We start from the raw sequence: 144,179 nt of genomic DNA, 5'->3' as shown, positions 1-144,179 counted from the left end.
ACTCAGCTAATTTTTTGCTTTCTGTTTTTTGTAGAGGTTTTGTCATGTTGCCCAGGCTGGTCTCGAACTCCTGGGCTCAAGCGATTCTCCCACCTCTTTGTAATACCAAAATGCTGGGATTACAGGCTTGAGCCACTGTACCCAGCCTCATTTTCCTTATTTTTTAAATGGAAATGAAAACACCTCCTTCTCCAGTTATTCTGAAAATCACGTAAGTAAAACAGCTTACCCAAGGTCATACAACCAGAGAATGATACACTGGGGACTCAAATCCAGATTTTTCTGATTCCAAAACTGCTGAGCTGAAATCCAGTGTTTTTTTCCCATTTGTGTGACTTTTTAAAAGGGGTAGTTTCTGCCACAGGGGCCAGGGATGGGGGGTGGGGGGGGTGCTTTTTGGCACTCTTGGAAATTATCTTCTCCTTTCTTCACCTGTGCAGACTTGCAAGCACCTTTTAGAAAAATGAGGGACAGGTGGATCCTCAGAGGGTTAGACTTGGTGTGGAATGGCCTATTCTGGGCTAAGGAACTGGGCATTTTCTGACTTTCTGATCCCAAGTCTCTAAGCTATGGTTCTGCTGTACCTCAAATAGATCTTGTGGAAAACCACAGGACTATAGCATCAGGCTGCTCTTCTGCAGGTATTTATGGAAATCCCGGTAGAGGAAGGATGCCTTCATGGAGGTTCAACCTGGCTGGGGAGAGAGAAATCTGAGCATAATCAGAAGAGTGTAAAATCGAGTGTTAGTAGGAGAGCAAACTGTAAGTAACAGGGTGCCAGGGAAGTGGACAATCAGAAAGATGTAAGGATGTGCTTTGTTCAAGTCATAGCTCTGGTCCACCCACCTCCGTGAAACTGACTTCAGGCCTGCGGCTGGCCCCCTTTCTGATGTCAGGAGGCAGGAATGACGTCCTGTCTCCTTTCGCCAAGAATCTGAGCCAGTGACTGTAGGGTAGTACTGTGAGCACACGGAAGCATGAAGAGTGGCTCCATGGATCTGCCTGACACCGAGGTGTCCCAGACTCCTCCACCCTTCAAGGCTCACATGCTCAATAATGCCCTGAAAACAGCGGTCCAAGCCCGGTACTCCTGGGACTCCCCCAGGAATGCTGTCCTCACTGTGAGGGTCACCTCATCAGCCATCTGGCTCTCTGCCCAAGCTTGAACCCTGCACTACTTGTTAGTTCTAATTATAGATTGTAATGATTAAGTTTTGATGACATAAATACGTTTTGATGGGGATAACAGGAGGTTTGGCTACTCTTGGAGCCCAGGGGACAAGCCTTCTTCAAGGTCCCCACTAGACACCATTCTCTGTGGTCACAGTGAAGAGGCCAACTCGGCTCCCAAAGAACCATGTCTCTCCAACTTTGAGTCCAGGCAGATATTTTCTGAGGCTCCCATAGAAGAAGAAAAAAAAGTTGTTTCTAGGAGAAAAATCATCTGAGATGTGCAATTCTGCCCTCAATGAAGACATATTAATTTCACAAAATTTGTATATCCTTGTTGTCTTAAACCACTCTATTCCAGAAGATGGTCTGGGGTATACGCGTTTCATAACCCAAAGGTTTATTAAAGTGTTATTCTGCAATTAATGATGCCTGTCCTCTATCTCTAAAGAAACAGACACATAATAGGCAGGTTTGGAAAGAGCAGTTCCTTCCTATGTTGATTTTTTTTTAGGAAAAAAAATAAAAAGAACTAGAGCCATAAGAAAAGAGTAAATAAATGGAAAGAAAGAAGAATGGAGGGAGGGGGAAGGAAATAAGAGGGGGAGGGAGAAAGCCTCCTTAGATGCTGGCTTTTCAAACCATTAGCTGTCAGCTTAGTTACAACTCCTTAAAGCCCCGGTTCCCTCATCGTCTTGGGGACAGATTAGAAAAAAAGAAAAACTTCATCCCTGAGAAGTGCAAATTCTCTATGAGACCTTTGAGGTATCTGAATAAGGTTAAAAAGAATGTGTCTATCTAAAAACTCCTTAATTCCTCCAAGACATGGAGTGTTCGCTACACCAGGTGGCTGGTTGTACCTGATACAGTGGCATAGACCTCACAGTTAACTGTTCCTCATCGTGAGTAATTTTCTTTTAAATTAAGAATTTAAGGCATGCAATGATCCAATTGCGATGGCTTTCTCTTAAAGATAATATCCCTTAAAATGGCATTACAAATTAGGAATCTAATTTGTAGCAATATTTTTAAAAATTAAACTTCTACACTCAAAATTAGCATCTTCTTACATTAAACTATCAAATGTGACTCAGCTTAATCTTGGCTCACTGGTTTACGTTATTATCCCGAATCTTTAGATCTGTAATTTCTTAGTAGTACCATTTCTTTGAGGCTCCATAGATTTATATGTTTAAGAAAAGAATGAAAGGAAAAGGGAAGTGAAGGAAAGGGAAGCGAAGAGAAGGGAAAGGAAGGGTGAGAGGAGAAAAAAAGAAGAAAAGGAAAATAAATGGAAAGAGAAAAGAAAAAGCAGAAAAGAAAGGAGAAACAAAAAGAAAAGAAAAAAGCCTCTTGATTTAGTAGGGTGCTATGTTACTTCTGCTTCCAAGTCCTACCAATTAGCTCCAGCACATGGTTTTTCTTGGCAGCTTTCTGCTTCCCATCCCAGATGGTATGGAAAAGTCTGGCTGCTGACTTTCTGGCTCTTCATTCCTACTTCCTCTCCACACAGCTAATTTAAGAAAGTCTACACGATACCAGGACAACTGTCGGCCCTGCCTCATTTCCCCTGCCTCTGCCTTCTTCAGCCACCCACAGCCACAGCCGCGGCTGCCCCCCTCTAGCACCTGAGCCTGATTTGACAGCAACAGGAAATAAATCAGCATCCTTGGCCACATGGCGTGGAATTCAGCTGCACCCCCTTCCCCATGAGGATCGAGTGACCCATATATACTTCTGGGCTCCGGCAAGCTCCAGCTGCCCATGGGCATTTTCTTTGCTGCCAACCATATCTGGGTGCTAGTCAACGAGGCAAGACCTACAAGCTTTCATACTGAGCATGCCTCGCCCTTCCAGTGTGGGTCCACTCCATGGACCGAGGCTACTGCCTGGGCCTGATTAGCAGGACAGTCCTAGTATCTACTGTTCATAGCCATATCCTGGTTCTTCCCACCACGCCCCATGGGGGGACCACTCATTTCTCAATGCCTATCGAGGATAGGCAGGATTTAACAGGCCACATATGTGGACCCCATTATGATTATAGGCCCTACTGGGGCCAGCATCTCTGCCTGGACATACTCCTAATCCACATGCTCACTTCCTGCACTTGGCTTTCGGAACGCATGTGGAGGCAATGAGACAGGAACTCCCTACTGATGGCTGATGTGACAGAACCCCACTGCTGCCAGGGAACAGCCAGGCACCCTGCAGTTGCTGGGTACTCAGGAACTCAGCTGTAACTGGGCCAGGAGTAGAACCTGCTCAGGTCAAAGGAGCCTTTGTGAAATTCAGCTCTGACCTATCACTCCCCTGCTCCATGATTTCTGATGCTTTCTTATTGCCTGCAAAATAGCTTGACCCACAAATTCCCTTACAATCTGGGATCATGGTTTTCCAGCTTCACTTCCCAATGCACCCCTATACAAGTCCTTCCTCCAACCACCCAGAGACTAGCAACTATTCCTTGCACACACCAGGAACTTCGGTAGCTTTGGGCCCTTGTCCATCTCTGTGTACTCCCAGAATCCTGTTCCTGTGTCTTAGCACATTTCATTGTAATTAGCTGTTTACCTGCCTGGATTTTTGATGTCCTCAAAGACACATTCAGTCTCTTAATCATCTTTCCATTGCCAATCTCTGCAAAGTAGTGGGAACACTGTAAGCCTTCAATGCATATTTGTTTTTAAAAAGTTGGTCCAGAAAGTTGATTACCCACGTCAAAGATGAGGGCTTAGGGTGTGAACCATGGTCAGGAATGAACAAGGAGACACAAGTTCAGAAAGTCATAATGAAGCTGCAGAAATCACGAAGGGCTTCATCAAGAAAATCACATTTGCATTGTGCCCTGGAGGACGATGAGATTTCAGCAGGTAGAGATGTGGAGGGTATTGCTGTGGTAGAACTCCTTAAGGAAAAGCAGAGAAGTGGGAAGGTGCAGAGAATGTTCAGGAAGAGTGGATACAGTTTTCCTAGAACAGAGACTAAGTGAAGGTGGGGTGGAGCAGGTGCTGGGAAGGCAGCAGGGGCCAGATCATTGCAAGTGGCAACGCCAGCCTCAGCGCCATGGGTGTTTTCAGATGCTGTGGTAAGCCGTGGGAGGTGGTCTATGTGAAAGGGTTGGGGAGTGATGTAATGATTGAGGTTGGGCTGTCACTTCTGCCTTTGCCAGGAAAGTTATTAGAGTGAGGTTGCTAATGTGGCAGTTGTGAGGGGTGAGCTCACTGACGCAAGAGTGAATTAAACATTCGGGATGGGCCCGGGAAGCCACCTTCACTATCATTCATTGCCAAACCCTAAACGGGGCCACAGATCTGACTGCTTCAGTTTCACTTATTGGTGTCATTTAGATACTGTCTGATAGAGGAAGTAGAGGAAAATATTTCAAAAGCTGAAAGACCAAGACAATGGCTATGCCTTAGTCTTGGCAGCAAATGCAAGCGAACCCAAAGATGGGCAGGATGTCATCAAGTTAGTCCTCAGTGTGAGTAGAAAGGCTGTGCTCAGGCTGCTGGGGCTGCGGTGCACACCTTAGCAGGGACCCGAGGGCTGAGCTTTCAAAGGCCCCTCTTCCGGAGGCTGAGGATCAGTCTGTCCTACAGCCCTGCACTTCCAGCCTCTGCAACACTCCTGTCAGTGTCTGCAGAAACCTCAGGGAAAGGAAGAGCCGGGGCCCCTGTAAAGAAAGCACTCACTGAGAGGCAGAGGGCTCGCAAATAGGGCTGCTGCCTACTTTGTTCTTCTAACTCCTTCCCTTCCCCACCCTTCATTGTTTTTCTTCCCTTAGTTCAGTCTCAGATATGATTGTGAATGCAGAGCTCCAAACAATGCCCTTTTCAAGTGATTTGCCTCAGCCTGGAGCATCCAGGGAAGAGCAGATCCCCATCCCACCACTCAACAGCTCCCCTACTTTCCCCAAGCCTCACTCACCACAGCTGTTAGCAATGCGGTCCCCATGGCCTCCCATCTAAGGCCTATACCTTCTCTGCAGATCAGACTGAGAGCTCCTGCAGGCAGGAGCTGGGCAGGCTTGTTTTCTGGGCTCCCCACTCCTGATTAGTATGGTCTTCAGGCACTGGTGGTCCAGTTTTATGGACCAGGGTGAGATGCAGGCAGAAGTGTGCAGGCATTTGCATAAAGCTCTGCACATAGAACACTCAGCACCGCTGTTTTGGGATCTAGGACAAAGCCTGCCCCACCGTGTACAGCCCCAGGGAGCAAAATGGCAGCGTGGTGCTCCACTCTATCCCGGTTTTATTCCCAGCTGGGTTCTGAAGCCCCGGCTGCAGCCAGTTTGATATGATTGAAGCAGAGCTTCAGGGAGGAGAAAGGAGGCAGAGGACTAAATATCCCATAATATTTCTTTCATTAAAGTCTTTCAATGAGGAAAAAATCAACAAAATGGTTTTTCCATTTTGAAAAAGAAAAAGACAAAGACAAACCCAGCAGGAGATTGAGAAAATGAATGAAAGGCTTATTAAGCAGGGAAGTATTTTGTTTACTTCCTGCAGGCTGCATTCCACAATTACTACCTTTCTTCTATTAACAAAAATCACGGCCAAATGATGGGATAAATTGTCTGCCTGAGCCTCGTAAGGATTTACTGAGGCAAAACCTCAAAAAAAGAGCATGTGGCGGGGTGCTGCTTCTTCCAGCAACACTGTAGGTGGCAGGTGATTCCAAGGGCTATGCTGATCCCACTGCCCAAGATAAAGCATTTGGGACATTACAGCCTCCCTCCATCGAAACGAAAATAATGAAGACTGATGAAAAAACAACAGCAACAACAACACTGTATTTTGACCCTTAAGAGCCAAGGAGGTGCCGGGCACGGTGGCTCACGCCTGTAATCCCAGCACTTTGGGAGGCCGAGATGGGTGGATCACCTGAGGTCAAGAATTGGAGGCCAGCCTGGCCAACATGGTGAAACCCCATCTCTACTAAAACTACAAAAATTAGCTGAGCATGGTGGCAGGTGCCCGCAATCTCAGCTACTCAGGAGGCTGAGGCAGGAGAATTGTTTGAATCTGGGAGGTAGAGGTTACAGTGAGCCGAGATCATGCCACTGTACTCCAGCCTGGGTGACAGAGAAAGACTCCGTCTTCAAAAAAAAAAAAAGAGCCAAAGAGGGATGCCTACCTTGTGAGCAGTAAGGCCACACTGGCTCTGCCATTCTGAAGCCAGGAGCTCCTGGGGCCACACTCTGAGGACGGCCCATCCTGGGTGCTAGAACAAGAGAAGCGGACCCTCCCCAAGGTCTGCCATTCACTGCACTACCCGATTCAATCCTCACTCCAGTTCGTTCTCACACTGCTATACAGATACTACCAGAGACTAGGTGATTTTTAAAGAGAAGAGGTTTAATTGACTTACAGTGCCACATGGCTGCGGAGGCCTCAGGAAACTTAAAATCGTAGCAGAAGGTGAAGGGGAAGCAAGGCACATCTTACATGGCAGCAGGAGAGAGACAGCATAGGGGAAGCTGCCACTTTTAAACCATCAGATTTCGTGAGAATTCCCTCACTATCACAAGAACAGCACAGGCGAAACTGCCCCCATGACCCAATCACCTCCCACCAGGTCCCTCCCTCCAAACGTGGGGATTCCAATTCGAGATGAGATTTGGGTGGGAACACAGAGTCAAACCATATCAATGATTATCTCCATTCTTCAGATAAGAAAACAGAAGTCCAGAGAGGTTAAGTAACCTATCCAAACTCACACAGCTAGTAGAATTTGAAGTCAGGCCTGTCTGAGACCAAGGCTTGAGGCTCTGACCTTTTTCAAGCCCTGCCAGTTGCTCACTTCAGGGTGAGGGACCAAGGGGAGGAATATCAAAAGCTAGAGCCTAAGTATTGGGGGAAAGCATGGACACAAACCATATCCTACCCACAATTCCAGAGATATCCCAACCCAAACCCCACCTCTCCCAGAACTCTCAGGAATGATCCCATATCCTATAGATCCATCCAGCCATGGATAAGCTTTTGCCCCAATATTCTGGATTATTACAAATATAAAACAGAAACATCAGGCCTCATGACTAGCAGCTAAGACAACAAAATTAATCTTCATGGCCTCTTCCTTTCCCTCCTTTTTGGTCTGTATTGGAACGAGCAGGAGGAAAGGCAAGCATATTTACTAATGATGGTGTGTTTCTTCACCTACTCTATTATTCTGTATTCAGCTACCTGGAAGGTTAAAGGGGTGAGAAATGTCAGGGACAAAGTAAGTATAAGAGGATGGCATTTTCAAATGTCTAATCATTTTTGAAAACCAGTTGCAATGTCCAGTGCATAGACCTACATGCCTTTGCTACACTGCACCACACACTCCATTCCCGGAAACCTCTACCCAGAGACTGGCAAAGCTTGGTCTCAGCTTGGTGACCTACTGGGCTGCCCCAAGAGGGAGAAACACCTTCTCCCACATTGCACAAAATACTCACTGTTAATGGTGTGCCCAATTTGACACAAAGGATTTATGTAAGAAATCAGACTTAATGGCTGGGTATGGTGGCTTACGCCTGTAATCCCAGCAGTTTAGGAGGCCAAGATGGGCAGATTGCTTGAGCTTAGGAGTTCAAGACCAGCCTGGGCAACATAGCGAAACCCCATCTTTACAAAAAAAAAAAATACAAAAGATTAGCTGGGTGTGATGGTGTGTGCCTGTGGTCCCTGCTACTTAGGGGGCTAAGACAGGAGGATCACTGAAGCCCAGGAGGTGGAGGCTGCAGTGAGCTGTGATTGTGCCACTGTACTCCAGCCTGGGTGACAGAGTGAGAGAGGAAGGAAGGAGGGAGGGAGAGGGAGGGGAGGGGAGGGAAGGAGGGAGGGAGGGGAGGGGAGGGAAGGAGGGAGGGAGAGGAGGGGAGGGAGGGAAGGGGAGGGGAAGGTTAACTAACACAAGGTCTCACACTTAGCATTTTTGTTTTCATTGGTCGAAGGAGTAATGAAACATGGTTTCCTCATTTGTGTGATTAAACCCTAGCAAAACTTCTTTGTAATCTGTCTCCTGTATGACTTTCCAAAAGCTTTGAGAGAAGGCTCCAATGATGCCAAACCTTTCATCAACTGTCTCGGGCATTGGTTATACAGTGCTTGGCAGGCTTTGTTCGGCAGGGTGGGTGGGAAGACAAACAGTGGCTTCTCCTTCCTGGGGGCAGTGGAGTGTCAGGATGGCTCAGTAGCTGGCTGTACTTCCACCAAAGACCAAAGCCATAAAAAGTCACCTTGCCTCTGTATGCCATTCATCCCAAATAAGAAAACACAGACTCTGGGAAAACCAACTACAGAAAACCTCTCCGAATGCACAGAACCAAGAAACATACCTCCTTCTGAGCAGCCATATCTTATCTGGTGGTAAGCTCAGCTGCTCCTGCAGTCCTGCACGCTGCCTCTGCTTCTTTCCAGTGAAAACATACTAGGACACAGTGATGCTCTCTCCCTGCTATACATTCAAAAAATTAAAAGAGCACCAAAGAAAGGAGAATTTTGGAAAGGAAGTAAGCAGCTGTCAGAATAAATTTATATGAGACAAACACTCAAATATTGATCTACTCCCAAGATTTCCAAAACCTATCTATAAGCCTGCAGTTGAATTGCTTGTGAAAGCTTTTTGCACAAATAAGCGCTGAGTAGGAATGTCAGTTGGCAGTAGAAAAAGATCCTTAAGAGACAAACGATGATCTACAGATAGACAGAAATAATTCACAGCACTATTTTTATTAGAACTTACCCTATGCAGCCCTCCTTGAGTCAGTTGGTGAGGAAGTGGATTGCAGTATTTATTTGTGGCAGACACACACTTTTGGTTTGCACTGCATGACCTTTTTTTTGGGAAATGCCCCTCTCCACCCTCTGTGATTTCCTGGAGCTGTTGTTCCTGGGACTTTACCCTCTATGTCCAGCAGTGAGCACAGACTGCGTCCTTGTTGTCTAAGGGAGGCAGCTTCTGAGTGTGCCCCACAGGGGTCCTGCCTCCTCGCATTCACACCCTTGTGGAGCCCCTGCCTACAATTGACCACAGCTGCTCTAAAGTGACCAATAATGGCAGAAAGGATGGTATGTCATTTTCAAGGTTAGGTTTTACAAGACTGCAGCTCTACGATGGGTTCTCCTTGTCTCTTCTCTTTCCCTCTTGGATATGCCATTCTGGAAAATGCCAGCTGCCATTTGAAGAGGACACTCAGGCAGCCTGTGAAGAGGCCACATGGCAAGGTGCCCAATAGCCAGTGAGGAACTGAGGCCTGAAAGCAGCCATGTCGGTGAGTGTGGACGAGATCTTCCAGCCCCCATTGAGCCTTGAGAAGCAGCCCTGGCCAACAGCTTGACTGCAGCCTCATGACAGGCCCTGAGCCAGAACCACCCAACTAAGCTGCTCACAGATTCCTGACCAGAGAAATTGGTTTAGGTTATACATATTTGAAGTTGCTAAGTTTTGGAGTAATTTGCTCAGGAGCAATAACTATACATTGACCAATCACACTCTGGCAAAGCCCTTTACACATTAAAGACTGTGATTGGCTCAGGGGTGGAAACATAAGCCCAGCAGAGCTCATCAGAATCCTTTTCAGGAATTGATATAGACACTAGGTGATAGAGAATCAGGCCATCTTCTCTGGGATCACAACCGTGGGTATAAAGTCAGCCTAGAGTTGTGGCTCTCAATTAGAGGCCATACTGCCTCCCTAAGGGGCATTTGGAAATGTGGGGGACGTATTTAGTCCCAATGTATGAAGGCGCTGCTGGCATTTGATACCCGGAAGCCGGGGATGCTATATATCCTGCAATGTATGGGACAGTCCCACATAACAAAAAAGTATCCATTCCACATGTCGTTAGCATTCACAATGGGAAACCCTGGCATAGGACCTTCTGTGGCTTTATTATTAGTCCATATGGAGAGAGCTTTCATGAGAATGACACAAATCTAGGTGACAGAAGAACCAAGACACACTGAAAGATCAAGCCCCCATGATAGAATGTGAATCCCTGCATAGACATGCCTGAAGCTAGAACTACCCTTAGAATGTCCCAATTTTCACGAGCCCAAATATTTTCTCTCATGCTTAAAACCAGTTAAATTGGTGTAATGGACTGAATGTTTATTCCTCCCCAAATTCGTTATGTTGAAAGCCCAACACCCACAGTAATGGCATTAGAGCATTAGAAGGCCCTTTGGGAGGTGATTAGGTCATGACATTGGAGCCCTCAGGAATGGGATTCATGACCCTATAAAAGGGGTTCCAGAGAGTTCCTTGCCTTTTCCCCCACAATGGTATGGTGGAGGTTATCATCTATGGACCAAGGAGGTAGCCTTACCTTAGATGCCAAACCTGCTAGCACTTTGACCCTGGACTCCTAACCCTCCGGAGCCGTGAAAAATGTTTATAAGCCACCCAGTCTGTTATTTTATCATAGAAGCCCCAGAGCCATAACTATTTCACCATCCAACTACGTGTAGAATTGATAGGTCCTTGATCTTACTGACTTAAAGAATAAAACCACAGATCCTCACAGTGAGTATTACAGTTTTTAGAGGCAGCGTGCTAAGCATTCAGTTCCTTCTAACGTTTGTATGTGTTCAGTTTTTTCCTTGTCTGTGGGTTCACGATCTTACTGGTGTTAACAGTGAAGCTACAAACTTTCCCAGTGTTACAGCTCAATAAAGGCAGTATAGACCTAAAGCGTGAACACCAGCAAAACTTTTTGCACAGCAAAAGAACTAAAGCTTCCTCAACATGAAGCAACACTTAAAGCAGGTTACTACTGCTTGCTCTGGCAGCCTGCTTTTATTCTCTTATCTGGCCCCACCCACATCCTGCTGATTGGCCCATTTTACAGAGAGCCCATTGGTCTGTTTTACAGAGAGCTGATTGGTCTGTTTTGACAGGGTGCTGATTGGTGCATTTACAATCCCTGAGCTAGACACAAAAGTTCTCCACCTCCCCTCTAGATTAGCTGGATAACAGAGTGTGGACTGGTGCATTCACAAATCCTGAGCTAGACACAGAGTGCTGGTTGGTGTGTTTACAAACCTTGAGCTAGATACAGAGTGCCGATTGGTGTAGTTACAATCCCTTAGCTAGACTTAAAGATTCTCCAAGTCCCCACCATTCTCAGGAACCCAGCTGGTTTCACCCGGTGGATCTCGCACTGGGGCCGCAGTGCCTGTTAGTCCTGAGCTCTGCGCCCGCACTCCTCAGCCCTTAGGCCATCAATGGGACTGGCCGCTGTGAAGCAGGGAGCGGTGCTCATCAGGGAGGCTCGGGCCACGCAGGAGCCCACGGCGAAGGGTGGGGGGAGGCTCAGGCATGGGGGGCTGCAGGTCCAGAGCTGTGCCCCGCGGGGAGGCAGCTAAGGCCCGGCGAGAAATTGAGCACAGCAGCTGCTGGTCCAGGTGCTAAGCCCCTCACTTCGCGGGGCTTGCGGGCCGGCCGCTCCGAGTGCGGGGCCCGACGAGCCCATCCCCACCGGAACTCGTGCTGGCCTGCAAGTGCCGCGCGCAGCCCCGGTTCCCGCCCGCGCCTCTCCCTCCACACCTCCCTGCAAGCTGACGGAGCCGGCTCTGGCCCTGGCCAGCCCAGAAAGGGGCTCCCACAGTGGAGCGGTGGGCTGAAGGGCTCCTCAAGCACGGCCAGAGTGGGCGCCAAGGCCAAGGAGGCGCCGAGAGCGAGCGAGAGCTGTGAGGGCTGCCAGGGCTGCCAGCATGCTGTCACTTCTCAAAACCATCCATTCATTCAAACAATGTTTATTGAGCCTTGACTATGTGTAAGGCGCTGGTTTATATCCTGAAGATACATAGTTAAAAAAGACATTCCAGAATGACAAAGAATTAACTAGCAATTACAATACAAGATACTCTCCACGCTGCCCTTTAATGCTATGGAAATACAAAAGAGGAACATCAGCTCAGTCTAATGGTAGGAGGTAGTCAGGGAAGATCTCAGATTAAAAAAAAAAAAGGAAATTGATAACTTATAAAAGATTGTCCAGAAATGCCAGCAAAAAGAGTAGAGGAGTCTTGTTTGATAAACAAGTGACTCGTTGCCCAGGCCAAAGCTTTTAATATATACTACTTCTGGCTATTGAGACTGAGATCACAGTGATTCAAGAATCACAGGCTATTTGGGAAAACACAGATTAATAAGACAAAGAGGCATTGATCCAATAAACTGTCCCTTATAAAGCACTCGGGTCATGTTCTTTCTCTACTTCCTTATGATCTCTAGTATTTCATCACAAGAAATAAGTCTCTATTATGAAAGGAACTCTGCTTTTTAAAAGTGATGAGGGAGGAAGATATTTTTCCCCCAACCAGACTCAGGTCAGAGCAGTCAAAATCATTTTCGTTTGCTCCTAACATTTTTACATCTCCTTCACCAGTACACAGAGTTACAAGAGGGGAACTCCACACTATTAATTAGTGCTGTTGCAATCACACTATTTCATAGCACCAGAAAGGATATAAACAGTCCTCTGTGTCAGGGAGGCTCTCAGTCTCCAGTGAGCACTGGGGTCTAGGGTATACGTGGATAAAGGAGTAGCCACTGAATTTCTTTCCAGATATCTCTAAACATTTCCCAACTAGCTCCCCTAACCCTGAAATTCACACGCCATCAATCGATCACATTATAATATCGACTAAGGCATTATTCCAGGCATATAGGAAAACAGAGGGAAAGAGACACAGTCCTTGTTCTCAAGGAAGCTACAATCTAATTGAGGAGACACTCAAGAAGTGACAAGAATTCACTGTCACAGAGCTGGCTGAACTGCAACAGAAGACTGAATAGGAGGCGGTTCACAGATACCTGCCTGGGCCCTGCACTGGGCCTGCAGAATGGGTAGTGTTTGATCAAGAAGACAGAAGGAAGAATGCTTTCTTCAATGGAAGTGAATAGAATTCCTTAATAGAATGAGCAGAGCCTGGAGGGAGCCGGCCAAAGCAGCCAGACTGACAGAACAGAGAGCGAGTGCTGGAAAACAGAATCCGGGAAGTGGGGTGAGCCGGACTGGGGACGCAGGGAAAGGCCGGTGTCCAGCTAGCAATCCGTTGATCCCTTGCCTCTCGGCCCCAAATCTGCTCTGTGACAAGAGTTCGGGCGTTTCTCCTTTGCACCAAACACAATATTCAGCTTTGTCAGTAGCGTGCTCTGAGTCTATGCAGGAGGAAGGGGCTTCTCCTCCTGGGTCTGGCTTGCTGCTGTCTTCTCCTGCCTCCAGCTGTATGGCTCTTATCACTGCCCCAGCCGTGTGCCGAGTGTGCAGTCTTCAGGCTCATGGCCCAGCCCCACCTCTTGGCCACCCATGGTGACCACCTCACCACGATGTTCCTAATGTAGGCCTGGCATGCCCCAGTCTTCACTACCCTGCTGGAGAGCAGGCCCCTGACGCCTGCAGCCCTCCATGCACTCTTGCACCAGCCTCAGCCTCTACCCAAGACTGTTGATTTCTCCTTGTCCAGTAACCATGGGCAACCCAGGGAACCTTTCTGCCACCCAGTGGGCTACAACCACACCTCTGATGCAGTCCGGATTCCGGATCTCAGCCTTGAAGAGGGGTCTTCTTTAAACTTGTCCTTCCCCAGATGCTCTCCATCAGCCTCAGGGTCACCTTCAGAGTTTTCTTTACATCTTCTTATCACTTCACTGTTACAGTTAAGTAATCTTTATATTAAACATCCCACATTCAAATTACTGTGTGGTTTCTGTTTCCTGATTGGACCCTGAATGACACGGCCAGGTAGAGAAATCCAGATGATGTGGTAAAGGGGCCAGGCAAGTGGAGGTGTGAATGTGTGTGCTAAAGGCTGGAGTGGAGGTGCTGGACTAGGAGAGCAACAGGTGCCAGAGCTGTTTTGTTCCTGGTCTATCTAATAATCTCAGGAAAATGAAGAAGAGTGGGAGGGATGAGAAAAGGAGAGGAGGAGAGACAGCAGAGGAGTGGAGGAAGAGCAAGAACCACAGTCATGGAGATCTCCTTCATCCAGCGTCCCAGCCACCCGTCCATCCATCACTGGCTCTCAGGAGATGTTTCTGATCCTGCTGACTCCCAGCCTGAGAGCCAGCACAGTGATGTGTTTGAGAATGATGAGCCTGGGAGGAGCTTGGGGAATGGACTGGAGTGAGTGGCTGACATGGTCTGAATGTGTTCCCCAAAGTTTATGTGTTGGAAACTTAATCCCCAATGCAACAGTGTCAGGAGGTGGGGCCTGATGGAGGTTGTGAGGGCTCCACCCTCATGACTGGATCAATGCTGCTATAAAAAGAGCTTGGAGGAGTGGGCTCACTCTCTCACTCTTCTACCATGTGAGGACACAACATTCGTCACCTCTTACCCTTCCACCTTCCACTATGTGAGGACACAGCAAAATGGTCCCCACCAGATATCAACACCTTGATCTTGGATTTATCCCATCCTTGAGAACTGTGGGTACATAAATTTCTGTTCTTTATAAATTAGCCAGTCTGTGATGGTTTATTATAGCAGCACAAAATGGACTAAGATAGTGGCAAATAGGGTGGAGGAAAAAATGCAGAAGTGAGGTTGCCTGTCTGTGGGACCAGACAGTCCAAAGGAAGAATGGACAGGGATTGGTAACAGGCTAGGTCTAAATAACAAAGGATTCTGGGAACAAACAAGCAAACCAAAGAAGTAGATATTTCCAGGAAACCTCCCTTAAGAAAAGAGGAAAGGAGAGGATTGGCCTCTCCCATGTTTGCATTCCTTGGCTAAGTCATTGGCCTTTCTCATCTCAGTTTCTGTACATACACAGTAGGGATACTAACACCTGCTGCAAAGGATGGTCTTGGGATTAAATGGAATGCACTTGGTACTACATCTGGAACTTGGAAATTCTCATCATTTTGGAAAGTGGAGAGCGAAGGCTGGGAGTCCCAGTGGGTGAGCTTAGATCCCGGTGTGGGGCATGTGAGGTTGGGAGGGGCTGCCAACATGAACAGGGCCCCTCACATTCTGGGAAATGAGGAAGCAGCAGGACAGCGTCTGGCTCCTAACACAGGGCAGGAGAATTCCTTGAGTGAAGAGAAGAATTCAAAAAGAAAGAGGGAGGAAATCACACCTTCTCATAACTTTGCTGGAACTAGGGCTTTTAAATTTGAAACTAATCATTGTGTCACATTTATTGATGTTCCTCACTGGTTTCAGCAGGGCAGGTATGTACTGGGCCATTTAAAGTGTATGAGTAGGCTGGGCATGGTGGCTCATGCCGGTAATCCCAGCACTTTGGGAGGCCAAGGCAGGCGGATCACCTGAGGTCAGGAGTTCAAGACCAGCCTGGCCAACATGGTGAAACCCCATCTCTACTAAAAATACAAAAATTAGCCGGGTGTGGTGGTGGCCACCTGTAATCCCAGCTAATTGGGAGGCTGAAGCAGGAGAATCACTTGAACCCGGGAGGCAGATGTTGCAGTGAGCTGAAATGGCGCCACTGTACTCTAGCCTGGGCGACAAGAGCAAGACTCCATCTAAATAAATAAATAAAATAAAATATATGAGTAAATTTTTTTCTTGGAACTGACGTTCCATGAATACATTTTTAAATGGATAATCTGCCTTATGCAGGTACATCAGAGGTCCCCCTTGCTCTGTGTGTACATCAAAAAGTCAGGAGAAAATGCATGTATTACCTTTGTAAGGGACCTTCCCACCTCTAACTTTTTTAAACCTCTGATCTTAGAAAATCCTCTAAAGGTTAATTAAAGCTTTACTTTCTAGCCTCTGGTGTATTGTGCTAAATTTATTTGTTGGTGTGGATGTCAACAGCAACTGATATTTGTGAATAGCTTATGCAATATCAAAGAGTTGAGTAAAAGAAGAGAAAAAACCCTCAAGTACTATATGTCAGGGCTGAATAATTGCTTCACCTTCAATGCTTATTAAAGTAATCTAATTCTACATAAGAAGTACTTTATTAAAAGGCTATAGGTAAATAAATACATTCAAATTATGCAAAATTTCCATTTAAATAAAGCACTTCAGTATTATTCATATTTGTTTATTAGAATACGATTGTGAATCGGTTGGGTCAAGAGTAATTGACAAATATAATGTGATAAAAATGGTTTTATCTTAAAAGTCTGATGAAACCTCTCTCTCACACACACACCTACACACACACACACACACACACACACACACTGCCACCACCACCACCACCTGCCTTCTGATGGGAGGCAGAGCAGACCCATTCATCATACTCCATTATATACATTAACAAAAATGACCAATATATTGGTTAAGAGCTTTAATCTCTTGAACCAGAATTCTGACCTTTATTCAGATTCTAGATCCAATGATGAAGATGAGGAAGAGGATGATAACAATAATAATTTTTCAAAGGTTTAAAAGCAAAACCAGAATTTTTGGGAAGATGCACTCTTAGAATGATTTTCCCTTTGAGAGATAGCCCAATTCAAATTTACTCTAAAAAGAACACCTAATTTCCCAGGAAGAGGTTTATGCTAACTAGAGCCAACACCTTTGGATTATCAATAATTCGTTACCATTAAAAACAAATTTCATTAAATTCCTTCTCCGTCGTTCTGAATTCTCTGCTTCTATTAATTACTTAACGATTGTGCAGTGTATTAGGGACCCCCTTGGAAACAACAGAAGGAATGAAAGAGCCATTTAGCACTTGCTTGCTTGGCTTCTACAGCAGTAGATGAAGTACTTCCCTACAGCAGCGTAGGGAAGTGGAACTCAGCTTAGTGGTGTTGTTGGGAAATCAGGGCTTGGCACCTCTTGCAGGCAACTCTTCCAGCAGGCACCATGATCCAATGATTCCACCATCCCTGCCCAGTCTCCAATTTGGGCCCTGGAGTCTGCTCTGTCAAACTCCATCTGTAATCACCATGTCCTAAGGCTATGTCACCCTTGTTCCCAGGTTGGGATTTGTCCTGTGTACCCAGCCTACCCCCTGGACTCATGCAGCAAACCACAGCAGGCTGAATGTATGACCGGTAAATAATGCGTGCTTTCAAACTGGTCCAATGGCTAATTTAATGTGTCAACTTGATTGGGCTAAGGGATGCCCAGATAGCTGGTCAAACATTCTTTCTGGGTATGACTGTGAGGGTTTCCAGCAGAGATTAGCATTTGAATCAGCAGATTGAGTAAAGAAGATCACCCTCCTCAATGTGGAAGGGCATTATCCAATCCTTTGATGGCCTGCATAGAACAAAAAGACAGAGGAGAGGCTAACTCACTTTCTCCTTTTGAGCTGGGACATCCATCTTCTCCTGTCCTCCGACACTGGCACTCCTGGTTCTCAGGACTTCAGAGTCTATCTGAGACTTACACTAGCAGGCTCCCACACCACTCCTGTTTCTCAGCTCTTTGGACTTGGACCAGGACTGATATGCTTTGGCTGTGTCCCCACCCAAATCTCATCTTGAATTGTAGCTCCCATAATTGCCACATGTTGTGGGAGGGACCCAGTGGGAGATAACTGAATCATGGGGGGCGGTTTCCCCCATACTATTCTTATGGTAGTGAATAAGTCTCATGAGATCTCATGGTTTTATAAGAGGTTTCTGCTTTCACTTTGTTCTCATTCTCTCTCTTGCCTGCTGCCATGTTAAACACGCCTTTCACCTTCTGCCATGATTGTGAGGTCTCCCCAGCCACGTGGAACTGTGAGTCCATTAAACCTCTTTTTTTAAATAATTTACCCAGTCTCAGGTATGTCTTTATCAGCAGCATGAAAACAGACAAATACAAGGACTTACATCACCAGCTTCCCTGGTTCTCAGACTTACAGACTGAGACTGAAGTACCCCACTGGCTTTTCTGGTTCTCCAGCTTGCAGATAGCACATCATGGAACTTCTTAGCTTCCACGGTCCCATGAGGCAATTCCCATGATAAATCTCCTCTCTCTCTCTCTTTCTCTGTGTGTGTGTGTGTGTGTGTGTGTGTGTGTGTGTGTGTGTGTGTGTCCTATTGGTTCTGTTTCTCTGAAGAACCTTGACTCTCTGACTAATATAGCTGGGTAATTGGATAGGCTAAACCCACCATTAGCCACCTCCCTGTCCATGAGTGAATCTGAGACCCTATAAAAATGGGTAAATAGATACCCTGTGGAGAGAGGAGAGAAGACATAAGAAGAATCAACTATAAGTGGGGAGAAAGTCAAAAGAAATCACAACTGATTCTTGTCTGTCAAGATTTATCACCTTAAGGCACAGTGGCTCACACCTATAATTCCCATAGTTTGGGAGGCTGAGGAGGGAGGATCACTTGAGCCCAGGAGTTGGAGACCAGCCTGGGCAACATAGTGAGACCCTGTCTCTACAAAATATTTTTTTTAAAAAGCTGGGTATGGTGGTGCATGCCTATAGGCCCAGCTACTTCAGAGGCTGAAGTGGCTACTTCAGAGGCTGAGTGTGGGAGGTCGAGGCTGCAGTGAGCACTGCACCCCAGCCTGGGTAACACAGAAAAACCCCATCTTAAAAAAGGAAAGAAAGAAACAGATTTATGACCCTAGACTCTGATTGGATGGAACGCTAAAGGTTACTGTATTAGCTGAGGTAACTGCTAGCTGCTAAAACAAGTAAATACAGAAAGCTCAGTGATTTCACAAAATAAGAGTTTAAAACTGCAAGGGAGTTTGGGAAGGGTGATCTAGTTGATGCCCAATAAGAAGAGAAAACAGCAATGAGCCAAGCTCAACCACAGTTTCCTAGTACAACCTTTCACACTTTCCCTTAACATCTACACAAGTGTTACATACCTACCCTTGAACACCTCCAGTGATGGGCACCTCATCCCCAGCTGGCAACCATGGAGCATACTCAGGGCCCAAACAAATGAGCAAGTGGAAAATCTGACACTTGGGCAGGTCCTGCCAGGGCCTAAATGGCTCTCCTCATCCTGTATTAGAAGACACACACCAACCAGGGCTTAATTCTCAACTGATTCCAGTATTATTGGAAATGCAGGCTCTACAATCATAAGACAACTGGAAACTTTGAAAGTCTGCCCAACAAGCTTCTGGAATAGAGCAACAGAGATTCAATAGTGGTAATGACTTAGAATGTTTGTTGAGTATCTAAGACTGAGTAAATAATGGCAGGTCATTGTTAAAAATCATTGCATAATCAGTTATTCTCTACTCATTTGGTTGACAGAGGTGTTGGGATGTTTTGTAATCTGTGAAACTCTATATACAGGTAAGAAACTGTTAATGCTCATTTATACTAACAGATAAGTATTAATTCAAATATTTCACACAATAAGTTTTTAGTGTCATCACTATTCCTTGAGAACACTGAAGAAAGAAGTGCAACACACACACACCCTGTGTGTCCTATTTATTACTTCTATGGACATGTATTTCTGCCCCTTTAGGTGTTTTGTGTGCTATACATCAGTCTTAAGCACACACACACAAATGCTGATTCCTCATACCGGTCACAATAGTTCAGCGTAATTGTACTGTGATGCCTGGCCCCTTGTTCAGAGCCAGGTTGATCTGTAATAGAAGAAGTGGTAATTCCTGATGACATCTGCAGGTTGTCAAACACTAGCAAATAGTAAAACACTGTGAAAGGACATGAGGAGAGATTTTTAACTATTAATAATTGGTTGTGGGTAGCAAGAAATAAAAATGGAATAAAGGGCTTTGGTGTAAAGAGGGCAGAGTGTACTAGCCAGAACCTATTCTCATAAGATGCTTTTTTCTGTCCTAAATTCAGGGTAGTCTCTAAACCTTACCCTGCAGGGCCCCATTTTCTAGAGGACATTCAAAGACGGTCAATGTTTTTTGTGAGAGGGCAACAGCAAAGCTTGTATTTGAGTGGACTTTCTGTTCCTGAAGTCTCTGCATGTTTCCATTGTGTGCAGGAGCTTAACCCAGAAAGGCCCAGCAGGGGCTTTGGAAATGCAGCTGATGGCATTTGTGGGGTGGAGACAACAAACTCACACAAGCCCTGAGAGGGGAACAGCAATGGGAGGAGTTAGGATTGGACATGTTGCTGGGGGTAAGCTGTGTCTTCCAGAAGCAGCCAGTAGGACTGACGACAGCCCTGCCAGCAGATGCAGGAAAAGAGCTGAGGCCATCACACTCAAAATTAGCCCATGCTATCTTCTGTAGCACTTAGCAGGTTGTAGAGAGGCAATGATCTTAAGAGTAATGTCATCATGAACATCTCTCGGTGCTACTGATAGATTTTTCTCTCCTCAAAAAATAGATTCCAGCATTTATTTCTCTAGCTTGCAATGCGGTATATTCCATGAAACCAGAAGTGTCTTTAGCATGCTATTGAGGCTGATGGCTACTTCAAAGATCTTGTTAATGCCAGTGTTGTAAGATTCATATTGAGTGCAGAGGCATAAGGGAATGCATTTGTTCTTATCAGACCCACAACAATTTGTAAAATAGGAAAACAGAAAATTTGTTTTCTCGAATGAGCTCAGAGCATTTTAAAGCACTCCCAGGTAGCCTAATAACAGATTCATGAGGCAAGGGAGGTAGAAATTAACATGTGCAATTTATAAATGGTGAAAGGGGCACTCATAAGAGAGTTGTGCAATAACATAAAATGTGCCATTTATAACATGTGTATAACATATAACATGTATAATTTATAACACACAATATGTGCAATTTATAACATACATGTGCAATTTATAACATACATGTGCAATTTATAACATACATGTGCGATTTATAACATACAACATATGCAATGCATAACATATAACATGTGCAATTTATAACATATAACATGCAATTTATAACATACAACAGTGCGATTTATAACATACAACATATGCAATGCATAACATATAACATGTGCAATTTATAATAACATATAATGTGCAATTTATAAATGGTGAAAGAGAAACCCAAAAAAGACTTCCTAAAGCCCTAAGGCATGCTGCACAGAGAAATGGGGACAGTAGCCCAGGGTCCACCACAAATCAGTCCCTAACAAATGTTTTTGAGTGATGATGGAAAATCAGGCCTCTAACACAAGGCTGAGACACTTAACACCCCTCATTTTCTTTTCTGACTCCCTAAACTTTATCTGACTTTATCTCAGAGAGATGACTAAAGGAGCTTGCTATTAAGTAAAAAATGGGCATGGAGCAAACATCCAATTAGAAAAGGACCTTTATGATTATTTTACAGGCAGGGAAACTGAGATAGAGAAGGCCAATGGCTTCCTCTGAACACAGAAGTAGTAAGTGACAGAGCCGGATAAGATCTCAGACCGAATTCCTCTGCCATGCTATCCCCCCGTAGAGACTTAAAGCTCAACCCATCCTTTAAGTCCCCCTTCCACAGAAAACAGACAGGCAAGACTAATCGCTATTTTGGTAAAGTCTGTGTAATAACTGATCAAACTCTGCCAGGAGATCATCTCGCTGACATTTTGATTTCTAGAATGTCAAAACATATAAAGGATCATGAAGTTAAAATTAGATCTCAGGTGGGTTGGAGAAAATTGTCAGGTTTTTTAAAAGAATATAAAAGAAAGAGAAAAAGAAAAAACTTCATCTCTCTCCCATAACAGTAGGAATCACAGTCAGCAGTATACTGTTTTCAATGAGAAGATCAAGGCAGCCACCCTGAAAAAGTTTCCACTGGCTTTCCAGCCACCAACAAAGCATCAGCGTTCTGTGAAGAAAGTTACCAGCGACAGGCTCTGAAAAATGTCTGCAGAGGATGCAGAGAGAGGGAGAGTCCTCAAAATGGAACTTTTTTTTTTTTTTTTTTTTAAGACGAGTCTCACTTTGTTGCCCAGGCTGGAGCGCAGTGGCAGGATCTTGGTTTACTGCAACATCCGCCTCCCGGGTTCAAGCAATTCTCCTGTCCCAGCCTCCTGAGTAGCTGGGGCTACAGTCACATGCCACTATGCCCAGCTAATTTTTGTATTTTTAGTAGAGACGGGGTTTCACTATATTGGTCAGGCTGGTCTCGAATTCCTGATCTCAGGTGATCTGCCTCAGCCTCCCAAAGTGCTGGGATTATAGGCATGAGCCACCTCGCCCGGCCAAAATGAAACTTTTACATTGGGAAAATTCAAATGAGAGTGCAGGACAAGATACGGATAAATCGTCTATAGAAATTCAAGCTGAGTACAGTAGCTCATACCTGTAACCCCAGCACTGTAGGAGGCCGAGGCAGGAGGACCACTTGAGCCCAAGAGTTCAAGACCAGCCTGGGCAACATAGGGAGACCCCCATCTCTACAAAAAAAAATTAAAATTAGCTGGTTGTGGTGGCATATGCTTGTAGTCCTAGTTACTTGGGAGCCTGAGGTGGGAGGATCACTTGAGCCTGGGAGGCTGAGGGTGCAGTGAGCTATGATCACACCACTGCACTCCAGTCTGGGCAACAGAGCAAGACCCTGTCTCGAAAAAAAAGAGAGAGAGAGAGAGAGAGAAAAGAAATTAATTCCCTCCATTCTAATAGAGCCATGAATTCTGATAAGCAGTTATTACTTGGAAGAGAGGAAGAAAGTGAATGAAATGGGCGGGGGTGGGGAGGAAAGGGAAAGGGGAGGGATGCGGAGGGGTGGGACGGCAATTCACTAAATGATAGACTCGATATTTCGCTAGAAGGACCTTCCCAAGGTAACTGTCGCACATGTTCTTTCAAGCACGGCTTAGACACAGAGGAAATGTGGTATAATAATCCGAAAGAACAAATCAGCAAATCTTTTTGTATTAGAAGAAAAACAATAGACTAGCAAAATGAATTTTGACAACCTATTAACAAGGTGTGAGTTCTGAACTCTGTTTCAGTAGGGAGCAAACATCCTCACTGTCAGAAGAGCATATAAGGGATATTTGGGTGTGGAAATGCTGATGTCAAGTTGATAGCAGGACAAATGAAATGGGGTGTGCAAAGGAGGGTATCAAAGTGCGGCAGGTCCAGGAGGCACCTTTTCTGAAACTCCACGCAGGGCCAGTGTTGACTTCCACTCTGGTCCTAAATTTTCAGATCAGTTTAAAGATAGAAATGGATATTTTCCTGTGTGAAAAAAGCAAATGGTATTATTCAATAAAATCTCAACGCTAAGGTGCAAATTACCTCCTCTACTCTAGGCTTTAACTCCATGACTGTGTAGTCAAAGTGGGATACACCCCTCACTTGGGACAAAAAAAGCCAATTCTGTGACATTCTGTGTTCCACAGAAAAGTCCTCATTGGAGTGATTCAAGAAAAGAACCCGGCTGGGCGCGGTGGCTCATGCCTGTAATCCCAGCACTTTGGGAGCCCGAGGTGAGTGGATCACGAGGTCAGGATATCCAGACCATCCTGGCTAACATGGTGAAACCCCGTCTCTACTAAAAATACAAAAATTAGCTGGGCGTTGTGGCACGTGCCTGTAGTCCCAGCTACTCAGGAGGCTGAGGCAGGAAAATCATTTGAACCCGGGAGGCAGAGGTTGCAGTGAGCCAAGATTGTGCCACTGGGCTCCAGCCTGGGCGACAGAATGAGACTCTGTCTCAAAAAAAAAAAAAAAAAAAAGAGAAAAACCCAATTTTCTACTGGAAATGCTTTCCTCAAATTTAGGGCAGCAGATGTGTGTGGTCCTTATTTTTATGCTGCATGAAGGATGCATTCAAGTAGAACAAGGAGCATGTCCATGTGCCCATCATCATTAATGGAAACACCTGCGTCTCTCTTACCACTACTCTGAGAATTCATCACTAGAAAGCTCTTGGCTACCCATCTAGATGCATTCTTGGAAGTAGCCTGGGGTCCTCTGGTTAGGTCACAAAATAAAAATCTTGAGGAGATGAATTTCCATTTTCCTTGTGTTCAGAACAGTTTACTGTGGAGTTCCTCAATGAGGGCAGGAACAGAAGGTTTTTCTGAGAAAAGTCGTGGCAGCTGGGTAGTGTCTTAATGCCCTCAATGGCTCTTTATCAGTCATACCTGGGAGGCCCACCTATTTCTGTTGCTATGAAGATTTGCAATGGGTTGAAGGAATGCACTGACTTTTGCTTTCGTGCTGGAATTTGAAATAATAAAATGTATTCCAATCTGGGCCTTAGTTATCACACAGCTCTACATAAATCAAGCAAGAGGGCTGGTCAGGAAACTAGGCTCAGTCCTATCTCCCTCCGCTCATGTTCCCCCAGTTTGTTGGTTTCCAGTTCCAAAATTCACAAGTTTCTTTTATGGAAACAATTTAGAAGACTGTAGCCTGTGCAACTGGCTTCCATCACTAGCAGCTCTCTGGCCCTCACCTAAACTCCTCTTTTCATCTAACCTTGGGCTGCTGAACACAACTTCATCATGACCTATGGAATATGACATGCATTGGAAGTGTAAATTGGATGAGAAAATGAGATAAATGGCCATTCTACATTATCTCTTATACGAAACTCCACAGCTCAAACCACCTTTGTTCTACAGCTATTCAACCAGTTATTGAGGGAACGTTTTCAATTATTGGAGGGCTGAGCCCGACGGGTTATATGACACTTTGGAGGAGCAGGAACTTCTATCCTTGTGCCTTCATCAACAAAAGAAAGAGAAAGGATAAAAGAAACACAGGCAATTGAAAGACATCTGAAAAATACTGGCAAGTAGAAAAGAAAAAAATTAAAATCACCTGCATTGTGATCCGCTGATAACGACTGTTCACACGTTCCCTGGAGTCACTACAGCCCTTTTTCTGTTTTGTCCCCACAGTTGAAATTATACCGGATATATGAATTTTCCTATTTTTCTTGTAATATGATAAGAAGAATATTTCCATTATTACCAGAGAAACTCTGTGGACAAGATTTTGTCCTAATTAGCTGTCCTGCCTTTGATCTCCTGTGATGGAATCATTCATCTCATTTGCAAAGCTTTTGTTTCAAAGTTTCATTACGTTCTGATTAAGGAGGGATTGGAAAGTGATGTTCTGGTGTTGCTGAGGTTTGTCGGGGTTTGTTTTAAATCCTGAGGGATCATCCACACACCCTCACGGTTCAAAGGAAGAAAAGCGAATGTTAACGGGGGAAGCATCCCCCCTTCAGATGGGAAAAAGTCAGCTCTAGACCCAGCTGGTAAATGCAGACACAGAGAGCAAAGGGATTAGTCGGAAAATCAAATGAACGGGTGATTTGAAGGCCAGATTATACTTCTATTAAGTGCAATCAAGGCAAAGAATCTCTTGTGGGAGGCAAGCAGAGGCGCAGGAAGTAAGTCCTCCATGGAGCTAATGGAATGTGGACAGTGAAAGGTCTTCTGAAAGGAATTCAGGATAAGAAAAAAAACACACGTTCTCTTTAAGACCAGACACGTGAATGCCAAGTTTAGATGCGCAGTTAACTAAAAACGGCTACGAATAGTGTAAATGGGTGCTTATTTTAGTTATACTTGTATATGTCTTTATTCTGGTCAATCAAATTGCAGAGTTGCAGAGTTGGAAGGTGTTATGGGTTAAATTGTGTCCCCTGCAAATTCGTATGTTCAAGTCCTAGCCCCTCGTACCTCAGAATGTGGCCTTATTTGAAACTTAATTTGAAGATAGAGTTGTTGGACGTGTAATTAGTCAAGATGAAGTCATGCCAGAGAAAAACTAATCCAACGGGACTTGTGACCTTGTAAGGATAAATTTAGACGCAGACATACATACAGGGAGAATGCCACGTAAAAGCTGGAGCAACACCGCCACAAGCCAGAAAACTAGAAGCTGGTAAGAGGCTGGAGCAGAGTCTTCCCTGGGGCATCAGAGGGAGCTTGTCCCTGCCCAAACATTGATTTCAGCCCTCGAGCCTCCAGAAGAGAAAATAAATTTGTTGTTTAAGCCCTGGGTTTCCACTACGTCACAGCCAACTTCAGGAAAATATAGAAGGGGTCCTAGACACTATTTGGTCCAACTTTCATCCGTAACATAGACCTCCTTCCCAACGTGGATATATGCTCCCTTTGTGTCCAGCATGGGTGGGTTCTTGGTCTCACTGACTTCAAGAATGAAGCCACGGACCCTCACAGTGAGCATTACAGTTCTTAAAGGTGGCATATCCAAAGTTTGTTCCTTCTGAGGTTCAGATATATCAGGAGTTTCATTCGTTAATTGGTGAGTTGGGGGGTTTGGTGGTCCCGCTGGCTCACGAGTAGAACTACAGCAGGTGAGAGTTACAGGTCTGAAGCTTAAGAGTCTGAAGTTGTTCCTTCTTCCCACTAGGTTCAGTGGTCTCACTAACTTCAAGAGTGAGGCTACAATACCTTTCCCAAAGATATTACAGTTCAAAAAAAGCAGTACATACCCCCCATAACCAACATCAACAAAATTTACCACAAACAATTAAAAAACAAAGTTGTCACACAGCAAAAGAGAACACAAAAGGGTTACCACTAGTGGTGGGGTGGGCAGCCTGCTTTTATTCTCTTATCTGGCCCCACCCACATCCTGCTGATTGGTCCATTTTACAGAGAGCCAATTGGTCTGCTTTACAGAGAGCTGATTGGTCCGTTTTGACAGGGTGCTGATTGGTGCGTTTACAATCCCTGAACTAGACCTGAACTAGAACTAGGAGTTCTCCACCTCCCCTCTAGATTAGATAGATACAGAGTGTCCATTGGTGCATTCACAAACCCTGAGCTATACAGAGAGTGCTGATTGGTGTGTTTACAAACCTTGAGCTAGATACAGAGTGCTGATTGGTGTATTTACAATCCCTTAGCTAGACATAAAGATTCTCCAAGTCCCCCACCAGACTCAGGAACCCAGCTGGCTTCACCCAGTTGGTACCCCAGTGGGGCCGCAGGTGGAGCTGCCTGCCAGTCCTGACCGTGTGCCTGCACTCCTCAGCGCTTGGGCAGTCGATGGGACTGGGAGCTGTGGAGCAGGGGGCGGCACTCGTCGGAGAGACTAGGGCCGCGCAGGAGCCCACCGCGGACGGGCGGGAGGTTCAGGCATGGCGGGTTGTAGGTCCCGAGCTCTGCCCCGTGGGAAGGCAGCTAAGGCCCAGCGAGAAATCGCGCACAGCAGCTGCTGGCCCAGGTGCTAAGCCCCTCAGTGCCCGGGGCCAGCGGGGCTGGCCGGCCGCTCCGACTGCGGGGCCTGCCGAGCCGACGCCCACCCAGAACTTGCGCTGGCCTGCAAGCACCGCGCGCAGCCCCAGTTCCCGCCCGCGCCTCTCCCTCCACACCTCCCTGCAAGCTGAGGGAGCCGGCTCTGGCCTTGGCCAGCCCAGAAAGGGGCTCCCCCAGTGCAGCGGTGGGCTGAAGGGCTCCTCAAGCGCGGCCAGAGTGGGCACCAAAGCGAGGAGGCGCTGAGAGCGAGCCAGGGCTGCCAGCCCGCTGTCACCTCTCACCTTCAGCAGTCTCCGTGGGACACGTCCAGTGATGGGACCTCACTGTTCTCGGGGCAACACCTTCCGTTACTTGAATAGCTCCAATTATTACACTTCATGAAGTACCAAGCTTTTGTAATATAGTTATTAGAAAAACCGACTAACGTTAAACTTCATTTTTTTTTCTTTAAAGTTCTATTTTGCATTCAATAAAAGGGTGCTGTGTGGAAAAGCATGCATGCATCTGCCTCTTGGCCCATAATCAAGGCACCATCATTCACCTGGGGCAGCAAAAGTATGAGGCACTTGGATGGAAATAAACAGCCTCTGAGTTCTGACCTTGCTGATGGTGGTGAGCGCACACTTCACCCTCGCTTCTGTGGTTAGCAGGGCCTTCTGCCCAACGGTGTCCACCAAGAACAAATCAATGCTAACAGGCTGACCGACTGAGTCATAGGAAGCACAATTCATGAGTGAAGCAGAGCATCTTCCCTTCCTGCCACAAAAGGGCAGGGAAAGAAGTGGAGCCGTGAGTCATACAGCAGCGCTGGTCATGGGAAGATCCCACCAGAGTTGTCAAGCGGCCAGGAGAGACATCTCCTTTGATATGTTCCTTTACATTCCTTTTTCTCCAACCAGCCATATTTGAGGAGAGATTGACAGCTAGACTCCCTTCAGTCCAATTCAACAAGGATTTGTTGTGTATACACTGACCATTTTCCCCGAGGGGAATGACTGCAGTGATGAAGCTGATTAATTCTTATGAGCCAGCTGGGAGGAGGTGCTTGGGGGCTAATGACTCATGATCAGAGATCAATGCTTTGGGGAGAGGTGGCAAACAGACCTCATTTCCAGAATGCCTGGCTCCGGATGTGGATGAGAAATTCAGTCTCTGCTCTGTAACGTGGCCTCCTTCCAATATTTAGTGACGAGATCAGGCCACTTCATTGGAGGAAGCAGATTCTGTGTTTCCACCCACCGGGGCTGTTAATATTCTGAGACCCTCTCTGCTGGGTGCATCTAGACTTCTTGTCTCACACATTCACATTTAGTTAAACCCAATAAATGTTTACCAAGTGCTGTTTCCTCTGGACAGCCCCATGCTGTAGAAGTTACAAAAGTAAGACCCAATGCACTAAAGGAGCTTGGGGAGAACAGAAGACAATTACGCTCTCCTGGCTTGCTAGCAGCAGCTCAGAGGCAATGCTGCTTCTTTTCCCCATGGGAATCAGTATCCTAGGCTCACATCCTGGCACTGGTAAGTGCTTGCTGTGGAGCACTAGACAAACTTCTAAGATGGACTTCATAAAACTTGATAAACTGATTGAGAAATTCATAGCAAAAGCAAAATATTGGGATGAGCAGAGACAAATTTACTCTTTGTAGTTTTGTTTTGTTTTTTGAGACAGGGTCTTGCGATGTTGCTCAGAACTGCTGGGCTCAAGCGATTCTCCCATCTCAGCCTCCTGAATAGCTGGGACTACAGGAGCATGCCACCAAGCCCAGGTAACATCGTTTTAAAGGAGACAGTCAGGTTAGGGGTCTCTTACTACAAGAAATCAGATTAATAGCTGCATGAAGCTCCTGTGATTAACACTGGGGAGTCATCAGAGAACCGAACGAGTAGAACAATGACACAGAAGAGAAAGCCAGAAAAAAACTCACACCAACCTGAAAACTTGGTAAGTGACAGGTGATGTTACAGACCAAGAAGTACTGGAGATTCCAAAAATAGCTGATGCTATTGATTATTTCCATAAAAATTAATTTCTTACTTCAAAGTTATGAGTCATTATTAGGGCTGTTCACCAAATGCACCAACTGTATCTGCCTTCTGGGCCCAGGATGGGGTTGTGCCTCTTTGTGCCCTCTGAAGCTAGACCTGGTCCCTGTGACTTGCTTTGGCTGCTGAAACTGATCAGAAGAAATGTGTTACCTTCAAGCAGAACCAAAGCACCATGTATGACTCTCCACACCCCCTCCTTGCTGCAGGCATTTCAGATGCCCCTGTCTAGAAAAGCATCCTTCAACCTGCATCCCTCAGGGACTCTGATGAGCAGAGACCCCTGCAAACCCACAGTGGACATGCAGTTTGTATAAATGAGACACAACTTGGGGTTAAACCTCTGCGATTTGGGGTTGTTTCTTTGGTATAACCTAGTCTGTCCTACCTAATACAAAATAACTCCAGGTGATTAAAGACCTGCATATAGAAATGTGTAAAATTTGAGGAAATGATATAGGAAAATTTGATAACCTCAGAGTATAGCAGGATTTCTTTTAAAGTTTTTAAAATTATAAACCATGAAGGAAAAGATGAATGCATTTGACTGCATCAAATTTGAAGTCTTCATTTCACCAATAAACACTACAAATTGAAAAGACAAGCCACAAGCTGGAAATGATATTTGCAGTGTGTCTAACTGACAAAAGATGAGCAAACAGCTCACACAATAATACCCTGAAGACCAATGAGGAAAAGACAAACAAGCCAAAAGAAAAATGAGCAAATTACATGAAAAAACAAGAAACATATGGAAAAACTGCTGAAATCAGTTAATAATTGGGGAAATGCAAATTAAAGCAATTTAAACCATTCCACACCCATCAGTTTGGTAAAAAATTAAAATTTGATAATACCCAGGATTGTCAAGAACATAAAGAAACAGAAACTGGTTTTGGGTGTTTGTTTGAGACAGGATCTCGCTCTGTCATCAAGGCTGATGATCTCAGCTCACTGCAGCCTTAACATCCCAGGCTCAGGCCATCCTCACGCCTCAGCCCCCTGAGTAGCTGGGACTACAGGTGTTAGCCACCTCACCAGGCTAATTTTTGTATTTTTTGTAGAGCCAGAATTTTGGCATGTTTCCCAGACTGGTCTCAAACTCCTGGGCTCAAGCAATCCTCACACCTTGGCCTCTGAAAGTGCTGGGATTACAGGTGTGAGCCACCGCGCCTGGCCCTGAAACTGTTTTGATAACATTGGTGGAAGTGAAAGGTTGGAAAAACCACATTTGTGGTATATGCAATGGAATACCACACAGCTACTTGTGTCAACATGGATAAATCTCAAAAACATAACGTGAAACAACAACAAAAACAATTATGTTACAGAAAGTTGTGTGGTATATGTACCATTTACACAAAGTTAGAAATCACCTACACTTTAGTAAATACATACATAGTAAGGCAATACAGTGCACAGAAGAATGATAAATAACTCTGAAGAGAGAGGATAACAGGGTAAGAAAGGGGTACAAAGTTAATTATTAAGAGAAATAAACTAATATAGCACAACTTTTGACTGAGATTGGATATAGCTGGGAGGTAAGCTGTTTTCTGTAATTTTCCATTTATATACTTTTTTTCATTTATAATTTCCCAAGGCCTCTGGTATATTAATAGTTTGGGTATTTGTCCCCTCCAAACCTCATATTGAAATTTGATCCCTGATGTTGGAGGTGGAGCCTGGTGGGAGGTATTTGGGTCATGAGGTGGATCCCTTATAATGGCTTGGTGCCATTCTTGTGGCATTGAGTGAGCTCTCACTCTAGTTCCTGTGAGATCTGGATGTTGAAGAGTCTGGCACCGCCCTCCCCTATCTCTTTTCCTTCCTCTCTTGCCACATGATGCCTGCTCCCTTTCTTCTTTGTCAGAGTGGAAGCTCCCTGAAGCCCTCCCCAGAAGCCAATGCCGGCACCATGCTTCTTGTACAGTCTGCAGAACTATGAGCCAAATAAACCTCTTTTCTTTGTAGATTACCCAGCCTCAGGTATTTCCTTTATAGCAACAAAAACAAACTAAGCTTCATAATGAGCAAATTGCAAGATGAACCCCAGATATTCTAATTAAATTGGTCTGGTGTGTGGCCTGGGTAGGAACAGTATTTAAAGCTTCCAAGTGATTCTTATCTGCAGTCAAGGCAAAAAACCACTGCATTAGGAGAAATGCAGGGAAGAACCCAGGTTTTAGAATCGGCCAGCTGTGGGGAAGAATCCCAGGTCTGCCACTGTTTTGTAAGCTTGGCCAACCGCACAATCAGTGTTTCCATCAGTACAATGGGGTAATAATACCTATTTTGTTGAATTGCTAGAAGAATTACAAAATAGTGATGTGTGTGAATTACCCAGTGTAGTATCTGACTTATCACACTAATAAGTAATTTTTCTCCTTGGGGTTGATGTATACAATTCTGATGTATTTTCTTGAAGTAAAACTTCATTACTCTATGGTATGATCTTACAAGAAACGAACAACAAACAGATTGCTTAGGTCCTAGGAGTGGGCTGAACATCTCAACACCGTCTCCCACCCGATGCCCCAGTCTCCCTTCTCTCTTCTCCAACCCACTTACTATATTCTAGAACAGCTTATAATCCTGCTGCTTTCTCGGCCCATCTTATTGAAATGTGTGCTTGTTATTTTGAAAGCCATAATTGCATGTTTACACCCAAAACATAGCTCTTCATCCAACGATTTGGTCTGTTGGATTCTCAATATTTCTTTTTAACTGGTATCATTATCTCAATGTGTCAAATAATACCACTGAAGTGATGAATGGAAAATGCTTTTTCTTTTTTTAATTCTTTACAATAGAAGGAAAGATGCCATATTACTAAGCCACAGTCTTTTAAACTACTTTGCTCAGAATTAGACTTCTCTTAACCTCAGAAGAACAGGTTCTGTTTTCAAGGTCTACTGATGTTGCATATCATGTATTACAAAAATAATTTTAGGCTGGGAGCAGTGGCTCATGCCTGTAATCCCAGCGCTTTGGGAGGCCGAGATGGGCAGATCACGAGGTCAGGAGTTTGAGACCAGCCTGGCCAACATAGTGAAACCCCATCTCTACTAAAAATATAAAAAAATTAGCTGGGCGCAGTGGCGGGCACGTGTAATCCCAGCTACTCAGGAGGCTGAGGCAGGAGAATCGCCTGAACCCAGGAGGTAGAGGCTGCAGTGAGCTGAGATAGCACCACTGTACTCCAGCCCAGGCAACAGTGCAAGACTCCGTCTTAAAAAATAATAATAATAAATAGATAAATAAAAACAATTTTAAATACTCATCATTTTCAAAACAACCTACTAATTTTTCAAATCTCCCCTTTATGTGTTTGAGAAAAGGGTTGATGAGGAGTTTAGGTATCCGAGAGAGAGGACTGTAACCATATAGCCTATCAGGGGACTGTGCTGACCAGGTGCCATTCTGTGTCTTAAGCAAACATTCACTGTGTGTCTACCTTATACTAGATGTGAGAGACAAGCAATGCATAAGACATAGCTTCTATGCACAAGACACTCGCAATAGATTTCTGATGAAAAGATACAGGCTTGAAAACTCATAAGACAGTAAATGATTTAAGGCTAGTAAATCATTTACAATTTACAAATCATTACATAGAGGCAATACCTGTGGGAATTCTGTGAAAAGAGAGACCATGGCAGTTGGTGTGGTGAGGAGACAGTTGGGGTAGGGGATGGTGCCTGATCTGAGCATTGAAGGATGAATGGTCTGTGCTATGGTTTGAGTGCTTGTCCTCTCTCAAACTACTGTTGAAACTTAATCCCCAATGTGGCTGTACTGAGAGGTGGGACCTTTAAGAGGTAATTGGGTCATGAGGGTCAGCCCTTATAAATAGATTGATCCATTCATGGACTAATGGGTTAATGAATGAATGGGTTATCATAGGAGTGGGACTGGTGGCTTTAAAGAAGAGGAAGAGAGACCTGAGCCAGCACTCTCAGCCCCCTCCCCATGTGATGCTCTGCACCATCTTGGGACTCTGGAGAGAGTGCCCACCAGCAAGCAGGAAGGCTCTAGCCAAATATAGCACCTTGACCTTGGACTTAGCCCTCATAATGTAAGAAATAAATTCCTTTTCTTTACAAATTACCCAGTTTCTAACACAGGAACAGGAAGCCAAACACTGCATGTTCTCACTCTTAAATGGGAGTTGAGCAATGAGAACTCATGGACACAGTGAGGGGAACGACACACTGGGGTCTGTCGGGGGATGGGGAGGGGAGAGAGAGCATCAGGACAAATAGCTAATGCATGCGAGGCTTAAAACCTAGATGATGGGTTGATGGGTGCAGCAAACCACCATGGCACACGTATACCTATGTAACAAACCCGCACGTTCTGCGCATGTATCCCGGAACTTAAAGTAAAATAAAAATAAAAATAAATTTAAAAAACACAAATTACCCAGTTTTAGGTATTATGTTATAAGCAACAGAAAACAAAGTCTGGCAGACCCTGAAGTTTCTCCCCAAAGTCATTCCCCCATTCTCGATGGCTTTCAGATCCCCAATTTTGTTTAGACATCAATGTGCCCACTTCTGGAAATAAATCATGTCTATAACAACCCTGATGCCTGCAATTGATGGACCTGGGGATGGGTTTAAGGTCTACTTCTGCCCACTTGAATTCTGGGAAATATTTTCTTGCCTTTTGCTCCCACTCCCTTTCTTTCTGCCTGGATTCCTGTCCTATGAAGACATAACTTTTTTTCTTTTCTTTTCTTTTCTTTTTGAGACAGAGTCTCACTCTACCACCAGGCTGGAGTGCAGTGGCACCATCTCAGTTCACTGTAACATCCGACTCCCTGGTTCAAGCGATTCTCCTGCCTCAGCCTCCCGAGTAGCTGTGATTACAGGCACGCGCCACCACACCCAGCTAATTTTTGTATTTTTAGTAGAGACGGGGTTTCATCATGTTGGCCAGGGTGGTCTCAATCTCTTGACCTTCTGATCCACCGGCCTCAGCCTCCTAAAGTGCTGGGGTTACAGGTGTGAGCCACCACGCCTGGCCAAGACATGACTCTTAAAGCTGAATCAGCCTTCTAGTGAACATATGGGAGATACCACCAAAACTATGAAGATGACAAGAATACAAAGAGGAACAAGTGTGGGCCATTGGTAACACTGAAGAGCCATTCTGTCCATCCTACGACTGTCCACTACCAAATTTTCTGTTATGTGACATAACTAGGTCTTTATTATGTAAGTTGCTCTGGTTGGCTATTTCATTACTAATGCAGGTGAGTCAGGCATTCCAAGGATAACAGCAAAAGCTAATAGCATGTTTGGGGGACAATGAATAGACAAATTTGACTGAACTGGAATACAGGGCTCGATAAAGGGAATATACATTAATCTAAGGAATAAAGTAGTCAACCAGACAGACCTGGGATCAAATCCTGGCTTAGTCATTTATTATCTGTGTGACTGTGGGCAAGTTACTCCAGTTCTCCACACCTAGTATTCACATCTGAAAAAATGGAGACACCTCTACCTTGTAGTGTTATTGTCATACACTTGTAAATAGTAGGTGCTCAATAATTAATGTTATCTATATGTTTATTTTTAAATTATTAATGTTAGCTAGATTAACACAAATTCTCACACTAAAGGCCTATCTACCCCAGTTCTCATCACATAATACAAAATGTCCAGCTTCCAGATGAACTACCAAAATTCACATGAGAAAAGCTAGATAACCTGAATAACCCTATATCTACTAAAGAAATTGTATCAATAATTATAGCCTCCCAAAAGAGAAAGCACTACGTTCAGATGGTTTTCTGGTTAATTCTACAAAACATTTAAAGAAGAAATTATACCAATTATCTACAATCTCTAGCAGAAAACAGAAGCAGAGGGAACACTTCCTAAGTCATTCAGTGAGGCCAGTATTACCCAAATAACAGAACCAGATAAAGATGTTACAAGAAGGAAAAACTACAGACCAATATCTCTCATGAACATAGATGGAAAAACCCTCAACAAAATATTAGCAGATCAAATCCAACAATACATAAAAATTATACACCATAACCAAGTGGGATTTACTCCAGGTATACAAGACTGGTTCAGCATTTGGAAATCAATCAATGTAATCCACTATATCAACAGGCAAAAGAAGGAAAATCATATGATACTATCAATTGAATTGGAAAAAGCATTTGACAAAATCCAACACTCATTTATGATAAAAACTCAGGAAATAAGGAAAAAGGGGAATTACCTGAACTTGATAGTGAGCATCTATAAGGCAAAATTCTATGGAGCATCACACCTGATGCTGAAAGGCTGAATGCTTTCTCCTACAAACAGAGGTACACAAATACAGACAACTGATCTTTCACAAAGGAGCAAAGACTATCCCTTTCTCCTACAAATGGAGGTACACAAATACAGACAACCGATCTTTCACAGAGGAGCAAAGGCAATTCCGTGGAGAAAAGGATAGTCCCCTCCATGATGTTGGAACAACTGGATGTCCATATATCAAAAACTGAACCTATATACAGACCTCAAACTTCTCCCAATAATTAACTTAAAATGGATCATAGACTTAACTGTAAAGAAAGGGAAGAGAACAAAGGAGAAAAGAAAGAATGAAAGAAAAAGAAAGAGAGAGAAGGAAGGAAGGAAGAAAGAAAGAAGGAAGGAAAGAAAGAAGGGAGAAAGAAAACAAGAGAGAAAACCTAGGCGACCTTAAGTTTGGTGATAAATTTCAGATACAACACAAAAACCACAATCCACAAAAAAAGTTGATAAATTTGATTTTATTAAAAATTGATAAACTGGACTTTAATATTTTCTTCTCTGAAAAAGACATTGTTAAGTCAATGAAATGATCAGCCACGGTCTAGGAGAAGATATTTGCAAAACATATCTCTGATAAAAGGCTTGCATCTAGAATATACAAAGAACTCTTAAAACTCAATAAAAATCAAACAACCTGATTAACAAATAGGCAAAATATCTGAACAGACACCTCACCAAAGGAGATATATATCTATATCTATCTATCTATCTATAGAACTTCTTGTAGTTCCCAAAGTAAGAAAGTGCTCAAAAAGAAAAACAATATAAAAATCCACCATAATTAGCACGTGTCAAAAGGAAATACAAGCCAACTGAAAACTTCTCAATGGCCAAAGCTGGAAGAATTTCAGCAACAAAATAAAGTAGTACTGGATTATATACCAAAGTATAAAATGTGTACCCATGAGTCCATGTTGAAATAACTAAAGATTGAAAACATGAATAAATGAAGGAGAAGAGACAAATCTCCCATATGGAAATATTCCAAATAATTGACTAGATGCTCTATGCTCAAGAAAATGGAGCATAACCCACACTCCTTAAGTGCAGGCTGCTCATAGTGACTTCCTTCCAAAGAGTACGGTGCAGAAAGTGGGGAAAAGAGTAGCCTTACAGAGGAGAAACATGATAAACACTGTGTCAGCCAGATGACCAGGCCATCAACCATGATGAGTCACGTTGATAGTCTGTATCATGATATGATGCAAGAAAATGGCACTTAATCTCTGTGATCTTGCTCCCAAGAACCCATAGCCCCTGTCTAATGATGAGAAAAACATCAGACAAGTTGAGAGACATTTTGTAAAATACCTGACTAAATCTGCCAAAGTCATGAAAAACAAGAAAAGCTGGCTGGGCACGGTGACTCACACTTGTAATCCCAGCACTTTGGGAGGTCTAGGCAGGTGGATCACTTGAGGCCAGGAGTTTGAGACCAGCCTGGCCAACATGGTGAAATCCCATCTCTACTAAAAATACAAAAACTAGCCAGGTTTGGTGGTACTCGCCTGTAATCCCAGCTACTTGTGAGGCTGAGGCAGGAGAATCGCTTGAACCCAGGTGGCAGAGGTTGCAGTGAGCCGAGATTGCACCATTGCACTCCAGCCTGGGCAACAAGAGTGAAATTCCAACTGAAAAAAAAAAAAAAAAAAGTCTAACAAACTGTCACAGCCAACAGGAACCTAAGGAGACAGGACAACTAAATGTAATGTAATTTCCTAGATGGGATCCTGGGACATAAAAAGGACATTAGAACAAAACTAAGGAAATCCAAATAGAGTATGAACTTTCTCAATAATAATTTATTAATACGGGTTCATTAATTGTAATAAGCATACCCTATCAATGTTAGATATTAATAAGAAGAGAAACTGGGTGTAGGGTATATGGGAATTCTCTCTACTGTCTTCTGAATTTTTCTGTAAGTGTAAAGCTTTTTCTAAATAAAAAAGTTTATTTAAAAAAATATTTACTTCAGGCTGCTTGCAAGCATAGCATTTGGCCTTTTTCAGAGTTTCCATTCCAAATCAAAAAAAGCTGAGATCTCAGAATCGGAGTTTAGGGAACAAAGAGAGGCATCCAGACATGGAGACATTAGATTGAAGTTGAAGTATAAGACCAGTTTGGTAGAAGAATTACAGATAACAAAATGGACAAAATTTAAGAGAAGAGAAAGTGGAAAGTAATGTGAGTTAAGTATCTCCACTCTCAAAGACTGGAATCTAGAGGTACTATGTAAAGTAGATACATTTTAATAATAATAATAATAAAACAGCTTAAAGGAAATACCTGTAAGGAATAGAGCTGTGTTTGGGAAAAGACAACTTTTCTTTTTCACCTGGTAGCATCCTGAATTTAGTCTCTAGATGAGCACAACAGAGTTGCTATGGTGATTGACTGAAATATGCATTTTAAGACAGTTACCCCAGGCCAGATGCGGTGGCTCACGCCTGTAATCCTAGCACTTTGGGAGGCAGAGGTGGGTGGATCATTTGAGGTCAGGAGTTCGAAACTAGCCTGGCCGACATGGTGAAACCCCATCTCCACTAAACAAAAATTAGCTGGGCATGGTGACGGGCACCTGTAATCCTAGCTACTACAGGAGGCTGAAGCAGGAGAATCACTTGAACCCGGGAGGCGGAGGTTGCAGTGAGTTGAGATCGCACCACTGCACTCCAGCTTGGGCGACAGAGTGAGACTCCATCTAAAAAAAAAAAAAAAAAGGCAGTTAGCCCAGAACTAAGAATATGTAAGTGCTCAGTAAATCTTTGACAGTGCTATCATTTGCAAGTCTCCCATGCTACAGATGCTACAGGAAGAGGGAACAAGGCCTTACATTCTTCAGAGGATTTACAATTCATAACCATCAGTAACTTAAAAAGTTCAGAAAAATACTTTGTTGCTCAACAGAGCACATCACTTCAGGTTTGTTACTCCTTAATATATAGCACGTTATAATTTCACAACCCAAAGTTATGCAGTAGTTGGCTGATGTACCAATGTCAGATGCTTGTAAAGACACAACAGACTCTAGTCCCACATTTACCTGCACAATTGAAAACAAATGATGCCTGACAAATGTTTAATTATTTCTGAATTTTATATTAGAACAATGTCAGCATCTTGCAAAATAGATTTTGATAAATAACTTGGCCACAATAAACCTTTTAAAAGAAAAACACTGGCTTTTATGATCTGAGATTTTCAGATTATGAGATCATTAATCACTCCAAGTGTTACGTCTCATTTCTACCCGAGAGTTATTTTATACCCTTAGGGCCATGACATGTTTATTAGACTTAAGTTAAAACAAAGAATGATTTCTGCTCATGGTTATTCAAATTCTATTAAAAATAACTTCTAAGCCAGTGACCATTTTTCCATGTCTCCATTAAATATAGGAAATGTTAGAGCGAGTTGGAAAACAAGTCTACCAGACTCCCCTGCACATTTTTCACACCCTGATGTAGTGAGATGATATTAACAGCCATTGATAAAGAATCTCTCTCTTTGGTAAGATTGCTACTGAGGATGTGTGTCTCTTTTGCAATTCTGAACTCCAAGTGAACCCATCCATGCTCCAAGTAGAATGGGTACATGGCACTGCATGTGCTTTGGGAACATTTTTAACTCTCACTGCATCGCGTGTATACATTAGAAGAAAAAGTTCTAACATTTCTGGAACCCATGGGAGCTCATTTTGAATCACTACAGCCAATAAATGTAGTAGGCATATATTTTACCGCAAGTTGCCCCCAAGCCTGCAGTAGGAGCAAGTGGAAAGGCAGGGAGGAGAGGAAGGGTAAGCTAATTCTTGCAGAACAACCTTGGAAAAGCTGGAGAATTAAAGACACCAGCTACCTGTGACTCTGGAGAGGACCAGGCCATTGAGAGTTGGCACCCAGAAAATTCGCCTCCCAGATCCCCTTGTCTACTCCTCCATGAAGCCTGGCAACTGCTCCTCCCCTGCCCTGCTGAAGACCAGAGAATGTCTGTCCTCAGAGACACCACATGCACCTGAGGGTGGAATGAGCCCTGCTGAAAACAAAGGTATTCAATGACAGGCCGCATATTGAGAAGGGAGTCTGACACCCTCCTTCCTTCAGCTTCCAAGACACTGGCAGCCAAGATTATCCTCTGTGGTGAGATTCGTCAATATAAAAGAAAGACCTACATAGATTGAGAATTGGGCATCTGCCAATAAAACAGGAGACACCTCCCCGGAGGCCCATCAGTTGACAAGCCCCAGCCATGCATACACAGCTTCCAACTAGTTTGTTTAGCTCCTCACTAAACTGAAAAGACAGCTAAAGATCAGATACTTGAAGGATCGTCTCCATGAAAGATAGAGACCAAAATAAACAGACAATATGACTCAGAGGAAATAGCGCAGGGAGCAAAAGAACACATAAAAACTCTAAAATTAATATTCTCACAAAAGAATGAGAAGAAATAAGAAGACAGTATCATTCAAAAAAAAAACAACAAAAGAAACATTCAGAGGACAAGAAAGCACGCTAAGAAATTAAAAATGATGGCAAGCATGATAAAGTTAAAGAGAAATGTTGATAGATAAATTTGAGGTAAATTCTCTGAAATCAGATTAAACATGAAAGATGAGAAACAGGATAAGAAACTCAGAGGATCAACTCAGAAGGTTCAAAGGCTGACGGGCAGGAGTTCCAGAAACAAGAAGAAAGAAAACATAAAGCTATTTTGTAAAAAAATTAAAAAAAATTTTTAAATGCAAGAACATTTCTAGAACTGAGGGACATGAGCTTCCCAATGGAAAGGGCTTATTGAGTCCCTAGTAAAATAAATGGGGGAAAACAGCTGCACACTAATTTTTTTATTGCGACATTGTGGAACACTGTGGATAAAAAGAAGACCCTAATGGTTTTCAAAATGGAAAAATAATGACATACAAAGAATCAGAGATTACAATGCTCATTGTGAACTTTTAGAACACTGTGGAGAAAAAAGAAGACCCTAATGGTTTTCAAAATGGAAAAAAAAAAAAAAAGACGTATGAAGAAACAGAGATTCGAATGCTAAATAACTCCTCTGCAGCAAAGTGGGGATTGAAAGGCAACAAAGCAATGAGGGAAGATGATTTCTAACCAAATCATCGATCAAGCTTAGGGCTAGAGGAAAGACGTTTTGAGATGAGATCAGGCACGTTCAGAGTGGTAGAGCTGTAGACGGAAAGATATTTTCAGACATGCAGGGTCTTAGCATTTTTACCTCCATGCATCTTTTTCTTCCAGCAAGCTAGTAGAGAATGTGCTTTCTTGTCAAAAAATGAATAAACCTAGCAAAAGACGGCAAGGGACTCAAGAAAAGGGGATCAGAGAATTCTCAGGATGCGTGGCTGGCAGCTGTGCAGAAAGTAACTAATCTGGATTAAATCAAGAGAGTGAAGGGCTCCAGGAGGGCTGTCGCCATGAGGGTAAACTGGCACATTATCTACCACGTTTGACAGAAAGGAAAGGTTTTTTCAATAATCATAGACTCTGGGGATGCTTCAGTTATACATACAAAGAAAACTAAGCAAATTCTAAAACGAGGCAATTAATTCCAGGGAAAACAAAAAGTTGTATATGAAAGAAAATGTATTCACAATACATTAGAACCTCAGCTATGAATGATATTAGATAGTCATAACAATCTAAACACCAAATGCTGATTTTACCAAGAATTGTGATATAATTATATTGGGAACATGTAAGAAGGGAAAGAGTGTGTGTGTGTGTGTGTGTGTATGTGTGTGTGTGTGTGTGTGTGTGTGTAGGGAAGGTCATAAGAAAATAAAGTCATTTTCCACAATAGAATATCGATAGATAATGGCTAAAATTGAAAAAAAATTAAGAAATTATCATATAAGTACAATTTTCAGAAATATGGAAGTAAAGAGAAAGAAATATTTAAGAGTAGAAAGTGGTTGCCCTTAGGAGGACAGGGAAGGATGGTTCAGAGGCACCTGTTTTTCATTAAAAGTGCTTAATACTATGTAACTTTTAATACCATGAAGATGTATAATTTTAATAAAAATAGAAGTTACTTTTTTAAAGAGCTATCAGTCCCTCTGAGAAAGCAGTTTCAATGAAGTTGTAAAAGCCAAAATGCGAGCCACTCGAGAGCATGCATGGGTGATGAGAGCGAGTGAGTGAGAGGACGGCGTCGGGACCCATCACCAGAGTGGAGGTCCATGCACTGAGGGAGCAGGGCATGCAAACATCATCTTCCTGGATCTGATCATGATCCCAGGTACCGAGGAGGTCAGAATGGCATAGGGTGCTCTTTACACGATGCAGTAAAATTGCCTCAAAGATGATTGCAACTATCCAGGTAAGGGTCTAGATTAGGCTGCTGCACAGGGTAAGGAAAGATTATGTGAAAGCCTCCTGATTCTGATCATTTGTCACTCACGTACTGACCTCTCACCTCAACGCTCTTCCTCTCCCTAATGACTACAGCTGTCTGCTTGTATATGATAAAGCTCTGTGTCTGTTTATGAATAAGTTTTCTGTTCTCACATGCTTTGACCTTACTTCTCGAGAACGAAATGGGATGTTGAAGAATGTAGGTGATTATTTCATATCTTCATTACATATTTTTGTAGCTAGACATAGCTTCTAGGCATAAAATAATCTCTGTCCCACTGCATATTTTGTTGTCCATAAAATTCAGTAACCCATGTGGGAAAAATAAATTGACGGCTATTGACAAAGAGACAGGGGAGTGTAGGGTAAAAAGCAGACTGGGACTTCAGTGGTCCTTATTAGAACCTATCTCTGGCCTTTGTGAGAGGGATCATTTCTAAGTGTTGGTTTCATCATTTAAAACAAGGCAGCTTATAAGTGTGGGTTTTATCATTTAAAACAAGGCAGTTTCTACGTTTTGGTTTTATAATTTAAAACAAGGCAGTTGGCCTCTGATATATAAAATCTTTCCAGCCCTAACGTTCAATGACCAAAACTTTAAAAATCTGGTACATGTTTTCCAACAGTTGGAATATTAGGTCTATTCTGAGAATTAGCTGTGGAAGTTTCATAGGCTCAAAAAATAACTAGCACTTAATTATTCCACTTGAAATCCCCTTCTACATATATTTAGATATTTAGTAGGGGCTAGAGACAAAGCTTGAATATGTCATTCCATGAAAGTCTGACAAGAATTGTTCATTGTAAATTGTTTTATGTTGGGAACAAGTGTAGGGATCAATACTCCTTCACTATCCATGCTCCTGGTGGTCTGTTCCTTTGCCCCTTTGCACTTTGCCACTCTCCTGGGATGCACTGCCTAATTGTGACTTTTTGACTGCCTTTTAGATTCATGCACTGGTTTCGTGATTTATGTCTGCCTTCAGATTCTATATTATGACTGTTTTATCAATTCTGTATTGCAGAGTTCACAAAATATGCTCCACAGAACACTAATTCCACAAAATATTAATAGATGTTTTGAGAAAGATTTCCATGGTTGCATAGTTTGGGGAAACATTGGATTGGACTGCTAAATAAGTTTCTTTAACCAAATGACTTCTCAGGCCCTTTCCTGCAGCAACACTCAGGAGAATCTCTAAAAGAAAGATGCATAGGCACAGCTTCTGAGCAGGCACAGCCAGGAAGTCCTCCCTTCCTGGGCCAGCTACTGAGACATGTTTTATGTCATATATTTTGAAACTACTGCTTTAATCAGATATACCTTGGAAACATTAAACTTGTCTTTATATCCTTCCAATGAGTTGTGACATGTATGGATATCTTGTCAAAGAATCAAGAAATATTTGTATGTTATGCATCATAAGTAGTCAATATTTGAGTTAAAATAATGAATCTTTAGGTTTCGTATCAAAAACTTCGGCAAGGTTCCCATTTGGGATATAAAGCTGTAAGTAGGAAAGAGGGTTGTCTTCATCCATTTTTGCATTACTATAAAGGAATACCCGAGGCTGGGTAATGTATAAGGAAAAGAGATATGTTTGGCTCACAGTTCTGTAGGCTGTACAAGAAGAATGGCACCAGTGTCCGCTCAGCTTCTGGTGAAGTCCTCAGGCTGCTTCCACTCATGACAGAAGGCAAAGGGGAGCCTGTGTGTGCAGAGATCACATGGCCAGAGACGAAGCAAGGGAGAAGGGGGAAGTGCCAGGCTCCTTTAACAACCAGCTCTTGGGGAACCTAACAGAGCAAGAACTCACCCTCTAGCAGGAGAAGAACGGCACCAAACCATTCATGAGGGATCCACCCCATGACTCAAACCTTTTGTTAGGCTCCACCTCCAACATTGGGATCAAATATTTAACATGAGGTTTCGGGGGACAAGTAAGTATCCAAACTATATCAAAAGTCTGGTAATTAGCAGTGCCACCTTCCTCCCGTTTCAAGGACAGAATTTAATATTCTTTGGTCTCCCAATGACCACTTCTCCAGTCTCCACTCTGGCAACAGAAAAATCCCACAAAAGTAGGGCATATTGTTTATTCCCTCTTAACTGGTGATTAAGAGTTGGTCAAATTATAGGCTAGAAATAATTTCATAATTTTTAAAATTCTAACCAACAATAAAATTTGTAATGACAGTAAATTTAACCATAGAAATACATAGTTCAAACTGGAATCTCTTGGAAAAGAAAAAATCACGTCAGGTCAGGCGCGGTGGCTCAGGCCTGTAGCCCCAGCACTTTGGGAAGCCAAGGCGGGCGGATCAAGAGGTCAGGGGATTGAGATTATCCTGGCCAACATGGTGAAACCCTGTCTCTACTAAAAATACAAAAATTAGCTGGGTGTGGTGGCACAGGCCTGTAGTCCCAGCTACAAGGGAGGCTGAGGCAAGAGAATCACTTGAACCCAGGAGGCGGAGGTTTCAGTGAGCCTAGATCGCGTCACTGCGCTCCAGCCTGGCGACAGAGCGAGATTCCGTCTAAACAAAAACAAAACAAAACCAAAAAAAACCCCAAAAAACCGTCAAATGGAAGCACTGTCAACAACCATTCCATCATTTAGCTAGGAATAATCTCCATTGCTCAGCTATGGTGAATATTGCAAAAGAGGGCACAATTACCTCTGAGACAAGCAGCCGAATCCATTGTTCTACAAGAAGTCACAAATGTAGTTGTTAGTCATCACAAAAATATTTTAAAATAATACTTAAATGGATAATCCCCAGCTAGTGGAAGACTAATGTGGTTCTCTTTCACAGAGCTTTGTTTCCTGAAATATAAAGCGTGTGTGTGTACAGGAGGTGTGGAGGAAGGTGGCAGTGACTGCGCCAGGTCACTAATGTCCTAAGTGACATTAAAGAAATCAGAGGAAATGGGGGAAGAAACAAAGAGCGCAGGAGGTTTTGGCTCAGCACATAGCGAAAACAGATGTTCATTTATTGACTAATGATGTTATGTGGCATTAAAAATAACATTTCATAGCTAAAGTGTCACTTTAACTCTTTTGAAATGCTATGTTAAAAGATGAGCTCTCTTATTTGTAGGCATGGAACAATAAAAAGTTTAACTTATTCGGAACTACTGAGAAGGATTTACCATTAAGCCAACTCAGAATTATCTGACTTTAGTCCAGTATACATCTGTTAACCAAGACATAATTCGTGATTGGCTCAACCAAATTGGGACTGTATTGGCAAGAATTAGGGGCAAATGTTAAGTTTAGAATTACACAGCATATATGTACTAAAAAATAATGCTTACTAAAAGTTTGAAAACATTATCTAAAGACTACAGAATTTATTGTGTGACCTGATAGACGCCCTGCATGCATTCTACTTGCTGCTATGAAGAATGAAAAAGATCTAACAACAGGGAGTGGATATACAGAAAAGTTCCAGCAGAGTATCAAGACTGGGAACACACAGTGAATGCTGTGGAGGAACCCACTGCCTGGCAGGGATTTTAAGAAGAGATGAAATGGTCAGACAATAGGCAAGAGGTTATTCTGGGCAAACAGGATCACTCTGAAAAACAGACTAAATTACTAGAATAACAAGGAAAGAGAGCTGTCTAAAGCAAAGAATTTAAGATTTGACAAAGATTGAGAATAAGGAGTACATAGTCTTCAAGGAAGTAATGATTCAGCAGATGAACAGAGAGCTGCCTATGAAATGTTCAACAAGAGATTGGTTGAGAGTGGACAGTTCAAGGCTAGAGTCCAGTGAATTATTTAAAGGTTAAAAAAAGGTACTTCACAGATGATTTGGGTTTCTTTCTCCTCTGAGATCATAGAAAGTACATTGGAAGATAAAAGACTGTGATTTTCATTCCAGTTTATGCCTTCGATACTTGGGTAACTATAACAATGCATTCAAACCTTAAGATTTACTGAAGCTTTAGACAAGGGTTGGCTCCTATGGTTCTATTTCCTCCATTACACAGCTGACAGTCGAGGCGGGAGTTAGTTCTCACCAGAATAACACTCCAAATCTTTGGAAAACGAAGTACCTGTAGTTGATTCGCGCAAGGATCATTATTGGCTGTTAAAACCATCAGGTGAAAATTGTTAGGGAAGAGAATATTTGCATGGATCCAAAGTGTCACCCCATGGATTTTTTTTACAGTTGCACAGGGGAAGTAGAGAGACCACCTTAACTGAGTGATCAAACTGAGTGTTTTGAATGGGAGGGCAACCTTTAATTTTATGCCTCCAAATGTGATGTGATACAAAGGTGACTAAGACAACTTGTTGCCCAAAATCTGAGTCCAATCAAGCTTCTAGATTTTCAGCTTACAGAAAATACAGGTAACAGAAATTAACCACCACCAAATACAGAATGCGGGGCATCATACAAGGTAACTGGCTTGCTTTCTTCAAGAAGTCAAGGTTATGGGGAAAACAAGGTGGGGTGACTATTCCAGAAGGAGAGAATAAAGATATAAAAAAATCAAAGGCAATGTGTGAGACTAGACCAGATCCTGGTATTTTTTTTTTATTTTTGTTGGTTGAGTTTTTTTAAGTTACAAAACATATTTGAGAATAGAAAAATTTGAGAAAAATGTATACAAAATGATATTAGAAAGGTATTTTTAATTGTCTGAGATAATATAATAATGTTTTAGTCAAATTAGAGGGAAGTTCTTTATTTTTAAGGGTGATAGAAAACAAATATTGCAAAAGGTTAACAATTGACTCTAAGTGATAAGTGTACAGGTGATAATTATTCTATTTTCTCAACTTTTCTGTATCTTTGAAAATCTTCATGTTTAAATAAGCTTGAAGAACCTTTCTTTCTTTCACCATCCAATCTACTTCTGTTGTGTTCACCCAATCATCCTAACTCCCCGCTCATCCTTGCTCCCATGACCACTGCCTCTGGTGTCCATTCTCCCCCTCTGGCTGCACCATGACAGGGGCTGTGCCCACTGCCCTACTGAGCATTCAGAGTTATAGCCTGGAGAGCTCAGCCTCTCAGTCCTCTCTGGGCCTCAACATTTCTCTACCCCCTCACCTTCAGCTGCTATTGAAATACACTGTTGGTGGAAATATAAACTAGTACAGTCACTAGGGAGAAGAGTACAGTCGCTATGGAGAATAGGATCCTCAAAAAACTAATAAGACTGTGATGCAGCAATCCAGAGCATTTATCCAAAGGAAAGAAATCAGTGTATGGAAGAGACATCTGCACCCCATGTTTACTGCAGCACTGTTCACAATAGCCAAGATTTGGAATCAACCTAGGTATCCAAGAACAGATGAATGGATAAAGAAAATGTGGTATAGTACACAATGGAATACTATTCAGACATAAAACATAATGAAATCCTATCATTTGTGGCAACATGGATGGAACTGGAGGACCTTATGTTAAGTGAAGTAAGCCAGGAACAGAAAGTTAAATACCAGTGTTCTCACTCATCTATGGAAGCTAAAAAAAAAAAAAGTTGTTCTCATAGAAGTAAAAAGCAGAACAGAATACCAGAGGCTAGGCAGCGTAGAGGGAAGGGAGAGATGGGGAGAAATTTGTTAAAGGATACAGAATTACAGCTCGATGGGAGGAGTAAGTTCTAGTATTCCATAACACTGTAGGATGACCCTAGTTAACAATAGATTATATCGTTTTAAATAGCTAGAAGGAGGATAGTGAATGTTCCCAACAAAAAAATGAAAAATGTGTGAGATGGCTATGCTAATTAGCCTGATCTGATCACTATACATTATATGTATCAAAACACCACTATGTACTACATATATACAATTATATTTCAATTTAAAAATTTTAAAAATAGACTATAAAAAAGAAGAACTGCTAAAGACTCCCAAAGCTATGTCTTCAGGCCAGACCTCTTATCTGAGGTAATAAGAATGTAAATGTAATGTGAACGTGAATGTACAAAGAAACTTTCCTTAAACTTCATGGGAAAAACAAGATCTAAAATCACCTACTGTCAGAGCATATTCTTTCTCCTGTGAAATTCCAACCCTCTCAATTTAAAGTGTTAATATGTTACAAATCTAATAAACTCTTAATTAAAATGCTTGTGACTTTTCAGTTAATTGATGTTTTAATTAAATCAAGGTTTAACCACTTTTAAAAATACATTAGCACAGATCCCTACTTAGTATACACAGTGTTCAGGATGTAATTTAATTTTTGAATCTTTTATTCATAAGCTTAAAGCACCTTCATGTCAGAACCATAAATGTCTGTACACTGAGTATATGCAGATTTGGAGTCTACCACAGTATGAAATGATATCAGGAACTGGGTTGAATCTGTATTACCTCCAGGACTCATTTGGAATTTACTCAAATTTCAACATTCACATTTTTAAAATCTCTTTTACACAAAAGTAAATGTGTAAGGAAAGACCCAATACTAAGCCTATAGTTCCTCACACAGGAGTAAAAATTCATAAAGGGTATTGAAGTAAAGAGAATAATTTCATAAAAGGGCAAAGATGTAGAAAGCACACGAAACTCTAACTTGGAGAGCAAATGGTTAAACTCTTTCAGGGACCACACCAAGACTCTCATAGGTTTTGAGTAAAGCTCTGGAATAATATGTGGTGTTTCTATGGCATTTCCAAGGAATCAAGGCAAGTGGAGGTATTTTTTACCAAGAAGAGTAGGCAAAAAGAGCAAGTCTCAAAAAATGCAGAAACATAAAATCGTAGTTTGCTTGCATTATACTCTCTCTAACTCATTTGCATCTCATCTGTATCTCATGAACTATAAATATGAGCTACTCCAGAGCTCATATTCATAATGGCTATATTCGTTTGCCTATCAATACCAGGATTCATTTGGCTTTGGGACTACCTGGTTGATATACTAAGACATTTCTTCAAGGTGTCTTCGAAGCCTAGTATCTGTTTACAATCTGGCAAATACATATCACTTTCAGGTCTCTCGGCAGATATGCATGAGTTCACTCTGTAAGTTATGACCAATACAGGTAACTGCTTTCTTTAAGCTGATTCTTTGCTCATTTACATAAACATTTCAGAAGTGAATGAAACCATTATTCTTGCCAATTCACTAATTATCATAAGCATAAAACTGCTGCATATTCCCAAATTATTTCTACTTTGCCTAACAATGGTCATAGTTAGATGCCATGTGATTTTTAAAATTTTCCCAGACCATACAAGGTAAGTGATTTCCCAACTAAATTGGATTCTATTTTGTTGAGTAGTTAGGCAAAAACCTGGAAATGAAATCAAACAAACTAAAACCGAAGAATTTATTTATAAAGACGATATTTTTATTTCATCTCCCCTAATTTTTCTCCCCTGCTTTAAAATAAATAAATAAAATAAAATAAAATAAAATAAAATAACTATGAAGGCCTTTTAAAAGTGTGATGGGTTGGGTCCCCTTTGTTGGAAAGTTCTGAAGTCTTCACGGGCATGATAAAGGCATTAGCTGAACCAACGTTTCTGAATGTTCATGTTTGCCGTTATCTGAAGCTAACAGAGGTGCAAAGTCATAACTGAATTTTAACCATAAGTCAGAGAAATCAAACTTCTAAATTTGGAAATAATAACAATTTAATAGACAGACAAAACAGTATCACAGTGAATAAAATATTAAAGCATTATCTTTTTTTCATTCAATAGCATGAAGAGTTTTCTGGTGTCATACAAAGATTGCTCTCTAAAGCCAAATTAACTAGAAAAAAGACTGCCACAATATACGGAGACACAAGTTTATCACTGTAGACATTATACAGATAAGCAAAACACATCGTACCCATGTCCAGAGCTTTCTAGAAATCTCATTATATAACTCACCAATTTACTCAATGTTACATTTCAAACAAAACGAACATTTTTAAAAAAAAACCTTACAAATATATAAATCCAAACCACAAAACATCTTCTAAACATGGTATTTACTCTAAACACAAACGGATTTCTGGAAATTGCATCACAATGCTATCTAAACTAGATTTTATGAAATCATAAATGTATTTAGCTGTATCTTGGGGCTTAAATTCATTGGACCATATCCCATGTATACTATTCTCATCCTACTTACTTTGGGCATACATATTCCCGAAGTTTAGTTTTACAATTAAAATCAAACTGCTATTCCAGTTGGAATGGGCGCACTGTACCTGCATCACACAACAAAGATTTCATAACAAGTTAAAGTCGTCTTAGTAATGCCCCCTTTCTAAGAGTTACAAATATTTTAATGTTAATCATTAGTAATGGGTTTTAGAGACTAGAATGTTTTTTTAAATTTTTGCCTAGTTTCTGTGAACAGTCTATTCTGCCAACTTGTAATCTGCTAAACAAATTCTTCTTAGAAATATATACATTCAACTTTCCCTACATCATGAAAAGAAGTTCATTAACTCAAATCACCTAGGTTATGCTTGTATTCAAAATAAATTGTGTAAGAACTTGAATCCATTCCAAAACCAACTCAAAAACAACAGGGATAGCAACATGTTAAGCTGCACTCTGCCCCTGCCATTTTACTTCCTTGAAGGGTCTTTTCAAGCAGGGCATCAGCTTTGCATGTCTCTTGCCCACCCCTTTGTCTAGACTACAACACAAAGTCTTGCACATAAACCTAAACCATCATATTTTGGTACAGCTCAGTACCGTACAGCAAAATACTTAGGTTCTCAGCACTTCAAACTGTGAGCTGAAGCATCTCATTAACTGTTTCTGGTTTTCATTGCCACAGTTCACCTCGAATTGTTATAAGATTCAGTTAAGTAAATCCTAATAGAACCAAAAATATAATGGGGAATAAAGTCTTGATGAATTTATAGCAACTAATTTAAATGGAACCTTTTCAGGACAAGAGGTGAGGCTGATTGGGCAATGTGGTTTAAAAAAACCAAAACTAAGATGTTATAAGGAAAGACTCAAATGAAGGTTTTCATCAATAATAACCGCTGTATGAGAAGTTCATTCTCCTCCATTCTTCTCAGATAAGACTGAGGAGAGAGGAAAACAGACATGGAGGAAAGAGTGTGTCTCAAGGACAAATGGCCACATTCTGCCACGAAGTTGACTGTGATGCAAATTCCTCACTGCTTTTCATTCTCCTTAGTAATGTGGCAAAACAGGTATTCAGTTGAAACTACCCAAGGGAATGGAACCGAGTTTCCTCTTGGCAAGGGAGAATGCGCAGAGGAAACAAGTATCTCAATGGGATCGCCGACCACAGAGTGACTTAAGAGAGAAAACACCTGAAGACAATTCTAGGGTGTTCCAATACCAGGGGTATGGGGAGGGAAAGGAGTACACACTTTGTGTCTCAGAGCAACTTTCCTCTTGTGTCCAACTGCCATCATAGAACATCCATGAATACGAAAGGAGGGATCCATGCTCTCCCTATAGCATAACACGCCGCACCCCTGCCGTCTGTCTGGCAGTGCTGAGAGAAACCCTGCCCTTTCTCTGGGAAGACTCACTGCTGTCAGTGCTCCATGAAGTGTGAGCTTATACAATTTTGCTAACCCCTAAGTAGAAATGAACATTTTTACTTCCAGCCTACAGGAAAACCAATCAAGTCAACATGTGGCCAAGGGTTTTGTTAATGTCATGGATACTAATCATAAAGAACATAAAAGAAAATAAATTATAAATTATCAAACTTCACACTCAAACAGGGCAATGTGTGTCCAATTTCTTATTTTGCATATCAATTAAGAAGGAGGTGCCATACAGTCTAGAAATTCATGACAAACACACTGGCAAAAACCATACACCATAAGAATAACAAGGCTCGAAGGGACCAGGCTGACAAAGACGACCCCAAGGGTGACTTTCTTAGACACCAGTAAGTAGATTCCTAAGGGTAAGGAGCTGAAGTAGAGCAAACCTAGCAACCACACTAACACCCGGATGGATGTCTGAAACAGCAGGGACGTGCAGTTCCACACAGTCCAGTTGTGTGACACAGTGGTGACAGAGTCGAAACTCGCAGGCCTATAAAATTCTACCACAGGAGTGGAGCTCAGGGATGGGGAGCTCTCTCTCTGCACCTCCATGATGGTTATGACCAGGCAGTTGGAGGACGTGTGAGAAGGACTGACCAGAGAGGCCAGCCTCTTGGGGGTGAGCAGCAGCTCAGTAGGGTTCTCTGGCAGGCACTTCTTCCCTTTGCCTCCACAAGTCAAGTTTACAAGGATGTTGTTGTCATCGGGCAGGCTACTAACTTCATCATCTGGCAGGCACGTCTCAAACCTGCAGAAAGGACAGACAATGACACCTTGTGGGGAGTCCCCAAAGTCTATGATCTTGTAGAGGCATTTGGCACAAACCCTATGACAACACTCCAGCACTTTGGGTTTCCTCTGTTTCAGATTGTATCGATTGTAACAGATTTTGCACTCCAGCTCATCAGAGGCCTGAGACTCCGCAGTGTCTTCGGGAGGTTGACTGGCCATCTTGAATTATGTGTGCAATCTTATGCCAGGTGGGTCTTGTTGAAGAATGGCTTTGATTAAGGTGCCCCTCTGAATATCATATCATCCAAATCTGGCAGCGATGCAAAAAGGCAGGACAAGTAGTGAAAGAAACCAGAAATCTTCCAGGCATTTTCAACTTCTGCATATAACTCTGTCTCAAACGCATATTTATAAAGGCCACGTGAAGGGTCTGTAAAGAAGAAAAGAGATTCTGATATAATGAACAGTTCACTGAAACAGTGTTTCTGAAAAGTGCTTTATGGAATTTTCTGAGCTTCAAGGATTAGAAGCAATAAACTTAAAAGGTTAAATCCCCTTCATCTTTTCACACACTTCTGTTCCTAGAACAGAAAAGTGTCATCTCCATGCTTAGCTGTTTCAGTCAACAAGCACGATAGTGAAGAAAGAGTTAAGAATCCTAATGGGTGTAAAGGCCAGTGCAGAGCTAGCTATGTGCTCTAGAACATACTTCAGTCTAGATACAAGAGATTTTCACTCTGAAACTTGTAACAAATTCTGGCCTCTGAAAACAGAATGGGACATGTATCAGAAACAGAAAACTAATTCAGAGTATTGTTGGTGTAAATACCAGGTGTCTAAATACCGTCAATAGTGCTTAGGAATACACAAAAGGGAATATTAAGGACAAATGTTAAAAATGTGTTTTCAGAGACTGCTTTGATAGAGATAAGAGCATATTTAAGTAGAGCAGACTGTTCTTACCTTCTCAGTGTAAAGAAATCTGTTATATAAATGCCTTTATTGTTTGACTATTCCATTTCAATTTTTTTGTTTCAATACCAGTCTTGAAAACCACAGCTGTGCATATACATTCACTAAAGGAAGAATGAGGCATGTAACACCCGATATAAGCATTATGAACAAGTCAAGTCTAAGTCCCAAGAAAGAGAAGTAAACACAGATAAAACATGCATAGCTATGTCTCTAGACATGAAGAAATCACTTGTGCATGGCTATGAAGAAATACTCAACATTCACTTACTCATCTACTTTATTTCATGCAAACTCTTTCTTTAGTAAAAGGAAAGTGTAATACAATCTACAGTCCTTGCTATTACTAATTACTATTACTGGTTATTACCAGCTTTGGACAAATGGTTGAAGGTTAATTTCATATGCACAGTCAGTTCTCAATTTTCAGTACTAATGGAAGGGAGCAGTAATATAGAAAATCTCAAAATTATTTTTAATTAGCTTTAATATATGTAGTATTTTTGGTAGTTGATTCACCTTAAATTATGTTTGGCTTAGAAAAATATCAAAATGTATTTGATTTTCTGAGCACATCTCCAAGCAATAATAGCAGAAAGCTGTCATAACAGTTCTGAGGGCAGAGAGTAACTGTGCTAGACATTTAAATTTGCTATGGACCATACTGCACTAACAGAGAAAGGCAGTGGGTAGCTGAATCTGGATAACTTTAAAAATCATGAATAGTTGACTTATTAATACATATTATCTTCATTTTAAGACTTTAATTTTTAATTGACTTCCTATTCTACAAGAATGTGTAACGGATAGCAGTGGCAAGATGTATGGTTGGTGGCAAAAAGAAGTCAATCTATAGAATCTCTGGTAGCCAAAAATGTAGGTAGGATTTTTTCAAATACAGTATATGTATGCCTGTATTTCAAAACTGCTACCACGAACCAAGCTCTATGTATCTAGCCTAACACAAAAAAAAGATATACAGACACAAACATCAACTCTTCTCTCTCCTTTCCTTCCATGTGCCCTAATTTTCCTCATTCCTGATCCTGATCCCATTCAGGATACACATGCCCATGTCACTGCAAAATATGACTATGTCCTGCTCACAGTTCCACAAGGCTGGCGTTTTTTTTCCTCCTGTGGGATGAACATCTTCAGGATGACAGCCAAAGAACAAGAAGGAGTTCTATCCTGGTCACCACACACAGTCCTAGCTCACTTCATGGGACAGTCCCCAGCCCTGGGCAGTTCACTGGTGATCTGCCACCTGGAAAGCTCCCATTCATTCCCTGCTGAGCACAAGGCTCTTACAACAGTACCCCTGGTAGCCACACACAGACTTCAGCCCACCCAAATGGAACATGTCATTTGTTCTTTGCAGCTACATGCCCACCCAGATGTAATGCTCTCCTGAATCCAGAGGTTAGGAAGCTGATGGTCCCAGTAGGGTTAGCAGCAGTGTCTGTCCCCATTGCCATAGAAAGGACTGAGGTATGTGAAGTCATGTGGAAAAAGGAAAAGAAAGTATGTAAACACATGCATAAAGACATCAGAAAAAAAGAGTAAAACAGCCAGTGAAGATAACTAGGCAAAATTACATCTAGAAATTTTGTACAGAAAGCTAGAGTAGACATGTGAGTGTTTATGAATACGTGAGAACACATTAGAACATCAGCATTTGACAGTCAGCAGGTCACATTCCTACTTTCTGTACCAAGCTTCCAACCATTAGAAGAGTAGCAGTAACACTTTATGTTGGGCCAGCCACAATTTCTAGCTGATAATTATGTGAACCTAAATTATTTCCTTGAAAATATTGAGCTATTATTTGAAACAAAGCTTTGTTTTGTCACAGAAATACTCTATCAGATTACTGAGTATGTTAAGATAGAGTGTTATGTGATTATAATGTTCATATTTATACAAATTATATAAGGGACTTCTTGGTAACGTGCAACGAAATACTCAATATTCAAATATCCAATAAAAAATATACCTACTCTAATTCTAAGGCCAGCTCTAGCAAACCTATTCCATCAGCAGGAAAGCCTTCATCAAGTCCTGCCTCTAAGAATGGCTCTTCTGGGCAAGACCAGGTGACAGCCTTGAGCTCTGGTAGCATCCCTGGAAATGCAGCCAACACAAGTATTTCTTCCTGGAATGGCAGAAAAGAGCATGGTGATTGTTCCTCTTGAAAAGCCAGGCTACCAACTGCTAGAGTTAAAAAAAAAATTTCATCTATCTTATTATGATTTTAAGATCCCTCAAAGAACTTGAATGATAACCAAAAATCTAAACCTTTCTAGGGTTATAATTAGTCAGAGTTGTTCTCTGGGTCTCTAAGAGATACTCATTCCAGCCCATCTCCAACCTGCCTTCACTTCTGTCAAAAGCTGTGGACAACAATCATGATGTTCAGTGAAAGCCAAGTCCAAAAGAGTAATACTGTATGAGTCCATTAATATAAAGTTCACAAACCAGGCAGAACCAAGCTGTAGCATTTAGGGGTGCAAGCTTAGGTGGTAAAGCTATGATGAAAACTCTGGCGGTGATTAGACTACATGTCAGGTTTATTAGTCCATTCTCATGCTGCTAATAAAGACATACCCAAGACTGAGTAATTTATATAGAAAAAGAGGTTTCACGGACTCATAGTTCCACATGGCTGGGGAGGCCTCACAATCATGGCAGAAGGTGAAGGAGGAGCAAAGGCATGTCTTACATGGCGGCAGGCAAGAGACAATGAATGCCAAGCAAAATGGGAAACCCCTTATAAAACCATGAGATCTTGTGAGAACTCACTATCATGAGAACAGTATAGGGGAAACTGACTCCATGATTCAATTATCTCCACCTGGCCCTGCCCTTGACATGTGGGGATTATTACAATATAAGGTCAGATTTGGGTGGGGACACACAGCCAAACCATATTATTCCACCTCTGGCCCCTCCCAAATCTCATGTCCTCACATTTCAAAACCAATCGTGCCTTCCCAACAGTCCCCCAATGTCTTAACTCATTTCAACATTAACTCAAAAGTCCATAGTCCAAAGTCTCATCTGAGACAAGGCAAGTCCCATCTGCCTATGAGCCTGTAAAATCAAAAGCAAGTTAGTTACTTCCCAGATATAATGGGGGTACAGGCATTGGATAAATACACCCATTCCAAATGGGAGAAACTGGCCAAAACAAAGGGGCTACAGGCCCCATGCAAGTCCAAAATCCAGCAGGGCAGCCAAATCTTTGACTCCATGTCTCACATCCAGGTCATGCTGATGCAAGAGGTGGGTTCCCATGGTCTTGGACAGCCCTGCCCCTGTGGCTCTGTAGGGTACAGCCTCCCTCCTGGCTGCTTTCACAGGCTGGCATTGAATGTCTGCAGCTTTTCCAAATGCATGGTACAAGCTGTCTATGGATCTATCACTGTGGGGTCTGGAGGACGGTGGCCCTCTTCTCACAGCTCCACTAGGCAGTGCCCCAGTGGGGACTCAGTGTGGGGGCTCCAACCCCACATTTCCCTTCCACGCTGCCCTAGCAGAAGTTCTCCATGAGGGCCCCACCCCTGCAGCAAACTTCTGCCTGGACGTCCAGGCATTTCCATACATCCTCTGAAATCTAGGTGGAGGTTCCCAAACCTCAATTCTCGACTTCTGTGCACCCACAGGCTCAATGCCGCATGGAAGCTGCCAAGGTTTGGGGCTTGCACCCTCTGAAGTCATGGGCTGAGCTGTACATTGACCCCTTTTAGCCATGGCTAGGATGTAAGGCACCAAGTCCCAAGACTGCACAAAGCAGCAGGGCCCTAGGTCCGGCCCACAAAACCATTTTTTCTCTTAGCCCTCTGGGTCTGTGATGGGAGGGGCTGCCATAAAGACCTCTGATATGCAGAGACATTTTCCCCATTGTCTTGGCAATTAACATTTGGCTCCTCATTACTTATGCAAATTTCTGGAGCCAGCTTCAATTTCTCCTCAGAAAATTGGTTTTTCTTTTCTATTGTATCGTCAAGCTGCAAATTTTCTCAACTTTTATGCCCTGCTTTTTTTTTTTTTTTTTTTTTTGAGACACAGTCTTGCTCTGTCACCCAGGCTGGAGTGCAGTGGCACAATCTCAGCTCACTGCAAGCTCCACCTCCCGGGTACACACCATTCTCCTGCCTCAGCCTCCTGAGTAGCTGAGACTACAGGCGCGTTCCACCATGCCCAGCTAATTTTTTTATTTTTTTATTTTTTAGTAGAGACGGGGTTTCACCGTGTTAGCCAGGATGGTCTTGATCTCCTGATCTCGTGATCCGCCCGCCTTGGCCTCCCAAGGTGCTGGGATTACAGGCATGAGCCACTGCACCCGGCCGCTCTGTTTCCCTTTTAAACACAAATTCCAATTCCAAACCATATCTTTGTGAATACATAAAACTGAATGCTTTTAACAGCACCCAAATCACATCTTGAATGCTTTGCTGCTTAGAAATTTCTTTCACCACATACCCTAAATCATCTCTCTCAAGTTCAAAGTTCCACAGATCTCTAGGGCAGGGGCAAAATGCCATCAGTCTCTTTGCTAAAACATAGCAAGAGTCACCTTTATTCCAGTTCTCAACAAGTTCCTCATCTCCATCTGAGACAACCTCAGCCTGGACCTTATTGTCCATATCACTATCAGCATTTTGGTCAAAGGCATTTAAAGTCTCTAGGAAGTTCCAAACTTCCCCACATCTTTCTGTCTCTGAGCCCTCCAAGACTCTAGGAAGTTCCAAACTTGCCCACATTTTCCTGTCTTCTTCTTCCAACTGTTCCAACCTCTGTCTGTTACCCAGTTCCAAAGTTGCTTCCACGTTTTCAGGTATCCTTATAGCAGTACCCCACTCCTGGTACTAATTTACTGTATTAGTTGATTCTTACACTAATAAAGATATACCCAAGACTAAGTAATTTATAAAGAAAAAGAGGGTTAATGGACTCACAATTTCACATGGCTGGGGAGGCCTCACAATCATGACAGAAGGTGAAAAAGGAGCAAAGGCACATCTTACGTGGTGACAGGCAAGAGAGAATGAATGCCAAGTAAAATGGGAAACCCTTCATAAAATCATCAGATCTCATGAGAACTTACTATCATGAGAACAGTATGGGGGAAACTGCCCCCATAATTCAATTATCTCCACCTGGCTCCACCCTTGATGTGGGAATTATTACAGTTCAAGGTGAGATTTGGGTGGGGAAACAGAGCCAAATCATATCATCAGGACAGCCAACGCCTTGAAGGGAAGAAAAAACAGTGTCCAAGCAGACTTAGTGCAGGCTACGGAGTGGCTGACAATGCTCTCTTCTTGACCGGGGTGGTACTTACAAGTGTTCATTTTGTGCTACTCCATCACACAGTACGTCTTCTGTACTAGTGTTATCTTTCACAGTAAAAAAGGAAAGGAAAGGAAATAGAAAACGAAAAAGGAAAGAAAGGGAATCTATGACTGTTTTGGCTATTTTTATAGATACAGATTTTTCTACATTCAAAATGTATATTTTTCTGCCAACGCATATTTTGGATCAACTTACTTTTTCCATATGATCTGTATGTAAGTCCATTAATTTTTTTCACAAAATTGAAATGTCACGTATCTATCACCTTAATATTCATGCATTACTATAAATCAATACTGGTGGTAAGAATATAAATTAGTACAACCACTATGGAAAACAGTATAAACATTTCTCAAAAAACTAAAAATAGAAATACCTTACAACCCAGCAATTCCTCTACTGGGTATCTATCCAAAGAAAAAGAAATCAATATACCAAAGGGATACATGCACCCCCATTTTTATTGCAGGACTATCCACAATAGCAAAGATATGGAATCAAGCTATGTGCCCATCAACAGAGGAATGGATAAAAAAATGTGAACTACTATTTGGCAACAACAAAGAATGAAATCCTGTCATTTGTAGCAACATGAATGGAACCAGAAGTGATTATGTTAAGTGCAATAAGCCAGGCACAGAAAGACAAATACCTCATGTTCTCACTCATATGGGAGCTAAAAAACTTTATCTCAGGATGAGGTGGGAGAGGGAGAAAGAAGAGAGGTTGGTTAATGGGTACAAACATACAATCAGATAGAAGAAATAATTCTAATATTTGATAGCATACTAGGGTGACTATACTTAGCAACAATAATGTGTATATTTCAAAGTAACCAGAAGGCTTGAAATACCAACATATAAAAATAATAAAGAGTTAAGGTGATGAATACCCTAATTACCCTGACTTGACCATCATACATTCTTTATATGTTACACTCACATGTACCCCATAAATATGTAAATTATTATATATTAACAAAAGAGGGAAAATGGATGAATCTCTAGGATGGACATATCTGTAGCATGCCTTGATAAGAACAAGTGCTAAAGTATGTCTCACCAGACACTGAGGAAAGAATCTGGTATGCTGAAATTGCCTTAAAAATAAATACAAAGTTTTCTTTTCCTAGAAAAATACATACATTTTCAAATATATGAAGCTGGTATTCCTAACTAACCAATTAACAATCTTTCATCCTTTTATAAGTCATCTGGGGATAAGACTATACAAATAAATAATTACCTACTATTATTCTCATAAATTAGCTTGAGCTCCTGGACTATTGGGCAAATGATTGTTTTCACAGCCCTAAATAATAAACCACTTATTATTAGACTCAAATCCATCTTACTCTGCTACTTAATTCCCTTGATGGTGAAGATGCAAACTTGGCTTATATTTTAAAGCAAAGTCCCTCCAGTGGACACCTGTTGTTATTGTCTACCTAGGATCTTTTTTTCTCCTTTAGATCACATTGCTCCCTTCCCAACTGCCCCCACTTCTTTGGGGTAGTGTTTCCTACTCACTCAAATTACAAAATAGTGGGTGGGCTGTGCTAATCATAGTACCTCCCTTCTCTCCAAAGGTGTGGACTTGGGACCAGGCCTGGCTGATCACATACTCCACTACTCCCCTACTCACAAGGATTAGTCTAATGGGCATGTGACCCAAACCGGACTTCTCAAAGCTCCTGACTGCAACTCTTTTTATTTGAAGCTAGGGACAAGACAGGACAGGACAGGGACCAGGGGAAGGGATACAGAACCAGAAAAAGATGTATCAAGGAACTGCCATGGAAGCAAGAGGGAGAATAAGAAGAATAAAGCCAAAAATATTAAGACAGTAAAGGAAAACAAGAGGCAGAGGTAAAAACAACAACAACAACAACAAAAAAAAAAAAACAGAGACAAGCCTGATGAGACCTGAACTGAGTTTCTGAAGTCAATAATGTATGAAGGTTTCTGTGAGCCAATAAATTCCTTTTTTTGCTTATGCTAGTTTTCTGGATGGATTTCTGTTACTTACAACCCAAAGTGCCCTAATACAGTTACCATGCTGTACTTGACGTTGAGAATTTATTGTGTTTTTAGATCTAGGTTCCTACTTAGTATTACAGAAATTTATATAAATAAATAATTCAACAAAACTCACAGGCAATAGGCATTCTCTAAGATTTCATTTGCACACATGTGCACACATGCATGCACATGTACACATAAACACATTTACATATATAAATACACAAAGGTCATCAGACATATTTATTTATTTATTAGTGGCCTTTGTGTGTGTGCATTCTTTTTTATTTGGTTCTTTTCTCCTCCACCAGTATCAGCCTGAATACCACCCCAAATGAAATCTTAGAGAAACTTTACATCTGTACTGAAAATTAAATTGGTCTCTAGACTTTTTTGTGCTGTTAGGTTTTGGTATTAACTGTATGCTTATTTTATAAGTGAAACAGGAGCTATTCATCTTCTGGAACAGTTTAAATACTGATAAAATTATGTGTTCTTTAAAAGTTACATAAAACTCAGCTGTAATTTCATATGATTCCATTGTCATTTGCAGTAGTAGATCTTTAATCATTTTTCCATCTCTTTTAGGGTTACTGTCCTATTCAAATGTTCATTTCTTCCTCAGTTAAATTTAGACATTTATATTTGACAAAGAAAAAATCCATTTCTTCTGGGTATTCAAATTCATTGCTGTAGAGTTCCGCAAATTCTGTTATCGTCTTTGCATCACCTCTGCCCCTGATTGTTTCTTTTCTCACTTATAGTCTTCTAAATTGTTTTACTCCTTATTAATTACCTAATCAAACTATTTTACTGTGCTTTTCAAAGACCTGCTAATATATGTATTTATCCTTTCTGTTACTTTTAATTTCATTAATTTCAGCTTTTATCTTTATTATTCCCTCTAATTTATTTTTGTTTGTTATGATTTTTTTCCCAATTCATACTAAGAGTACACTTTGTCTTTATGCTTAAATACTGAAAATAGCTAAAGACTATAGTGTTTCCACTGGCTACAGCTTTCACTCTATCCCATAGCTTGTGGAATAGATAGTGTACCTTTTATTGATTTCTAGATGGCTTGTGATTTGACCTTTGATTTCTCCTTTGATATAAAGGTAATACAGGGCCAGGCATGGTGGCTCACGCCTGTAATTCCAACACTTCAGGACGCTGAGGGTAGAGAATCACTTGAGCCTTAGGAGTTTGAGACTAGCCAGGGCAATATTAGACTCCATCTCTATTTTTTTTAAAAAAATTAATAAATTTTAAAAAGGTTATGTACTTTTCTTAAATTTCTAAATAAAATTTATTTTTTATTGCCATATGTAATTTCTAATAGTATGGGATTATGATCAGAGAACAAAATCTATAAGAAAATCTTTTCCTTTTAATTTATTATGGTGCTCTTTGTGGTCAAGTATATTTTTCTAAGTAGTCTAGAAAGAAATATTCTGTGTGGTTCTAGAATATCTATTAAACCTAACTTTTTAATTTATTCAATTTCTGAATCATCAAGGTATGTGCAAGGTTATCACAGGTCAAAACAAGTGAGAGAGGTTTATTTAAGTGTCTCACTATAACTATATTTGCATTTCTAACAGTTTTGTTTTACAGAGTTAGTGGCTATGTTAGCTTACATATACAGCTTTATTTTCTTCATAAACTCTGCCTCTTTTTGTCATTATATAATGTCTTTCCTTATCCTATTTATGCCTTTAACTTAAATATCAACCTTTATACCTTATCTAAAGCTTATATTACTTGTTCTATTGACTCCGCATTTGCCTGGGATGTATGTGCATCCTTTCAACTCCATCTTCAATTACTTTATCTCGAATGTTTCTTATAAACAGCTGCCAGAGATGTGGTACACAGCCTGTAATCCCAGCACTTTGGGAGGCCAAGATAGGTGGATCACTTGAGCCCAAGAGTTGGAGACCAGCCTAGGAAACAAGGCAAAGCTCTGTCTCTACAAAAACATACAAAAATTAGCCAGGCGTGGTGGTGCACGCCTGTGGTCCCAGCTACTCAGAAGGCTGAGATGGGAGGCTCACTTGAGTCCAGGAGGTCGAGGCTGCAGTAAGCTATGATTGCACCACTGCACTCCAGCCTGGGCAACAGAGAGAGCATGTTTGAAAACACATACACACACATGCGCACGTGCACACACACAAAACAGCATACTACTGGGTTTTACTTTTTTTTGGTGGGGAGGTGGGGGGGTGGGGACAGGTTCCTGATCTGTCGCCCAGGCTGGAGTGCAGTGGCATGATCTCAGCTCACTGCAACCTCCACCCCGCAGGGTCAAGCAATCTTCCCGCCTCAGCCTCCCAAGTAGCTGAGATTACAGGTGTGCGCCACCACGCTTAGCTAATTTTTGTATTTTTAGTAGAGACGGGGTTTTGCCATGTTGCCCAGGCTGGTCTCAAACTCCTGTACTCAAGCGATCCACCTACCTTGGCCTCCCAAAGTGCTGGGATTACAGGTATGAGCCACCATGCCTGACCTGGGTTTTGGTTTTTAACTCAGTCTGACAATTTTCCGATTAAAACATCTAATGAATTCTAAAAATTTGTGAATTTTCCAAGTTCATTCACCTTTAATGTAAAGGCTGTTATATATTAACTCATTCTTTCCTCCTCACTTGATTTATTTGATTCAATTCCAAATATTTCCCTCCTGTCATCTTCCTGTATCTCAAGGTCTGTGTTTCTGGTTAACTTTTTGTTCAGTTACTTTTTCTTTGTATTATTATCTTTGTCAGAAAATAGGTGATGATATTTCTAAATTCTTATGTAGTAATAAATTTCCTCCTGACAGGGAAATGTATGGGATTTTCCGGCTGCTGTCTTTTTTCTCTCTGAAACCAACCCAGTAGTCCTATGGACTATTCTTTTGTATAAACATAGATTGCCCTTTCTTGTCTTAAAGCTTAAAACTTGTATTTGTTTTATCTGAGCTCCGTCCTCAGGAGAGGACTTCCAGGCCACTCAAAAAAAAGTATCAAAGAACTGAAACTCACCAGATCACCACACCAGATCCTCGAGGGGCCCCTCATTGATCATGATTGCTTCCTTGCCCCTCTCTAGTTCCTGTTTTCTTATACATTGTTACATTTCTTCCCTGCTATATAAGCCCTCGGTTTTAGTCTGTCAGAGAGATGGATTTGAGAAGGATCTCCCATCTCCTCAGCCCCAGCACCCAATTAAAGCCTTCTTCCTTGGCAATACTCATCATCTCGTGATTGGCTTTCTGTGTGGTGAGCAAGTAGGGCCTAGACCAAACCCTTGGTATTTTGGTAACATCTCCATGGCCTGCGGAAATTACTATTTCTAGTTTTCTGTGTCACAGATGAGAAATCTGCTGCTAGTGTGATACTTCTTCATGCTAAGTAATTTGCTCTGTCTAGAAGCTTCTAAGATTTTGCCTCTTATTCTTAATATATAGTTCAAGAACTTTTCCAATAAATCCAGAGTGTCTTTTTTCATAAATTTTGCCTGGAACTTAATAAGCTATTTGAATTTACAGACTCAAGTCCTGATTTTTAAGCTCAAAAAATTTGTTTCTTATATTTACTTAATTATTGCCTTTCCTCCATCTGTTCCTTTTTCTCTTTCTGGCTTTCCTGTTACTCACATGTTATATTTCCTGGATCTATTTTCTTTTGTGGTTTCCATTCCTTTATATTTTTGTTCTGTACTTTCAGATTCTTCTAGCTGACCAACTAGGCTACCAAATCAAGCCCCAAGAATGATCATTATCACCTTCAGTTCATTTACTAAAATGTTTGATGGGGAAATCATGCATTTCATCTCTAGAAAGTCTTCTTGTGCTGCATCTGCATCTCCTTATGTGCTCTTTCTATTTTTTGTCAGGTTGTCATCTGTCTCTGGCTGCCGCTCCATCACATTCAGCGTGAGTTCTGTCTGTTCTCATAGACTGCCTTCCCTTTGGCTACAGTGCCAATATTTTTCTTTGTTATATCACTGGGGTTCAGGTCTGATTGTTGAAGGACCCATGGAACTGAAGTTCTATGAGTAGGGGGAAACACAATGGTCTCTTCTCCTGTGATCTAGCAGTGTGACAGCAGGTGGGCTGCCAGGACCCTTCCAAGGCCTCCTGCTCCAAAGGACGCCCCCAACTATGGATTTTTCTCCTTGGTCTCTTGTGGAACACACACACTATGGGGTGAGGGTGAGTTTCAGTTTTCCTCCCAGGAGTCCCCACCCTCTGTAGGTCAAGTTCATCACAGTATCCAGTGCATCCTGATCTTCTGGTGGGACTCATCCAATGGATGCCAGCCCTCGGTACCAGCCAAGCCTAGGAAGGAATCCCCCATCTGCTCCCCACTTCCCACCCTCAGCTTTCACAAAGCTTGGGGTTTCACTTGCACTCAGGGGTCTGCTGGCTCCAGGAGTCGTTGGGATCAGGAAAGGCAGATAGAGTAGAATTGAGAGAGCAAGATAGCAAGCCACTTTAGCTTGCTATCTTTCAAGAATCCTTGCCAACTATAATTCCTGGAGTTTTTCCCAAATATTTACCTAGATGGAAAAATGGAAATTTGTGATAAAAGTTTAATTTGGGCAGAACATTGGCAATACTAAGCATGTTCAGCAGCTATTACATAAAGATATGTACCAAACTGATACTCATCCCTAAGTTAACTGTTTTTGAAATTCACTTTTTAGAATTCTCCTTTTTGCATATTATTATTTTTTACTTCCTCTATATCAAACTGTCTCATTCTAAGAATCCATAAACTGGACACTCAAGGGTATGAGAATCATTTTCCTTTGCCTTTGGCTATCTTTCCTAAATAATGCCTTTCAAGTTCTACCTTTTAATTCAAAGAGCTGTATTTCTATATACTAGTTAGATAATGATTCTTTTTTTTTTTTTACATTTTAAAAAATTCGTGTTTTTCTTAACTGAGATTGTCTTGAGTCTTTGCTGTTTGGATCTTGAACTGTTTTCGGGTCTTCTTCCCCACTTTTTCATGATATTACCCTTCAATTTCAAATTTTTTAATTTATTACTAGACCATCTCCCCTAAATACTCTTTGCCCTAGCCCCTATCATGTGTGGCAACTTGTCTGCAAATATGGCTGCAATAATTCTCCACAGACCTGTACAAATACTTTCTACAATGTGATCTTCTTTTCCTCTGATCAACAAGTAGAGGAATCTGTTTTTCCCCACCCCTTAAATCTTGGCCTTGTGACTTGCTTTGACCAACATTAAGAGTGTGAAGCAAATTTCTGACCTCAGGGTGTCTTGAAGCTTCTGCTCTTGCTCTCTTGGAATTCTGAGACCACCATCAAAGAAGCCCAGGCTAGCCTCTCTGAAGATGAGAAACCACAGAGAGAAAGGCCCAGACAAAAGCCAGCACCAACTCTAGTCATGTGAGACCATTAGAGACCATCCAGCCTCAACTAACCACCAGGGACAACACCTGTTTGAATGAGTGGCACCATGAAAGAACAGCTGAAGAATGTGCCCCACTGAGCCCAGTAGAAAATGCTGAGCCACAGACTCATGAACCAATAAAATGGCTGTTGTTTCCAGCCACTAGTTTTGAGGTGCTTTTGTAACAATAGATAAGCAAAATAGCATGCTATTTCTTTCCAAATTAATCCAAAGCCAATCTATGCCCAAAGAAATTATTTCCCTCATTTATCAATGAGTATCATGCCTACCTAGAAGACTCTTTTATGAACTTTGAAGCTGTCCAATCCATACATCTTGCAAGTTCTGTCAGTCAAAATACAGTTTCTATGTATTCTTCCATGCATAAACTTTAATAATTTGTATTATGATAACTTCTATTAATTCAAGTCTTTTTAAAAAGCTCAAAAATTTTAGAAACACTGCATAAGCTCTACTACAGTAAGGGGAAATTATAATTCCCACTTAATAGGCATATGAACATCCATTGAAGTATCTTTCCTAAGATTACATAAGAAGTCAGGACAAAAAAAGTCAAAATAAGTAGAGCTCAAAAAAACAAAACAAAAAACAGAGCTGTCACTGTGATCCTATTATCTATCCAGGGCTCTATGCTGTGTATTACTCCACTGTCCATATGAATTAATTGTATAGGTCTTAGGGTAAGTTGAGTTTCTTCAAAATATTTCATATACAGTTTCATGTAGCCTGAATCATTCTTATAGAATCCATCAACCATTTTAATGTGGCATCAACAGGAGAGATTATATTTTTCCCCTTATGAAAAGACAACTGTCAAATTTCAACTCTCATTTCCAAAATACTCCTCCCATCCTGGAAAATAAATGTTGTAAACACTGCTTTCTAGATGATGAGACAATATATTTTAAATGGCTCTGTAACAAGAAAACTGATAGAAGTTAAGGTATTGTCATTTTCATTAACTATGGTTTCTGTTTTTAGAAATGGTGCTAAATACCTGCTTCTATGTTCAATTTATTTTGTGCAAAATGGAGAATCACTCTTCAAACACTTTCACTTCTTGATTATCAGTTTCTATGATGTCTTCAATTCTTTGACTAATAACTCTATCTTCAAAAACATATGAGAGATTCTGGCACTTGTAGCATCATTTTTCTTTGTGACTATCAAGGCAGAACATTGGTTTTTACGCTCAGCTATTGATAAAGTACACATGCTTGCCATCTCTCTGACACCCAATTGCTCATTCACAAAACCCGATGTTCCTAACCTCATTATTTATGGAGCTTGAGTCTCAAATTAAGCTTAAACCACACATGTGGCATCTACCTCCAAGAAAGTCCAGTTTTTCCACCTAGAGATTCAGAAGCTGGATTCTAGTTAGAGCTTAAAAGACTCTCATTACTGTTAATAATTACTAACAATAATATGTTGGTCTCAGTCCCAATTATCAGTTATCCCTTAGTGAGCATTAACAATAGTTGAACTTTGTAGAGACGATGGTCTCAGAATTAAGGGTTTTACTATGCCTTTCATTAAAAACTATGCCTTTCATTAAAAACTATGCCTTTCATTAAAATGCCATTCAAAAAAATCCTTCTCACTATAATAAAAGTCTCCAACTCAAAAATCCTAAAAAGAATAGGCTCAACAAATGCCAAGTACTCATTCTTGAAGGACCATCAGTTGACTCTAGAAGAATTTAACCCACAATACCCATAACCCCTAATGGTTGTTTGGCAGCATAAGGAGCAATTCCAGAAAGCCTCCCTCAACAATTAAAATTCTTACCTCCCCCCTCCTCCAAGAACAAGCAATTTAATTTGATGGAAAGTCATAATCTATTTATTAGGATACAGCCAAGTTAATAACCTAGCAATCTAAGTTATTAATTTTGGAAGAGAGGCCACTATTTTTATATATGGAGTTGTGATTTATGCTGTGCTGTTTGCCAGCAGTTTTAAACCAATAAATGTTCAGGAATAAGAGAGAAAAAAAACCAGGTACTCCGCACCCTATATTTAGGTATCCACATCTGCTTTCTTCTTCAAGACTCTGGAAGTGCAGCCAGGAGTATGACCATCCCTTGCAGGCAGTCTACAATGGAAGCACATAGCATCTAGAGTCAGGAGACCGAGATTTGGGACCTGGCTCTGACACTGTGATCTTGGACTAAAAGATAACACCTGCCTCACAAAGTGGTTGTGAGGATTCAATGGAATCATTTAGGTGTAAATACTTTACATACATAAGCACTATATGGATGCGACTAGAAATTTAGAAATAATGGATCCATTGATATGGTACTTCAGCATTCTAAATTGGTAGTAGACAGAATATGCATTGAACACAGTATCAGAAGGTATACAGATTTTCTGTCTATAGATAGAGCAGATAGTAAGTACAGCAAGTAAAGCACAATTTACCAATGTTGTAATAACTTCCGCTACCTGATAAGCTGAGAGGGAAATGTCATTATTTCTCTTTTGTTTATATTATCTATATGGAATGCCAACAAATAATATATAAAGCTCATAAGTCTAGATTTTTGCTTAGTACCTTACTCTTTATTTGGAAGATGCAAACAAAGATATAATTTAAGATCATGATTAATAAGAATATGGCCTGAAAATTAGATTATTAAGAATGACTGAATCTTCTTCCATTAGACTAATTTCTTTCCTATTAATTTCTTCCTTCATAATTTCCCTTGGCCAAAGTTTAATAAAACTCTCTAACCTTATCAAGAAAAACTAAAATGTCTAAAGAAATTAGCATAGGTTATATGTACCATTTCTACAATTTCAAACTTAAGTAGATTATTTTGATGCCTATTTCACTAAATGTAACTAATACTGTACATCACATGCATGTGCACGCGCGTGCGCGCGCACACACACACACACACTCTCTCTCTCCACCAAAAAAGTACATATTACTCCCAAAGCCACGGCCGAAAATCACCAACTGTCCTTCATCAATACATTTGTGATTGACAGAAAAGTCGTCTTCAACTGCTATAGAATTCACTTAAAAGAGTAACAGTTGGGTTTGGTTTTTTGTTTGTGTTTGTTTGTTTGTTTTTTGTAAAGACGGGGTCTTGGTATATTGCCCAGACTGGTCTCAAATTCCTGGCCTCAAGTGATCCTCCTGCCTTGGCCTCCCAACGTGCTGGGATTACAGATATAAGCCATTGCACCTGGCCAAGTTAGGTTTTAATTCTTGATGGACTCATGATGTAGCCCTCTTTTGATATATTATCACTTTCATTTAATAATTCAGCAAGCATTTACTTAATATCTATTAAGTGTCATACCATGTGCAAGATGCTGGGGATGCAAAGACAATCAAGACAAGGTTCCTGAAAGCAGAGGCTGATTGTAAAGGCAAATGGATCCTTTTCTGTCTTCACCTTGTCTCACCTGTCCTTCACCTTCTTCCCAATGACTATACCCTTACTCTTGAAACTATCTATTCTCACAGGTTCCATGACATCACAGTCTTCCAGCTTTCCTCGTAGTTCACTGATCACTATTCTCAATCTTTTCTGCCAGCTCCTCTTCTATCAAATCTCTAGATGTTAGAACTCCCTAGCCCTTGCTTGCACTCTTTCCCTTGGATTGTTCCATCTCCTCCAGTAGCTTTGAATACCATGACATGATGACTGCCCCCCAGTTTGTGTCTGCAGCCTATCCCTTCCCTCTGAGTTCCAGAGGGCTTACAGTACCTCCATTTGTATTAACACAAACATTTCAAATTTAACAGGTCTAAGACAAATTTCAACCCTCACCTCTCACTACCACCAAATTGTTTCCTGCAGTTTTCCCCATTTTAATAAATGGCACCACCATTCTCTCAGTTTTTCAAAAACTAGGAGTCACCTTTGATTCTACATTATACCTCACTCCTCATGTCCAATCCATTGGCAAGCCAGTCAATTCAACCAAATTATGTTTCCAATCTTCCAATTTCATTCCATCTTCATCATCAACATCCTAATCCAGGTTTTGACCTTGTTCATTGCAGAACCTTCTAATTTATCTTCATGCTTCTAATCTTGCCCCACTATAAATTATTTTCATTGCAATAACCAAAGTAAGCTTCTAAAAATGTAAATGGGATTATATCTACCATCTGTTTATTACACTTAAATCATTTTTCATTACATAGAGATTAAAATCCAAACTCTACACAGCAAGGTACCGTATAATCTGGCCTCTGCTTTCCCTCCAACCCTGTCTTGAACATATTGTTTTCCTGCCGCCCTGGCCTTTGTTAAGTTCCATGAACAGTACAAAGTCTTTCATGTTTTAGGCTGTTTGCTCAATGTGAAATGTCATACTAATCTCATTCCTTCTTAGAGATCTTGCCTTAGTCTGTTTTGTGTTGCTATAAAGGAATACCTTGACACTGGGTAAATTATAAAGAAAAGAGGTTTATTTGATTCAGAATTCTGGCTGGCTGGCAAGTTCAGGACTGGACATCTGCATCTGAAGAGGATCTCAGGCTGCTTCTATCCATGGGAAGAAATGAAAGGGAGCCGATATCTGCAGAGATCACATGGCAAGATAGGAAGCAAGAGACAGGGGAGATGCCAGGCTCTTTTTAACAATGAGCTCTCAAGGGAACTAACAAGAGTAAGAATTCATTCACCCCCAAAGAAGAGCATTAATCTATTCATGAGAGATCTAGTCAAATTTCAACATGAGGTCTAGAAGTAACAAATATCCAAAACCACAGCAGATCTCAATATGAAGTCCTCAAGGAGGTCCTCTCCAATTACTTGTTTTCAAAATCCCTTACCCCTTATTTTCTATTATGGCACTCTGTTTACTTCCTTCAACAAACTTCAAGAAGCCCAATTTCACTTATTTGTTTGTTCTAAATTTCTACTACTAAAATGTAAATTATAAGAATATAAGAACCACTAATATGTTGCTTACCATTCTAGCACAAGCACCTATCATAAGCTAGCACAGAGTAGATAATAAATACCTGCCATATAAATATATTGAAATGTCTCCAAGACTCCTCCCACCTCTTCCTATCCATGAATGGTATACCACACCCTTCTGAGTGTGGTGAAGTCAGCACTTTGTCTTGATAAATATTCTTGAATGCTACACATTTTATAATGTAGATTTTCAGATTATAGATTTTATTATTATTATTATTATTTTGAGATGGAGTCTTGCTCTGTTGCCAGGCTGGAGTGCAGTGGTGCAATCTCGGCTCACTGCAACCTCCCTCTCCCAGGTTCAGGCGATTCTCCTGCCTCAGCCTCCCAAGTAGCTAGGACTACAGGCGCACACCACCACACCCAGCTAACTTTTGTATTTTTAATAGAGACGGGGTTTCACCATGTTGGACAGGATGGTCTCTATCTCTTGACCTCGTGATCTGCCTGCCTTGGCCTCCCAACAGATTATAAATTTAACACTCTAAAATGTCCATAAAAATATCAAATCAGATGAACTTCCCAAGAAATCTATAAACATTAAAAAATACATAAAAGACTTATAAGTCATAGCATCTAGGAAGCTCTCAATACATGTTGAAAAAATAAAAGAATTCCATTCTTTGTCTTCATCATTTAAAATCTCCAATTGATAAATATTTGTCCACAATCAGCTTCAGGTTTAGGCTCACCAAAAGTATCTATTAATACAATTCAGAGAATAAAATTCTCATAGGATTGTTTCTCTGTAAATGTCCAGATATCAACCTGAAGAAGTACACTTTGCCCTTAAGGCTTTTAAATTTTCCACAAATGTTTCTTTACATACTAGCAAAATAGTTATCACTACAATATCTCAGTATTCACAGTGTTCTAAAAATTATAAATACAGTTAAAGCCACAAAGGTATTATTTTTATAATATTATCCTAAAATAAAAACAAAGTCACAAACCAAAACGTTTTGCTCACTTTCCATAATTCTAAAGAATACACCATCTCCTCTCCAGCATTAATAAAAATGGCTACAACATCTCATGAGATGAAGCAGATTTCTGTTCACCAAGGTCCAACCGTACTCGGACTCAGCAAAAATGTCACCAATCCAATTGATGAAATGCCTCAATTAATAATGGGCAAAAAGGTTTTAAAAGGAAATTTAAAAACTTTCTATATTCTACCACATTTAATACATGCCTTAATCCAAGCTTGACAAGAAGAAAAAGAACTATAGATTAAATTTTATTGAATTTATTTGCCCTCCGTGGCTTTTCTCAATAGGCCTTTTAGAATCAATCTTAATGAATGTGTCACTTTGCAACACAGCCACATAATGTGGCATTATTGATTGACATATATTCAACTGTGAAGATTAGGATAAAGTAAAAGCCTGCAGTGTTTTTTAAATGAGACAAAATGATACTTACATAAAAAGAAGATTGCTAGGAAAGATAGTTTTATATTTATTGTATATTAAGTAGTTTTGTCGTGTGACAGACATTCTAAATACTCTATCCCAAAAGGCACCTATGCAAGATGGAGTCACTCTAGTTTGAATACCTCTGACAGATTCCTTGGTGTGGAAACTGTGTGGCATTTCATTCCATTCGGTCACACAGTGGACAGGTGAGTTACTAGTGAAGATGTAGAACAAAGGGATTAGTACTGCCCTGGGTGTGTGTGTATGGTGGGGGGCGGGGGGTGGTGCTTGTTACTGACTATAGAGCAGGAAGAAAGTAGAGCATGGCTTCCTTTCATATCAGCCCAGGAAATGATGAATTTGGGGAAGCTTTTAAATTATAAATAAATTCTTCCTATATTTGTGGTTGAGAGAAAAAGAGCTCAGCCGTTGGTATCCTTGAAGATGGTCATAATTAGTCTGGAAAACCTCCATGGAAAGAAGTGAAACTTATGACACTTTTGTAGAGAGCCAAGATACATTAAGCAGAGAAAGAACATCATAGAGTAGTCTAACGCAAAGGACAGGCCGGGAGCATTGGCTCACGCAGGTAATCCCAGCACTCTGGGAGGCCAAGATGGGTGGATCACCTGAGGTCAGGAGTTTGAGACCAACCTGGCCAACACGGTGAAACCCCATCTCTGCTGAAAATACAAAAATTAGCTGGGTGTGGTGGCATGCATCTGTAATCCCAGCTACTAGGGAGGCTGAGGCAGGAGAATCAATTGAATCTGGGAGGTGGAGGTTGCAGTGAGCGTAGATCACACCATTGCACTCCAGCCTGGATGATGGGAGCAAGACTCTATCTCAAAAAAACAAAAAAGGGGAAAAAAAAAAAAAAGCAAAGAACAGTCAGGATATATTAGGCCAAAGCAGAGACAGTGTGCAGCAGAAGCTAAAAACAGACAGCTGGTCACTATTACAATAGCCAATAGCCAAGATTTGGAATCAAGTGGCCATCAACAGATGAATGGATATAAAAATGTGGTAGGTATACACAATGAAATACTATTCAGCCCTAAGCAAGAATGAAATCTTGTCATCTGCAGCAATATGAATAAGTCTGAACGACATTACGTGAAGTGAAATAAGCCAGGCACAGAAAGAGAAGTACTGAACGTTCTCACTCATATGTGGGAGCTAATAAAAAGTTTTAGCCCATGGAAATGTTAAATATTATGTAAAACTGTTGGAAAGAATCAAATTTCTGAATTTGAAAACCATATATTTTCATACCTAATAAAGGTATGAAAATGGGGAGGGCATAGAGATAGGGTCTTGCTGTGTTGTCCAGGCTGGTCTTGAACTCCTGGCCTCAAGCAATCCTCCCACCTCAACCTCCCAAAGTGCTGCAATTACAGGTGTGAGCCACACTGTACCTGGCCTAATAAAACTTTTAAAAAATGGTACCATGGTGGATCATAAAGCTGCAGACAGAGACCACTCATACAATTTACAATAACAGTACAACTGAGACATGGAAACATTCTGCCATGGAGCACATAATGCATCAAGGGCCCTGTGGTTGCTGTGCAACTGTTAACCAACACCAGCCATGGGGCTCCTCCTGTGTACCCACAGGGCCTAAGTCCAGAAAGACTGAAACACCAAGTATGTTAAAAAGCCATTATTTCATGGTGATACTTAAAAAACAAAATGAACTCCTTTGGAAGATGTGAGGAACATAACCCACTCTGAAACCAAATAACCAAGGGAAAGACACAAGAATTTATTCTGCCTTTTCTTTATATGCAGCTTCCTTTCTGTTATGCCTTTAAAGTAACCAAATAATTGATGAGGTAAAATTCTTTTTATAGAAGCATTTCAACCAACGATGGAATTGTATTACTGTGTAATCCTTAGTACAATAATCAATCTAGATCAAGAGTTGGCAGATAACTCCCAGTAGGTCCAAATCTAATCTGGTAAATGAAGTTTTATGGGCACGTAGTTGTACCCATTCATGCACATCCCGTCCAACGCTGCATTCCTACTACAATGACAGAGACCATATTGGCCCTCAAAGCCAAAACTATTTACTATCTGGCTCTTTACATAAAAAGTTTACTGACCCCTAACCTACACAATAATTATCAATGGCTGCCAAAATCACAAAGCAAAAAACAGATAAGGAGGCGGATGACACACAGGTCAGGCTTACAACACCTGTGCTCACTGATGGGGCTTCACACAACAAAGGGAGGGACAAGGCAGCAGTTGCCTCCTGATGCCATGCAGCAGGAAGCGTAGAGCCCCTCCACCTTCACAGGCCTTCTTGCCAAAAATCTGAAAATATGATCAAACCTCAGGTTCTCATTACCTGTTCACAGGAAATACAGGGGACAGAAAAATGAATTAAAGTACATGGGGATGTAGTTAGTTAAAATTCTGACTGTGAGAAATTCTACAGGACAAAGGATCCAGTTTCTTCAATAAATAAATTGCAAGGAAAAAAAGAAGGGTGAACCCACAGACCAAGGATGCCCAATCTTTCAGTTTCCTGTGCCACACTGTAAGGGAGAATTGTCTTGAGCAACACATAAAATATACTAATACTAATGATACCCAAAGAGCTAAAAAAAAAAATTTAATTAAATTTAAATTTAAATTTAAAAATCTCATAACGTTCTCAGAAAGTTTATGAATTTTTGTTGAACCACATTCAAAGCTGTCCTGGCAGCATGTGGCCCACAGGCCACAGGTTAGAAAAGCTTGCTATAGACTAAAAGCCTAAGAGATTTATTAGCTAAATACATGAGTAGTCCTTGTTTGGATTCTAATTCTAACCAACCAATGGGGAAGGGGAGAATTTACAAGACAATAAGGGAAATTTGAATACCAATATTTCATGACAGTAAGGAATTACTCTGCAATTGCTTTCTGGTGTGATAATGACATTGCAGTTATATTATTTAAAGGCAAGTCTCTTCAATGTTTCGAAGATACATACTGAGGTTTCACAGATGAAATAATATGACATCTGGGCTTTGTTTCAAAATAATCCAATGGGGAGGGGGGCAGATAAATGAAGCAAGATTGGCCATATGTTGATCACTGTTGAGGCTGAGTGATAAGTAAAAAGGGATTCATTATACCATTTTCTCTACTTTTGAATATGTTTAAACTTTTTCCATAATAAAAAGATAAAAATAAAATCATTAGCAAAGCTTTCTCTCTACTTTCCAACATCTGTGCTCATGGATGCTTTGTTTCTCCCCCTGCCCATCCACCATGTATATTCATTCATTAACCAAATGCCTACTGAATGTTTAGTACAGCATAAGCCCTGGGCTAGGTGCTGGCGATGGCCTCACCTTCAAGAAATATACAGTCTAGAGGGGGAGCCCGTAAGGAACTCAGCCATTACCACGCTTGATGGTCAATGTCGCATGAGCAGGACCCACAGAGTGCTAAGGAATGCAGAGAAGGCGCATCTATGCCTTCCCATGTTCCTCATTCCCACTCCTTAATATTCTTTAACAGTATGGCTAATCTCTCCTGATTGTCTACTTTGCTCTTCTAAGGAGAAATTTCCTTTCTCTAAGTGGCCCTGACTTACGCCACTTTATAAGCCAGAGGCTTCACACTGCCTATTCCATGACTCGTGAATATAAAACACTGGACTCTTCCTCCACTCTGTTCCCTGCATGCCTTTGACTTCTGTGATAACTACCCTGACAGCCCCAAAATCCCATCCTCACCCAGTGCTCTCCTACTTACCTCCTGCTCTATAGCCAGTAACAAGTGCCACCACCCCTCTGCCCCCTGCCATACACACACACCCAGGGCAGTACTAATCCCTTTGTTCTACATCTTCACTAGTAACTCACCTGTCCACTGTGTCACTGAATGGAATGAAATGCCACACAGTTTCCACACCAAGGAATCTGTCAGAAGTGTTCAAACTAGAGTGACTCCTTCTTGCCTAGGGGCTGGGTAAAATGAGGCTGAGACCTACTGGCTGCATTCCTAGGAGGCTAGGCATTCTTAGTCACAGGATATTAACAGTTAAGGGAAGAAGTTAATAATGTTTATTGAACAGACCCAGGACTTAACAAACCCAGTAAATAACAGACCCAGGAAATGTCCTGATGTCCTGTCTTATGAACAAAAGCATTCTTAGTTTAAGTTTTGCAGTAACACTCCATCTCAAAAGGAAAAAATAATAAGTTTTGTTTTAAAAATAATATTCCTGTGAAAGTAGTTACACAAAGATTAACAGTCCTTTGTCACAAGCCGTTGTAGTAGAGCACATCTCCCTACTACTTTTTGCTTTGTTATCTTATATATAAACAAGCATTGTACCTAACTAAGACAGATGTGTTCCTCCTCTCGCTTTTGGGAATGCCCTGGTCTCTCTGTGGAGTAGTCACCTTTTTATTCCCTTACTTTCTTAATGAACTTGCTTTCACTTTATTCTGTGGACTTGCCTCAAATTGTTTCCTGTGCAATATCTGAGAACCCTCTGTTGGGGTCTGGACTGGGACCCCTTTCAAGTAACATATTCTGTGATGAGCCATGAAGGGATGATACTGGAGAGACCCCCCTTAACCAAAGGAAAATGGTCTGCACAGCACCAATTGGCCGACTTTGGATAAATCGTAGGATACATTTCATCCCAGGTAAAGGACAAAGTTGGGTTAAAGACCCAACTCAGAAGGGTTAGCGTCCCTCCTGAGACGCAAGGGGTTAGAGGGTCCTCTCAGTAAGGCCTCTTTTGGTCAAAAATGGATTTGACACTACGGGATGTTGACCGCTTTTCTCTTTGAACTAATCTGCCTTGAACTGTTTGCTGACAGCTGTGGGTGACAGGATTAGGCATGTACAGGATAGTGGGACAATGAGGAGCTTTCTCTCCTGCAAAGGGGGAAATGTGAGAGCTGACTGCCTGCTGGAGAAGATCTCTTCACAACTGACAAGCAGCTGCCTAGACTTTTGATTCAGTGTTGCTGCACCGGGTGGGTCTTTCCCTGGTCTCCCTGAGCTCCTCGCCTCCCAGCCCCACAACAGACAATGCTTTTCGCCCTTCCCTTTCCTCTCTCTCTCTCCTGTCTCTTTACTATCTTTTCTGTCTTGCAGGGCAACTGTCTGCTTTTCCATCTTGCCCAGAGACCACATGTTGAAACTCCTGGTTAGAGGTCATCCCACCCCACTTTAAGTGGATCAAAGATGACAGGCAGGGGCCAACAGGGGCAAGTTTGAGCCTTGCCAGGCTGATGCTGGGTGATGAGTGGGGTGACTAGTATCTATGTTTGTCATGTGTATTTTGCTCTGGACAAAATGGAAAATGTTCATTTGTTTCCCCCACATAGCCTGTTGGGTGGCATCTTGCAAAACTGAGAGGCTTTGCCTATGGGTTCACGAAATGGAAAAAGATGATTTTCTTTTATAATGTGGCTTGGGCCCCACAGCTATGGGGCAACAAGCAAGACTATCAAAGCCACTCAGAGAAAGGTAACCCAGAAACCTGGCATGCTGGCAAAAAGGTAGGAATTTCCTGCCAGTCAGGCTTCTGGCCTCTCTGTCTGTGAAAACTGGTTAAATGAATGGTCAAAATCACTTGCATTATCAGAGCTTTTAGGCTTGGTGTGTAATAACTAGGTAGGACATATACTTTTAGGGATAGCTAATGGCAGCTATGAGGGAGGAATACTCTGCTCTTGGCACACTGGGATCAGAGAAGCATGTTCTTGACCACCTGGAAGGTATGGAAATGTCCCCACCCCAACTGAGAGATAAGACTCCCATAGGGGATGGGCTAATTCTCTCTTTTTGGGGATCAAGGATCCAGTATAAAAATGGGACTCTTAATTTTGGAGGATCTGTTTTGCCTTCCAACCATGCCTGCTTATTAGGCCCTAGAAACTGCATGCTTTCCTGACCCTGTTCCTTGAAGGGCTTCTGCCTGAAGCCAGTAATCCAATTAAGAAACTTAAAACTGGCAAATAAAAAATATTATAATTATTAGATCTTCTTCCATCTCTCTGTGTATTTATATGTGTTGTGTGTGTGATGTTTACATATGAAAGAGCTCTGGTTAACTGACTTAAAGAAAAATAAGTGGCTGGGTACAATGGCTCACACCTGTAATCTCAGCACTTTGGAAGGCTGAGGTGGGCAGATCACCTGAGGCCAGGTGTTCAAGACCAGCCTGGTCAACATGGTGACACCCCGTCTCTACTAAATATACAAAAGTTAGCCAGGTGTGGTGGCACACGACTGTAGTCCCAGCTACTCAGGAGGCTGAGGCAGGAGAATCACTGGAACCCAAGAGCCAGAGATTGCAGTGAGCTGAGATTGCATCACTGCACTCCAGCCTAGGTGACAGAACAAGACTCTATCTCAAAAAAAAAGGGGTAGTGCAGGTGTGGTGGCTCATGCCTGTAATCTCAGCACTTTGGGAAGCCAAGGCAGGCAGATTACCTGAGGTCAGGAGTTCAAGACCAGCCTGGCCAACATGGTGAAGCCCCATCTCTACTAAAAATACAAAAATTAGCCATGTGTGGTGGTGTGTGCCTATAATCCCAGGTACTCGGGAGGTTGAGGCACGAGAATTGTTGAACCCGGGAGGTGGAGGTTGCAGTGAGCCAAGATTGTGTTATCACACTCCAACCTGGGAGACAGAGCAGGACTCTGTCAAAAAAAAAAAAAAAAAAAAAGTACCTGTTTTGTCAGAAAAATAAAAACTTTAATGTCATTTAGTTCACATGACTTTTAGACATTTAGTCTAAATTAGGCAAGCTGAATACTGCCCTTGGTAAATGTGTTAAGGTCATAAACTGCTTCTATGACATTTTTAATAATTATTTGACTTGTCTGCTTTACAGCAAATTCCAGGTAAGGCCTTGAGATGTATGGAATTAGCCTGGTCCCCTGACTAGGCTGGGAAGGTCAGACTTTACAGCTCTGTCCTTGTCTTGGGCTCTACAATCAGATACAAGGTTAAAATCGTTCACTCACCAGGTTTTTCACCCAAAATAAAAGTTGCTACGAGTTAACATTGTAACATATGTAATTGAGACTACTGGAGCAAGGTATGTAAGAAAAGTAGAATGTATTTTTTGTAAAAGCTTATAAAAAGACATGGGAATGTGAGGAGTTTCTTGCCTAGTTCAGAGGGCTGAATAATTATTTTAAGTTAGATAGAATAAAGCTAAAAATTTGAGCAAATGGTGGAAAGTTTGTGAAAAATTAATCTTGTAAAAGAAATTCTGTGTGTGAACAAATTGACTAAAATTAAGAGGGTATTGTTTAGTTTTTCCATAAATTGAATACTGGAAAAATGCACAACAGGGTTTTCTTAGAGCACTGATCTACTCTTCAGCAAAATTTTTTTTAAGTTTTAAAACTTTTATAAGTTTAACGTTGGCACTGTATGTTTACCTAGTCATTGGTACAATTTACATCAAGTTTCATACTTACCCATTTTTGTGAAGATATCGTACACAAAGATACATATTCAATAACTGAGAAACAAGTAAAACTTCTGATCTATACTTTCAGGTTTGTTCGATCATGATAACTTCTGATAAGAATCATCGTCATATCAGTTTTTTGCCTCTTCCACAAGGACATCATCATTTTATCTAAGAGTTCACTCTGGGTTTTATTGCAGAACACAGATTCCCTCAATTGCTTTTTTCTTGCAAGTGTCTTTTTCCGTAATTTTTTCTTATAACCAGCCTTTCTCTTCAACCAAAGGCCAGAATGAAGTCGAAGAAACCTATAGATGACAGCTTTCACAGTCTTTCTCTCGCCTTTTTGTGTACAAATGAATGTTAGAGATCTGACTGGCAGCTTCAGGACACTTGGAACCAAGGGGGCCACTCTATTAAAGATTACCGCAGGATGCCCACATGTCAGGTTTCTGACAGATGTGGTAAGTCTGGGAGCAGAGGAAACAACTGGTGTCTGAATATGACTAAAACGTCCAGTGGACAATGCAGAAATGAGAGGCATTCTTGACACAGTTTTGGTAGGCTGAAGATGCCAAAATATTCAGGGGCTATAAGATTCCTGAAGCTGCTCTCACTGCACTGGCAAAGGCAGAGGCAGCCATCTTGCCATCAACAAAAAATTTAAAGGGTTATAAAAGGTTTATGAGAATCTTACTTTACAGTCAAACTGATTAGGAGTGAGTAGATTTTGTCCGAATGATTTTATTAAAAATTGGATTTGACATTAATAGTACATTAATGCAAAAGTGAAATTTGGCTTTCTCTTTTGAACAAGATTTTCATGTAATATTAAAAGATAAAAGATTTTTGTTTGTCTTTTGAATAAACTAAAGAAAAAAAAAGAAAGGAGAGAAAAGAGACATTATTTGGAAAGCTAACTCTTCCCTCTATCAATGGGTAAAGGTTTTTGCCTTTTTAAAATCTTTAAGTTGTCATTTTGGCTAAATAAATGACTTACAGTTACCTGAGATTCTATTTTATAACATAAAGTGTTTTACACCTTTGTTATTTAACAAACATTCCCAAATCAAACTAGGACTTAATTAGGACCTAAAGACTTAATAAGTCTTTCCTGACTTGATAATCCTTTTAGATATTAGGTCCCCTGAAGTCCAATAATGGCATATTTGACTCATTTGACATACTAAAATCATATAGGAAGTATTGTCAAATACAAAATGGCATCTGACATTTTTTGGGTTATTTATATGTGTTATTGGTATGTGTTCCAAAATTATGCAAAACTACTATAATTCTGGTATAACTTAGTATATGTTATCATTAATAGTTATAATTGTTATCTTAAATTATTGTGTGCCACAAGGGGCCAAATTTCCTTGTCAATTGTGTCTCTGACTATAGCTGCCCTAAGACTTTTTGTCATCCACAAGCAATTGTCTCGTTTTGATTCTCTTCAAAAGGCAGTTTATAATCAGTTATAGGACTCTGACAAGTACTCTTATAAAGCAGGACTTTCACAGCTTTGAAGTGTATGCCATTAAAACGAAGAAAAACTTCCAAGACTCTTGGAAAACTAACGTATTCATAAATATTGAGAAAAACAGGAATTGCACAGACAACTAATAGAAGACCAAAATAATCTATTCATGACTTTTTGCCTTTGTTTTGTTTTTCAGAGTCAAGAAAACTTATTTTGAGCTATTTACAGCTTTCAACAATTGAGTATAATATACTACTGTAAACAAAATTTAGAGCACATTTCTTTCTCTCTACCTGATTTCTCCCAAATTTGGAAACTATTTGTGAGTATTTTTAACTTATGGTGATATAGCTACTTACATAAGTCCAGTAAGAATTTTTCCTTTGTGACAAGACACAATTGGAGACACTGGTTATTTTACCAAGGCTTTGACTGGAATGACTGACATGCTTTCAAATGTAAACAAACTGGTTTAAGGAATCAAAATTCATTTATAGAGACAATTAAAGCCCCTAAGAAAACTGACCTCATATCTTGAGCCTTGTACAGGGCTCCTGACCTGTGGTAAGTAAAGAATGTCACTTTCTGACAGGCCCAGGAGCCCCAAATATCTTGGGACATCCAGAGGAGAGAAACTTATCCAACTCATATTTGCAGACACACATAAATCATGACTGGTCTCAAGGCTTTAAAAAGTCTAATCTAAGATTAGATTATAGAACACAGTTCCATCAAAGCCAAAAGAGCCTATATGGCAAATAATTATTCTTGCTTCACTTTATACAAATAACCAGGCCACATACAATAAGACTAAAATTTATTTTGCCAACAAATCAGTCCACATACAATAAGACTAAAATTTATTTTGCCAACAAATCAGTCCTACCATGGTTTGTTTAAATAAAAACAGGGACTGGAGAGAGAAAAATTATGTTTCACAAACTATGGTACACCTGTTACTAGACTCTAGTCTCATCCATTGTTTTTGAGTTTTTTCTGCAATTTAGACTGACCCTGCTTATTCCTGTGAACCAACCAGTGAGCTCTGGCTGCTGCTCAAAAGAAACATGAGGCATGATTAACATAAAAATCTGAATCACTATTATAATTCTGGACACATAATGAAATCAGCTAGCGACCCCATATCAGCTTGGTTCCCACAATTGCCCAGTTCATAGAAAGCTGTCTTATTTAGTTGATTTGAGACAATTTTACTGATTTCACTTTACAGTTGTAGAATATATTGCTGTTGTACTCTTTGTATATAATTCAGGATAAGCTTACTCAATGTTTTCTTAAATACTTACTAATCTTCCAGGTATCATCTTTCATCAGGACTCAGAGTTTTGAATGACCTTCACCATACTAACACTTTATGACTAAACTCCTCCCAACTCTAAATACAAGAGACCCTAAATATTGTTAGGCAGGAATATCATTGCCCCTGTTCAGCCTGAAGAAGCTACAGAAGATAAATTTCTATCCCTCTGCACCCTTCAGGATTAAGGGTCCCCTTATAAATGGGAGGGGGGAAATGTGTCAGAGGCATTCAAACCAGAGTGACTCCATCTTGAATTAGGGCTGGGTAAAATGAGGCTGAGACCTACTGTGCTGGATTCCCAGGAGGCTAGACATTTTTAGTCATAGGATATTTACAGTTAAGGGAAGAAGTAATAATGTTTACTGAACAGACCCAGGACTTAACAAACCCAGGAAATAACAGACCCAGGAAATGTCCTGATGTCCTGATATCTTACGAACAAAAGCATTCGTAGTTTAAGAATAAGTTTTGCAGTCAGGTACGGTGGCTCATGCCTGTAATCCCAACACTTTGGGAGGCCAAGGCGGGTGGATCACCTGAGGTCAGGAGTTTGAGACCGGCCTGGCCAACATGGTAAAACCCCATTTCTACTAAAAATACAAAAATTACCCAGGCATAATGCACATGCCTGTAGTTCCAGCTGCTCAGGAGGCTGAGGCAGGAGAATTGCTTCAACCCAGGAGGCAGAGGTTGCAGTGAGCTGAGATCGCGCCACTGCACTCCAGCCTGGGCGACAGAGCGAGACTCCGTCTCAAAAAAAAAAAAAAAAAAAAAAAAAAAAAAATAATAATAATGTTTTGCTTTAAAGATAATACAGATTCTTTCCAAAGTAGTTACACAAAGATTAACAATCCCTTGTCACAAACCCTTGTAGTAAAAGCACATCTCCCCATGACTTTTTCCTTTGTTATATATAAATAAGCATTATACCTAAGGCAGACGTGTTTCTCCTCTTGCTTTTGGGAATGCCCTAGTCTCTCTATGGAATAGCCACCCTTTTATTCCCTTACTTCCTTAATGTACTTGTTTTCACTTTACTCTGTGGACTCACCTCGAATTCTTTATTGCACAAGATCCAAGAACCCTCTCTTGAGGTCTGGTTTGGGACCCCTTTCTGGTAACAGATCCACTGGTGTAATCAGAATGAATGGGATGCCAAAAAGGCAGAGGAAAACTGTCAAGATGAAATTAAGGCACAGCAGTAATGGAATATAACAAAGGAATAAACATTTTACTGTTTAACACTAAAAACAGCATAAACTAATAGGTCTTAACACAAGTAAGAGAAGAGGTCTATGTCAATCTTTGAAATTGTTAAAACATTGTAATGACAAAAATTTTTTTAAGGTTCATTTGTTTATCCATGTTGGTTGTTTTGTTGTTGTTGTCATGTTGCTGTTACTATATTTTTGCCTAACCTATAGCATCACACTAAACACTTCAGACAGAAGTGTTTAAAACAGAAAGCTCTGCAAAATCATCTAAATGGGCTCTGAGGGGCACTGCTGAAGTACCATCATCTCCTCATAAGGGCAATTCCAACGTTTAAGGTTATTTGCTAAAAGAATGCCCTGGCAACGAAGTGGCAGTTTCACATTTGATACATATATTTTGTGATGACAACATCTGAGGGTAAATCCCCAAAGTGGGCCACAATAATTTTTGGCTAAATCAAGCCCAGCTCTCTCTAATGCACAGACTCTGAGATCTTGAGTAAATCACTTAAACTTTCTGGGTCATGGTTTTTTCATCTGAGAAATTAAGATTCTGGGCTTGATGGCTAAAGACCTTCCAGCTCCAACATAACAGGGCTCTATAATTAAGAGCAACCTTTCCACATGTATTGGGGTGTTAGCAGGAATTCAAGTGACAACTGAGGGCATTTCCACCCTAAGAAAGCAAATCTCTAGTAACACTCTTATGTTCTCACTCCTCAATGTTTATTAAGCCCGGCTAAATGTTCTTCTTAGGATCAGGCACTTAGTAAGCAGCTTAGCAATCTTAACTGTTATTAATGTAAATCACTTCTGAGGAAAGCAAATTGCTATATAACAATATTAAAATACATACTGATGATCAGAGTCATTTGAAGTAAAAAAAATCAGGGTTGGAATCCCAACTCCACTGATCACTAACTATATGACCCTGAACATGTTATTTAAAATATCTGTGCTTCTGTCTCTTGATTGTAACATAGAGACAGTACTGACCTCACAGGTGTATTGAAAGGATTAAGTACAAATAACAGATATAGCACACCTGGTTAACTAAACATTAGTTCTTTCTCAGCCAGTGCTGGACATTAAATTCTGATAGGTATGCCTAATTTCCACCCCATTTCTGGTTTCATCCTGAATTTCCATGTATAAATTACCTTTCCTTGCCCTGCATTATTGACAAGGACCCTCTCCTTGACCAAACTTTAGTCAGGCTCCTCTGAGTCCTCTTTGCAACTAGGCCTCCACTTTGACCTATACAAACTGCAACTTTCAGCACAACCCATTTCATCAACCCTCCACACTAAGACATTTGAACAAACACTAGCTCAGGTTCTATCAGCCCAAGGCCATGTCCCTAGGATGACAAAACCACCTCCTTAACATGCCTACCTGAGAAAGCTCAGAGCTTTCTCAAATTATTTCTTAAGCCAAAATAACTTACTGTTCGTTCTAGCCAACACCTGATAATAGGTCCCTGACCTTCCTTTTCTAGAGCATTTACTCCTGAAAGCTTGCAACTGTAAATCTTTTCCTTGTACCTTTGAGATGTAAATCCTCTACCACCCAGAAACAGTTCCTCAAGGACCTGGGAGCCACCTCTTTGAAATGTAAACATCCAGAGAGATACCTCTCCTGTTGCCCAGTTCTTCTTGTAGGAGGGTTAAGAGCCTAACTGGTGGGCATCTTGTCCCAAATTGCAAAGCTATATTTCCTGTCCTAAAGACACAAGAACCAATTTGCACAACTATATTTCCTGTCCTAAGGATACAAGAAGTTTGTTTCTCCTCCAGATAAACACCAATTAACAAACCCACACTGCCTAACTACACATACAAATCACCCTTAATGTCTTTTAGTACCTTTTGTTTAGTACATCCCAGCATTTAAAAGGGCTCCTGTCTTTTGTTCAGTTCAGTTAAGCTCTGGTAACACTGAGGTCTCTCCCCTACTGAAGTAGTACTGAATAAAATATGTCTTATCATTTTTTAAAGTGTCGGCTGCAAAACTTTAACATTATTCACTTAGCAAACATTTGTTGAATACTTCCCATGTTCTAGGTGCCATACAATGATACTAACAATGAGCAAGACATTGTCACCTTCCTCAAAAAATTTGTAATTCACAGAGGGGGACAGGCATGCATGCAAAATATAGCAGTTCCAAGGCAGTAAGATAAGTACCAATGGTACAAAGTTGTAACTAGCATCTCAAAATTCACTTACCCAGTAGCATACATGATTTACTGTTAAAAAAAAAAAAGTCCATTTTTATATCTCCATCAAAAAAACATGGACTTCAGCCAGGCACAGTGGCTCAGGCCTCTAATCCTATCACTTTGGAAGGCTGAGGCAGGAGGATCACTTGAGCCCAGCAGTTCAAGAACAACTTGGACAACACGGTGAGACCCTATTTCTACAAAAAGAAAAAAAAAAAAAAGCAGGAACCACCTCTATGCACACGGTAATAACACCTTACATTGTATAGCATTTTATTTTTACCAAGGGTTTTGATATATATGTTATTAAATATTTTTTATTTGGATGAGTAAAAGTATACATTAACAGTACTTTATAATTTAGAAACTACTTTCACCATTTAGATAAGGTAGCCATTAGTATTCCCTGAATGTAATTAAATAACTATAGCTCTATCAGGGCTGTTTGTATCTACTAATCTACCAAATAAGAATTTCAGAAAAGACAAAGAATAAGGTAAGATTTTCTTTCTCTGGTTGCAGAACTCTGAATTTAACTAACATCATTGAATGCCACACCTACAATGGGTGAATTTTATGGCATATAAGTTATACTTCCATAAAGCCCTAACAAAATAAAATAAAAATAAGAACTGAACAGAAGATGAGAACATTAGTGAATTGAAACATAGGTCATTAGAAAATTTCCAAACTAAAGAGGAAAAAATACAACGGAAAATAGGAAAAAGAGTTTAGGAGTCAAATAGAACAGGGTGAAAGAGTCTAAAGGATATAAAATTGTACTTCTAGGAGCGGAGAAAACTGATCAGACCAGAAGAAATACTATTTGATGAGATAGCTGCTGAGAATATTCTAAAACTGGCCAGGGGTGGTGGCTCACACCTGTAATCCCAGCACTCTGGTAGGCTGAGGCAAGTAGATCAGTTGAGGACAGGAGTTTGAGATCAGTCTGGCCAAAATGGTAAAATCTTATCTCTACTGAAAACACAAAAATTAGCCAGGTGTGGTGGCACGTGTAGTCAGTCCCAGCTACTCAGAAGGCTGAGGCAGGAGGATCACCTAAGCACAGGAGGCAGAGGTTGCAGTGAGCTGAGATCACACCACTTCACTCCAGCCTGGGCCACAGAGCAAGATTTTGTCTCAAAAAAAATTTTTTTTAATTAAAGAATATTCTAAAACTGATTCAAGAACCTCTATGATCCCCAAGCAAGATAGACAGTAAAGAAAAAGTGTATCAGCATATCTTAACAGAACCCTTCAATACCAAAGACAAAGAAAAAATTTTTAACACACAGAGGAAAAAGGCACATCACCTCTAAAGGACCAAAGTGAGACTGACAGCCAATTTCTCAACAAAAACAATGGAAAACAGAGGACAATGAAATTACATCTTTAAAGTACTGAAAGAAACTGACAACCTAGATAGAATTCTACATGCAGCAAAAATATGCTTCAAAAATTAAGACAAAATAGTTTCAAACAAGTAAAAATAGAAAGAAATACTAAAGGGAGTTCTTCCAGCAGAAAGAAAATAATCCCAAAGGGAAATACAGACTTACATGAAGGAATGAAAATAAATGATAAATATAGATAAATACTAACTGTATAAAACAGCAATAATGTATCATGTTATTTTATTCATGTGTGGAATTAAACTGATACAACCATTCCAAAAAGAGCAAGGGGTTTATAGAGTCAAAGTATTCTGATAACACTACACCATCACGGAAGGATTAAAATACTAATTTAAAGTATATTCATAAGTGAAAAATAGATGCTATAATCTCTAGGATAACAGTCAAAAGAGTAAAACACAATGTATAACTAACAAGAAAAGAGAGAAGAAAACTGAATTAAAATTTATTAACTTTTTTAAAGGAAAAAAAGAACAAAGAACAGATAGGACAGTTAGAAAACAAATAGTACAATGGGAAGTTTAAACCCAATTATATTATCAAGTACTTTACATGTAAATGAACTATTAGCTGCTCCGAAGACTGTCAGGTGAGATAAGTAAACAAAAGCCAGCTATATGCAGCTTATAAAAGAAACAACTAAAAATAGAGTCAGGAAATTTAAAGTATATAAGAATATATACCATGCAAACACTAACCAACTAACAAAGGAGAGTTGGTATATACTCCTATAAGACCTGTAGACAGTAAGTCAAGAACCATTACGAGAGCTACAGAGACGAAAGGTGTCCAATACACCAAGGAATTATAACAATTATAAGTTTGTATATATCCAATAACATATCCTCAAAATATATACTTAAAAACTGACAGAATGAAAAGTAGAAAAATTCATCATCTCAGTGAGAGATTTTGCTTATCCTTCCCAATAACTGACAGAACAAGCAGCCTGAAAAATTGTAGATAGAAACTTTGATCAATACAATTAATGAATTTGACCCAATCTATGTGCACCAAATTCTGCAATTACAACTACAGATTATATTGTATAGTCTATTCAAGTGCATGTCTATCACTCAGCAAAAATGATCATATCCAGGCCATAAGAATAGTCTCAAAAATATCAAAAGACTAAAATGTTAATAGCGTGTTCTTTGACAATAGCTGGATTAAGCTAGAAATCAACAAAAAGATTTTTAGAATATCCTAAACCATTGGAAATTAAGCAATAAATGTCTAATAACTTATGGTCAAAGAAAAAACACATGGATATTTTTAAGTATTTTGAGCAGAAAAAATGTGACAGAATTTAAGAGGATACTATTAAAGCCATGCTTGAGGAAAATGCAGAGCTTTGAATGCATATGTTAGAAAAGCTGAAAATCAATAATCTAAGTAGCATTTTCACAAAGTTAGAAAAAACAGAAAACCTAAAGCCAAAAATATTAGGAAAGAACAAACTATGAACAGAAATTAATAAATTAGAAAATAAGCATACAATAGCAAAAAAAAAGTCAAAATAAGTTCACTGATAAAATAATAAATTTGATAAACCCCAGGCAAGACTGATCAAAGGGGGAAAAAAGGCACAGATTGTAAATATCAAAAATGAAAAGGGAGGCACTATTCAGCTACTTACACCAATCTCTCTCCTAAACACAGACAAATTCTCAAACAAAATATCACTAAATTGAGTCCAACAAAACACTAAAATAATAGCATATCAGTTGGATTTATGATAGAAACGCAAAACTGTTCTAACATTTTTTAAAAATGTGATTACCATATTGACAAAATAAAGGAGGAACAAATCATATGATCATCTCGATAACTGCGGAAAATCATTTGCTAAAACTCAACACATGTTCATAATTAAAATATCTATTAATTAGAAATAAGAGATCTTCTTAATCGATAAAAAGGTTTCAACAACACTTGTAAGCAAGAGCCATATTTTAAATATTGACTGCTTTCCCCCTGAAATTGGGAATAAGACAAAGTACATGCTATCACCATTTCTATTCAAAATTATAATTGAGGTCCTAGATAGAGCAATGAGGCAATAAAAAAAGTGTAAGATACAAGAATCAGGCAAGAAGGAAACAAAGCTCTTTATCCATCACATACAGTGATGTACACAGAAAATCCAAATCATTCTACAAATAAGTTATTAAGATTAAGAAGTGAATGCAGCAAAATCCCTAGAATCAAGGTCAAGATACAAAAATGCATTTATGCCCGGGCACAGTGGCTCACGCCTGTAATCCCAGCACTTTGGGAGGCTGAGGCGGGTGGATCACGAGGTCAGGAGATCAAGATCATCCTGGCTAACAAGGTGAAACCCCATCTCTACTAAAAATACAAAAAATTAGCCAGGCGTGGTGGCAGGTGCCTGTAGTCCCAGCTACTCGGGAGGCTGAGGCAGGAGAATGGCATGAACCTGGGAGGCAGAGCTTGCAGCGAGCCCAGATCGCGCCACTGCACTCCAGCGTGGGCAACAGAGAGAGACTCTGTCTCAAAAAATAAAAATAAAAAAATAAAAAAAAATACAAAATAAAAAAATAAAAACAAAAATGTATTTATATACACAAGAAACAAAAAATTACAAGGTGAAAAGATGGCATTTGCAATAACAACAAAAAGAACAAATCTAATGAAAGAAGTACAATACTACAGAGAGAACTTCAAAACGTTACTTAGAGAAATTAAAGACAACATAATTAAATGGAGAGCTATATTGTGTTCATTGATTAGAAGACTCAATATTATAAAAATGTCAACTCTCCCAAACTCATCTACACAGTCAATGCAATTCCAATCAAAATCTATCAGGTTGTTTGTGGAAACTGACAGGATGATACTAAAATTTGTATGTAAACGCCAAACACTAAAAATGGGCTAAAAGAAAATCAAGACAAAAAACAAAACTGAAGAACTTATACTACCTGATATCAGGATTACATCAATGTAAAACACTTTTTGGTTTTGTTTTTTTGAGACAGGGTCTTGCTCTTGTTGCCCAGGCTAGAGTGCAGTGGTGCAATCTTGGCTCACTACAACCTCTGCCTCCTGGGTTCAAGCAATTCACATGCCTCAGCCACCCAAGTAGCTGGGATTACAGGCGTGAACCACCACACCTGGCTTATTTTTGTATTTTTAGTAGAGACGGGGTTTCACCATGTTGGCCAGGCTGGTCTCAAACTCCTGACCTCAGGTGATCCACCCACCTCGGCCTCCCAAAGTGCTGGGATTATGTAAGACACTTTATTAGACAAATACATCATAAGGACAAAATACAGAATCCAGACAGAGATTCACAAGCATATGATTACTTATTTTTATGAAAAGAATGCCACTGCAATTTAATGGAGAAGAGATAATATTTTCAATAAATAACGCTGGGTCAACAGGATATTTACATAGATAAAAATCATTTTGACCCTTACCTCACACCCTACACAAAAATCAATTCAAAGGGGTTATAGATCTAAATGTGAAAAGTAAAACAATAAAACTTCTTGGTAGCATAGGAGAATATCTTCATGATATTGGAGCAGGCAAAAAATTCTTAAAGAAGACACAAAAAGCACTAACATTAAAAGAAGATGTATAAATGAGTTCATTAAAATTAAACACTTCTCATGGAAAAATTATAAGAGTTAAAAAGCAAGCTACAGTGTGGAAGAATTCTGTAACACATACATCGCACAAAGGACTTCTATCTAGAAAATATAAAGAACTCCATAAAAATCAATAAGAAAAAGGCCGGGCGCAGTGGCTCACGCCTGTAATCCCAGCACTTTGGGAGGCCGAGGTGGGCAGATTACGAGGTCAGGAGATTGAGACCATCCTGGCTATCACGGTGAAACCCCGTCTCTACTAAAAAAAAAAAAAAAAATACAAAAAATTAGCCAGGCATGGTGGCGGGCACCTGTAGTCCCAGGTACGCGGAGACCGAGGCAGGAGAATGGCGTGAACCCGGTAGGCGGAGTTTGCAGTGAGCGGAGACTGCACTCCAGCCTGGGCGACGACAGAAACTCTGTCTCAAAAAAATAAAAATAAAAAAAAAATCAGTAAGAAAAAGATAATCTTTTTTAATGGACAAAAATATTTGAACTGGCATTTCATGGAAGAGGCTATCCAAATGGCTAATAAAACATGAAAAAATGCTCAATATCACTTATTAGGAAAGTACAAATAAAAACTACAATGAGATATCATTTTTCATCTGCCACTATGACTGGCAATACCAACTATGAGCAAGAATGAGAAACAACTAGAACTTTCATACACTGATGTTGAGAATGTCACCGATATAACCACCTGGACAACTGTTTGGCAAATGTTTGATAGCAGTATCACAGCTAAATCATACATATAACCCATGACCTTTCTACTTCTACACAGATGCACAACAGAAATGCTGACATACACATGTATAAGAATGTTTATAGCAGCACTATTTGTAATAGGTGAAAATGGGAACAACCCAAATGTCTATGAACAGTAAATGATTTTAAAAATTGTGCTACAGGCAGCAATGAAATACTATACCAAAATGAGAGAGACAAAAAACAAACTATTACTACATCCAGCAGCAAGGATGAATATCCCAAACAAATAGTTGGTGAAAGCTATCATACGCACACACATAAAGTACACACTGCCTGATTCCATTTGTATAAAGTTCTAAACTGGGCAAAACTAATCAACAGTGTTAGAATTCAGACTATGGGTCACCTTTGGGGGCAGGTAATAACTGAAAAAGGCAAAGGAAGGATTTGGGGGTAATAGTAATCTTCTATTTTTTGATGTGAGTAGTAGTTACACAGAAGACTCACTTGAAAATGCATAAAAGCTATATATCCTTACGATTCGTGCACTTTTCTATATGTATGTTAACCTTCAATAACAAATGTATTTAAAAATAAAAGTAATGCTTCCTATGTCTATACAAGATACGTACAACACCAAACAGGTAATGTGATTGTGAAGTCTATATGCAACACCATGAGAGACTTTCTAAAACTCAAATCTGATCATTTACTCTCCTGCTCAAAATATTTTAACGTCTTCCTAATCTGGCCTCTGTCTACCTCACCAGCCACATCTCTTACTCCTTTCTCCTCCTCGACCTCACTCCACCCCCTCCCCAATTCTTTTTACTCTCCAAAAGAAGCCACATTATTTCAAATGGATTCTAAGCTTTTATGATGCCCTGTTCCCTCTTTATAGCTCTTTTACCCACACTTACCACCCCAAACTGTCCCATATTTGCCTGCTTTCCTGGGACATCCTTCATCCAGTATAGACATCAATTATTCCCAAATCCCAAATCTTGCTTGGATGCCTCTCCTACAGACTCCACAGGCATCATACATATGCCCCATCGTGGCACACACTTGTGTAATGACCAGACACTTATCTGTAATTTCTTCTGTTAGCCTCAGGAGGGTAGGGCTATACCTGATTTGTTCATCTTTGAGTCATTAGTGCCTAGCACAGTGGTACTTCAGAAATTTCCCACTCTACAATGTGAGATTTTTACAAGGGCTGTCTAAATGTTCCCCTTTTTAAACTGCCTGTGAAAGAAAAATTTATATTTATAGACCAATCAACCACGACCATGTAAATTTACTGTAGACCAAAGAATAATTGAATCTCAGTAGAGATATTATCCTGAGTTCTAAAATGCTTTAAGCTTCTCCTAATTATGTGTCCAATTGTTGACATAAAGCTCTTTAAGGATTTCTAACTCTTCCATCATTGTCTATAAAGATAGGGAAAGGGAAAACATTAAATTTTTTATGATGCTAGTTCCTTACTGATATGGTTTGGCTCTGTGTCCCCACCCAAATCTCATGTTGAATTGTAATTCCCAATGTTGGAGGTGGGGCCTGGTGGTAGGTGATTAGATCAAGGGGCAGTTTCTAATGGTTTAGCACAATCCCCATAGTGCTATCTCGTGACAGAATTCTCAGGAGATCTGGTTCTTTGAAAGTGTGTGGCACCTCTCCCATCTCTCTTCCTCCTTCCTGCTCTGGCCATGTAAGATGTGCCTCTTTTCCCTTGGCCTTGTGCCATGATTGTTAAGTTTCCTGAGGCCTCCCCAACCATGCTTCCTGTACAGCCTGCAGAACTGTGAGTCAATTAAATCTCTTTTCTTCATAAATTACCCACTCTCAAGTAGTTCCTTATAGCAATGTGAGAATGGACTAATACACTCATCAAAACTGTATCAATAGCATAGCCCATTTCTAATGCCCCATTATAATAAGTGATGTCTATCTCAAATGAATCATAGTAAGATGTCTTATTTTTAAACATCTTTTGTATGTATTCAATGTAAGATACATTGCTGAGTAACTTCTATCCATACATTATCATGATTAAGAGATCATAACAATTTCAACAATTTCAGTGACATCATATGGTTATAACTAATGTGCTATCTTTTTGGATCATCAAATGTTCTGATTTCCTGTGAAAACATCTTCTACTTATTAATATGTAGCTTGTAAGTCATTCCACTGTCAGAATCAGAGTGAAGGACTTCCAACTCTAATCTGCATATATGAATAAAGGCCTTGATATTCTGACTTTAGGAATACTTTCCTGCCAGCTACAATAACTTATTTGGTCATGATACACACACATATCTTCTGTGTGTGAAATATGGAAAATGCTGAATTGACAGTTAAGTCAACATACGGGGACTACATCTGGGAATACAACACAGGGATTACAACTTTAGGCAAAAAAAAAAAAAAAGACATTGTTTCTGCCCTGTTGGAGCTTACAGTCTAGTGACGATGGTATCAATCTATCACATAAATAAATGTAAAATTAAAATTGTGGTAAATACACCATCTCTCACCTGGACTATTGAAATTGGCTCCTAACAAGTCTCCCTGGTACCAATCTTGTCCCCTTGCATCTTCCATGTAGATCCATTCTCTACATGGAAGAATATTTCTAAAATGTTAACCAAATTACTCCCATCTTTCCCAGACCATCTCTACAAAAAGTCCTAGAATGGCTTCCTATTCCACATAGAATAAAACCCAAGTCCTTACCCTGAATAACAAAGTCTGGAGCAATCTGGCCACCCCTTTTCTTTCTAACCTCATTTCATATGACTCTCCTGTCTTCTCTCTCTGCCTCAGAGCCTTTGCACTGATTCTGTCTGAAATGCTCTGCTCTTGATCAAATCTTCTCGTCACTCAAATCCCTATTTAAATGTTACCTTACCCTTTAATCTAAGGTACTCAACCACTCATTTGCATTATTTTAATTATCTCAATTTTATTTATCTCTGCTAATATTCTTGTTTATTTATTTGGATTTTGTTTGTCCAGGACAGGAGAATAATGAACAAACTAGAAAAAAGGAATGGGGCTGCCAGCCAGCATTAAGAGCTCATGCGTGGATCACAGTTCAGTCTTCATAATCCTATCTAAATGGCAAACTACCTATGACAAAACAGAGATGGCATAAGCTTACCTCACTGCATCACCTTTGGAACTATTACAACTGTTGTAAACAAATCAAAAAAACATTGTTGGAGAAGTCACTCAGAAAAATAGGCGAAAGTATAGAATATTTGGATCTAATGAAATTACATTAAAATGCCTTTCAAACCCAGCAGATGTCATTAAAACAACTAACATAACTGTGAGCGACGGAAATGAAGAATCCAACAGAATGAAAGGAGATATCTCAAACACTGGTGGGCACGGCCTAAAGCTGACATAGACAGGCTTGGCCCTCCTGTATAGTCATCATAACAACAGGAGACTCCGTAACAATAAGAGACAGGGTGAGGAGTGACTCTGAATCAAGTCTAGGACTACACTATTCAACATGGCAGCCACTAGTCATGTTTGGCTATTGAGCACTTGAAATGTGGCTGGTGCAACTAAGAAGCTGAAATCTACATCATATTTAATTTCAATTAATTTAAATTTAGAAACTGAAACAATGAAAAATACTTTTCCTGCAAATACATTACTTTTTTGGTAAGGCCACATTTCTTTTTTTTAATTTTTTTTCCTGTTTTTGAGACCGAGTCTTCCCCTGTTGCCCAGGCTGGAGTGCAGTGGTGCAATCTTGGCTCACTGCAACCACTGCCTCCCAGGTTCAAGCGATTCTCCTGCCTCGGCTTCCCGAGTAGCTGGGACTACAGGCGCGTGCCACCAGGCCTAGCTAATTTTTGTATTTTTAGTGGAGACGGGGTTTCACCACATTGGCCAGGTTGGTCTCGAACTACCGACCTCAGGTGACCTGTCCACCTCAGCCTTCCAAAGCGCTGGGATTACAGGCATAAGCCACCATGCCTGGCCTCACTTTAACTGCTGAAAATATATCCTCCAAATTGAGATGTTCTCTAAGTGTAAAATGCATAACAGATTCGAAATAGTTTGTGCAAAATGAAAATGTTTAAAATCTCATTAATAATTTTTATATTGATTACATGTTGAAATTATGGTAATTTTGATATATTAGGTTAAATAAAATCTACTACTAAAAATAATTACTTCTTACTTTTTCTTTTTTTTTAAGGGGCACAGTCTCACTCCATACTGGAGTGCAGTGGAATAATCATGGCTCATGGAAACCTGAACTCCTGAGCTCAAGCAATCCTCCTGCCTCATCCTACCTCAGCCTTTGGAGCAGCTGGGACTACATGTGCGTACCACCATGCCCAGCTAATTTTTGCATTTTTTGTAGAGGTGGGATCTCACTATGTTGCCCAAGCTGGTCTTGAACTCCTGGCCTCAAGTGATCTTCCTGCTTCGGGCTCCAGGTGTGAGCCACGCACCTGGCCAATTCTTACTTTTTAATATAACCCATAACTTAAAAGTACATATTGGACAGCACTGGTCTAAGGATTAAAAAACCAATACTACCTGAAAAGAAGGGTTTGGAGTCTCCTATTGTTATGATGACTACACAGGAGGGCCAAGCCTGTCCATCTGTGTCATAGGAAGAATTCTCCAGAATGTGTGCCATCCAGATGCAGCATTCAAGCCTTAAATGTGTGATCAATAGGCAACCATATTTTAATTAAAAAATGCTCGGACAGCAATTTCAAATCAATATGGGATGGTAAGATAACTAAAGTTCACCTAGAATGGCACCTTCAGTTTATCTGAGATTATAAACTTCCTTCTAGTGGGTAACTAACTCCAATCTAGAGAAGGTTTAGAATTCAATATAGAGATGAGGAAAATCAGACTTGTATTATTACTTTTTAGAAAAGTTTAGAAATATGTCTTATATTAATTGGAACAGCCTGTGCACAATTGTCATGTTTTTAACGTTTAAAAGAATCTGACATCAAACTGACAGATGAGCTTTGTGATTCTAGTTCAAAATGTGTAATAGATTTCAGATATGATTTATTTTGATTGAAATATTTAGGAGTATTTGACTATGTCTATACAATATTAATTTTGTAAGTGACAAAATATTCAAAGGAACTTAACCTAAGTATTTGGTAAGGTTTTACTTACTTGAGTCATAAATTTGCCCAATAAACATATGATTTATCTAAACAGAAAAATAAATACATTAAAGTAACATGCGATTTAAAATATTTAAGGTTTGAAATTTAACTAAGTTCATAAATGAGGCTGATAATTTAAGAAATCCAATCTGTTCAATTTGAATTAAAGCTTAGTCAAAGAAAAAGTGAAGATGATTGCTCATATTTACCAGATATATAAACAGAGTATTAACATATGCAAGTTGAACTTAAAGGCCTAAAGAAAATTAGATTTTTGTTTCTACCTGAAATAAATTAAATATTAATTTTCCTTTCTCCACACAAAACTTACCCTTAATAACTAATAATTAAGTACATTAGAAATGTTAATTCATTTAATCCTCATAATCACCAAATGAAGTAATATTATTGTCTCCACTTTACAGGTAATTGTCTTAGTCTGCTCAGATTGCTCTAACAAAATACCATATGCTAAATGGCTTATAAACAACAGAAATTTCTTCATCACTGTTCTGGGAACTGGGAAGTCCAAGATTAAGGTGCTGGCAGATTAGGTATCTGGTCAAAGACCACTTATTGGTTCACAGATGGTGCCTTCTCACCGTGTTCTCACATGGCAGAAGGGGCCAATGACCTCTCTGGGGTCTCTTTTATAAGGGCACTAATACTATTTATGAGGGCTCCACCCTCATGGCCTAATCACCTCCCAAAGGCCCTACCTCCTACTACCATCACCTTGGGAGTTAGAATTTCAACATATGAATTTGGAGGGGACATGAGCATGCTGTCCATTGCAGTAACGAAATGAAGGCACAGAGAGATTAAGCAGCTACCTCAAGGTCGTATCACTAAAAGGTGGCAGAGGCAGTATTCAAATCCAGGCTGTCTGGCTTCTCATACTGGCCTTGAACATTAAAAAAAAAGAGAGAAAAAAAGGTCACAGTGATCTATATAATTAGATGATCATAAAAGTGGGTTTATTCCATACTATTCAGATTCTAAGTCTCATTCCTTTTTCCCCCCCAGGAGTTATCAAGGAAAGTATGCACCAGGAATTCCAGGAAAACCCCATGTCATGCAGGAGAATGACCCAAATGAAAACATCTTTCCAAACTTCTAACTTCATCCCTGATACCACACTCCAGACCTTCAGCATCCTAAAACAAGGTAATCTCCCACTGTAGCAAAAAGCATGTTGCTCTGACCCTGAGGGAATTTAGCCTGGGGGATATGACATTTATTGAGTTACTTTTCATTTCATTTCATCCTATACCACTCATGTAGCCCTTGTCCTTGTTCATTTCCAATCCAGAACACAGTATAAAACAAAACACAAATTCAGGAGACAGAAAATAACTCCATTTAATTTTGGTTTTTGTTCCAAAGATAGACTTGAGGATAGGGGTTCTCTGTCTCTTTCTACTCTAAAAGCCCATCTGAGGTCTGCAGCAATAACTGTGAACAACGATGTCTTTTTCTTGGCTACCTCCTGAGAACTACCTCCTCCTTCTCAGCCAGCCATACCTGCCACTCTGAATTTGCTCCACCAGGCAGTCCTCAACTGCCACTCTTTCCAAAGTAACATAATCCCAAAAGCATCTTCACTGCAGAAAGGCATTCTTTGTCTGCTGGTAATTAACAAAGCAATCATAGTCAAATTCAGATTGTGGTTTATCCACACAAATCATGTTTTTAAATCTACCAACTCTGTACAATCTTGGATAAGCTATTTATTAGCCTTTTATAGATGAGGAAACAAGAATTATGGTGACAATCAAAAGAGACAGCTTGTGTGGAATACTTAATAGCGTACCTGGCACCAAGTAAATGCTTAATAAATGGTAGTTATTACAATATTTACTATTAAAAGAACCTACAGAACTATGTTTACTCACTTGCTTTTATGAACACCTGTCTCTTATTTAGTCCTACTTTTCACATAGCTTAAATAAGCTCATGAAATTAAAATGCTTAATCATTCTTCTATGGAGACAGTAAGAACATGTGTTATTTCAGAGGAGGGACATGCACAGAGTTCTACTGGGAGGGAGTGAGAAGGGAGTATCACTTAGTCCTTAGCACATGTAAGAGGTAGCCTAGGAAAGAGCAGGTGAGCCCAGGTTGAGGATAACCCCGTGAGGCAATGCAAATGGATCAACATTTCCAAGATAGATTTACATGTATATAGCAAGGCCAATACCACAGAAAATATGTAGTCACCCCTCAATATCTGCAGGGGGGCTGGCTCCAGGACCCCCAAGGATACCAAAATCTGAGGATGCTCAAGTCCCTGGTATAACATGGCATAGTATTTGCATATAACCTATGTACATCCTGCCATGTACTTTAAATCATCTGTAGATTGCTTATAATACCTAATACAATGTAAATACCATGTAAATAGTTCTTAGACTGGGTTTCTTATTTGAATTATTTTTTATCGTTGCATTGTTATTTTTTTTCCAAATATTTCCAATCCATAATTGATAGAATCTGCAGATGTGGAAACTGCAGATATGCAAGGCTGACTATATTCTTTTAATATATGAATACAAATAATAAATTAAAGAACAATTACCTTTGGAAAACATCTTTTTCATAAATTATTCTAGTTTCTATGTACAGAAAAGAATACTGGTACATGTCACAATATGCTATGAAGAAATGCTTCTTGTTTTATGACTTTAGGTTTTGTTTCTTTTTAGCAAAAAAAGAAAATAAGATGGGGGAGGAAAGCCCAAGCATAATAATTAGTGTCATTATTTCTACACTTAGTAGAGATCAGTAAACAGAAAATAAAGCTTGCTGCATTCCTTGACATAAAGCCAGGATTCTGGTATATTTTGTGTACCTTTGGGTTAACGTAACAGAAAGTGATCATATTAGTTTCCTCACTCATAAAAAAGGGATAATAGTACCTACTTCAAAGGGTTGTTGTGAGGATTAAATGAGTTGATATTTCTGAAGTGCTTAGAAAAGTGTCTGGCCCATAGGGAAGAATTCATAAAGGTTTGATTGACAGAGAAGAGCTGGAAGTCAAAATTACTGCAATCAGACCAAACAAGTTCTCAGTAAACCAATATACAGGAAGAAAAAAGGCCAGAGAAGACCACACAGAAACCTTTTATTGTAGATTTAAAATTCAAGAGTTTGAACAAACAACAATTCTTCAGTATAACTGTGCCCGGCACATCACATGGTGATCAAATTATGTAAAACACCATGTCTGCCTTGAATGACTATAGCTATAGAAGAGGGAAGATGATTCACAACAGACTGATCAGAAACACAACTTCTCACTCAAATACAATATGTTGGCCAAACACACAGTTTTATTTTATAGTTCCATTGCCATCTTGATTATCTAAATCATGTACCTGACCAATTAGATAACATTTCTCATGTGGAAAAATTTTATTATTGGGCCTTAATTTGTGGTTTACAATGCTTAAAGTGCACTTAAACCACAATTCAAGAGAGTCACATTTTAGTTAATTGGGAGGAAAAATGGAGGCAAGTGACCAGGACCAGCACCAGCAACTCTTTTGTAGGACTAGCCAGCCTCTGGAAATGGTCACTAGGTAAAGACCTCAGGTAATTTGCTTTAGAGTCTGGACCATAAAGTGTTAAAAGAGATTATTAGAGCCATCACTGTCCCCCAGCTTCCTGCCCCAGACTCCCTGACCCTGCCCTCCCAACCACCACCACTGCACCCCCACCCCTGCACCACCTTTGGCCACTATGCCAGCAGACTCTCAGTATGTACTGATCTCTTTAACACCTTTTAACTCACTGCTGCCTCTACCTCCTAGTTCTTTGGTTTTCACTTCAACCGATTATAAGATACAGAAGCAAGGATCAAGTTCAAAACATGTATGGAAATAAGCAATCACCTAACAGGATCCCAGATTCTACTATCCAACAAACCATGTCTGTAAATACTCAAAATGCGAAATATAAAGATTATAATGTGTTTTTTATGCACACTATTTTCTGATCAAATTACAAATTAACCAAATCATTTTTAAAATAAGCTCTGGAAATATAAAACTTTTTTTAAAAAATTACAAAATTAACTGGTAACTTTTGAAAAAAGGAAGGCTGAAAACAAAGGAGAATATTTCGGTATCATACATTAAGAATTACATATAAAATAAATAATCCTAATAGCTGAGAAACAAGTAAGTCCCCAACTATAAGAGGTTGGTTGACTTTCATCAAGCAACATAGAATATATAGAAGGAAGCATTTGATAAACATTTGATGACTGATGTCCAAAACCATACTCCATAACTGCTACAAACAATTGGCACATCAGGAAAACAATCGTTTATCTTGAACTATGTTTATATCACTTAAATTATGTACAATACTGTATAAAAGTATACATTTTCCCCAAGCACTTGTGGCTTACCAAACAGCTTAAGACATCTTATCTCCATTTTAATTGAAAACATGAAAAATGAAACACACGTCCACAAAAGTTTTTCAGCTTCTATCAATCACTATTAATAATCCATGTCACTAAACACCACAACCTATCACCATGACCATGTGTCTCCTGTGCCTTTTCTCAGCACAGTAGTTCTGATCAATACCCACTGTGCACAGCAGGTCAGTTAACAATACCTTATATTTACAGCATTTTGTCTTGAGGTCTCAGGGCCACACTATTCTCCCCAGCCACAAATCTAAACCTAAGTGTTTTGGTAATGAAGAAATCATTTAAAAACTACCATCCTTCACAAATGTGCTTTTATAAATGCTACAACACATTGCACTAGATGCTAAATTACCAACCAGTAATCATGTTATCACAGTGCAACTAGAAATTGCAAGAGAATGTTGACCCAGAAACAGTCAATAAAGGCTTCAGTGGCTTTATTTAGGCTGCCCATGCAGGCTTATATGGTTACAAACAACTGACTTTCAATGGCACAAACATAATGTTAATCCTAACTTAAACAGGAACATTTGTGGCTTTTTTTTTGTCTTTGGATATGCTTCATAAACTGAATTACAGAATTCTTTCAGGTAGAATACAGCTATGGTGACAATTATCAGGCCATATTTTACAGCTTATACCAAAAATTAGGGCCAATTTTACGTCATAAAATTAAAACCCGTAAGCTAGAAATGCAGGAAAAGACTCCTACTCCCGTGAATCAGCAAGAGTGATGACTAGTATTTTACACCTGGGGATATGCAGTGCTGTTGCCTGCTTCCACCAGGTGGCTAAACCATGGACAGAAAACACAATTGCTGTTTGCATTTTCTAAGGACATATTGCAGATATCATAGTATTTTTTCTTTCATTATCTGGTTATGCACATACCTCAGAACACTAGTAACACATATAAACATGCCAGATTATTGTTTTCCACTGCACTGACACAAGCTTCATTTCATGCTTCAGAGCTCTTATAAATAAGCCACTACAACCAAGCAGTGCATGCAATACATGATTGTTGATTTCCGTATACCAACTTTATTTTTTGGCAGAAAATGATGCAGCTTTGAAGAAGCCAAACTATATTGAATGTTGTGCCCGTGTGAGCTAGCAGTAAAGGCAAAGCACCAGTCCTTACTGTGCTAAATTCACCATGGATATCTCCGTTCTTCAGCACTCAGATTAAGGGCCACAACATAAATGTTTAGGCTAGAACTCACAGTGTGGGTTTCATCTGGCGGAAAGCACGGACCAAGTCCTTGAACTTGAATACTGGTTTTGCTAACAAAGATCTGAATAAAGCTGTTCTCTTGGTCCCTCAGGAAAAAAAAAACACACACACACACACAAACTAATTTATTTTTAGTACAAAACATAAAACTACATTCTCTGTCTATATAATGTGCCTAGTCTTCAATATCCTATTTGCTGTTCATGCTTAAGTGAGAAAATACTTATTTTTCTCTCCCGTTTATCTTCTCAAAACAGATCTACTTCGTTTTAATCAATGTACTATTTTATTACTGTCATGAAAGAGTATTTAGCAGAGCATCTGTGAATCTTCCACAGGTAAAATTCAGTTTAAAAACAAGCCCAATTGTGAAATAACCTGCAAACTGTTAATTGCAACTTCAATCCTTTAGTTTCCAATACAATCTTCTAATGAAGTGGCATTACTTGAAGTTGCTGGCAAATATGAACAGACTGAGAAACCTAGTAATCAGCAGGCTAACAGGTGTTGAAATCCCAAAAGAGGGAAGAGGAATATTAAATAATCACTCTTTGCCTGACACCTCAAGTAGCTGTAATATGCAGAATTCCAATCAACTTAACTGCAATTCAAAATGATCAGTGGTACTGTTTTCATTAATTACTCTCTAGCAAAAATATAATTTCTTGCATTCCATATAGTTCTTTAAATGACCTATTCCAACTTATACATTATTTTACTAAGTTGGATATACAATTTTATATGTTAGATTATTTTCCAGTTATCAATATGACATCTCATATTGTTTAAATATGATTTAAAACAAATCTTATTAACATACATACAATTTCCTTCTGAATTGATCAACTGTATTTCTGAAAATGCATCTGTTTTCTTTCATATTACTACATGTAAGATGATGTCTAAGTACCAAAAAAATAAGTCTTCACAGTCACAATTTAAATCTGTGCTTCGCGTCTGCAACAAACTATCACGAAATGATTGCAAGGGTTGGGGCCACTGAGAAAGGTACCTATAACCTATCCAGTGCCCCAATGGCAACCGCATCGTGGTCCTCATCATCACACTCATAAACACCGATGCAAACACCGCCCAGCTACCTGCCTCCAGAGGTGCTTTGGATTGCCTCCCTACACATAAAAACACAAGGCACTTTCCAGTTCCTCACAGCATGAACACAATACCTTCTAGAAACAAAAGCAATGACCTCGGTGCCAAGTATCTCCTCGACAAAGTATCGGTACTGCTCTACACTCTGGTCTTGCTAGTCGGGGAAAGCCGGGCTACCCTTACCATCCAGTTATAGTTGCAACTGCACCTTCCAAAGAAAAAAGGTCTTTCGATTCAATATCCAAACGAACTTCAGAAGCCTCCTCAAAATGCTTCAGCCACAGGCATAAAAATGGGCTCACTTTTCAGAGATTTGTAAAAATCTTTCGCTTGTCCCTCTTACTACCCTCCCATCCCCTCCTCAAAGAGAATGCCATGAAACATGAAAGTCCAAAGGTAAATATTTTCATACCTTTTTTCCCCCCAAAAGCCTCGATGGCACGCCAAGAAGGAAAATAACAACAACAACAGAGGGGCAGCTCCCTGAGCAGGTGCAGCCCGCGCGGGCGCTCCGCAGCCGCCCGCCGCCGCACAGCCCCTCAAGTTGGTGCCAGGACGGCGGCCCCCGTGGTGCCCGGAGGGAGACTCCGCGCGCGGGCCCCAGCGCCGCTCGGCCCGAAGTTTGCCGCCCCCTCTCCTCGGCGCGCTTGGGCGGCCCGGCGCCGTCCAGGATTGCGGGGCTGGCTGCTGCCCCGGCGTTGGGGAAGCCGCGGGGGCGGCGGCGGCGGCAGCGGCAGCGGCGTCGGGGGCGGCCGCCGGCCGTTTCCTCGGTGGGGACGGGCCCCCGGGGACTCGGGCGCAGCCGAGTGCGGGCACCCCTCCCTCCGCGAGCCGGGCGGGCCCCGCCGCACCCCACCCCACCCCACCCCACCCAGCGTCCCGCCGACCCCTCCCCGGCCGCGGGCGCGATCGCCTTACCTGGCCGGCGGCGGCCCAGGGCCCGGGAGCCGCTCCGGCTGCGGCGGCGCCTGGGAGGGGAGGGAGGTTCCCGTGGAGGAGGAGCTCGCGCGAGGAGCTAGCGGGCTGGCGGGCGGGCGGCTTTGTCTCTACGGCGCGGAGCCGCCGACCCTGCGTCACCATGGCAACCGCCGGGGCCCCCCCGGCCCTTCCCCTCAGCAGTCCGGGTATTCGGAGAGGACAAGGACCCCCGATGGGCCGCCACCACCACAAACACGCCCCTCTCTCAGTCTCCCTCACAAACCGCCTGTTTCTCCCCAGCGAGAGGGGAAGGCTAAAGCGGAGCGAGCCCAGGGCCAAGTGGTATTCGCATCCTAGTAGGCACTCCTTTGCTTCCCCACACTGGACATTCCAACTCCCGTCGCACCACCATCCCCCGCCCAGACACCCTCCACCACTACCACCACCACACCTTTCTCCTGTGGAGCTGTACCCTCAAAATGGAAATTCACTTAAGGGAGGAGAAAGAGCAATGCAAAGTGATAAAGTGTGGAGCAACTGGTACTCGGTTCTCCTGTTGCAACTGCCGCAGCATGCACGGAGCTGCCAAGGGACGCCTTGCCGCCTCCTCCCTCTCCCCCTCCTCCTCTTCTCTCTTTTAGCAAGCTTTGCCTCTGCTGCATGTGGTCTCACTCCACCCAACCCGTGTATCTGTCTTGTTGAGGGCTCCCGTAGGAGAGAGGGGAAAGGGGGCTTTATCTCTGATGTAAACACTGGATACACTTGTAACCTCAGAAGCTGAAACACAACTTTCAGGCTGCAGTATGGATCTCAGCTGCTGCCACACTGCGCAGCTATTGGCTGTGACTGCTAAGAATCTACCATGAGCCCTGAGTGACTCTGTGCCGAGGACTGGTCACGCACTGCAGGCCGTGGCACTCGGGAGCAGAGAAAAGAAAGCTAACTTTTTCCTCTCCTGAGGAAATTCTTAGAGAGGGAGAGAAAAGTACTAGCAGACCCTTGGTCATGCTTCCTCTAAAGGACGAACTAGAGGGCAGCCTCCATGGGGGGAGTGAGTCATCCCTCCATACTGTTTTCTTGAAAGATCCGTTGCTGAATCCAAAAGCTACAGTGTCTTTCTTCAAACCCTGGGGAACATGACATTTATTTTTTGGCATTTGTGAATCACCAAAGGAATGTCAATGATTTGTAATAAAATCCACGGTAGCTGATGTTTTCTGGGTTTACTACTTGAGAAGTCACAAAGCAGAACAATGTTATTGCCATTTGAAGGTACACATATATTAACTAATGAAAAGATAAGATCTATTTCATGGTGGAAAAAGAAAACAGTTTGTTCCTCGGAGAGACTGGCCACTTTCTTGTAATGGGAATATTCTGAATGAAGTCAATAATATTCCAGATGAAGTCAAAAGACAAGGTCTTTTTGGCAGGCCATTAAGCATTTGGCAATACCTGCCAAAATTCAAAATGCACATACATTTCTCCCAGCTATCTCAATTCTAGAGATCTGTCATACAGAAACACACAAATGTGTAATGATAGATATAAAAGGATATGCATTGCAGAAGTTTTGTAATAGTAAATGTTTGAAACAACTTATATGCCCATCAATAGTGATAAGGTTAAATAATGTGGCACTTCATACCACATAATACTATGCATCCATTAATAAGAATAAAATATATAAAATTCATAGATATTGATTTCTTATTAAATGGAAAAGGGGAGCTCAGAACCGTATGTGTGGGTGATCCCATTCTGTACAAAAAAACTGGATATATAGACACAGAACAAAAACATAGGGATAAAGGTCTATAAGAATGCCTACCTAATTGCTAGAAGTGGTAACCTGTTAACTACAAAAAAAATTGAAGGGACAGTTACCTGTTACGATGTACAATTTAGTACACATATTTGGTTTGTTTGGCTTTTTCAAATGAGCATTTATTAGTAATTTATCAATGAAGAATCAAAAACAAAAAGCTTTAATAAATGTTTGTTGACCTGCATGCACATTACTGCCTGATCAAAAACTGAATACGGAACAGGGAGGGACCATTGACTTGGCCATCCCTGCCCTCAGCTGAAGGCTTGGAAAAGTCCACGTTGTGTCCCCACTTAGAGAATTGCTTAGTGACCTGGTCCTGCGTTATTCTGTGAGACATTCTTCCAGACATTCATTTTTCCAAAAGAGGTTTAGCTTTATCTTAAGGTCTGCTTCCATTCTGCCTCTTGGAGAAAATTAAAAGACTTGTCAGGAAACCATCTTAAAATGTGCCACCTTACTTACCAGGGGATATCATTTGAATAGGTTAAGTGGCAGCTTTTAGTCTGCTTAGCTAAACTGAAAATGAAGATACTAAAGCTTAAAAATTAATGTGCGGATACATGACTAGTCTTTCTTATTCTTACCATTTTTGAAATGAGGTTAAAATAATGAATTTGCTTTCCTAAAAAGATCTAGAGCTGCACAGTCTAATTCAGTAACTGCTAGCCACATATGAATTAGCTACTGAATTGATATGTTCAGTAAGTGCAAAATACACACCAGATTTCAAAGACTTGGAACAATAACTTTAAAAAAATAATATCTTATTAATAATGTTTATATTGGTTACATGTTAAAATATATCTTGAATTTATTGAGTTAAATAAAAGATGTTATTAAAATCATTAACATTTGTTCCTTTTCACTTTTTTAATATGATTATTAGAAAATCTTAAATTATATATGTGACATTTTGGACAGCTCTGTTTTAGAATTAGTGTTTATAGCAAAATATCATTAAGAAATCTAAAGTTAGCTATTCTTCTTAACTTTTAGTTAAAATGTAATTACCTCATTAATGCTCCCCAACTCATAAAGATGCCACAGTATGGCAATTTCTGTTAAATAATTTCAACTTATTAGAATCCTATTATATGCAAGCATTAGCTTATGCTTTTATATTTTAGAAAGATTTTAGCACAGACACTAAAGTCAGATTACCTGGACCTGAATCCCAGCTCTGTTTATCAACTACATGACCTCAGCAAGCAATTTAATACATCTGTTCCTCAGTTTCCTTACCTATAAAATAGGGATTATAATAATACTTACCTCCTTGAGTTGTAAAAATTAGATGCCTGATTGTCTACAATGCTGAATAAATGTTAACTATTATTACTTTTATTATTATACTTTGTTGGTTCTGTCACTTTTTTTTTTTTTTTTTTGAGACGGAGTCTCACTCTGTTGCCCAGGCTGGAGTGCAGTGGCACAATCTCCACTCACTGCAAGCTCCTCCTCCCAAGTTCACGCCATTCTCCTGCCTCAGCCTCCCGAGTAGCTGGGACTACAGGCGCCCACCACCACGTCCGGCTAATTTTTTGTATTTTTAGTAGAAATGGGATTTCACCATGTTAGCAGGATGGTCTCAATCTCCTGACCTCATGATCTGCCCACCTCGGCCTCCCAAAGTGCTGGGATTACAGGCATGAGCCACTGTGCCTGGCCAGCTCTCTCACTTACTCTACTAACCTTCAATTCAAGTTACTCTATATATGTATATATAAATCTTTCATCTATACATAGAGATAAATCTCTCATTTTCCTTTAAATGGTCTGATTGGAACCGTAACTGAGACATCAAAAGTTCATTCTCTTTACCCTTGAACTGACTATAAAGTTATAAAAATTAAAGAGAGATTTTGATTCAAGTTAGTAAAATAAACCAGAAATTTCAGTAACAAGATCAGCACCTATAATAATTTCATTTTGATAAATATTAAATTTTTTAGGTTTAACAAAATGCAGCAAATGTTATCAAGTGGTTTAAAGTCAGTTTATTGTAGTCAAATTTCTAATATTTAAAGTAAATAATACATCCCTACTAAAGCATTTGTATAAGAATTTTCCTATTCCCTAACTTGAAATTTGTCTATTCAAATCCTTATTTTTTCCTCAATTATACGTCATAATCATAACTGGCATTTATTGCACACTGTGTCCAAGGTCACACAGTTATTTAGTAGCAGAATTACTAGTCTACTAACCACTACACCCTACAGCTTCAATAAAGGGGAAAATAACATTTCTTAACCTTTACTTCTTGACACAATCAAACACTAAAAGGAAAAGCAACTATCCTAAGAAATATCTTAAAATTATTTAAGAGCTGGAGCTCAAATATCTTATCCCACTAAGTCATGCATTTTGGAACAAGCAGAAGGAAAATGCAAGCTTCGATGTTTGCTCATTACTATCTCATTAAGCAACAGCTCCTTCAACCCCTGCCTTCTGGCCATGTTCTGACATTGTTTAATGAGGTGATACAAATACATTCAAAACACATTTTAAAATACTTGTTTATGTCTTAGATGTTATGTTAAAATACTTGTTTATGTCTTAAAATTAGTTTTCTTCATGGCTAGCTTTTGAATTTGACTGGAAAAACCCAGGCCCAGCCATTTAGAAGGGTTGAAAAAGAAAATACATCTCAGCTGAGTCTATAGAAGCCAGAAACCCAGAACTCACAATTTCCTGTCTTCCCAATGGCCCCCCCTTAGGGCACTGGGCAAATCTGCTCTAAAAGGCAAATATTGACTAAGATATGTCTGTAAGTAGAGAAAATGTACTTTTTTATACACTGCTCCTAAGTGGTTTGAACATCCTTGTTCCAAGGAGATATGTTGATCCCTTGAATTCAACAAACTGTGTCCATAGTGGGGAGTTTAAATCAAATTTGTTTCAAAGGCTCCAAGGGGTGCCCAATTACCCTTCTCAATTCCTTAATCATAGTGAATCTCTTCGAGAAATTAAAGATTCAGCCAAATGACAAGAATTCTACCCAACTTGAAATTAGTTCTGTGTATGATGCCTTGGTTTACAAAGACTATGGTCTACCCTACTGGCTTTAGCAATAAAGAAATTAAAGGACACCCAGCTTTCTTATCAATGCCAAACAGTCCCATAATTGCTTATAGAAGTGAAGGAGGCTATCTTCTCTCTTCAATCCATTCCACAAAGATAAGATAAATTTTGAAATATCCTTGCTACTAAACCAAGTATTGTGAAAAATTTTGTCAATAATTGATAGTGGTGATACATTTAACCACCAAGCTATCTGGCACATCAGTAGTTGCCACTGATTAAAGAAGTGTAACCTCTGAAAATCTTGGAAAATATAGCCAAAAGTAAATGGGATTGAGAAGCACTGTCTTATTCATCATTTCTTATGCCCTTGTGTTTATTGTATAGGTCATTTAAAAATATATGTGTGTTATTAACAATGGGGAAAACGGCATGGAAACACAGAGTTAAAAAACTGCAGGTCATCGAATTTTAGCAAAAGAAAAGAAAGCAACTAATACATTGCAGTTCTCTGCCAAGAGCTCTCTACAGAGAGATCCAACATAACATCTCAACTGAAAGTATAATTTGATATTGATAAGATAAGATTAAAGTAAACTTTTTATGTACTTTAACTTGATTTTAAGTAAATTTTGTTTTAAATAAATTAACTTTTGGCTATCTTGAAAAATGTATTCAGAGAGTTAGCGTAAAGATACCATTTCCTTTTCTTGGAACATTAAGTAGAGACATCTCTTTTCACGGCCCCTCCACATCCCACCTTGCCCATACTCACAGCTTATCTCATCTCAGTGGCAAAAATGTGTCAGAATATGAACTAGTTCCAATAGTATCTGTTTTAAATTTCATTATCTGTTTACTCACTTACTGATCTCTGACACAGCTGCAAATTAGCTCTTAGCAGAATGGAAATGATTTGTTTCTAGTTTCCCCATCTATAAAATGAAGGTGGTGAAGTCTGCTCTTATCTCCAGGAAAGAATTAGATCCTTCAGTAAAGTTCATTGATCAAAGGCTCTTTGAGACTAATGTTGCAATACTATTGGAGTGAGAGACTAGAAGCGTTATCAAAGGAAACTTGTATATGGTACACATCGTTATAACAGTAAAACTATTTTAAAGGCCCTCTTTGTGACTAGATCTTTTGAACATTATAAATGAAGAAGTCTACACCATCAAAGGCAAGCCAAGGGTGTTGTGACCAGACAGGCTCTTCATGGATGAGGTACTCAATGTGTCAAGGGAAAGATGCAACACAGCATTTTCCACTGACACCTGGCCGCCCAGCTGAGAGTGTACCTTGCTTTGCTGGATAGGTGCAGATCACAGGAAATACCCAGACACAGGCTTGTTAACTGCAGCCAGATGTGGCAGATTAGGCCAGAGTGAAAATCTGGAACAAGCTCTGCTCACTGGGGTGGGGTGGATCTAGAAAGGGGGAGAGTAGAGTTGCCAGATGAAAGAAAATTCATGCAATATTTGGAACATAAGGACACTAAACCATCTATTCTTTGTGTTTATCTGAAATTCAAATCTAACTGGGCATCCTGTATAATTATTTGCTAAATCAAGTACCCCTTGACAGGGAGCTCAGGGAAGATTTTAACATTTGTAGATGTGGCTCCTAGGAAGAACCTATTCTAGTGAGCAGAACCAGATCAACACAATATTAATCAATGGCCAATAACAGATAAGCAGTCAGCAAAGGAAGTAGGGAGGCTGAGGGAGAGGAAAAGCAAGTTATTAGAAATGGCACGAGATTAAGGCCACATTAACCAAAGCAAACTGACAGTGAGGCCCAAAACAATAGGCTCAAGGGGCGGCCTCTGCCTCTGTACCATTCACAAAACCATACCCTCCCATCAGAGACACCTCATTTCTATTTCCCTGGAAATGTATCAGATTTCCCAACAAGGAGGTAGAGTCTAAGAAATCCACCCCAAATATGCACCACCACCTTGAATGCGACCTTCCCCCTGACTAATGGTTTAAAGACCACTCTATTTTATGGAGAGTGGATTTGTGGGGAGCAAGATGAAGACAAGGAGACCCATGAGCAGAATAGTTCAGGAGGTTAGGTAAGAGACAATAGTGGATGGGACAGGGGCCAAGGTGGGTAGCGGTGGAGATGGAGAGAGGTAAAACACTAAAGAAGCATTTTGGAGGAAGAACAGAGAGGACTTGGTAAGGGGCTTCCTCCAGGACATAAGCGAGAGGAAAGCGCCAAGAATCCTTCGCAGGTTTCTGGACTTCCATGAAGGATTCTTTGTTATGGGAGAAAGGCTGAGCCAATTTGATGATCATTCCTGAAAGAAGAGACTGGGATCAGTTGGTAGAAGTGGATATAGCTGAGATGTCACGATACACGAGTAAGACTAACTGCCATACTGATCCCTGGGAAGGGGGAAGATAAGCAACTGCAAAGAGAGAAACAGAGAGGCCGAGGTGGGTGGATCACCTGAGGTCAGGAGTTCGAGACCAGCCTGACCAACGTGGTGAAACCCCCTCTCTCCTAAAAATACAAAAATTAGGCGAGTGTGGTGGCACATGCCTGTAATCCCAGCTACTCGGGAGGCTGAGGCAGGAGAATCACTTGAACCCAGGAGGCGGAAATTGCAGTGTACTGAGATCGTGCCATTGCACTCCAGCCTGGGCAACAAGGGTGAAACTCTGTCCCAAAAAAATAAAATAAAACAAAGAGAGAGAGACAGAGAAACAGAGACAGCAGCTTTGTGGCTCCTATGAGTCCCAAAGGGCAGCCTTTCTTTCTTTCTGGTCTTGGAACTCATCAAATACATTCCTTTCTGGGCCCTCTGCCCTTCTGTTCCTTCCCTAGCCTGGAATGCTTTTCCTCTCAGCTTCTCACAAGACTGTCCCCCTTGTGCCTCTCAGCTCTCAGCTTTCCACTCAAATGTCACCTACTCAAAGAGAACTTTCCTGACAACCCAACCTGAAATAGCACTTAGTTTCTCATTATCACATTGCCCTCTTTTATTGTTTTCAAAATATTTACCATCTTCTGACACTGTCATGATGCTCATATGTGTATTGCCCTTGTCTGCGATCACACCCTCTAGAATGTGAGTCCTAGGGGACTTGCCTGTCTTTTTTCACACCGACAACTCAGCTTCTAGAACAGCACCAGGTACAATGATCACTCAGTAAACACCTGACGAAGGGCAAACAGACAGCTTCCCAGGGCCTGGTTCTAGTTCACAGGGAGCCAGCTTTCATTTGTTTCCTGCCCTTGGATGCTGTAAAATAGCCATGTCCTTAAAATAACTTTTTTTTAAAATCTCCTTTGAGTGGCTTCTTTTTCCTACCAACAAAAGGGCTGAATCAGAACACACATAGGAATCTAAGTGAGCAGAAGGGCTGGATGAAGGCCAGGGAATGTGTCAACTAGGTCAGCCTCTAATAAGAAGAGCCATGGGTTTGTAAATGTTAGAACAGGTATGTCAAGAGAAGGAAAATCCATCATGTGAAATGCTAGCTTACTACCTGTTGATAAACATTAGCCAATTCAAAGATTTTATTTCTTCATGCAATATTATGTGCTTCCTTCCTTCTCTGTACAATCTCTGGGCTGGGCCAGAGATCCAGAGATGAATAACGGGTGGCCCCAGCCCTGAGGAAAGGCTGTCTGCCGATAAGGAAACAGTGAAAATTAATAACAGCCTAGGTGGTATGTGCTGCGTAACCGTTGAAGATCATGCTTGGGGCCCTGTTGGGTATTAAGAAGGTAATGTTGGCACTGGCCTCTGAGGCAACAGAGGAAGGGAGGTCATTCCAGGTAGAGGAAGCAACAGATGCAAGGCGTGGAGACGCTGAGCCAGCATATCAAGTTCTGAGGCTCAATTCCCCAGGGACAGAATTTAGAGTGTTCATGGGCTGATGGCAGGAAATGACACCAGGCCAGTAGCAAGGCCCCAGATTGTATGGACCTGTGTGCAGAAAAGCCATTTTCTTTAGTAAGATTAAAACCCAGGATAGTAAAATCTAGCCCTGGAAAAATGCTTTCCTGGTGACCAAGACCTCACTGGTGACCAGAATATGGCACCACTTCCCTCCCCTTGGAACTCTTATTGCTTATGCTGTCATTCTTGTGCTGGCCTGAGGGGTCCCTTGTCCTCCACACTGAGGAGCTGGGACTTTATCCCCTAGTGACCACACATATGCACACACCCTTTCTTGCAGGCTCTTTGGCATTATTTATGAAACTGCATTCAAATGAGTTTAGCAAATATTAAAGCCCAATGTGATTAATAATGAAGTATATTGGAAGTTAACAGGCCTGTTGGTTTCAGTCCTGGTTTCCATGGACAGATATCCAGTGTCGCCAAGACCAGCACCATTGTTAGCCTCATCAATGACAGCTTGCTAGAGACAGGCAGGGGGCCAGGAATCCCCCAAAGCTGCCTGTTGATTTGGCTGATGGAGACTTTAGACTCACAAGGGGCTTCAGTTAACTTATGTAACAGAAAAGACATTCACTAGAACCGTTTGATTTTAATGAAAACAAATCTTTAGTCTGGAAGGGTACCCTGTTCTTTCAGAAACTCACACTACAGATGCAAGCCAGGGTGAAACTTCTCTCCTGGCTCTAGCCATTTGCTGCATTCTTTTAATTCTATATTCAGGTTTCAGATTGACCTTCCTACTCCTTTTCATTTCCACTATCCTAGTAAGGACTTTCTGTATTTTATCTGAAATATCATAATAGCTTCTCAACTGGCCATGTGGTCTTCTGTCTCTCCCATCTTTGGTCAACCTACTCTTTGCTGCTGGCTTAACCTTCACATAGCTTTGAACATGTCATGCCCTGCCCCTAAATACTCCATGACTCCCCATTGCCTATAGAATGACAATCTTACCCAACTCTTTTGCTCTCTCTGTTTTTCCCATTGTAACACCCATTACATTGTCTTCATGCCCTGGCTAAACTAAGATACAGTATTCTTCTGTAACAACGTGTTCATTCAGCTTTGGAGTGTCCTTTTTCTCCCACTCTCCCAGGTTCAAATACTACCCACCCTTCAATGCTCACTTCAAATGCCCACACTGCCAGGAAACAATCTCTCATTCTTTGAGTGGGATGGAATCTCTCTCATCTATCATCTTCTATAGCATATAACCTTGTATCTTTCTTGCAGAGCTTACAACCTTACATTTTGTGCTCGAGTGGCATTTGCATATGTCAAAAACAAAAGTTTGGTGCCTTATCTTTGAATCCCATGTAGCCCCTAGCGTGGTGTCTTGCCCTCCCTTGGCAGTTAGTTTGTTGAATTAATGAGTTAAGTATTTTGTTTGACATAGAATTCCCACCCCAGGTGTAACTTCCATCAGGGTCACTGCTGTGGCATTATGTTTAGCTGACGAGTGAAAGTGCACATCAAAGGTTTGTTTTGTCTTTCTATTTTGTGTGGGAAGTGGTAGTTGGTTGTTCGGGGTTCTGTTTGTTTTGGGGTTACGGCAAACTGAAGAGGTGCCTGTTTGTAAAATGTGGCCTGGAAATTAACTTGCCTCATTGCTCCGAAAGCACTCTTATTGGCACAAAAGCACAGCTTTGGAATTGCAGTCTGAGCTTCCTTTCCCTAGTCCCTAATTACTCATGTGTGCTTCTTTTGTGGGAAGGTCTTTTTCCTTTCTTGGACTTTTGCCCTGTTTAACAGCCCTGAGCACCCTAGTACTGGAGACATATTTATTTCATCAGCTTTTACTCCAAAAGGATTTTACAGGATCAATTTGCTTAAGCAAACTTTTAATTTGGTTTTGTTTCTCTCTTCAGGGACTTTATTTGTAAAACTGTAATGCATGTGCACAAAATCAGATGATTAAGATGATTGAAGTCCTGGGGAGCAGAAAGCCAACTCACCTCAGGGGACATGGGGACAAACTCACTGCTTACACCTCCAATGGATGCACTGGTTGTTTTCACGCTTGTGGCAGCAAATGTTAAATTATTAAAGTTCTCCTGTCAGGTAGGATGCTTTTAACTATGAGGAGGGAAATCACTGAATAAAAACAGTCCAAATGATAGGTGTTTATTTCACAAAGCAAGACATCCAGAGGTAGGCGATTCCAGCAGCTCATGGTGTCAGCAAACGCTGGGCTCTTGTGATCTCTGCTCTGTTTTCCCAGTTGGCTGGCAGGAGCTTCCCTTACAAGCACAAAATGGCTGGCATGGCTGCGAACTTCATGTCTTCACACAAATACATCCAAACAGGAGGAAATGGAAGGTGACAAAATGCATTTCTCATCATCCTTCTCCCTTTAATCAGGGAGCAACATTTTTCCCAGAAACCCTTGGTGGCTGAAGTCTCAATAGATTGAATGGGGTCACATGCTCATCCCTGAGCCAATCATAGTCAAAGGGAATTTCTGAAACCATGATTGGCATGGGCCAATCACATCATTCCCTGGGGCTGGACACACTGGCAGGTTAAAAAAAAAAAAAAAAAAGGACTTCTAAGAGTACGAAAAAGGAAACGGTTGTTGAGCAGACACCTGCCAAATGCTTCCTACTGCTCTCCATCTAGTTCAATGCTGAGAAGGTTCTTATAAACAGTAAATCAGCACTGTTAGGAGCGAATGAAGAACTTCCTATATAAATGAATCCAAACCCAGTCATATAACAATCATAACCTACTATTGGTATCATCATCATCATCATCATCAACAGGGATCATGATGAAAGGCTGAATCTAAAAGACCAGGATTGTCCACTTGATTTAAGCTGTAGCTTGTTTTATTGTCCTGGATACTTTTATACACAGTTACCGAAAACACTTATCTTATATTCACCTAAATTAAGCTGAAAGGCTATCACTATTCATTGTTTTCATGTTGATTGCCAAATTAAATAGGGGCTTATGTATAATTATTTGACGTGGAGGCTTGTCCTGACTTGTGGGAAAATTCCTCTCAATCTGTCCATCACCATCAGCTTTCATTCATTCAAACTGAGTCACCCAACCTTTATCACTTCCTGCTAGCCTGACTACAGCTGTCATTTATCTCTTAGCACTGCTTCACAGTATGCCTCCTTGTGTCCTTCATTTTTGTTGTTGTTCTTTCTTACCTCAAATTTATTTGATTTACTTTTGCATGGATTTACTCATCCCCCATGTCTTGGCGTTCACACGTTTACTGCAATGTTCTTTTTGAACATGTTGTAATCTAACATTGCTCACAGATATATAAATTCCTCCATGGGAAACCTTCAAGGTTACAAATCACATGTAAGACTACAAATATCAGAGTGCTCTTTGAAGCTGTGCTCCATTTTGAGCTATTTAAGAGACTGCAGTGGGAATGAACAGCGCAATTGAGCAATTCAAGAAGGATGACAGAAATGCCAGGGAACAGAAAGATAGCTCAGCCTCAAAGAAAATTCAGAGGACCTTGGGGCAAACTAACTGCCAATACTGTAAAGAGACAGGAGGAGCACAAAAGCTAGCAGAGGACTGTTGTGGAAAGCTGATTTAGGGAAGATAACAATGCAAGAAGGATAACTACTGGCCAGGCGCGGTGGCTTACGCCTGTAATCCCAGCACTTTGGGTGGCCGAGGTGGGCAGATCACCTGAGGTCAGGAGTTCAAAACCAGCCTCGCCAACATGGAAAAACCCCATCTCTACTAAAAATATACAATTAGCCAGGCATGGTGGCAGGTGCCTGTAATCCCAGCTACTCAGGAGGCTGAGGCAGGAGAATTGCTTGAACCCTGGAGGTGGAAGTTGCAGTGAGCTGAGGTCATGCCACTGCACTCCAGCCTGGGCGACAGAGCAAGACTCTGTCTCACAAAAAGAAAAAAAAAAAAAGATAACTACGAGGAACAATGGTGATCATATGGTAATTCAGGCTTTCTTCGATATTCTGTAACTTTAAGTCACTTAATAGAATGCCAAGGCTTGTTTCTGCTTCCCCATCTGTCTCCATAGCCTGGGATCCACTCCCTTCCTCCTTAGACACAATGGTGACACAGAAGAGGAATGTGGAACACCTAATAGTTTCTCACAGAAAAAGAACCATTCTGATTTCAAGCAAGATCTTTCTACAAATTTAGTTACCTTGAAATCTTCTGATAATACATAATGAAAAATGAAACAGGCAATATTTCATGGACATGCTTGCATATTATTTCACTTTACTTCTGTGAACTCCCAAATCCCCAACTAATTTTATTGCCTGCATCCTCATTTTCTTCTTTTTAACAGCCCCCACTCCACCATCTATGCATTTTGACCTGACTCATATCCCAGGTTCAAAAATAATCATAATAATTTCTAAGAAAAAATGGTCCCCTGTGTAAGTGAATGACTCTGAGTTTGTCCTGCCTAACCCTTTAGTGCCTAGCTAACATGATACCACCGCGTCTCAAACCAGGAGCAGTAGCCTTGGCTCTATGGCAGCTCCACCCTAAGCATGCCTTGTTTTTCCATATATAAAATGAAGGGGGTTTAACTAGGTGATCACACACACAGATCTCTTCTCTCACAAGCAGTATGGCCTATGATTAAGAGCAGAATTTCTGAAGCCCTTCCAGTTTTACACAAGAGATTCTAATGTGGCCTTTCTTTTAAACTAAGTAACCTTGGGCAAGACTCTTCATACCCCTGTGTCTTGGTTTCTCCATCTGTAAAATGGGCAAGATTAAATTACCTATCTGGTGAGATTGTGCTGAGGATTAAAAGAGTTAACATATGCAAAGTGCTTAGAATACTACCTGGCAAATAAGCTCTACATAAGTAGCTGTAGCTGATTATGGATTCTTTTTTTAAAAACAACTTTTTTGAGATATAATTCACATGCCATACAATTCACCCACTTTAAGTGTGTAACTCAGTGGTTTTCAGTATATTTACAGAGTTGGAAAACCATGAGCACAATCAATTTCAGAACGTTTTTTATCACCTCAAAAAAATATCCTATACCCTTTAGCTATCACCTTCTGATCCTCCTATACTTTGCCCCCAGCCCTAGGCAACCACTAATCTGCTTTCCATGTCTACAGATTTGCCTACTCTGGAGATTTCATATAAATGGAATGATACAATATGTGGTCTCTTGTGGCTGGCTTCTTTCACTCAGCATCATGTTTTCAAGGTTCATAAATGTTGTAGTGTGAATCAGTATTTCATTCATGACATTGTATGAATATACCCATTCAACAGTTGATGGACATTTGGGTTGTTCCCACATTTTAGCTATTATGAGTAATCCTGCTATGAACAGTCATGTACAAGTTTTTGTGTGGACATGCTTTTTCATTTTCTTTGGGTATAAACCTAGAAGTAGAATTTCATAGGTAATTCTACATTAAATCATTTGAGGAACCACTAGACTGTTTTCCAAACTGGCTGCGTTTTTTTTCATTCTCACCAGCAGTGTATGAGGGTTCCAATTTTCTACATCTTTACCAACATTTGTTTTCTGACTTTTAGATTCTAGCCATCTTAGTTGGTATGAAGTAGTATCTCATTTTGGTTTTGATTTGCATTTCCCCAGTGACTAATGATGTTGAGCATTTTTGCATGTGCTTATTGGCCATTTGTAAGCTTTGGATTCTTATAAACTATCTATTCCTGATGCTTCAGGAGACCTTATACAGTCAGAGACACCCACAGTAGATCCAGATCCTAGATTTCTATGAGAGTTTGAGGATCCTGTTCACTATATCTTGGCCCTTACAATGTGAGGGTATTAGCCAACTTCTTTTTTATTTTATTTTATTTTATTTTAAGTTCTGGGGTACATGTGCAGGATGTGCAGGTTTGTTACACAGGTAAATGTGTGCCATGGTAGTTTGCTGCACCTATCAACCCATCACCTAAATGTTAAGCCCAGCATGTATCAGCTCTTTTTTCTGATGCTCTCCCTCTCCCCACCCTCTACCACACAGGCCCCAGTGTGTGTTGTTCTCCTGCCTATGTGCGTGTGTTCTCATTGTTCAGCTCCCACTTATAGGTGAGAACATGTGTTGTTTGGTTTTCTGCTCCTGTGTTAGTTTGCTGAGGATAGCCAAGTGCTTGATGTTACACCACTCAAGGGAAACTGGAAGAGTAGGATATTCCATCTTGAATTTGATCAGGCCCCTGTTTAGCTTCCATTTCTACTCTGGCTTCTTTCATTTCTATGAAAACCTGAAAACCCTAAGACATCCCTTTTATTCCAGTGTCTTCCAGAAGTTCCAATTATCATAATTTGGATTTTCTTAAATTTTTCTGCTGCTTTCTATCTTTTTTCTATGTGTAGAACCTCTCACTGTAAAGTCTTCAAGGTTATGGAACATGTGTATCACTCCTTATGCACATGGTAGTGATCTGTACCTACTGGCTGAGAATGTGATCCAAGTCTTACCACATTCTAAGAAGCAGCCTCCTTAAAGTAGCTAAAGCTGTTTACACTGGGTTTGTGACTTCAAACAAATTAATTTACTTTTATTTCCTCATTGGCCAAACGAGATTCATAATAACTAGTTTGTAGAGCTCTTGTAAGGAGCAAATAGGATGATGTATATAAAGTATTTACACGGTGCTAAAGAAATAATAAGCCCAAAATAAATGTATGTATACCCATCAACCAGTTTATGCCTACCTTAGGTTATCCTGTTAAAAGTCACCTGCAGGTTGACCCTCCAACCCCGTGGGGCCAATGGTGCACAGCAGGATTCAAGATATGAGCTGCCCAAGAATACAATTTGCTGAGAGGTTGAAAAATAAGAGCAAGGAACTCCAGACTCCTAGGGACCACATAGGCAAGGCTGAATTTTCAGGGGAATTTCCACTCCATCATGCTCAGAGATAAAGGAGCCAAGGCAGAAGGCACTGAGCAGTCCAGAGAAGCCCTCAGCCTCATGCCCTTTCTGATTGGCCTTAGGCATTCCTTCAGTGCTACAAGGACACTTCTCCTAAGCCTCAGAAGAAGAATCCAAACACAACAAAGTTCTCCACATCTGAAGAGAAGAGCCATCTAAGACGACTGAATGAAACAATCTCCAGAGATGGGATCTGTTCTCAGCCATGGCTTTCCCTTTCTTGTGGCTTTACAACAGATCCACCTGATAAAGACTGGCGAGAAGGCCTGGGGGTTTAGCTGCCTGGTCACTTGCTGCCATCTATGGGTAGAATATTAAAAGTGACCTAAGGGGAAATTAAAATTTCACACATCCATTCCTGCATTACGTTTAAATGTCGCTCTACAGAAAGTAGCTTGTTGTTTATTCACACTGTTTTTCCTAATTTGCAGAAATATCAGACGGAAGCTTTAGGGTATCTAGAAACCCTACTATAAATATCAAATCTGACTGAGAACTGTGATTCAGATTGTGCTACTGGTTTGAAAAATAAATGGATCCTGATTTCAAGCTCAGTATAGACTTTAACTGGGAGCAAATTTTGAAAATAGAGATCAAATTAAGAGTTTTTTAGTAACAAAAGTTACTGTTTTAACTAAAAATAAGCTCATCAAAACCTAATAGAGCAGAAAAGGTCCATTTGTCACAGCTGCCATAGAATTAGGATCTTCACAATTATCTTAAATAGTACTTTCTCTCCACAGCTAGAAACTTCTGCATACAGAGACAGAAAAATGGGCTTTAATGAGAAAAGCTCAATTGTGTCCTGAAATATTTATACCAGCTTTGCAAACAAGTATAAAACATTTACCAATGCTGCCTACAAACACTCTCTTGAAAAGGATACAAAATGTAATATCTGATTCACCAAAACACACACACTCACAAAGTTGTTTGATTTATCTGGTCTGCCAATTTTAGATAAATTAGATAATCTAATTTATCTGGTCTGCCAATTTTAGATAAATTAGATAACCTAATTTATCTGGTGTGCCAATTTTAGATAAATGTAGATAAAAGTCTAGGGTAGGTCGAATAGAACAATGAAAAGAGAAAATGGCAACTTAACTTGGAGATATGGAGGTAGATGACCTATGCACATAATTCTTAAAACATTCAGCATATTTCTGGTTGATATAACTATCTCTTAACTAGGTATGAGATCTTAGAAAGTAGAAATTATATTTTATTTATCTTTGTATACCCCACAGCCATTCTATTGCATGAAATTTAGACAATAAATATTTGTAGAAATCTAGTCGATAAAATTTATTTTGTACTACTATGTGCCAGTTGCTGCTCTTGATGCTTGTTCTGGGCATTGTTGCAGGAGGAAGGTAGGAAGGGAGGGAGGAAGGGAATGAGGAAGGGAGGGAGGAGGGGAGGAAGGGAGGGAGGGAAGGAAGGAAGGAAGGAGGGAAGGAAGGAAGGAAGGTAGGTTGGTTTGTTTCAGTGTGTGTTGAAATGATGAGTTCTAAATTTAGCCATAATATAAGGCAGGAGAAATAGTACTTTGTTGAATAGATAAGCTCAAACAGGGTCTTTCGATTTGGCTAATAGTCTGCCTTGGTGCAAGCCTGCATTACCAAGAAAATGCAATGCATAAAAGCTAAACTTAGTTGGTTAAATCCAAGCAGATCAGTTGATTACTTTCAGTTAAGGCAGGTAACAATGTCACCTTTGAGAAAAATAAAAATAGATTCTCATCTATGTTATTGACACTTGTATTTCTAGAACCCAGAAAAGTTCTTGCCACATAATCCTCAACTAATATCTATTGAATGAATATTAATATCATACCCTCCTTCTAGAGGCATTGTCTAGCATACTTGTAAAAATGAGGCTTTCAGAGAGATGGAACGACCCTCTCAAGGTTGTTTAACTAGAAACTAGTTGAATTCCAACTGGCATCCCAATGTTTGATTTCTGAGATTCCAAAGTTGGTCATTAGACCAGATCATGTTATACTGCTCAGATCTTGATTCTGGTCTTATTGATGCAAATAAATGCAGAGAAACAAGTATAGTGCATCTATAGCCATGGCACCTGCCTTTGCCGCAGAGCCTCACTCTGTCCACCTTCTGTCTGATGGTATCTGAAGGGTTCCATGATAATCACTGAATTACATAACCACCCAAATGAGATTGTTCTTCCATCTGTTAAGGGCCATCAGAGCCCCCGTGCAATGAATTTCAATTTAAGGAGCTTTATGTTCCATCTGGAGCAAGAGGATTCATTCCTATATAAGAGGAAAAGATCACTGTGATTTTAACCTGGTTTTAATGACAATGACTCAATTCAAATTTCAAATTTTAAATGATGTTTCAATATTGTATGTTTCAGCACACTGAGAGAATCATCTTGCCAACAATTTCCAAAGTCACATTTTCACAGCAGTAAATGCTCATTAAACCATATATACATGAACTCTCATTGCAGTATTGTCTGTAACAGGAAAAAACTTGGAATAAGCCCAACTGTCCATCAAAGAAGATGGGATAAAAAAAATTGTGTTATGTTCATACCATACAGCTATTAAAAAGAATGAGGTAAATCTACATATGCCAGTGTGACAAGATGTCAAAGATATCACAATAAATGGAAAAAAAAACAAGATGCAAAACGCCATGCGTGTTTTTAATACAGAGAATGACTGCAATAAATGTCAGTATATGCATGTCAAAAATTTTGGAAGAATATACAATAAACTATAAACAGTAATTACATTGGGAAATAACATTATGGGATAATTTCACTTTATTTTTTATTTTTTGAGACAGAGTCTTACTCTGTCACCCAGGCTGGAGTGCAGTGGAGCGTTCTCGGCTCACTGCCACCTCCGCCTCCCGGGTTTAAGCAATTCTCCTGCCTCAGCTTCCTGAGTAGCTGAGATTACAGGCGCCCATCACCACACCCAGCTAATTTTTGTATTTTTAGTAGAGACGGGGTTTCACCATGTGGTCAGACTGGTCTCAAACTCCTCACCTCAAATGATCCGGCTGCCTCAGCCTCCCAAAGTGCTGGGATTAGAGGCATGAGCCACCGCGCCCAGCCTCACTTAAAACTTTATACATCTCGGCACCATGTAAAATGTTGACAATGATCTGTAATTTAAGAAATGCTTGTTTTATTTTGTTTAAATATAAATAAGTATAATAAATAAATTTAAAATTAGAATTAATAATTAAACTGAAAGTTTAAAATGACACTTTATATGTAAACTGAATATGATCCTTTTGGAGAAGTACTGTGTGTCACAAGCATTACAAATGTTTATATTCTTTAGCCCAGTAAACTTTAATACAAAAAAACTTTACTCATGAAGATATTTGTTACATTACCGATATAATGCAAAAAGTTGGAAGCAAACCAAATTATTAATAGAAGAGTTAAACTGCCATTCGCAATAAAATATTGTACAGCCATTCAACATTGTGATAATATTGTGACTATGAAATAACACGAAATGCTTATAATGTCAAGGATAAATGGAAAAATATAAAATTAAATATTTAAATATGCTTGGTAAATATCTCAATGGTAAAGAAGACTATGAAATAACATTGTGTTAATAAAAAAACTGTGTTATGTTCATACCATACAGCTATTAAAAAGAATGAGGTAAGTCTACATATGCCAATGTGACAAGATGTCAAAGATATCACAATAAATGTAAAAAAAAACAAGATGCAAAATGCCTTGTGTGCCTCTGTTATAATGTTAAGGATAAATGGCAAAATATAAAATTATACATTCAAATGTGCTTGGTAAATATCTTAATGGAAAAGAAAATAGAAAGAAATATACCAGCGCTAAGTAATATCGTTTAAATGGTATCACTCTTGGTTATTTTTCTTCCTTACACATTTTTATACTTTCAAATTAACCACTTACTACATTTGCACCAGAAAAGAATGTAATCATTGATGTTGATGAGATATTAAAAAGAGCAACATTTTTTTTATCACTGGCCAGACATATAAATGTATTCACATTTTTTCTTTCACTTGACCCTTGGCTTCGTGTTGAGGAAAGGTGTGTTCTAACCCACTGCCACTAGCTTTTCTGCTGTTCTGGAGCAACCACTCACCTCTCAGTCGGTTTCTGTGAAATTCAACTACTTCATTAGGCTGAATGAGAGACTGAATAATTTATAAGAAATAAGATTTCCACAAAAGAAGATAGATTCTTCTTATGACTAAGCTTTAGCTTCACAAGAGAGCAAGAAGTGATTGTTGGGGGGATCAACAATTTCCACATCAAGAGAATTGAATACCAGTCACGAGGCAGACATCCCCTTGGTGAATATTCTTTGTGCCAGTTATTTACTTCTCTATTTTTTCAGTGTCTTCACCTGTGAGAGTACTGTGTTGAACAAGAATCTTAATTTTAGTCTTAGAATTTTCCTAAAATGAAGGAAATGGGAAGTATAGTCAGGTATCTGCAGTGTGCCAGGAACATACTAGATAGGTATATTACCTTTAGTTGACATAAAAGAAATTAATATTCTAAGAGAGTCAGAAGTAGACCAAGGTAGTGACAAAGTTAAGATTTATTCCCAGGGCCAGGAGAGGTGGCTCATGCCTGTGATCACTTTGGGAGGCTGAGGTGGGTGGATTTCCTAAGCCCAGGAGTTCAAGACCTCATCTCTAAAAAAAAAAAAAAAAAAAAAAAAAAAAAATTAGCTGAGCAAGGTGGCACACACCTGTAGTCCCAGCTACCCAGGAGGCTGATCACCTGAGCCTGAGGAGATTGAGACTGGCTAGCCACAAGCCATGATCACGCCACAGCACTCCAGCCCGGGCAACAGTGAGACCCTGCCTCAAAAAAAAAAAAAAAAAAAAAGATTCAGTCCCAGGCTATCTAACTCTTTCTACCAAACCACTCTTACTCTTTAGGAGTTTGTAGGTTAAGGACATGAAGCTTCAGAGGGCTGAATGATTTGCCCAAGATACACAGCAAGTTAGCACCAGAGTCAGGGCCAGAACACAGATCTCATGAGGCCAGTTCTGTGTTTACTTTCTCTTTTTTCCATTTTTTGTAAAGTTCCTTGTAGTCAATTCATAGTTCATGATCATAAATCACCTGTATTGCCCCTCTTCCGTTTTGTTTTGTTTTAACTTTTCCCCCTCATTTTCTATCCACACTGTGTTGCCTTCCGGGGGTGTTTCTTGATCTGATATTGCAGCTCATTAATCAATTCTTCAACTACTGTATACATTTTCCACTATGTATCCCATCTCTCAGGTCGATTTTAACCATTATTTTTAATATAATCAGTATCTCCAGCATGTGGTCCTTTATAACTTCTTATCTCTGCATCATCACAAATATCCACTCACTTCTTTGAAGTTCTTTTTGTGCTTATTTTAAATTCTTGGTCTATGTGATTATTTCTGGTTCCTACAGCAATGCAACAGGACAGGGGAAGATATGCTGCAGTAACGAGCAATCCAGGAAATTTCAGTGGCTCATACAACAAATTTTTATTTCTCACTCACAGTCGCACGGCTTTCCTTGCTCTCTAGCAACTGTGACCCAGACTACTTCACATTACAACTGCACTGTCTTAAAGTTCTTCACTGCAAGTCACAAAAATAGTAGCAAAAACAAAAATAAAACACAGAGAACTCACTTCTACACACATCCCATTAGCTAGAACTAGCCAAGTGGCCCCAAACCAACTGCAAGGGAGGCTGGAACATGGCAGATGAGCACAAAAGCATTTGGTGAGCACTCATTCTCTGCTTGCTTCGCATGTTGTTTCTCACTGTGCCATGCTCCCCAGATGTCCCTCAGCTCATTTTCCTCACACCCTCACGTTGCCCAGAAATGTGGATCTTGTGGGAGGCCCTAGCATATGGCACTCTTGTTAGATTTAAGGAGGGCAAGGACATGGCCCAAGACAAGGTAGAAAGACCCCTGAATCATAATCTGAGTTTGTTTCATCACTGTCTCCTACACACACACACACACACACACACACACACACACACACACACATCCCTTGTTCACTGACCCCTCTTCAGCACAATCCTGACCTTCAGACAAGCTTTTTGTTCTCCAACCCAGGCATTGCTCTTCAAGATAAATTTCCCCCTGATTGTAATCATCTACTGCTCAGGGTGTGGAGAGGGAACAAGAGAGGAAGGAATGCTCACTAGTGGACCCATCAGCCAGCTTCACTGTCTCCCTGATGTTATCTCTACCCCCTGTCCACAGCACGGAACGGACACTGCTGTTCGTCCCACAGGTGGCAAGCTGTGAGTTTCCCAAGGCAATAGAGCAGGGGGAAAAAGAGATTGTGGTCAACTTCTCCCAAACTGATGAGCACAAATGTCCTCTGCCTCTCTCTCGTTTCTTCCCCCACCAGGTCCCATCCTCACTTTCCCGAGGGATGTCTCTGCTGTCTACTTTCTCAGACTCGCACGTTTCTTTAACATCTCTGCCGCCTACAGGGTTAGGCTGGGGCTGGAGGAGGAAACCGGACACTGTCTGAGGTCCCAATTTGTCAGGTACCACAGTCCAGAGCATTTCTGCAGCAGATTTTCCTTTTTTATTTTTATTTTATTTTATGTTATTGAGACAAGGTCTCTCTGTCGTCCAGGCTGCAGTGCAGTGGCATGATCTTCGTTCACTGCAGCCTCAACCTCCTGAGCTCCATCAATCCTCCCACCTCAGCCTCCCATGTAGCTGGGGCTACTGGCGTACACCACTGCGCCTGGCTAATTTTTTCTATTTTTTGTAGAGATGGTGTTTTGCCATGTTGCCCAGGCTGGTCTTGAACTGCTAAGCTCAAGTGATCCTCCCACCTCAGCCTCCCAAAGTGCTGGGATTACAGACATGAGCCACTGCACCCACCCTCTACTACAGATTTTTTTTTTTTTGAGACGGACTTTTGCTCTGTCGCCCAGGCTGGAGTGCAGTGGCGCAATCTTGGCTCACTGCAAGCTCCACCTCTCGGGTTCATGCCATTCTCCTGCCTCAGCCTCCTGAGTAGCTGGGACTACAGGTGCCCGCCACAACGCCCGGCTAATTTTTTTGTATTTTTAGTAGAGACGGGGTTTCACCGTGTTAGCCAGGATGGTCTCGATCTCCTGACTTCGTGATCCACCCGCCTCAGCCTCCCAAAGTGCTGGGATTACAGGCATGAGCCACCGCACCCGGCCTCTACTACAGATTTCTAATGCCTCCTGGGAAATAGATACAATCCCAAGATAGTAAGTTTTTACTAAGGAATAACAGATCTCTTTTTCTTCTTCTTTTTTTTTTTTTTTCCTATCTTGGAATAAGGGTCCACGGGACTGGCACTCAAAATATGTTACTTGACTGTCTTATCCCCGTTCTTGCAATGAGGAAAACACTTCTCCCAAAATATGCAGCCCTCATGAGCATGGCCACCTCGAAGTGTATTCGATTATTCCTGGAAGAAGCCTGAACTCAGCATTCCCTCTTCTCTCTAGGAGTTGTTCAGATTTGGACAGCACTTAAGAGAAGGAGAAAGGAAGTCAGGCCTGAAGCTCACGGGCTGGCTAGATTTTCTGATTTGCACCCTGCCTGGAAGTTGACTTTTATATGTATAATTAAACACCAGGAAGCAAACAAATGAGACATTGTTGTCAGTGTTTTTTATATTACGGGAAAAATGTATATGATTTGCTTATGCTATATGCTGAAAATATCATAAAAATAAATATTTCAGCTCTAAACTTATAAGCCTAAATCACAGTTTAAAAGAAATTGTTGCTTCTCCAACCACTTAATTGTATCAAAACATATCACCAGAAAAGTGGAAAGGTAAAATGACTTTTTTTCCCCTCCATCCAACATCCCCACTGTAACAGACGCTGTTGGCTTCCTAGTTCAAAACCATTCTCTGCCCGTTTGTTCCTTACCTGCCTCAAATTATAAAGGATAAAAACCTCAGAAACTTGCCTTGCCAACCTACTTTTCAGCCAGAGTAGCAGCCAGAGTAGCAGCCAGTTCTGGCTAAAGGTTTGCTCGTTGGGGGAACAGGGATTATAGGAAACACATTTTATGTCCCTTAAAAAGGACCTCTAATAAGAAGAAAGGACTTTGTGGGCCGGGCGCGGTGGCTCACGCCTGTAATCCCAGCACTTTGGGAGGCTGAGGCGGGTGGATCACGAGGTCAGATGATTGAGACCATCCTGGCTAACACGGTGAAACCCCGTCTCTACTAAAAATACAAAAAATTAGCCGGGCGAGGTGGTGGGCTCCTGTAGTCCCAGCTACTCAGGAGGCTGAGGCAGGAGAATGGCGTGAACCCGGGAGGCGGAGCTTGCAGTGAGCCGAGATCGCGCCACTGCACTCCAGCCTGGGCGACAGAGCAAGACTCCATCTCAAAAAAAAAAAAAAAAAAAGAAGAAGAAGAAGAAAGGACTTTGCCACCCCTTCCACTTGTTTGCTACCTTCAATGTAGTCACAATGTCCGGAGCTGTTGTATTATCTGGCAACCATGAAGCAGCATAGCTTAGCATGAAAAAGCAACATGCTTGGAACAGCAGAGCAGAACGATAGTAGGAAGTGTCCTTGAAGTGTCCTTGAAGACACTTTTGAGCTGCTGCACCAAATTTGGAAATGCCTACCCCCAAACTTCTTGTTAAGGGAGATAATTCAATACTTCGTAGCATGAGCTACTACTTATTGGTATTACGTTACTTACAGCCAAAAGTATTCCTAACAATATGTGCCCTAAACTGAGCTGCCATTATCAAAAGGAGCAATACTGAACCTCTGTAAATTGATTTTAAAAAGGTCAATAGTCAGGAAACGTACTTGAATCCTTTTGACTTGAAAATATAGAGGCCAGGCACGGTGGCTCACACCTATAATCCCAGCACTTTGGGAGGCTGAGGCGGGCAGATCACCTTAAGTCAGGAGACCAACCTGGCCAACATGGCAAAACCCCATCTCCACTAAAAATACAAAAATTATCCGGGCACGGTGGTGCGCACCTGTAGTCCCAGCTACTGAGGAGGCTGAGGCACAAGAATTGCTTGAACCTGGGAGGTGGAGGTTGCAGTGAGCAGAGATTGCGCCATTGCGCCATTGCACTCCAGCCTGGGTGACAGAGTGAGACTGTCTCAAAAAGGAAAAAAAAAAAAAGAAAAAGAAAATATAAAGGAATAATTACCATTTTTACCCTGCCAACTATAAGCTAGGCATTGTGTTAGCCACGTCATAGTATCTAGCCTACAGTTTTCTCTTTTTCTAATTTTTATTTTTTAATTTTTTGCTTGTGGAGACAAGATCTCACTATGTTTCCAGTCTGGTCTCAAATTCCTGGGCTCAAGCAATCCTCCCACCTTGGCCTCCCAAAGTGCTGGGATCACAGGTGTGAGCCACGATGCCCAGCCTAGTCTACAATTTTCTTTGGTTGCTCCTACAGCTCTGCTAAGAAACCTCTGATTCAGAGAGCTAGAAAAGTTCAGTAAGGGGAAAATTTGCTCTGGGAAGCAATATATTTTAATAGTGTCTCTAGTAAAATATGTGAGGTGAGGAGAATACCCAAGACTCTACATCATATAGTGATTAAGAGTGTAACAGGATATTTAGGCCTTTTCCTGTAGACCCTGAATTGACAGTTAAAACCCAAAGATGGTATAAAGAGGTGCTAAGACCTCCAGTTCCTACAGAGACCTGCCAAACAACTGAGATACCTCTTTGACCTATTAAGAAATAAAGGGCTGGGCGCGGTGGCTCATGCCTGTAATCGCAGCACTTTGGGAGGCTGAGGCGGGCGGAATCCCTGAGGTTAGGAGTTTGAGACCAGCCTGGCCAACATGGTGAAACCCCGTCTTTACTAAAAATACAAAAATTAGCTGGGTGTGATGGCGGGCGCCTGTAGACCCAGCTACTCAGGAGGCTGAGGCAGGAGAATCGCTTGAACCCGAGAGGCAGAGGTTGCAGTGAGCCGAGATCCGGCCACTGCACTCCAGACTGGGCAACAGAGCGAGACTCCATTTAAAAAAAAAGAAAGAAATAAAGAATTGCCCCTGCTACCACCCAGCCTCCCTCTGAAGAAAACAGGGAGAAACAATCTTTGGATTAGTAGAGAGTGCAGTTTCATGGGAAGGAAGTTTTCTCTCCACTCTCAAGCAAACTGAGAGGCTCTTCAAGAGACTTAGTCACTGAGATTGTGGGTATCTGCAAGAAAGGACTTTGTAGCATCTCATTCTTGGGTCCAACATCTGTTTAGGGTGTGAACTTGTTAATTAAAAAATAATTGGAATCTATAGTAACAGCAGAAAGGATTTTTAATCTCAAAGCTTTCAAGACAGCAAGAGGATTTAGCAAGAATAACTGGAGCCACACTATGGAATGAGAAGTATACTCAATTTACTGTGTAGTTAATTGAATTATTATTACATACCACAGTTATAAATAACATAGAGCAGTATCTGATCTTAACTACAGATCCCTTTAGCAATTGGTGAAATGCTTAGACAGGCATTTCTTTGCTCATCCTAATCATTTTTCATTCTCAAAATGGTTTCCACACTATTTCTAATGGAAAAGTCCTAGATCATGGCCTTTATTACAAGTGGCAAAAAATTATGACTTATGGTAATATCGCTTAAAATTCAGATAGAATTAAAATCTTTTCCCCTTGCTTAAAAATGCAATATATATTGGTTGCAGAAAATGGGAGAAGGAAAACAAAAATAAAAACCCCACTATAACAAAGAAAATTAAAGTAACCTATAATCCTGCTGTCCAGACAAGACCTCTATTAACATTGTGTTGCATTTCTTCTAAGATGAACTAGTGCATGTGTGTGTGTGCGTGTGTTCATGTGTATTATGTAAATTTGGGATTATACTGTAAACCACTAGCAATTTTTCCTATTATATTGTGAACATAGTCCCATGAAATTAACTATTCCTTAAAAACATGATTTTTAGTGACCACAAATTATTTTATTGTAAAATTGAATTACATTTTATGAAACCATTTCCCTATCACTGAGATTTGATCCATTTGGAATTCTTAGGTATTCTAAATAAAACTCCAATTGAATGTCCTTAAATTAAAAGAATTACAATAATGACTAGAGTGAGGTGGTAAAGTGGAGCAAGAAACCACAGCAGATCAGCCTGCCTTTCATCATATGCTGCAGCAGGAGTGCAGGAGTGCCCCATCGGCCAACAGATTTGCTGGAAGAAAGTCAACCTTGAGCCATTTTCTTATTGCAATCCACCAGGCAAAAGAACCCAAGCAGCAGAAAGCCTGGTTGTAGAGGTGATGGCAGGCACTAAGGAAGAGTGCAAATGGGCAAGCTGATCCTACTCTCCAGTATCAGAGAATTGTTCCCTGGAGAAGCATTGCTGGCTCTAAAAAACAAAACAAAACAAAAAACATGCATGTAGCTCAAGAGAGCTAGCATTCAGATCCTGCCACACACCTGACCTCAAAGGCCAGTCCATGGAAGCAAGAAAAGCAGAGACAAACAACAAAAAGGGGACTGCACCCATAGGTCATTGAGTAAGAGATGTTTATTCTTTCCAATCTTTCACTGCAAAGGAGCTGAGCCCGAAGTGGGAGAGAGAGAAGGTGTTCCAAAGGAAGGCCATGCGTTTGGACTCCAAGGTGAGAGAGTCTGGAAGAGCTGTAGAGTAGACCAGGGCCCTTCCCTACCCAGGTCACCTGTGAGACCATTAAGTTCTTCCGTGCTTAAGCCACTGCTAGTAGTTTGTTAGTTGCAGCCAAGAACAACCCTAACTGATTCCTACTCCAAGGTGTGGAACATGCCCAGAAATTATGAGATCTGCTCATGAGTCCTGTAGGGAATCCATCTGCCAAAAAGAAAGGGAGGGTCAACATAGTACAGTCTGGAGACAAGGACTCAGAGAAAGATAAGACTATTTCATGTTCACACTCCAGCACATTTGGACTGTTCAATTAACACACGTACAATCACATGTTGAAATCCTACTTCTGCTATTTGCCAGCAGTGTGTCTTTGGGCAGGTTCCTTAATTCTCTGGACCTCAGTTTCCTCAACACTAAAATGGAGGTAACAATATTTATTTCACAGTGTTGTTCTGAAGATTAAACAGGATGATGTCTGTCCAGTGCTTAACATGTTGGCTAGCATACAGTGAGTGCTCGGTAAATGGTAGGTAATAGTACTGGCAAGTAGTGAAGGAGCCTGGGAGCATGTCATGTGAAGAGATGTTAAGAAACCACATGATTGATGTCTTCAAATGTTGGAAAATTTCTCCTATGAAAGAGACTGTAGACAATCTGGTATTGCTACAGAGGGAAAAATGGGCAAAGAGGGAGGAAAATTCAGGAAAAAAAAGTTTAGCTCAGTAAAAATAAAAAATAAAAAAATTGAAAAGGAAGAAGTTCTAGTGTTCTATACAACCTGATATAATTTGGCTGTGTCCCCACCCAAATCTCATCTTGAATTGTAGTTCCCACAATCCCCATGTGTCGTGGGAGGGACCAGGTGGAGATAATTGAATCATGGGGGTGGTTTCCCCCATCCTGTTCTCATGACAGGGAGTTAGTTCTCACAAGATCTGATGATTTTATAAGGAGCTTTCCACCTTTTGCTCAGCACTTCTTGCTGCTGCCATGTGAAGAAGGACGTGTTTGCTTGTAAGTTTCCTGAAGCCTCCCCAGCCATGCTGAACTGTGAGTCAATTAAACCTCTTTCCTTTACAAATTACCCAGTCTTGTGTATGTTCCTATTAGCAGCATGAGAACAGACTAATACAACCATAGGATGACTATAGTTAATAATAATATATTATATAGCTTCAAATAGCTGGAAGGATATTGAATGTTCCCATCACAAAGAAATAATAAATGTGTGAGATGATGGATATGCTAATTATCCTGATCTGATCACTGTATATTATATGTATCACAGCATCATTATGTGCCCCAAGAATATGTACGATTATTATGTGTCAATTATAAATTTAAAATTAATTTTTTTTAAATCCAAAAAATAAAAATCCTAGTGCTTTGTTTTGGTTTTCCCCCTTTGGTGACAGCAAGAAGCTTAATAACAACCTGAGGCAAACACATCCAAGGAGTAGAATCATCCAAATTTGTAGGTATCTTTATCCCTGGAGTCTCCCAAGGCATCTACAGGCTTGGGTTCCCATATTTCTGAGGACAACAGGCTGCTTTTCTGGTGAGTGCAATGGCCAGGGGTCCAAGCAGAGGCACATAAAACCCCACAAAGCCCACCTACTTTGCTCACTTGCCATCTTTTGACCGTCTCTTCCCTGCTCCCCCTTTCTCAATTCTATCAGCCAGGAAATATAAGTCAGTCTGAAAGTGGGTGGCAGCCACTGCATAGAGGGGAGAGGTCACTGTGGAGGTGGAAGGAAAATCCACCTTTAGCTGCTGGCCTCTCGCCCCAGAGACCACATGAATGCTGCTAAGCCACATCCCCTACCTGGGTCCACTTTCCACAGAAAACTTCAGAAATGCCATTGGATCCTAATGATGGAGGAACTTTACCCCACCACGTACATCCAGAATTGTGTGGGGAAGGTGCTGAGGGCTACATAAGTCAATATAGTAGCCTTTTATTATAAGAAATTTTAAATTTTTCCTTCCCTCATTAACACCCACTAATTGCTACAACACAACCCCTGCTGTGATTTAGTGAGTTAAATAAAGTGAGCACTCAAAGATATTTGAAGTATTTTCCAGAGCTTATAATGGTAAAAAAGAGTCTTCCTTATCTAGACTTCCATCGATGAATTATGATGGATCCTCATCATAAAAGTCGCCAGTTTTCATAGGAAGAAAGGTTTCACCGAAGAAACATTGACTTTATTTATTTTTTTATTTTTGTTTTTCTCATTAAACTTTTTAATGGGTCTCAAAATTCTGTGACAAATTTTTGGTCAAGTTGTTTCCATTAAAAAGTACTGATTTTAAAAACTAATAACTTAAAACTGCCACACGCAAAAAAGAAAACTAAAGTGGTCCACAAAACATTCTCCTTTCCTTCTGAAGGTTTTATGATGCATTGTTATCATTAACCAGTCTTTTACTACTAAACTTAAATGGCCGATTGAAACAACCAGTTCTGAGACCGTTCTTCCACCACTGATTAAGAGTGGGGTGGCAGGTATTAGGGATAATATTCATTTAGCCTTCTGAGCTTTCTGGGCAGACTTGGTGACCTTGCCAGCTCCAGCAGCCTTCTTGTCCACTGCTTTGATGACACCCACTGCAACTGTCTGTCTCATATCACGAACAGCAAAGCGACCCAAAGGTGGATAGTCTGTGAAGCTCTCAACACACATGGGCTTGCCAGGAACCATATCAACAATGGCAGCATCACCAGACTTCAAGGATTTAGGGCCATCTTCCAGCTTTTTACCAGAACAGCGATCAATCTTTTCCTTCAGCTCAGCAAACTTGTATGCAATGTGAGCCGTGTGGTAATCCAATACAGGGGCATAGCCAGCGCTTATTTGGCCTGGATGGTTCAGGATGATCACCTGAGCAGTGAAGCCAGCTGCTTCCATTGGTGGGTCATTTTTGCTGTCACCAGCAACGCTGCCACGACGAACATCCTTGACAGACACATTCTTGACATTGAAGCCCACGTTGTCCCCAGGAAGAGCTTCACTCAAAGCTTCATGGTGCATTTCGACAGATTTTACATCTGTTGTAACGTTGACTGGAGCAAAGGTGACCACCATACCAGGTTTGAGAACACCAGTCTCCACTCGGCCAACAGGAACAGTACCAATACCACCAATTTTGTAGACATCCTGGAGAGGCAGGCGCAAGAGCTTGTCAGTTGGATGAGTTGGTGGTAGGATGCAGTCCAGAGCCTCAAGCAGTGTGGTTCCACTGGCATTGAGAAACATTGACTTTAAATATGATAATCTTCAAATGTATGGCCGTATCATATGCACCAAAAAGCAGAAATTTTGCTATATTCTCATACCTCTCATCTGTCTAAATAGGCAACTGTATGACTAATTGATTTAATATCTGTTTCTGAAAGGTAGATATTGTTCTTTGTTATGCATTAAATTGTGTTCTCCAAAACTTACGCTGAAGTCCTAACCCCCAGTACCTCAAAATGTGATCTGATTTGGAAATAAGGTCATTATAGATATAAGTAGCTAAGTTAAGATGAAGTTATACTGCAGTGGAATGAGCCTTTAATCCAATATGACTAGTGTCCTTAGAAGAAGAGGTGAAAGAGACACAGAGAGGAGAATGTCATGTGAAAACACAGACACACAGGGAGAAGAGGGCTACATAAAGATGAAGGCAAAGATTGGATTTATGCTGCCACAATTAAATGACCACCTGGGGCTACCAGAAGCTGGAAAGGGTAAAGAAGGATCCTCCCCAAGAGCAGGTCCAGGAACACAGTCCTGCTGACACCTTGATGTTGGACTTCTGGCCTCCAGAATTATGAGAGAATAAATTTCTATTATTGATTGATTGATTGATTTTGAGAGGGAGTCTCACTCTGTCATTCAGGCTGGAATAAAGTGGCATAATCTTGGCTCACTGCAACCTCCACCTCCTGGGTTCAAACAATTCTCCTGCCTCACCCTCCTGAGTAGCTGAGATTACAGGCACCTGCCAATAATCTTTTTTTGTATTTTAGTAGAGACAGAGTTTCACCCAGTTGGTCAGGCTGGTCTCAAACTCCTGACCTCAGGTGATCCACCCACCTCAGTCTCCCAAAGTGCTGGGACTACAGTTGTGAGCCCCTGCTCCCAGCCAAATTTCTGTTATTTAAACCATTCAGTTTATGGTACTTTGTTATGGCAGGAAACGAATACACTCTTCCCTGTGAATAATATACCTTTTTTTGGAACAGGGTCTCATTCTGTCACCCAGGCTGGAGTGCAGTGGTGCAATCACTGCTCACTGCAGCCTTTTTTTCCTGAGGTGATCCTCCTGAGTAGCTGAAACCACAGGCATGTGCTACCATGCCCAGCTAATTTTTTTCAAAGTTTTTATAGAGACAGGGTTTCACCATGTTGCCCAGGCTGGTCTTGAATTCCTGGGCTTAAGTGACCCTCCCATCTCAGCCTCCCCAAATGCTGGGATTATAGGTGTGAGCCACCACGCCTGGCCCCACACACAATATACTGGAGCTATACTTTAACATAGCAGAACCACACTGTTGGGGTCTTTAAGGTTATGCAATAGTGAGCATCCCAGTTCCCCACTTAAGTTTTAATACAAATTAAAAATAAATCGAAAGAATATGCTAATGACTCCCAAACACACATCTCCAACCAGATCATTTAACTCCATATCAAAAATATTCTCAATTTCCTATTGGACAACTCCATCTCTCATACACACTCAATATTAAACCTATATTACAGCAATTACTCCAGGAAGACTCCTTTCTTCTAAACTTACTACCACTGTCTTAGTTCAAACTCTTATGGTTTCATTTAACTTAATTAAACTGAAATTACCATCTGACTACTCTTTTCCAAATCTCTTCCCATCCTTTATTTCACCCAATTTATCTTCTTAAAAATTAAATCTGACAAAAAAGCATAAAGTAACAAGAAATATATCTAACAAAATGTGTATGACATCTTTAAGTAAACAGCAATATACCTTTATTGAACCACTTGACAGAAAACCTCAAGAAATGAAGAGATGTACCAAGTTCATGGATGGATGAATACAGTATTCTGCAGATTAGTTTCTAAATACATACCATTTCAATAAAAACTCTATGACATTTTTGGTGAGACCTGACAACCTGATTTCCAAATACACGAGGAAGACAAAAGAGACAAAAATAGCCAAGATAATTGCGAAGAAAAACAAAGTTGGAAGATTAGCCATACCAAGCATGAAGACTAGTTATATATCTTTGGTACTCATGCAGAGATAGCCAAAAATGAAACACGATAAAAACAGCCCCATGCTTATGTGGACACTCAATATATGTCAGAGATGTCATGGCAAATTGTCTGTGTTTGGGGACATGGAGAGGATGTATTAGATTCTTTGGGCTACTAAAACAAAATACCACAGACTGCATAGATTAAACAACAGAAATTTATATCTCACAGTTTCGGAAGACGGAAGTCCTAAATCAACGTGTGAGTAGGTTTGGTTTCTCCTAAGCCCTCTCTCTTTGGCTTGCACATGGCCCCCCTCGCTCTGTCCTCACATGGCCTTCTCTCTGTGTGCATACATCTGCGTCCTCATCTCCTTTTCTTATAAAAACACCAGTTCTATTGGATTAGGGCCACATCCATATGACCTCATTTAATTACCTCCTTAAAGGCCCTATCTGCAAACATGGCCCCATTCTAAAGTACTGGGGATTAGGGTCACAGCCTATGAATTTTAAAAGGACATAATTCTGCCCATAACATGGGGAAACATGGACTATTTATTACATGGTTCTAGAATAATTGTCTATCCACACAAGGGAAGAAACATACAATCAGATTCCTACCTCATAATAGCAAGAATGAAGCAAATTTGTAAACTTTTAGAAGATAGTACGAAATCTTTATGACCTCTGGACCAAAAGGATTTCTTTAAAAAGACCATATTAAAAGTAAAATTTCTGTGCATCAAAAGACCCTAGAACATAGTGAAAAGTGAAAAACTCAAAAGGACTAAATGTCTATCTACAGGAATAAATAAATTATGGTTTACAAAATAAAATCTTATACAGCAATAAAATGAATAAACTAGTATTACACGTATCAACGTAGATCAATCTCAAAAATATAATATTGAATGAAAAAAGCAAGTTGCAGAGCATACAAAAATATGATATATATGTGTACGCACATATATTTTATATACATTACAAATGCTGTATCCAGACCAGGTGTGGTGGCTCACGCTGGAAATCCCAGCACTTTGGGAGGCCAAGGCTGGTGGACCAACTGAGGTCATGAGTTCAAGACCAGCCAGGCCAACATGGTGAAAGCCCATCTCTACTAAAAGTACAAAAAATTATCCAGGCTTGGTGGCGCACACCTGTAATCCCAGCTACTCGGGAGGCTGAGACAGGAGAATTACTTGAACCCAGGAGGCAGAGGTTGCAGTGAGCCGAGATCACACCATTGCACTCCAGCCTGGGCAACAGAGCCAGACTCCATCTCAAAACAAACAAAAATAAATAAATACTGTAACCATAGTCATATATATGTGTACACACATATATTTTATAAAATTATATTTTATAAATTATAAATTTATATAAATTATAAATTTATATAATTTATAAATTATATAAATTATAAATTATATAATTTATAAATTATATAAATTATAAATTATATAATTTATATAAATTATAAATTATATAAATTATAAATTTTACAAATTACAAAATATAATTATATAATTATAAATTTAATTATAAATATAATTATAAATTTTATATAAATTATACATTTTATAAATTATAAAATTAACTTATAAAATATAATTTTATAAAATATATGTATGTACACATATATATGGCCATGGATACATAGCCACATATATATGTATTAAAAGTAAAAACAAAAATAGAATAAGAATGATAAATTCCAAATTCAGGATAGCAGCTACCTTTAGAAAAGGGGATTAGTAAATATGATCAGACAGACGTAACAGTGGCCTTCAGCAGTATTTGTAATGTTATTTCTGAAACTGCTTGATAGGTATATTATATAATTCTTTAATCTTTTTCTGTCTAAAAATTCTATTATTTCTGAAGCTGCTTGATAAGTATATAATTCATTAACCTTTCTATGCCTAAAAGTTTTATTATAAAAATTTTATTATTAAAAAAACTACCCGACTTTCCCTGCTTAGATTTCTGTCGGTTCACATTGCATATAAAGTCAGGCTTAATGACTTGACACAACAGCTGATTCATTTTTTTAGCCTCATCGCTCATCCCACTCAAACTCCTTCCCCTACCTCACCACCTCCCATCACACTAGATTCTATACTGTAGCTATTCTGAGCCACTCATTATGCCTCAAAATCAGTGCCCTTTATTCCACTATATATCTTGATGGTCTGAAAGGTCCTCTCACTGCTTCTCTTGGCAAACCTACCCTCCTCCAAAATCTACATCTAACATCTACCCCCTTGTGAAGTTCCTTTCATACCCTGGTGCAGAATCCATGGCTTCCTCATTGTATTCCCATAGCAGAGTCTTAATTGATTGACACATTTACAAGTCATATGGGAATTACCTATTTGCATGTCCATCCCCACAAAGAGACCAATAATTCATTCCTAGACAGAGGCCTGTAAATTGTGGCCCACGAACCAAATTCAGCCCACCACCTGATTTTGTACAGTTCATGAGCTAAAAATGTTTAAAAAACATTTTTAAATGGTTTTTAAAAATAAAAATAAATAATGTTTTTTGACACAAAAAATTATACGAAATTTAAATTTTAGCATCCTTAAATAAGATTTTATTGGGACGCAGCTATTATTATTCATTCATATATGGTCTTTGGCTGCCTCAGCACTGCAATGGCAGAATTGAGCAGTTTCAACATTGACCTGTATGGCACACAGAGCCTAAAATAGTTTCTCTCTGGCCCTTTAGAGAAAAAGTGTGCCAGCCCCTCTCCTAGAAGGTGAAGACTGTCTTATTGGTCTTTGTTACTAGGATCAGGTTCAGTGCCTTACAAAGGACTCAGGAAATGTTTGATGGGTGAATACATGAATTAATAAACCCGGTACTGGTTTAATGAAAGAAACACCTTGTGCTTTCAGGACAGCTCAGTTCTCAGGACTATGTGATTCAGAGTGCATTGGCTCTGGTAATTCTAGAGTTCTCACAAGTTCTGACTTCAATAAGTATACTCTGGCTAAAGTCATATTTGGCACAGTCTGTCAATCCAAAATTGAATTCATAATCTAAATGACTGCAGGGCTACACAAATTCCTGGCACGATGCTCATAGGACCAGCTATTATTAGCTAATGCCCCATCTCAGAATAGCTGACAGCAGCCCTCTAAGAACCAAGTCATCACCTGGAGCAAAGCAGGAAAGGGCAGATGCTGGAGGAGCTATTATAGAGCCTTCCATCACTCCCTACACGAATCTTCCTGGGCTATCCAAACAAACACTGTGCCAGAATCCACCTAGACACATGGTAAGAATTTTAATTTTTTCAAACTTATTGATTACTACATTCTTCCCATACTTTTTAGGAACGCCCTCAGGGAGGGGAAGAAAGGTAGGTTTTGGATTAATGAAACCAGTTCCTACGTACCCTGAGATATTCTGCCATCTACAATGCCAGTAGTAGTCAGGCATAACTCTTCTTGTCTTGAAGGTGTTGTCAAATAACGTGAGATTTCAAAACCCATGACCTAAAGACCAACAGAAAGGTACATGTGCAATGGTAAGCATTCAGATTTTCTTTTGGTGAATAGGCCTATTTAATCAACAAAATCAGCAGCCTCTTGGAAAGGAAGCTCTAGAGGTAAAATAGGATTGCATATATTTTTAGCAATGTAATGACTCCAAAAAGGAACTAAAGAGACATAAAACGGGTACATAAAATGGGTCTCAGGGTTGAAACTTCATCTGATACTCTTTGTTCTGTCGTTTTTCAGCTACTGAGGACTGTACAAATGTCACCCCTCAGACTGGTAATATTATCACATCTTTCTCTTTAAATGGTGCTGCTCCTCAGAGAATAAATTCTTCAGTCACACTTAGTGTGATATTGCCGAAGCAGAGATCGGAATTTGTAATACATGCAGATAAGTAGCCATTGTGTCCTGTAATTTGAGGGTCATAGAAAGGCTGTCTGGAAACAGATTCTAAGACAGAGTGGCATGAAGTCAGTTTATGTGCCATTTTTAGTAATGTAATGCCATCCCAGGAGATCCACCTGGGAGAAAATGAAGAAGGCAGGAAATAGGTGAAGGAGAAGCTGTTTTGCTCACAACAGAGGCCTCAGCCCATTCTTCAGGGAGCTCCGGAGCTGGCACAGACCTTCAGATTGTCCAAATGGACGTAAGAGAGTGTTATGAAATTTTGTCCCCTCACGAAATTCATATGTTGAAGTCCAGACCTCCAGTACCTCAGAATTGGACTATTTGGAGATGGGACCTTTAAAGAGGCAATTAAGTTAAAACAAGGCCGTATATGCTTAACTGTTAGGGTGGGTCCAATATGACTGGTGTCCTTACAGGAAGCAGAAGAGACACAGGGATGTGCTACCGGTACCAATTTACTGTATTAGTCCATTTTCACGCTGCTGATAAAGACATACCTGAGACTGGGTAATTTATAAAGAAAAAGAGCTTTAATAAAGTCACAGTTTCAGCTGGGTGTGGTGGCTCACGCCTGTAATCCCAACCCTTTGGGAGGCTGACGCAGGCGGATCACCTGAGGTCAGCAGTTCGAGGCCACCCTGGCCAACACGGTGAAACTCCTACTCTACTAAAAATACAAAAATTAGCCACGGTGGCTCACGCCTGTAATCCCAGCTACTCAGGAGGCTGAGGCAGGAGAATCGCTTGGACCTGGGAAGTGGAGGTTGCAGTGAGATGAGATCATGCCACTGCACTCCAGCCTGGGTGACAGAGTGAGACTCCATCTCAAAAAAAAAAAAAAACTTTATATATATATGTGTATATATATACACACACACACATATATATACACACACATATATATGTGTGTGTATATATGTGTGTATATATATTTATGTGTGTGTGTATATATATATATATAAACTCAGTTTCACGTGGCTGGGGAGGCCTCACAGTCATGGCGGAAGGTGAAAGGCACGTCTTACCTGGCAGCAGACAAGAGAGAATGAGAATCAAGCAAAAGGGGAATCCCTCATAAAATCAGATCTCGTGAGACTTATTCACTACCATGAGAACATTATGGGGGAACCACCCCCATGATTCAATTATCTCCCACCGGGTTTCTCCCACAACACATAGGAACTGTGAGAGCTACAATTCACGATGAGATTTTGGTGCAGACTCAGCCAAACCATATCAACAGTCTACACTGAGTAAAGCCCACAGAAGGACGCAGCAAGAAGACACCATCTACAAGCCAGGGAGAGAGGCTTCAGCAAAAACCAACTCTGCCCACACCTTGATCCTGCACTTCTAGCCTCCACAACTGTGAGAGAATGAACTTCTGTTGTTTAAACCTCCCAGTCTGTAGTATTTTGTTATGGCAGCAGTTGCAGACAAGACAGAGGACCAGGCTTCTGTCTGTCAAAACAAGTCCTCCCTTCCTGCCTGAAATTCCATCACAAATGCCTTTACATCACCAGCAACTTACTTCCTTCATGTACCAAAAGCAACAACAAAGTATTAAGCACCTTCTGAATGTCACGCACAATGCTATTCACTAATAGTCAATGATGAACATGCCTTCTTGAAGTATACAGACAAAAAAGTAATTACAATATCATTTATAAGTGTCATGATGTAAGGATGAGTAGCGTATTGTGGAAGTGCAGATGAGGGGCACTTAATTAGACTTGGGTGATCAGGGAGGGCTTCCTAGGTGAGTAGGAGATGTTCAGCCTGAGTGAGGGAAGGAATCATCCAGCACGTGAAAGGTCAGGAGGCAAGAGTTGATATTGTATTAAGCAGCAGAAGGCTGGAATGTAGAGTGAGAAAGGACAAAATGGTAAGAGAAGAGGCTGAGAGGCCAGGTGCGGTTGCTCAGGCCTGTAATCCCAGCACTTTGGGAGGCTGAGGCGGGCAGATCTCCTGAGCTCAGGAGTTCGAGACCACCCTGGGCAACATGGTGAAACTCCATCTCTACTAAAATACAAAAAATTAGCCAGGTATGGTGGCGTGTGCCTGTAGTCCCAGCTACTTGGGAGGCTGAGGCATGAGAATCGTTTGAGCCCCAGAGGCAGAGGTTGCAGTGAGCCATGATCGCATCACTGCACCCCAGCTTGGGCTACAGAGTGAGACTCTGTCTCAACAAAAAGAAAAGGGGGGGCTGAGAAAATAAAGAGTGACTGGACCACCAAGAAGTTTTGACTTTACATTAAGAGCTATGGGTAGCTCTTGAGTCTTAAGCAAAGAGATGAAATAAAATTTGTTTTACAAGGCCCTGTCTGGCTCCAGAATGGATGAAATGACAGATGGATTGCAGACTGAGAATGGATTAGAGAGGATGAGTGAGGAAGTCACAGGGCAGTTGCAGTAGATCAGTTGAAGAAGCAGGGTCACCTCTCTGAAGAAGATGTCCATGAATATACATTTCCACACCCCTTGCAATTTGAGCCATAACTAGGAGGTAGAAATTAACAGGACTTAGTGGTTGGATGGCCATTTGTGATGAAACAAAGAGAAGAGTTATCTGAAAAACTGGGTGGATGGGGGTGCCATTCCCAGAGAAAAGGGCAACTCAAATGTGTCATCATTACCACATCAGCTGTCATCACCACGTTTAAACCTTGCCTGTCCTTATATGTGTTTGCAAATCTGTCATCCCACTGAGATACAAGCACCTTGAGGACAGGGAAATAATTTCCATTTCTGTTAACCGGGCACAGCATCTCCTACTGCTTGATATGTGCTGCTAGAAGAAACACAGACACTGAGGTCAAGCAGACCTGGGTTCAAATTCCAATAACACAAGCCACTAACCAAGTGACTTTGGAGCAAGTGATTTTCTTTTCTTTTTTCTTTTCTTATCTTTTTCTTTCTTTCTTTCTCTCTTTATTTTTCTTTCTTTTGTTTTTTTCTTTTTTTTTTTTGGCTAAAGATTGGGTCTCACCCTATCTCTAGTAGCATGATCAAAGCTCAC

The 144,179-nt window shown here is 40.6% G+C and overlaps 2 protein-coding genes and 1 pseudogene across 8 annotated transcripts; all 3 read right to left on the bottom strand.

Annotated features, from left to right (window-relative positions):
* Positions 1-49,541: 49,541 nt before the first annotated feature.
* On the bottom strand, positions 49,542-105,296 carry RNF182 (ring finger protein 182). 7 transcript variants are annotated; one of them, XM_055113197.2, is made up of 5 exons: positions 104,686-105,078; positions 83,670-83,792; positions 68,000-68,082; positions 55,177-55,331; positions 49,542-52,634 (listed from the first exon to the last, which is right to left on the bottom strand). In XM_055113197.2, exon 5 carries the CDS (start codon positions 52,421-52,423, stop codon positions 51,680-51,682), a length of 744 nt encoding a protein of 247 aa, XP_054969172.1. In that variant the 5' UTR covers positions 52,424-52,634; positions 55,177-55,331; positions 68,000-68,082; positions 83,670-83,792; positions 104,686-105,078; the 3' UTR covers positions 49,542-51,679. The 7 variants fall into 7 exon arrangements, with proteins under 7 accessions (XP_054969172.1, XP_054969171.1, XP_063461229.1 ...); XM_055113196.2 differs by lacking the exon at positions 68,000-68,082; XM_063605159.1 differs by lacking the exons at positions 68,000-68,082; positions 83,670-83,792; positions 104,686-105,078 and adding an exon at positions 105,137-105,296.
* LOC100986596 (large ribosomal subunit protein bL35m-like) lies at positions 79,891-80,458 on the bottom strand (annotated as a pseudogene).
* A 29,225-nt stretch (positions 105,297-134,521) lies between the features above and the next one.
* On the bottom strand, positions 134,522-135,267 carry LOC100980336 (elongation factor 1-alpha 1-like). Its single transcript, XM_034963299.3, has one exon. It carries the CDS (start codon positions 135,265-135,267, stop codon positions 134,533-134,535), a length of 735 nt encoding a protein of 244 aa, XP_034819190.1. The 3' UTR covers positions 134,522-134,532.
* Between the last annotated feature and the right edge of the window lie 8,912 nt (positions 135,268-144,179).

Source organism: Pan paniscus, chromosome 5 (assembly GCF_029289425.2).
Source record: "Pan paniscus chromosome 5, NHGRI_mPanPan1-v2.0_pri, whole genome shotgun sequence".
NCBI lineage: Eukaryota > Metazoa > Chordata > Mammalia > Primates > Hominidae > Pan > Pan paniscus.
The sequence above is the reverse complement of the archived record's forward strand: the minus strand, read 5'-3'. Positions and strand labels throughout refer to the sequence as shown.

Coding starts and splice junctions, on each gene's coding strand:
- RNF182 (XM_063605159.1), bottom strand. CDS start 52,423: ATGGCCAGTCAACCTCCCGAAGACACTGCGGAGTCTCAGGCCTCTGAT.
- LOC100980336 (XM_034963299.3), bottom strand. CDS start 135,267: ATGTTTCTCAATGCCAGTGGAACCACACTGCTTGAGGCTCTGGACTGC.